Here is a 128,905-nt window from a genome sequence, read left to right as displayed (position 1 = left end):
TTTCAACTAATTTTCACAGAGAGAATATATAACCAGATAATAGAAAAATATATATGGAATCAAATGAGAATATCACAGAGGATTATTCACAGCGAAATCTATTAAAAGGATGAGATTCAGATTTCTATTCGAAAAACCAGAGAGATGAATTAGAGGGAGGAAATAAAGATTGATCTAATCTAGTTCTCAGCAAGGAATTGAAACAAGATCCTCTTTTTTTTTCTTTTACTAATCTAACACTCAGCAAGGAATTGAAACAAATTGATCTAATTCTCATCAAGGAATTGAAATAAGATTGATCTAATCTAATTCGTAGCAAGAATAAGATGCATGATTCAAAATAAAATAAAACTAAATTAAAAGAACATGGATACTTGCAGTTAGTGTAGAATCCCCTATGAATCCTTCAATTAGCCTCCCTTGATCCTTCAAGCTTGAAAAAAAATCCTCCAAAGCAACCTTAGCTATTCTCCAAAATGAAATATGACTACCAAAACAATTACTTGAGAGAAGAATTTCTTCATGGAATAACCAACTCCCCTTTTTGAAAACTTGCATATCATTTATAAGAAAAATCCCTCTATTCCACTATCTAGAAATTTTAATTAAAAAAGAGATTCTTTTTCAATATTGGACTCATGTAAATTGATTAAACTTAGTGGGGGAGTTACATGCAAGGAGGTGGAGATTCATCTAGAAGCTTCTTATTCTTCCTACAACATGTGCCAAAATTGGGAGTGCAAAATAAATAAATAAATAAAAATAATTATATTCTCCAAGTGTGTGTGTGTGTGTTTATTATTATTCTTTTATAACAATTATTCAATCATTTTAAATAGCTTAACCAAAAATACAATAGAATTGCATTTAAATCAAAAAGTGATAAAGGAGGGTTGTGACATAGATACCCCATTATCACTATGGATGAAGCGGCCTTTACCAAGGAAAGGAGTGATGCAATTAACAGGAATGTTAATTTTCTGCTACATTTATTTCATGTGAGAAACCCACCGAAGCCCACTTGGTTCGAGGACTTCCTTAAGGAAGAAGGCTTGGAATTGGATGAGGGTGAAGCTGTGACCCCTTCTTCAAGCTTAGAATAAGGAGCCTTCGGTTCCTAGTCAGATAATGTGACAATTTTGCCCCTTCCTTGTCACCTATATTCGACATAAACTAGTTATTTAGCTTATTACTATATCAAGTAAAACAATGTTAACTTTGGATCAAACACAGACTTCGGAGGAGATAATAATCTCGCCAAATCTTAAAGATAAACATAGTCGGTTTAAATGATATTAAAATAGCATGCATTAACTGTTAATTTTATGGCTTACTTAGATAAACATCATAAGATTAGCCTAAAAATTGTCGGTTTCAGTTACTATTGATTGTTTTTGTTCATATAGGTCCACAGATGTGGAAAATTGGCCAATATATTCGTACTTTGTTTTGATATTCATTAATATGAATATATACTCATATATATGATTATAAGCAACAAGATTTACTCATATAACAGTATATATTCACATTGGTGGATACTTAATCAAGGCGGGATATGTTAAGGAAATAAAGGCCCTCAATTTTTGCATGCGTTGGCATATTTGAACTAAGAAAATCAGTTGTAACGCTTAAGCGCCCTGCCATATACTCATTTGATACTTGCTGCTAAACTTTCTATAAATGAAAGGCTATTTGACATTCCACAGACTGCAGGTTATATGTGCCATGCATGCAAAATACTCTGGCCAAGGATGTAGATTAAACTCTACCATGAAACTCATATACCCCTACTACCCTCTCTGAGTATAATCTACAGGGATGAGTGTGTATGCTAGACTCAGGCATGACAGAATCCCATTTGCCCCCTCTTGTTATTGTATCCTAGATATCATCCATTATCAGGGATAGCATCCGGGTACATAAGCAAGAGGTGGTAAACAGGTGATTCATAACTCTGGATGATCATTTTTTTTTAAAAGGGACATTATCTACAAACTTTGTTTATGAATATATTATATCGACTACCTTACAATTTTAGAAAAATGAGGTTAAGAATTTAGAAACAACATAGAAGGATGTCAAATCACGTTGCTTATAATGTTGTGTTTACATTTCTCTGTTTAAGTTTTGGGATGACAAGCCAATAGGATAATCGGCTGAGGAAGTAGCCTAGCATGGAAGATAAAATTTTATCTAAAATAGAATACTAAATGTTACTAACAATCTGGGCAAGCAATTTGAATACTAACCATGCAAGAGGAGCAGGGCCATCTTCAAACAAATAACAGGATGAAAGATGACTATATGCAATCAATGCTCAAACTCAAAGACAAAGTTCAAGGTGAACTGTGATAATTGAAAAATTGTAATAAGGGCTTGTAAGGGAAAGAAAATATCTTCCCACCTGCTCACCCTAGCCCGGGGTGCTATTGTATTATTCAGAATATGTGCTTATTTGTAAATAGATGTAGAGATTATTTGGACTACGGTCCCAGGCAAGGTCGAAGGTTTTCTCGCCTCCACTCTTTCCTACCAGCGCCCACACGAGTGGAGTGTTGTAAAATTTAATAATGATTAATAAAATTTTATGGCTTCAGCCTCTTACTGATCAAAAAATAAATAAATAAAAATGGATAATCCAACATTAAGAGATCCATTACCTTTAATAAATTTATCTTAGGATGTTAATGTCATAGTTAAATTCCATTATAGAATAAATTAGCTCGAAAAAAAATAAAAAAATGTTAATTTGCATCTATGATACACCTTTTTTTTAAAAATGGATAACACTTTTGCACAAGTCAACTAGAAAACTTACCCATAGTAGTGGTTCATTTTCAACAAGTATTATTTGAAGATCTTCAATACACCTCAAACATTGTGCTTCGTATACCTTTTAGTATACTTCACTTAGTTCAAATTTTAAGGAATAAAAGGGGATTTATCTACCAAGTAAATATGTTTAGATTCTTAATTTCCTTCTCAAAACATTATATGTTTTTTTTCAAGTAATGTGACATTAATGTATTGTTAAACATTCCCTTAATCATGTAGTTGAATATTTGTTGATTTTCAAAATGTTAGACTTAATAGTCTTTTTCTTTCAATAAATAATAATCTCCTAGTAATAGGTTTGCTACTTTCATCCTTGAGCAAGAGATCCTTTCATTTTCATAGAATTAGAATCTTAGTTTAATTTTCAAATATTTACTTCTTTGCTAGTAATAATTTCATTTTCATAGTTGCATTAGAACAATGTTTATTTAAGATTTCATTAGTTTTATAGTTGAAATTCTTAGTTAGACAACTAAACAAGATGATTTGAAAACAAAAATTTTAGCAACGTTTGGTATCTATGGTGCCTCTGGATCATGCTTACGGGTAATGCCATCATGTTGAACTACTACATTTACACCTAATAAAGTTGCAACAACAGCATCTATGGAATCATCCCTATAAATCATCGGGGAGAAATAAGGGTCATTTGGCAGTTAAAATCCAAGGGGTGGGTAATCCCCCTTGGATCAATAATCTAAAAAGATAAATTTTAAAATGAATTTACATCTGCTCATTTAAACCTTGGAAAAACCCCATTAGGGTTTTGTTGCGTGTGATCTTTTGGAATTTGTTTATCTTGATGAATTTTGGCAGATGATAATGGGTCAAGGGTGATGCACGTAATATGAAATAGGACTTAGTTGTTTTAGGCCACAAGCAAAGGGCCACCTTGAGCCTTTTTGCTATAGAGCTACCATCATGGGTAGCAACCGCAGAGAAATTGTCTGGGAAACTGACCCTAGAAAGGGTTGTGTACCCACCAAACAATTTACATTAAACCATAGTTAGAAACTAGAACTACATATTTTACGCCTTGATCCCGTGCCAAAATAGGTAATGTAGGCAGTCTAGGGATGAAGTTGTCCCTAGTACTCAAGCATTTAGGGATGGGGATTAGGATTTGTATAAGGGTGATTAGTTGGTTTTGAAGCTCCTTAGTCTTTAAATCAAAGGGTATAGATAACACTAATGGAGAGATTACAAGTATTTTAATGCATACTTGGAAGGAATCTCGTATGGATTCGCTTGACTTCCAAAGGCTTTAGGCCAAATTTTGAGGTTGAACTCAAGCTTATTTATTGCTTTCATATACTCATAAGGATGATGGCCTCAATGCACTCTTAGTAGGGGAGTGTAGTCTTTAGAGAGTGACTTAGGACTGGGATGGTCTCGATGAGTCTAAGTCTTTGGCCAGAGCACTTCCTATTCTTTATGAATAGATGCCTACCCCGTTTGGATAGATGCCTATCTCGAATTGGATAGATGAAACCTCTTCTCTTGTATGCACAAATGCCTAACCTATATGGTTAGATGCCTATTCCATTTGGATAGATGTACCTGGGTATGTGATTGAATCAAACACAATTAAAAAAAAATAGTCGGATTTTTGGGTTAAGCTAAGTGGGTCATTACATAATAGGTAAAAAAATAAAATCAAAGAGAATACCATACTCTCGTCGAAGGTGTCAATATTAATAATGGCCAAGTCAAATCCACAGACTCATAGTTTTTTTTAGAATCCATCACTACATAAGCATGAATATGTGGACAAGCAATATAAGTCTAAATCATGATATTTGATGGAAATATGATTATGGAATTTTTCGTCAAAGAGGACATGAATTTCCTTAAAGCTATCATCTAAATCTACAAAAAGGACTTAAGAAATATATACTCAATATCAATAACATATAGAATAACCTACATAAAATATGGAAAGTATCAAACATGGTGGATCACTAGCAAATAATAATGCAATAAGGGGTCTAAAGGGTTGTCAAGGCATCTAAGTTTATTTGTTAAAAAATATATGAGGGGTTATGGGACATGGAGGCTCAAACCACAAACGGATTTGTGGACCTCAAGCGTCACAATTTTATATAGGTTATGGGTCTTAATTTTTTATTTAAAACAAAAAAATTTCTAAAAAATTAGATGTTACAAGTCTATCATTTTTATATGAGTATACAGCACCAAGTTTTTTAATATAATTTTTTTTGTTTTGGTATTTCTTGTCATTTGTGTTTTATGCCCAATCTAAAATTAATATTGCTTGTCATTGTGGTGTTTTGTCAATTGATAATGTTGAACAAATTTAGGAATTAATGGAGGAATGTTGGTACTATTTTGGATGTGATAATATTTTTAGAAGATTGAAATGCCTCAAAAAGGTCTATTTACTTTGAAATGAGATGAATGGAAAGAATCTACCTAGTTATCGTGTACATTATTCAAATGGTAAGAGTATAGGGATTTCACAACTATTAAGTGATTGAACCATTATGAGGCAAAAATTGCATTCATGAGATTTAGACAAAAATGGACATCTACAAAATGGATGATGAATGCAACTTAAATGATGACCAACACAAAACTATTATATTGAAGGGTATCTCACACGCATGGATAAATTAATCATGCAACGAAGGATATACAAGAGGCAAACATAATAAAATATTATATATCAAGGATGCCATGGTAGAAAAAATATGATAATCACGTGATTAAGAGAATAATGGTTATAGTCATCGTGGAAATGATGTGACTAGAGCTTGTTGACCAAAACTAACATGAAATTATGTTCATATAGGATATATAGCTTGTTTTGATCAATTCTCTTTTTGTAATTCTGCTTTTGTTGATATATTTGTAGTGATTGGGGATGTTGTAGACAATATCATGTGAGTTTTTGAGAAAATTTAATTATGCCATCCTCAATATCTCTTTTTGGATGAGGTTTGGCCTAGATGTAAACTCTTCTTTGTACATATTAATATATATTGACAACGTTGTCATATTTTACCCAAAAAAAAAGGATTTATATCAATTGCTAGCATGAAACAACAACTATAATAAGGATGTCAAACTATCTAATTTAATTGGGAATTATTTTGGATCAATAAAACCTCTTATTAAAGATAACAATAGCTAGGGTTTTCTCTTCTCTTTCATGCAATTTGAAAATATCCCACTCATATGTTTGGTTGCACATATTTTGTATCGAATCCCCTCTCTTTGATGACAAGTGACCTCGCTCATCAACCTGCTCTTGCTTCTATTAGTGACAAACTTGTTGGTTATAGTTTGGCTGCTATGTGAAGTGTGTCTTCCCTCCAGATTATGTTGTGCTCTAATCCTACATGGGAATCATTGGTCCTATCTCCCTTTGTGTGCCACTTACCCTCTCCCTCCAATGGGGTTTTTGATGATGGGCAAGCTTTTGCATCAACGTCCATTATATCTTTGGGGATGGATTCAACCAATACAATTCACAAGCCTTCTTTTTGCAATGTCGTGACTCAAGGGGTGAGTTCCAAGGTTAGACCCAAGGCCTAGTATGCTTGACCTCTCAAGGGGGGTTCATTTTCTAATTTTCAAGGAGCTCCTATTTTATCAAACACCCCCATAAAACAAGCTTCCACCACTCCTATTCTAGTATTTTTTGAGGATCTCATAAAAGGGGTGTTTGATGCTAAACAATTCTACACTGCCAATGGCTTGATTGGCCAATTCAATGGATTTTGGCCCAAGTTGGTACATCTGTACAATTGGCTTACTAGGGATTGACAACCAGTGCTCAAAGGAAATGTAGATGTTTACCCTTATGCATAGGGTTTTTTCATCATGACTTTCGACTCCAAATAGGACCAGTATTACATTCTCTAGGAATGATGGTGTTGGGGACAATGTTTACTTCTCATCAAACCCTAGTATCCAAATTTTAACCCTCTCAAGGAATCCTTTGTGGTGAAACTTGTCTGAGTTCACATCCCAAACCTACCACTATAGTTTTGGTTTGAGGACTATTTCAAAGCTATTGAAGACTCATTAGGAGATTTTCTGGCTATTGATTCTAACACATATTGCTTCACTCATACTACATTTTTCCACATCCTTTTGGACATGGACACCTTAAAGGACCTTCTAACTAATATCACTTTCAATATTGGTGATTAGACTCAACCTTTGGATTATGAAGGATTTCTGCAAATGCAGAAGATGCTTTGAGACTCGTCACATGGCAAACAAGTGCTCCAAATATAAGACCAAGGTTGGGTATCAATCTTGGTGGGTTGATGTTCTTCCATAACATTACATAGTGGATGCTCTATCTAATAATCATAGGAAGGAATCTGACTCCCCTTAAGCTATGATGGTTTCCTCCTTATTGAAATCTTTAGAGCTAGGTGGTTTCAATTCACATTCCATTGTTGAGGATACTTCTTCAATTCCTTTAGCAACTATGAAATCTTCACATATGGAAGTTCTCCCCAAAATAGGGAACATTTTTGTAACTCTTGATTCTCAACTTGGTAATATTGGCATGGAAGTCATTACGGTCATCACAAATGAGGCAACCATAAATACTCACAAAGTTATGGAAGGAAAGAGTCACCTTTCGGTTGTAGATCAAAATATTATGTTATCTTCTAGCTTTGAGCATGGTTAGATTGAGGTCAAAAGATATAATTCCTCTTCTAGAAAACACTCGATGCTTCTAGAATCAACCTCGAAAAGGGGTCTATAAGGTCTGGGTGGATGTCTTTATTTGAAGGAGCTCAAAGATAATATATAATGATTAGTGGGATATGTTGTTTGTCTATCCTTGCACTACCTTTTTGTTGCACCCCTCGGTGAAGGGCATTGCATTGACGTAACTTGTGTTTCTGATAGTGGTGTTAAAAACTAGTAGGTTATATAGATTATGCAATATTTTATTTTTAAAAATTAATACTGAGGTTGTGCATTACCTAGTAAAAAAAAGGATGTCAACCCATCTTAAAGAAAAAAATCTTAACCAAGTGCCTCCTCTTTAAATGTAGGATCAAACACATCTATAACCCTCACTCTAGTTTTCATTTCCAATGTTTGTCTAATGCTTCTCATGTCTTCATTGAAAAATCAACCATTATTTTTAACCTTGACAAAGCTTCAAAAAATGCTAATTATAGTAATTGGGTCTAAACAAAAACCTAAAGTTTCTCATATTTTCTTGGTGTTAACAATACATTTCATAAAGGATTAATCACTAGAAAATAAATTATTAATGGTTTACAACAAGTTTCAATGCTCACATGAGGATTCACCATGTTTGGGGTTGAAAAATATTTCATGAGCACGTAAAAAATTCATGCATTGAATTGGTATTTTTGGCAATAACTATTTTGGGGGATTGTTGTTATAGTGACTATATTTTTGGATAACTTGAGTGTTGGAATCAGGGATCACTGAGAGGGGGGGTGAATCAGTGATCTATCGGTTGACAGATTTTCAAACTTAACTTTTAACCATCAGAAGCATACACTTAAAACTGAAATGAAGAAACAAATAACAAATAACCACATGAAGATCATAACACTGGTATTTTTACATGGAAACCCAAATGGGAAAAACCACGATGAGATTTGAACCCACAATATTGTTCCACTATGTCCAGTAGCAAAAAAATATTACAAATGGGGAATGCACGGGCATTCAGGCACACTTCCTAGAGCTCACTTGCTCAATTACAATAACCCGAAAGGCTACAACCCTCAGGGAAGTTTCACTAACTTACATAGCTATTACGATGATGAATTATAATGTATGAAATCTGAAATAGCTTCTACTATGCTTGGATGAGTTCCAATTAAGCACAAATTGACTAATTGGATCACCTTCTTTGTTCTGCTCTGTTCTGCCATGTACACTGTCTCAATTAGCTACTAGATTAAGAATGCGCACATGAAATTGTGCCAAAATTGTACACAATCACATCATACACTAAAAAGATCACCCAGGTCAAACTTATATACCGACACCCAAAAATAGGTCATACATCATGACGACTTGAAGGTGTAACGTGTAGATACATGTTGTCTTGACCGGATCCAAAAAGATAAATGTGGATCACCAAAATGATGATAAAATGATGTATCTAAGTCAACCCAAACAACAAGAACACAATTCAATGCACCACAATCACCGAAAAGCATCCAGACCCAAAAATGCCCTATTCTTCTTGGAATATCGGTTAACATGCTATTGGTTAACACCTACTTCCAGATAGGAAGAATCACGACCACCAAAATGAATCTCCATGAAGAGTTTCCATCAATGACAACCCTAAACCAAAAATCAGTCACCAGAAACTACTAGAAATCGCCAGATGAGTGTTAATTGCCAACAATATCCCCCTTTGGCATTGATGTCAACACTCATGAAAAATGACTAAGTGTTGAGCACTGAACACCGGTTCAAAATAATCTCTAAGGCTCCCTCTTAGACAAAGAATTCCACTCTCCAATATTGTACATTTTTCACTATTCCTCTCCCCCTTTGACAATAATACCAAAGATGGGGTGTTGTCCAAAAACTTATATACAAAGATATTCATAAATACTTGAAGATATCAACATAAGTAGTCTTTAAAACTCCTAGGTGAGTATCCCACCCACTCTTCAAGTTGTCCAAAACTGTGATAAATGCATTAAATACAGTAGCATGAATTTCTAGCTTTCTTAATTCTGATGATACAGGTCGGGCCATCTCCTTCATACAACCCACCTTATTACTTAGTATAGTGTCCAATCGGGTGGCGATCAGGTTCCGGAGTTCACCTACTTTCCTCAAAATTTTCTCCTTATCTGCTTGAAGGCTTCAGATATGATTATTTAAGGCTACAATCTGTCCTTGAATACTTCTGGTTAATGTTACATTAGGATCAAAGGACTGAGAGATGCCAACAAGATTTCCCTAGAAAACAACTATCTGCTTATCAATATCAACAATGAACTTAGGCAAAATGAGGCAAGATCTATACAATTTACTGGCTTATGAAAATGTGTTAAAAATAATCTGCAATCTCTTATGTAGTCTCACCCTATCATCTTCAATCATCTTCCAGAATGTTTGTTTTCTAACCTCCTTAAACTTATCCAAAAATTTCTATGTAGTCGTCTTCTCTAAAGAATCAAAACTGGTATTTATACCGTTAATCAATTGCAATAATTTATCGGAGGGGCTTCTATTTGAATCTAGCTGTAAACTAGGAGCGACCTTCTGCAAAACATCAAAATTAGCTTTTTATCTTCAGTTTCTGATTTCACCAGATCTTGACTGGATTGGGCTTGCACAACAGCTGCGAGCATAAGCTTCTCAATAGGAGATATCTTCCCAAGATCAACAAAACCATCAAGATTAATTAGAATCTGAGGCGGGGTCCCCATAACTTGAGGAGTGGCAATTGTCAGATCAACTATGCCTTTGCCTTTATCAACCTCAACAACCTTCTTTTATCCCTTATCCCCTTTATTTGTTGCACCGATGTCACTACTTGGTGCAATATCAACTTGTTGAATCGCACGGGCTACAGAGCTATCTACCATCGGAGGGAAATCACCGGTCTCAACATCAAGTGTGGTATTATCTTGGTCTTCCGATTGATCTTCAGACTGATTCTCAACCTTCTAACTTTTGAAAACACCTTGCTTATCTTCCGACTGAGATGGTTTAAATGCATCTTTGTATAGAGGGTCATTATGTATTATCTTTCTCCATATCTTATGTCTCTTTCCTCACCTCCTCTACATTCCCAATCATCAATCTGTTGATCCTATTTTTACTTCTAAATTCCCTTTTATTTGCCTCTTCAATCAATCTTTTAGCTTTACTTTGTGAAATACAGATGCAAACATTTATCAATTCTCTCTCATTCATCTCCCTATCAATCTTGCTTGCAATCATCCTTCTAACATCTATCAAACTGTACAAATCCTTTGGAATGGTCTTTTCTAATTCAATCAATGTTTTACTAAAATTATGTAGATATAATACAAATGATTCCTCAACTTTCCTCTTATCTCCTTCATCTAAATTTTCATAACAAACTCCATTACTCTTCAAATTTCCATCAACTATTATTTTGTCTATCAACTGATTTGTTGTCAATGAGGGAATAGATTTAGATTTACCTTTTTGTGCACTAGACTTCGATTGAGTCTTGACTTTCCTTTCTCTCTTGGGCCTTGTGGTAGGAGCAGGATCTGATTTTGCATTTTTGCTTTGCTGGGCTCTATTGGATTGCGACTTCCTTTTTTCGGATGGGCTAGGTTTTGCAAGTTGTGCCACTAGAGCAGGAGAAGACTTTGTGTCCTTCTACACATATTTCTCCCTTTCTTTCTTCACCTCATCCTTGGTGAAACTCATCTAAGCGGCTACTTCTTCTGCCATCTTAGTGAATTTTCTCTTTTGAGCAGGGGCAATAAATTGTTGGAATCAAGGATCACTAAGAGGGGGCAGTGAATCAGTGATCTACCAGTTGACGGATTTTTAAACTTAACTTTTAATCACCAGAAACATACACTTAAAATTGAAATGCAGAAACAAATAACAAATAACCACAAGATCATAACACTGGTATTTTTACATGGAAACTCAAATGGGAAAAACCATGGTGGGATTTGAAGCCAGAATATTATTCCACTATGGCCAGTAGAAAAATAATATTACAAATGGGGAATGCATAGGCATTCAGGGACACTGCCTAGAGCTCACTTGCTCAATTACAATAACTCGGAAGGCTACAACCCTCAAGGAAGTCTCACTAACTTACACAACTATTACAGTGATGAATTGAAATGTATGAACTCTGAAATAACATCTACTATGGTTGGATGAGTTCCAGTTAAGCACAAATTGACTAATTGGATCACCTTCTCTGTTCTGCTCTGTTTTGCCATTTACATTGTCTTAGTCAGCTACCAAACCAAGAATGTGCATGTGAAACTGCACCAAAACTGATTCTCGATCACCTCTCACTTGCATACAATCGCATCATACACAAAAAAGATCACCCACACCAAACTTATATATTGGCACCCAAAAATAGGTCATACATCATTTCGGCCTGAAGGTGTAACATGTAGATACATGTCGTCTTGATTGGATCCAAAAAAAAAATGTGGATCACCAACATGTTGACAAAATGATGTATCTAAGTTGGCCCAATCAACAAGAAAACAATTAAGTGCACCACAATCATCGGAAAGCATCCGGACCCAAAAATGCCATGTTCTTCCTGGAATACTAGTTAGTAGGCTACCAGTTAACACCTACTTTCAGATAGGAAGAATCACGACCACCTGGACAAATCTCCATGAAGAGTTGCCATCAATGAAAACCCTAAACCAAAAATCAGTCACCAGAACCCACTAGAAATTACCAAATGAGTGTCAATTGCCAACAATGAGTCCCTATTTTAGGCTATTTTTATTCATTGTTAGAATAGTTTTTTTAAGGCATATTTTAAAGTATTCTTATTCCCTATTTTTCTTAGCTTTTATGGGTTGCTTTAAAATTATGATTTTTGTGATAAATAATAATAATTTTAAATCCCAAGAATTCAATATTCTTTATAACTTTCTTTTTTTATCGATAAATAGAAAACTAAGGGTGTGCAACCATTATATTAATTTTTTTTTTTAAATTTACATTGAGTTTTTGTTCTTCATATAGAATTTTTTTTCTAGATACATATTTTTCAAAATAAATTCTTAACCATCCTCACCTTTTTTTTATATTTCAGATCGTTTACAAATATTTTGCTCATACGACCATCAACTTGAGACCATTACATGACACTAATATTTGCTCATATCGAGCAACCACAACCATGACACTAATAGTAGCTCATTTCGAGCAACCACACTAGAATCAACCTTTAGAAGACCAAGAGTCACAAATTAGAATCCACTTATTAGGAACCACCATTAGCTCATTTTGAGCAACCACACTAGAATCAACCTATGGAAGACCAAGAGTCACAAATTAGAATCCACTTTATTAGAAATCACCTAGAAGCCAATTGTGGAAGAACTAAGCATCGCAACTTTGAATTCCATATTAGATGTCCCTTTGGGATTCGAACTTTGATCTCCATAATGATAACTCAATGATTTAACCAATAGAACACAACCCCTTGGACAACCATCCTCACCTTCAAAAAAATGTATAGTACATATATTAGGTAGACTTTTTCATGCCACAACCAAAAAGGTATCTTCAATCCATTTTATTATTCTCATTATTATTCTTATGGGTCATGCCATCAACAACACTACATTGCTCAATTCTTCTCTTGCATTCATCATATTTATAGCTTTCAAATTTTCCAACATAGATTTGGTGAATTCCAAACTTACTAAGGCTTGTTCAAGGTGGTGCTCTTCATTCAAATTAATGGCCCATATGATAAAAAATTGCAGTAGAGGGATGAATCTATAATATACTTGATTGCAACATTTGCCCCTTGCATGGAAACCAACACCCAATTCAACCATTACAATAAAAGCCTCCATCCCAACCCTCTCACACACATTCTATCATTATCCATATTTCTTCCTCATCTTTTCCCAACTCTAGTAGCCACACAAAAAACATAGTCACAATATCCACATTTGTTCTATATGTACAATCTAGACTCAGAAATTCATCACCCAACATTATTTTTATAGCCTATAGCATTATAGGATAATTGTGCTTCAAGATATTCTTTAACCTTTCATTTATCACCTTTCCTATATATGCTATATGGCAATCTCTCACAATTAAATTAAAATTGACCTCCATCTTTGATCTCTCTTGCAATGGTTTGAGTCTTTTTAATACGCTTGTCATTTTCTAACTACTCTTTGTCAGTGTAATTTTCCTCCATATGATTACTCTCCTATCATTTCAATTCACTCACCTCACTATTCTCATTAATGCCACCTAATTCCCCTATCATCTATTCATCATTTAATCACCAAAACTCATGCCCAATATCCTCTAGAATCATTCCTCCTACATTAGTTGCTCTTTTCATCACCCATTAGGCCATTCAATTAGATAAGGACCAGTTCCCTTAGATCTATAGATACGAGATTCAAAATTCTTTAAACTCCTCCAACAATTTCCAAATTGGCATAGAAAAGTTATTAATCTTCCAACTTGGCCTCTTTTTATGCTTGATAGCATTAATAACTAATTGCACTCTTACTCCCATTTTTCTCACCATTTTAAAGGTGAGCCATGCTTCCTATAACTTTGCTTCATTATTCATTCCCTCCACTGTTTTTTGAGATTCAAAAGCTGACAGATTTCCTTCCCAATCTCTAATTGTGCATCTATCCTTAGATGGCCTAGGGTTGCCATGAGAAGCTCCATCAAAGTTAGCTTTTATCTTTCTTCTATTAGGGGGTCTCCATCTAACCTTGTTCTTTCAATTTGACACAAATTAACCCACTCAAACCCATTCATGGGTGGGTATTTTTTATAACTTGTAAATATGATCTTTGGACACAAAAAATTCTTAATGATAGTTAAAGTTATTTCATTATGCCAAAATCCTTAAAGAATCATTTTATACTATTTATAACTATATATTTTGTTTGTAGCTTGGAGTCTAGGATTAGTTTAGTTTTTTCATGGAGCTTCTCCTTAGAATTTGAAGAGAGTTACATATTCTCGTACTACTCTGTTTTGAGCTGTATTGTAAAAGATAAATGAATTTAATATATATTGCTTCATCTTTCACCCTTTCCTATCCATATTAGTTATTATGTCATGATTTAGTTGAGATCCTAATCTTCCTTTCTGAAGGAGTTCTTATTTAAACTCTACCATGGCTATTGAATATACATATAATAATGAGGTTTGTTCCAATGTTAATGCCAAGAATAATTTAAATGAAAAAACATAATAACATAATCATTACCCTGCTTTTGAATGGCATTGATGTGAAACCAAATAATGGCATGTTTACGTGGAATAACAGGAGAAGTGGAGTGGAAGCTATCTCTGAGAGATTGGATAGATTCCTTGTTTCCTACTACTGCATGGGAGACAAATGACATACTAGCTCTGAGATTTTGGATTGGAGGGGCTTGAATCACTGGCCTAAAAAAATATCTATGGTTTCTTATCATGCTTCGAAAAAGTCCTCTTTCAAGTTTCAACTTATGTGGTTGTAGGATCCTTCCCTTTGGGACTTGGTCACAGATTGGTGGTTGGAGGGGCAGTTGTCTCATGGTACATCTATGTATTCTTTTGTAAAGAGATTGCAACATGTGAAATATAAATTAAAAAGATGGAATATGCAATGTTTCGGGAATTGCCACCTTAGTAAACAAGTTGCCCAGGATCGGTTGGATGCTATCACCCATTTGATCTGGGGCCAAGGACTTACATTAGAGATGAACCAAATGGAGGCTATGGCTATCAAGGAACTGGAGGAGTGGGAGCTTCAAGAGGAGATATTTTGGAAACAAAAGTCTCGAATTGACTGGCTCCAAGAAGGAGATAGGAATACTGCTTTTTTCATAACTTTGTCAAGGCTAGAAGATCAGGTAATTTGATTTCATCCTTAGTGTCTTCAAAGGGGGTTCCGCTCTCCTCTCGATGGAACATCTCTCAAGAAGCCCAACGACGTTTGTCTACTTTGTTTAGGGAGGAATCTCTTCTTGCTAGGGAAGATGAAGCGTCTATTTTGGATTGTATTTATCCCCTTGTTTCTAGAGAAATGAATGAGACTCTCATTCGCCCTGTTTTGTGACAAGAATTAGAAAATACTGTCTTTAACATGAAGAAAGGAAAATATCTAGGTCTAGATGGCTTCTCAATAGTTTTTTACCAGATATTTGGGAGATTTTCAAATGGGACCTTCTAGAGGTGGTTCAGGAATCACACACAATAAGCATATGTTAAAAGCCACAAATTCTATTTTTTTGGCCCTTGTTCCTAAAAAGGAGAATGTGAATAGTCTAGACCAGTTCCGACCAATTTCTCTATGCAATGTGGTCTATAATATTATTACCAAACTTATTGCAGAGACTCAAGTTATGCCTCAAAATTATTATTTATAATGAGTAGGGTGGTTTTGTGGCTAGTAGACAAATCACGGATGGAATTGTGATTGCGATTGAGGCCATTCATTCTATGGCCACCTCTAAAGAGAAAGCCATGTTTATCAAATTGGACGTGGCAAAGGCTTATGATAAAGTCAAATGGGTGTTTTTGCAAAATATTCTTCAGGCTTTTGGATTTTGTAGTGACTGGGTTAGTTGGGTCATGAGCCATGTTTCCTCTGCTTCATTCTCAGTCTTAATTAATGGGTAAGCCTCTAAGCTTTTCGATGCTTCTAGGGGTCTTCGACACAGAGATCTCTTATCTCCTTATCTGCTTATCATTATGACTGAGGGTCTTGGTAGGATTATCAAATCCAAGGTTAGATAGGGCCTGATTCAAGGATGGTGTTGGGGTGACCACTTGCCTCCTACTCTCACTTATAGTTTGTGGATGATACAACTTTGATGGGAAGGGCCAGAATCAGTGAAGTTGTGGAATTCATGAGAAATTTGGATACATATTTGGCTGCCTTAGGGCATAAAATTAATAAGAACAAGTGTTTTATTTATTTCTTCAATACTCCCCAGCTTATTCAAAATAGGATTGCCCGGATTCTTAGATTTCCTATTAGTTCCCTTCCTTCGGTCTACCTTGGGATTCCAATTGGTGTGGGTTCTCAATTCAGGGAGTTTTGGCAAGAAAATTTGGACAAGTTTCGTAAGAGGGTTAGCCACTGGACCTGTCGATGACTTTCATCAACCAACAAAGTAAGTTTGTTGAAGTTAGTTGTTCATGCCTTGCCTATTTATAGATGTTTTGTGCGGGTTGCTCCTTCTAGTTTTGTGAAAGAATTTTATGCTCTCTCTAGGAAATTTCTTTGGTTCAGCAATCTCCTTTCTTCCAAGTGGAGCCTAGTTAGGTGGGAATTAGTTTGTAGGCCAAAGCAGGAGGGGGGTCTTGGTCTTAGGCCTGTTGTCTTAATGGATCAGGTGCTTGCAGCTAAGTTATATTCGAGATGGTTCACCTGCCAGGATTTGGATTGGGTCAGAATTATCACTCATAAGTACCTCAGAGGTGTTGATAGAATCGATGTGCCCTGATGCAACTTGATGGGGAGGGGTTCCATGATCTAGGACACTCTCAAAAAAGGGGCAAAACTTGTCAAAGGGGGTCTTTTTTGGATTTGTAATAGAGGATCAAAAGCTTAGTTTTGGCATGACTCTTGGGATGGCCATCCCTTGATTGTATCTTAGTACCCTCACCTTCAACCTCTTTTTGATATTTTTGTTGCAGTTGGTTGGTGCAAGGTTGTTGATTTCAAAACTAGTATTTTGCAAGGGCATAGTCAAGTGACTTGTTGGAGGGATCCTCAAGAATAGTCACGTGGTGGCTCTGAGGAGAGTCGTAAGGTGTTGGCTAAGATTTTAGCCAATAGGTTGTGTAACTCTCTTTAGGATATGGATGTTTTGGCTTGGGGTCCTAGCTCGAAAGGCAAATTTACTGTTGCATCTGGTTACCAGGAGTTGGACAGGCAAATGCATGGGGGGGAAGGTGTGCCTTGGTGGAAACAGGTTTGGAATTGTTTCTCTTGGCCCAAGTGTAACTTTTTTCTTTGGCTAGTCGCCCAAAGCAAATGTCTTACTTGGGAGAATTTAAGGAAGAGAGGCTTTCAAGGCCCGTCTAGATGTTCCCTTTGTAAAGAGAATGAAGAAAGTGTTTCCCATCTTTTTTTTTTAGTGTTCTTATGCCAAAGAGATTTGGCACTTGTGGTGGGGAGTGTGGAATCACGCTTGTGTTCATGCTACTTCTTTAGTGGAGTTTTGGCAAAGCCTGGGCCATTCTCCAGCCAAATCTTCCTTTTTGTAGATTGCTTGGTTCATTGGCCCGACTTTGATTATTTGGACTTTATGGTTGGAAAGGAATAGAAGAATCTTTCAGGACTCTGAGTTGATGAGTGCTCTTCTGTGGAGAAAAATTGTTTGCAGACTTCAAGAAACTATTCTTTTCAAATGTGACATTTTTGGACCCGTGGATTCTAGTGATGTAGCTATGATAAGGAATCTAAATCTTGCTGGTAATGGAGGTAGCCCCTTAGATAGAAGGAGAGGGAGAAAGGTCAAACATAAATTTCACAGAGAAGGAAGGTGGCTCCCTCCTCCTAAGGGAGTGTTAAAAGTTAGCACAGATGGGTCTTCTAGAGGGAATCCGAGACATGCAGGAATTGGTGGTGTTGGTAGGGACAATAATGGAAAATTTGTGTTTTTCTTCTCTTCTTATAGGGGGTGTCACTCTAATAACATTATAGAGGCTACAACTATTCTTTGTTTTGTTCAAAAAGGGTACTATCTTGGTTGGAAGAGGATTATCTGTGAGTTTGATTCTCAGATAGTGATAAATATGTTAAATACTCAATATTTAGCGAATGTTTATTAGCAATTAGTTATGGTGGCTAAATATATCCTTGATCTATGCCCCTCGTTTGACCATATCTCTTTCTGCCATATTCTGCGAGAATGGAATAGAGTGACTGATTGCTTGGCTAAATGGGTTTCTGAGAACCTAGGTGGGCGGGACATGGATGATTGCCCCCCCTTGAGGCATGAGAATAAGGATATGTTAGGTAGGTTAACTATGGAGGATAAAGGTGTTTAAGGGCTTTCTTGTTCTGGCCTTAGGCCCTATCTTTATATTCCTTTCTTTGTTCTAAATTAAGTTTTTACCCCTCTTTTTCAAAAAAGAAAAAACATAATCATTACCCTCACATTTATGTAGCTAAACAAAATCATTCTTATTAGCATAATTACCTTCTAATGTTCAATCCCCTCAACAATTGGTAATTATTTTACATCGAACATTAGTGGGAACTCTATTTGGTATGAATATTTTTTTATGATGTTGGTACTTTATTTCTATCTTCTAGAGGTGTATCTTCCTTTCCTCCATCTTTTGTTGAACCTTCTCCTTTCATTTTTACATGTCCATGGATACTACTACTAGTGTTGTCACTCTTAGTATCATCGAGCTACCCATTATGTACCTCTTAATCATTTATCTTCTTTGCCTCCGTTAGTGTTCCACTTATGTATCATCCATCCACATAACTATCTAGTCATCTTATACATAATATGTGCATCTTACTCACCCTTCCTCCCTATCATCCCATGAACTTTCTAGGATTCTGGTGTCATTAAAGTTGCAAATCCTATGCATATTTTATGTTTCTCTTACACTCTTGGATGGTGTAACTAGTGAATTATTTTATAATTTCTATATTATCTTTAGTTATTAGTATTAGCTATCATATGCTTTAGTATTAGCTGTCATATGCTTTCATGAAGAAGGTGGATCAATATGATAGCAATTATCTTTGACTCTGGACTCATTTGATTTATACCTAATTCTAGGCACTAGAGGAAGGAGAGAAGAATATTGTCATAAAAAATGGGACCCGCATGTTCTAATAGACTCTAAAACATAGTGTTATATTTGAGGATGTTAGTTGTTAGGTAGTTAAGTGTAAAGGGTGACTTTGAAGTTACATTTTTATTTGAAGATTCATTGATTGATCCCATGCGATGTTTATGTGAAGTCATTGCTCATGATTGCTATTCTCAGAAGACGCTCTTCAAGGTTGGTGTGGGGGTTTTTGCATGATACAATAGTTTTAGTATTCATTATTTTAGTCAAAATATTTATGGTTTTGCCTTTATATTTGCCTATATATATCAGGGGTGTGAGATATAAGTTATATATAATATTTAATTTGTACACAAGTGTTGCTAGAATCTTGTCAAATTGAAGAGAGTTAAAAGTGTTGCATCTATACTTTTTTTCAAAGATTAATACATACTTGTGCTCTTTCTTTGGTGGAGTATTTTTGTGAAAGGGTTTCTCCATGCAAATCTTGTCTTAATATGGTTTATTGATTTTATTCTTATTATTGATTTATGCTTCCACATTTGATCTTTATTTGGTAATCTACTATCAAAAGATTATTTTGGATTTGCAAACGCTTCAAAAAATATTTTATCATAGTATAAATCACATTGTTTTTTCACATTTGTTATCAAAACTAATGGTTATGTATAGAGAGGGACACTTTTGTATAAAGTGTTAAAAAGTGTCTTTTGGATATGGAAGGATATTTTTCTGTGTGGTATTGAAGATTTGTGAAGGATATAAAACCATGGTCTCTACCTAATATTTGAATATTCGAAAATTCAATGGCATCGAGTATGAGATGGGGAAGCTAAAGAATGAATATCTTATTGAAGATAGAGATCACGAAGAGCTATTAAAAATGATGCAAAGCCATTTGAAATGTCCAAAAAATATTGGTTAAAGTTGGAGAAGAAGGAACCAAAGATTATTTAGTTACAAATCATTATATCTCAAAGGACAATTATAATATTTGAAAATGAAAGATGGTGATTGAGTTGTAGATCATTTAAATACATTTAATCTAAGTTCAATTAAGCTAGTTTCTATATATGTTGAGCTAGAAGAAGAATATAAATGTATCATGTTATTTTGCCCTGTACCCAAATCTTGGGAAATTTTAAGTGTTGCTATTAGTGATGGTGGTGTGGAGATCAAGATGGATAGTCTCATTGTTACTTTTCATTTAGTAGGATGAGAAGAAAATCCTTAAATGTTGGTTTGAAGGATCCTCTACATGTTTGGGAGTGGCCAAAGGATAAAGATTGTTGAAAGGGGATACAAAGAAAGATATATCCAAATAAAAAAGATAATAAAAAACCTTATTCGAAACTCTAGTTAAAGAATTGGAACTATGAGACGAGAGGAGATGTGAAGAAGGAATGCAAAAATAAAAAGAAACCTTCTAATGATGATGATAGTGAAGATGTGTTTATTTATGATAATACTATTAGTTATGATTATCTTTTTATTGATTTAGTTTAATACTACCATATGACTTCTCATAAGGAGTGATTTTTTACTTATGTAGATTATGATGAATGAGAGGTTTTCCTTGGTGATATTAGTATTGAGTGGATTTTTGGTAAGGGAAAGGTACTATTGTGTTGCAATGACGGGAGGGTTAAAACCCTCAGTATTATTTTAGATATTCCACACTTGTAAGAAATTTGTATTTTGCATCCAATTTGTTTGATTTTGGTGTGCACATGAAATTTGACAAGTTTAGTTGTAAGTTGGTGAGAAAGAAAATGGTGGTGGCTAGATGTGGTGAGATTATGACATTGTTTAGTTTGAATTCTTCCACATTTTGTAACTTTTCCAATGTAATTGGTAAGAGTAAAAATAAATGTGTTATGACACCAACCTTTGTGTTGAATATAAGTGAAATGGTGTTAGGACTATTATTAATAAAAATGCTCTTTTGATTACTCCATTGGTAAAAATATTTATGTGGGTACTATGTGCTTGTCAAATATAATAAATCTTCATTTCATGTTGGAAGCTATAGAGAAAATAGATTATTAAAAATGATTCATGTTGATGCATTTAGTCTATTTGATGTGAGATATATGGGAAAATATCAATATTATGTTTCATTAATTATCACTGCTTCTAGATATAACTATATTTATTGTATGCATGCTATGAAGTTTTCACTAAGTTTAAGAAATTTAAGGTCTTAGTTGGAAAGTATACATATTATAAAATATAGGTATTATGATATAATAATGGTTGTGAATATTACTTAAGATAATTGATTGATTTTTATAAGCATGCAAATTCAACAAAAGATTACACTATACACACCTCAACAAAATGAAGTAAAAAAGACAATAAACTTAACTTTAATAGAAATATCTATAAGTATGTTGGGTGATACATAGTTAGATCAGTTCTATTGGAAAATACTTTAGGTAATAAATGTTATTTGGTTAATAGATTTTCTTATTCAACTCTTTTTGAAAAAATACCTTATGAAATATGGATAAGTAAGAATCCTTCTACTTCACATGTTAAGGTCTTCTATTGTGAGGCTTATGTTCACATGTGTTGGGAAACATGATCTAAAAGATATCCAAAATCTCAAACTATATATTCATAGCATTCTTGAATGAGAATATAATATTTATAATATTTGGAATCTACTAGCCAAAAAACGATTAATTCTAGACATGTGATTTTTAGGGAGTTTGGAGCTCTTTTGGGTCTAAAATGACTAAAGAAAAAAGATCAGAATAAAAAATTGGATTTTGAGACTAAGGTTAAGAAGTGAGAAGATACACATGTGGAATAATAAATCAGTGGATCAAAGGATGGAGAGGAGGATTTAGGTTCAAATGAGATTTTTACTGAGGATGTGCATGCTGAGTATTTAGAAGAATAGGATGATCCCCTTACACCTAACTTGAGGAGGTCTATGAGATAATAAAATCTAGTTGACTTGGAGTATAGCCCACTAGATATCTATTGTGTATTTTCTCTATCAAGTATTAAAAATTGGCCTAGGTCTTTTAGGGAGGCTCTATCTTCAAAAGATACCATGTCCTAGATGCAAGTCATGCAAGAGAATATAATGGCCCTTGATAGTTGTGATACTTGTGACCTTGTGAGTTTTATTGAGGGGAGAAAACCCATCAAATTAAAATGTGGTACAAGTCTAAGAAAATTGATATAGATGTGCGGTTAGAGTATTACAAGGCTATTTTGGTAGCCAAAGACTACTCCTAGAGAGAGTGAGTCAAATTTGATGAGATATTCCCTCCCCTTTCTAAGTTAACTTGTAGTAATTTTTTTATTTTTTTTGTGTTGTTACAAATTGTTATTTTGAGATTGATAAAATAGATGTTAAGAATACTTCCTTGTATAGGGATCTTGAGGAGGAGATTTATATATGACAACTTGACAATTTTATTGTGAAGGGGAAGGAACATTTGGTTTGTAGGCTAAAATGGTCATCACATAATCTTAGATCATCACTTAAGATGTAGTACCAAATATTTGATGCTTTCACATTGGTTCTAGGTTTTGTTTTGAGTGAGGAGGATCATTGTGTTTATACTAAAATTATTGATAGTCAAAATCTAATCATTGTCTTCTATATGGATGATATGCTATTTATTGGTAATAGTAAAGTGATAATCATGGAGACCAAAACTTAGTTATTTGGCACATTTGACATGAAGGATTTGGGGGCTACAAAATACATTCTTGGTATGGATATCAACATGGACTAGGTACAAAGAAATTTTGCCTAATTCAAAGTAAGTATGTTGGTACCAGTTTACAATGGTTTAGTATGCATATTGTAAATATTGTGTATTCCATTTCTTGTTGGCATTGTGATTTCTTTAGATGCGTCCTAAATTAGATTCAATGATTTTGAGTATTTGCTTAAAATGCCTTATGCTAGCGCTTTTGGTAGCCTAATGTAATTCAATGGTTTGCACTAGACCAAATATTTACTAAGTAGTAGGAGTTTTGAGCAAGTTTATGTCTAACTTCGGTATGGAGAATATGAATTTTATTAAAAGAGGATTTTAAGTTATTTGCATGATAATTTTTATTATTGTTGATTTTATCATGGTATTGATGATGTGGATAATTCAATGGACATATAACACTTTGTGGATATAGATTAGGTCGATGAGTTGGATAGTGAAGCAATTTGCAATTTGTGCTTATTTTGATTATGAGGTTGGAGCTACTAATGAACTATTTCTACCAAGGAGAATGCAAGAGGAATTATCACATCCTTTTTAAAGATAATTTTGCTTGATGTATATTCAAGTATATTTACTTTTCATATTGTTTAATAATTTCTACATGCTTAGCAATACATGCTCATGTTGGATTTGCAGAAACATAAAAGTATGAGCAAATTATAATGGTGAAATTAGTAATACCCATTTATTTTCCATTTAGCTCTGTGTCCATCATGGTGGAATGTCTTAATGCAATAACATATTGACAAGTGACATACTCTTGTGCTTGATATGACTCATGGCTTGATTCTTATCCATGTTCATTTCATTCCTATTTACACTAATTTCCATATATTTGCACACCCATTCACATAATCCATATATTTAATCCTTATTCAAATTATCATCTTATCCCTAATATCCATTTTTTAATTTAACTTCCAAATTTCCCACTACCTTCTACTAAGCTACATGTGCTGACTTGACATACATTTGTGTGACTTGTTACCATGTCATTGGATTTAAAGACATTCAATGATGCTTAATTTCACATGGGAGAACAATTCAAACACAATTCAATTTCTAAAAGGCACCAAATAATAAAATCCACATCACCATCATATAAGCCATCTCTCCATGCGTGCGATGTTGTCTTCAACATTATTCACTATTGTTAATTTGGCTCGCTAAAGGAGTTCGACCTAGGCAAACCCATTCACCTATTTAGTTGATAAACTCCTAAATAAAATCCATAGACATCAGCTTGACATGTTCAACTATTTAGAAGAGGAAGGTGAACAAGTCTTCAAGCACATACTTTTTAAGATTGATCTTGTGCAGTAGACTAGGTTTGTAGTACTTAGGATTGAACTCATGGTGCTTTTAAATGGACTACAAAGTTTTTTTAGATGACATGAGAAACTAAGACAATTATCATAGAATGTTAATAAATAATTTGACAATTGTGAATTAATTTTGTACAACTCCAATATTGTTCTTCTATAATCAATTTTTACAACTCAAAACTCATATACATCACATATAATTTTCATATATTTATTGCAAATATTTTACTTAATTAATTATATTCTTTTTTTTAATAGATAAATAGCTGCAGAGGGGCAACACCCGTTTTTATTACCTATTAAAAAATTTACAACCTGATTCAAAAAAGGAGCAGTAGGGAGAAAGAACCAGGGGAAGAAACCCCCCCACCATTGCTCCATAAACAGTCATAATTCGACAAATAAGGAGAGTATTGATGATACAGAGCAAGGCCCATGGCCATCAACCATTTGCTATCCAAACCCAGTCACTATCTAAAAACCTATGCTAACAGTATTATATAACAGTCTATACCAAGTTTTAATAGGCCCATGGCCGTATTCAAAAAACTAACTACCCGATAAAAATCATTAATGGGGGCGCCAGGGTGGTTATGGTTCCCAATTCTGTCGAAGCCCTTCAAAAATTTCAAAAATTTCTGTAATCTTTAACCTGGGCAAAAGTAGAACTATGGAGCCTCACCCGCAGCTGCTCCCAAGCCTTTGGTGAAGGGGTCATCTTCCTCCTCTGAGCTCGAGTCAAGAGAACTGTGCTCCGCAACAAGAGTGGTATCCAGAATGACAGGGCAATCCTTACCACAGGTGGCGTGTGCAACTGACTGAGCTTTATCTCTGGGGTGCCTACCATCTCGGGAAACCATGCGTCACCACCGCCGAAGCCCCACTAGTTTCCATCCTTAATATTTCCATTTTCCAAAATTCCAATGTCCCTTTGGTCGACCAGGGCTTCATCTTGCAAATATTTACGCCTCCAAGTTGCAGTGAACCCAGGTTGCAAACCAGCCGCCTTAAGAAGGAAGGAAATGTTCCTTTCTTTCTCAAGCCATGACCTTGTCAGAGCTTCGAAGTCCAGGGAGTTCACAATGACATATTTTTTAACCTCCGCGCCATTCCCTAATCTCATGTAGAAATTTTGAGGCAAGGGGGTTCTAAGATTCCCATCCAAATTGTCTAATGTAGAGTCAATAGCTCCTAATTGTCTGTGTTTGAAGGTCATTTCAGTGATCTTTTTGGCCAATTGCTTGGAAATGGCCATATACATAAGCATTGCAAGGAAGAAAGCTGCAATGTTAGTGTTGGTTCTATATCTATGGAAGGCTTTCAGGAATTCCGCGCCCAAAACTTTCTTAATGCAATGCAGAATTAGAGGGTGTTTGGAGTTGAGCACTTCCAACATCCTCTTATCTATAACTTCCCCTAGAAAGGCCATCTGTTGACAAGTTGCTTCTAGCAGGATGGGAGTTTCCATGTCTTCGTTGAGAGCTGAGCAAGAGATGCGGTGAATAAATGAGGGGCTATCTTTCTTAATTTATGTCATCCCTTCCATAATCTCGGAACTCGAGAGCGAGTTTTAATTCAAGCCGCCATAGCGTCCCCATAGATCTTGAAGATTGTGTCATTATTAATGCCTTATGCCACCTGGGTCCTTTTTTCACGTGACATTACATAGCAAGGATAGTTGTATCATGTGGCAGAGATGCCATCATCATCACATGATGTGGTTTTAAACAGTCTGTCCGCTTCAGTATTTCCTTCCCTATAAACATGACTAATGCGGAAATCTTCCACTTTATCTAATACAACGAATATCGATCGTAACCATTGATTGAGATGCCAACTTGACGTCAATTTCTGATGAATAACATTGATGACATTCAAGGAATCACCTTCCAGGTGAATTTTTTTAATGCCTAACTCCACCCCAAGTAGAAGTTTGCGCAATGCTGCTCTGAATTCCGCTTCATTGTTCATAGCCAGGCCAATATCCTCTGCTATTTCTTTAATACAAATTCCTTGGGTATCTCTCACAATACATCCAATATCGCTTCGGCCAGGATTTCCAACGGACGCACTGTCAAAGTTTATTTTGCTCCACCCCTCCTCCGGAGGCTCCCACTTAACATTCAGCCTTGGGTTGCTAACTACTTGATGGTTCCTATTTCCGAAGAGGGCCAAGATTATCAGGTTTGGAAGGGAAGTCGTTAGTTTTACATCCCATTTTGTCAAAATATTTTGTTTCAAAGTTTTCTGCTTAGAAGCTTCGTTCATGAGTTCAATCAGGCTTTTCTCAATTTTCTCACATAATGCAATTTGAGGCATTTCTTTCTCTTGGAAGATTCTGCGATTGCGTTCTTTCCATATTTTCCATATTATTAATGAGGGAAGGATGTTATATATTTCCAAATAGTGCCTTTTTTCTGGCTTTGGGCCATATCTGGAACCACTCATCAATTCCTCTTGGAAAAGGGCATTGTAATTTTAGTTTTCCCATAAAATGCCACCAACTTTTGTTAGAAAATTCGCAATGTAGGAGGAGGTGATTCGTGGTTTCCTCATATTGCCGGCATAAAACACATCTGCTTGGACCTTGGATCCCAATTCTCCTTAATCTATCCCCTATTAGGATCTTTTTTTGATAAGCCATCCAGGCAAAGGACCCAGCTTTAGGGAGTAGGTGTTTGTTCCAAAAAAGGTTTAATGGCCACTCTTTCCTGTCGATTGCAACTTCTATTAACTTGTAGCCAAAACATACTTTATATTTGCCGTCCATAGACCCACACCATCGAATAATGTCCTCATCTGAAGAAGGACATATTAATCGATTCCTGATGACTTCGTTGTATATGTCTTTGTGGACTTGATCAAGGTTTAAGGGATCCACAGACTTCCAATTCCATTTGTCGCAACCATTCTCATTTGTAACAAAACCATAATCGTAGACCTTTTGTCCCCAGAGGCTGCAAGTTTCTCTCATTACCGTCTGTAGAGCAAGATTTTGACTTAGAACTTCCTTACCCCCCCAGGAATCATGCCAGAAGGAGGCACTTTTTCCATTCCTGATTTCCCAAGAGGCATGATCGCTGATGATTTCTTTGCAATCTAATATGAAATTCCAAATTGCCGATCCTCTTGGAGGATTGGCAATGGTAAGTATCCTTTTGGGCTCCATTGAATCTAGGTATTTCTTTTTGAGGACCCTAGCCCATTTTTGGCTACCACCACTACATATTTCCCAGACCAATTTGGCTCCCATAGCAAGGTTCATTAATGATATTTGTCTGATACCAGCACCCCCTGCAGACTTAATTAATTATATTCTTACTAATTAAGTTATATAATTAATTATTACAAATATTTTACTTAATTAATTATATACTTATTGATTAAGTTACATAATTTATTTAATATAATAACAAAAAGCCACAATTTTATTTTATTTTATTTCATGTATTGATTGTACACTATTTAAATTATCAATAATTTCAAAATTGGTTAATAAAGATCATGTATAATATTTTTTAATAAAACAAAAAACAACAACACATAACCTACTTCAATCATGCATCAATCTTTTTATATATATTTTTAATATATTAATAATTACAATTTTATTTATAATATTTTTTCAAAATTTCTTAAAAACTAACCTTTGATGATATCATATGTCATACTCTATAAATATTTAAAGGAGACCTAATACAAATTTTTAATGGCACCTGTGATGCATCCTCATCAATTCTCTCTTTTAGTAAATATTTTATTAAAATCATAATATATTTTATTGGTTCAATTCCTTTCTTTGCGAGGAAATCTCCATTTCACATCAGAATTTTTGTAGTCAAATGTAATTTACTTATTTATCAATTAAAAAAAACACTGTGATAGAAACGTACTCGCTCTTCCTATGTTTGCAAATCTATATTGCAGGGCATGTTGAAAATAAATTTCTCTGCCTAAATTTAAAATTTCAGGATTTACTGTGCATTGTCTTGACACCACCACTACACCGTTTTAACAACATTCTATTTCATATAAGTACATCTAATAAGGGTGCCCAGTTTGGAGTTCTTATTCTTTGAATCAGCTTTGTGAGAGCGGCCCATTCATCATCAGGAGCATCTCTTTACAGGTTTCATAGATGCCCACTTTTTTCTTTTCTCTTTAAAAAAGACATTTTGATAAGAGATAAGAATTTTCACTGTTTTACCTTTGTGTCCAATATGAAATTGGTGTGTGTAATTGTTGACTTTGTAAAGCTGGATCTGTGTAGTTAATGGGCCATGGTGGGATTTGGGTGTAGCTATATTATTGGGTGCTCAATTATACAGTCAAATTCAGATCCTTGGGAAGCATATTGATTCACTGACACAGATTTTTGTTCAGCTAAAATGAGTCAAATAGTTCAGCCTTGTATTCTTGGTAGGCATTTCATTTCAATTTTCTTTGATGTTTTTGGTTGTTACATTTCATGCGTTTTATCCATTGCAAGTCTGTTTGGTCAAATTTTAAGTCTGGTTTTTGATGTTTTACTAATTTAATTCGGCTATTTTAGCTAATGGAGGAATCCATGTGAAGTTCTGAATCGATGGTTATTGCATAATCCTAGAAAACTGGCGTTAGATCTTTGTTAATGATTGTTTTCAGCTTAAAGTAATATTTGAGATAAGAGCACTGTTTGTGTTCTTAATAAGAAATATTTAGTTTGGAGTTGGCTTCAGGTGCGCTGTTAGATAACTTGTGAGGGACTAAAGCATCTTCGAGAACGCCTTCTGGGTTTTTGGGGGTAATGTTCAGGTCAGGTGGATTGCCTGGCCTTTGATTACAGGTGTTGGCCACGCTGCCGGAAACATTCTCCCCAGCGGAGCTTGGTCTTTGGGCATTCTAATAAGTGTGGGATAGCATTTAAACCCCAAGCACCGAGAGCACCAATTCAATTACAAAATAAGACTAGATGGGGCAAGAAACATTAAATTGATGTTTGGCTCATATAACAGGAGTGACTCTGTTACCCTCATGATTGATTGCAAAAATATCTCCTAAATTGGAAATATTTCACTTTGTTTTTTCCTGCAAGGATCCCATGTATAAGACAAGCAAGATTCTGCAAATAAGCATGACTGTAAGTCTATATCTCTGGCCTTTGATCTTGTTCAGGCTGGATTTGTTTATCATTCCATGTGCGTAGAGATTGCTTTAATCAAATCCCTGTAATTGATTGAGTTTCTGGTTTTACCGTGGGAAACAAGGAAAAAGTTTGATCCTGACATTTTTTTGGCTATACTAGAAGGGTTGTATCATTTTCCGTTCCGTCATATTTAATATTGCCTCGCTTTCTCAAAATTCTGAATATGCGAGAAAGTTTCTGAATATCTTTATTACTTTCAGAATGATGATTTTTTAACTTCTGCTGGTTTTGCTTTCCGTATATTGAAATGAAGAAACTTAATTGTGACATGGCTAGGAGCTAACGAAAAGGATTTTATTACTTCCTGTCCATGGCTTTAGGTAGCCTTTCTTTTTCAAAATTTGACCATGCCAGCAAGATTGCTCTGTTTCTTTAATGCCTTTAAAAGCCAATGTATAATTTTGCCTGTTTTGTTTTTCTACTAGAGGAAATGCCAATGCATTCTCATATGCATTAGAGCCTTGTCACCATCTTAAATGATACATTAGAAGAGCCATTTTAATTGCCATTTCTACATGGCACAAATATTTACAGTGTTTTGTTTTTTTCCCTTCCTGTCTCCTTTCAGTTCCCTTTCAAATTGGTTGAAATACATTGATACATTAAAAATAGTTGACAGTTAAAGCTGAATTGCCTTGTTAAAACTTAAAACTCTATAGCATGGTAATTATCAACTGGGATGCTTATTCTGCAACTGTTTTCATTTTTTTTATCCATAGCATACTACTTAATAACCCACGATGTCATTTCTTTATGGTTTGCTTTAGGGATACAACATATTTTCCCAAGTAATTTCATACCTGGATTGAGCTAGATTTGATAATTCATTGATAATTGACCAACTTTGAACAGCAACTATTCCAGTCATATTTTTCGGTTCTAGATTATTTTCAGCTTTAGATGGCCCTTTCCTTCCTTTTTTTACCCTTTGTACTCTGCTTATGTCTTTTATTTGAAAAATGAAATTACAAGAAAGATCAATGCAAGCTAAATATGGGGTCTGGTATACATATCATAATCTGCATGCTAAGCTTACCTTTCTTGGCCTAGAGATCTTAAGAGTGAACAAAATATGCCCAAGGTTGTTTTTGAGGAAACTAATGACTCTGATCTGCCTGAACCTCCCTATCTCTCATCAGGGTTTACCTATCTTCACTATTTTCTAGATTTTAACAAGTTTTTAAATGTTTATGCGAATAGTTTGAGAGTATTAGTTGTAACTTTATCTAGTATCTACTGCATGCTGTTGATAGACTAACCATATTTGCATATATTTTCACATAAACAGATTGGCATGCTAATGAAATTTTCCTTGCCTTAGAAGGTCCAAAAGCATCTTCTAGATAACATTTTGTTCGTTTCTACTATGGACAATAAATAACTTTGTGATATAGTGTCTTTTTTCTTTCATCACACTAAAATACACTCGAAATAATGTTCTCTGCAACATACTTTTGTTATGGGTCACTTATATTTTATAGTAATGCATTACTTTTGTTTCATTACAAATTTAAATCATCATTTATAGATAGTCCGTGAAATAATGGAAAGCTGAATATAGATACCAAATTTGTTCTGTCTGCACATGTGGCTATGTTGAAAGGAACAATTAGTCAACATGGTTACAATAGCTAGCATATACTACAGCATTCAGCTTACACTTCAATCCAAACCCTTTATAGCCATTTATTTTCTAGTTATATATGTTTTATGACTAAAAAAAGGCTTTAGTAATTTTATTTTGCTACTCTTCATTAGCCTTATGCAGTCAACTTAATCTTCATTTTGAACACTTTATAGCTATTCATTTTCTAGTTACATATGTTTTCTGAATAAAAGTGAGATTTTAGTAATTTCTTTTGCTTCTCTTCATTAGCCTTATCCAGTCATTAACTCATATTTTCACCAATGCATGCAGATCATGTGGTGCCTGGTTATGTGCAAAAGAAGTCTCGAATCATGAAGTGGCTTAACAAGATATTTAAAGGCTCTAATCACAGGATTTCTGAGGGCCAATATCATGGAGGATTTGGAGAGGAAAATAGGGTTTGGGATGTCCATTCTGGCTCTTTGGTAATTTCAAACTTCAGTTATTTACTTTTCAAATTTTTGCTTGTCATTGGGTGATCTTACTTCCATCACTGAATTATCAGATTTTGGGTTCTAGATTACCGTTGGTTTCTAAAATGTAATATGTAGCATGTAGTAAGTACTATTTCACTTTTAGGTAGATTAAAGGAAGTAGCTTATTCCAAAGCAAGTTTCTTAACCAAGAAAAGGTCAATCAGCTTACTATTTCAGTAGAGTATAATGTAATCTATTCTATTTTACTATAGGTAGTTTAGGGAAGTAACTTATTCCAAAGTGAATTTCTCAACCAAGAAAAGAGCAAGCAGTCTATTGTTTTAGTAGATTGGAAAGTGTGAGACAAAATTACGTCGAAGACTTTTGGGTTGTTTTATAGAACAATTTTGTGAGAAGGTATTTTCTTAAGCTGTTTGCTATATTTAAATTTTTTTTTCCGAGTTATGACGCACTATTGTCTGAACAATGCTGTCGGAGTAGGAAGTCAATTACTTATTATTTGAAATTTTTGTGGCTTTTTGTGAGTTAATTGCAGGCCAATTTGGAGACTTCTCCTTAGTACTTGGTCAATTGCATTTAGCTTTTAGGTAAAGCTAGTGCCAAAAGCCTTCTTTTTTTTTTTTTTGTTGTACATGGATGCATTTTCATCGAAACTTCTTTATAACATTGACCTAAAATTTGATGCAGAGCAATCTCCATAGTTTGTGTTCCTAACCCTAGATAGAGAAGGAAGGAATGAGAACATATTTGTTGAATAAGTTTTGTATACTTTGCATCTTCTGCACCCTGCCATACCTAGTGGGACTGAGAGCTGTATCTCTGCTAGATGATATGACAGGTCACGCGTGTTTGGGAGTATTATTTGGGCTCTTTAGGCAGTTTTTTGGCCTGTGGTTTATACCTATTGTTTCATAATGCTATTTAGCTGTTTCTTATAGTGATTTGCCTATAAATACTAGCACATGGGTTAGGGTTAAGCACAAATGAGAAATGTCTTATTGTCTTGTGACAGTGAGTGAGTGCTGTTTTTTCTGGTTTTTTTTCCCAAAGGATTTCCTAGGGTAAATAATTATGTTGTATCGTGAGTGGGCCATTATTTTCTTTCAATTGCATTTAAGATTCTGCTAACAATGCTTCTCCTGCATAGGTTTATTGGTATTACTTATCTTTAATATTATTGCCCATAAATGATCAGAAACAATTTATGGGGTTAATGTGCATATCAAAAGCATCTGTCTTTGGTTTGATTTCAAATTAATGTTTATAAGGCAAGGTACTAATCACTATAGAAGGGAGAGAGTGGAGCAGTTTATGGTGTAAGACATTGTTGCCAACTGTCTTTTTGTTTCTGATATGTGAATTCTGGCTTTAATTGGCACCAGTCAGTGATTCCACAAACAGGGGGGTGTCATCCCAGTATTTTGAAACACATTGTACTCGCAAGGACCCTCTTGAAACACACTTAGGCAACAGAGTAGTCCACTATGGGTCTTGAACTTGGTACCTATTGCTGACAGTCAATAGGCATGTCATTGCACTATCTGCCCATGCACATTGCCAGTTGTCTTCTTTGAGTAATTGTATGATAGATATATAATTCCACATCATTTATTCGGCCTCTCATCTTGACTGTAAAGAACTCAGTACATGTCCTGTCTTCTTTAAATAATTTTATGATATATTCGATCCGTGATCTCTGACTTTAAGGACCCCAGTATATGTATGAGGATGTATTGTAGGCCCATCAGAGGATGGACCTATGAATTGTATTATATAATGTTGCCCTGTAGTTGCTTCTGTAACAGTGTTTATCATAATTTTTGATGCAGAGTTTGTCATCACCATAGAAGATCAACAATTATTGGATCATGCCTGAAAATTTGTGTCCTTTGATATTCATTATCTGGAAGAGTTTCTATTTGAAAATTCAAAATTTCTAACAACTTTCTTTTCTTGGTCAGAAACATCTATCTAGCATGCTGGATGCATTTTTTAGCAAATATTGGATTTAATAAATTAATAATTATGTTGGTAAAAAGTGCATCCACCATGCTGCATAGGTACAGTTTTCTTGTTCAACCTCATTCTAAATATTCCAATGGTCTAATCCTAGTTAAACTTAATAAACACTTCAATTCCTCAGTGTTTTCCTTAACTAAGGATTCTCAATCACTTTCCCATTAGTTAGCTGAATTGTGGATTCTCAATCGCTTTCTCATTAGTGAGCTCAATCGTGAATTCTCAATCACTTTCTTATTAGTTATCAAATGCAAATTTTGAGAATCAATAAAGACAGCATGCTTCATCGAGAATAATTAATTTGAGGCAGCACATGCCTCTTTGACTAATGAAAGGATCATTTGAGAAAGCAACTCATTATGTTCAAAATTCATCTTTTGCATGGTTAAGTGATTTCCTGTACCAGAAACATTCATGTTGATTCCATGATACACTCACTCACAACAAATAGAAACCTGAATTGAGCACTATCAACAATGAGGTGCTTTTGTTGGTGAGATAAGCAATTGCTGGTGGAAAGGAATTTTATTTTTTAGCAGACTTCTTTCTGTAGCCATTACTGTTATGTTTGGACCTTTACTTTTGTTCAAAAGATGGATACTTGCCAATTCGAGGCAAACTTATAGCCGATGGGCATTTTGGTGTATGTAGTATTACTATTTTCAATTTTACATCATATACACATTGACCTTTACTTTTGTTCAAAGTCACAAATGTCAAAAACCGTAAAACATGGTGATGGAAAGTATGATGGCTGCCTCTAATCGGCATCTGCCAACACTACATCAAAATCAGTCTGACTTTGAGTCACTGCCACACTATGAGTATGAGAGGCTAGCTCATCTAATGGAACTTTAACCAATCCCTTCTATATCTCCTCCTTATCAATTTGGGTGGTATCCTTTGGATCAACATCCCACTTTAAAGATGGAGTATGTCGATACTCTAAAGTTTGATGGTCTTGCAGTCACAAAGCACTATGCACAGCCACCAATTTCTTTGCATGTCTGGAGATTAACCTAGTCCTCTTGCTAGAGTGAATAAAGCTGTATGTGGACCAATTCCTCTCTGCAGTAGAGGAACTTGCAACCTGTGAAAGGAGGCGAATAGCAAGCGTCCTTAAATCTAGTACATCTTTCCCATGTCATGTCCACCATCCAATAGGATCCTTTTGATATAATGTAGCTCCATCTACCTTCACCTCTGGTTTACCGAATGTTGGACCATGAAGATTAGTAAAGGCAAACCATTGTGTGTGAAGTAAACTTGACTCAATTGAATACTGTAATGTCCCCAATTGGGGTATACTTGATTTTCGCCCTAAAGTAACAATTCCAACAATACAATTTGTTTACAAATGACATTTTTTAACTAAATCATATAATAGCTATTGAACTTAAAATAAATAAACAATTAACACTAATGAAATGATGATTAACATCACCTCTTTGGATCTATTCTATAGTTTTACTTCCAACAATCAACCATATTAGGGATTGGAGGGGAAAGCATGATAGGGTGCCTAGAAACTGTTTGCCACAACTAAGCCCAAGGGCGTGAAACATCCAACCAAGACAATTTGACCCATTTGCCCACAAGTGGCAGGACTTCCAAGTCCAGTCCATCCAACTTGGGGTGGTCTACTTCCACTGTGGGAACCAGTCTGCTGCCTCTCCCTAACATGTTTCCTTACTAATCCATATATGATTGTTTGTAGGGAAAGATTGGTAAGTCCAATTAATAACTAGATCAAAGATACATAAGATATTACATATTAAACAATATACTTAATCAGTTAATCATATTGCATACCAATTACTTTCTAAATCAAATGGCCCCTGTTTTCTGAATGTAGATTATATATTAATTTCTGATCTGATTTGATTGTTGTGGAATGATTGATCAATTGAGTGAATTCCTTTGATTGTATCATTTGAGGTATTGGTGAGTGATGATTAAGAGATTGTTGATTAGATGATTGATGAGTGATGATGTAATGAATGTTGGTTTGATATATTTGTGAATGATGATTGAATGAATGTTGATTTGATAGAGTGGTTTGCTGATTGATTGTTTGCTTGATTTGTTAATTGATGATTGCTTTTGTGGATTCATGAGTGATGATTGATAAGCGATCCTTGAATGATTGGAATGATCTCTTTTATACTTCATTGGTAAAAGGGTCACCACCTTTCATAAGACTTGAGTCACCACCTTCCATTGCTGCCTTTTGAGAATATAAATTATTTTCCAAATGGATCTTTACAAGCGTCCTGTGTTTTATAGTTATTTCTACATTTGGCTACAGATAATTAAACAAGAATCATACCTGCGACATGTCTACTTTGTAAATTCCATATATAATCATTATACCATAGGCCTAGGCACATTGTGAAGCTCATCATGTCCATAAGTTTCGTCTTTGTTTTATTAGACTAAAGTTATTTACCAAATCGTTCTTCATGTTTGATAAATGTACAAATAGCAAGCCTTTGCATACTTGGAATGAAAGGGTTGGCTTTAGCTTTCATTCAACATGAGTGCAAGCCTACAACATAGCTTAACACAACTTTACAAGACAAAATAGCTTTAAGTTTGCTTGGGTTTTCAGATTCTGTTTTAATGGATTTAGGCTGATCAGTGTTGCCAAAAGTGAGCTTGTTTCAAAGCAAAATGTGGTAGACAATATCATGAAGTTCATGGAGGAAATTTTGAATATATAGGAAGCAAGTAAAAGAGATGTTGGAACAAATGGCTGCCAAACATAAGTGCTTCAAGATCAACATGTCCCTTACTAGTTCCATCTAATTTATAAAGTTTAGTTTCAAATCCAAAATCAGGGATTCAAACGTCCTCACCATAAACTTAGATCTATGCACTTTGCCCCGACAACATCACCAAGTAGGTTGGAGAAAATGCTTTTATTAGTTTTGTCTGATGCCTTACCTGGAACTTATCCAATCTTAAATATTGTGTTAGTTAGATCATGGTTTGCACCGCTATTGAAGCAATCCATCCACAATTTGAACATAATGTTGGAATTCGATCCACGAACACTTATTAGATACTCTTCTTGAGCTCACCACACATGGATATCCATATACCAAGTCAACAAGAAACCTTCAAAGTGATGTTTTAACACCTGCTAACAATGCAAACAACATTAATAGATGTTCTCCATGATAAAACATATGAGAAACATGTAAAACAAAGCATCAACAAACAAGGAAACATAAACACACGATTGAACACAATAATTGCTTGGAGAAACTCTATAAAGGTGAAACTCTAGAAAAAGTGAGCACTGTGTTCCTTATATCACTATCTTAGTCATCGTATCATCAATAAGGCTTATTGGATTCATCTAAGTTACTGATCCTATTACTGGTTTGGGTATGTGTTTGTTGGTTTGGTTTGTAGATGTGGCCCAAAAATATGAGTTTCACCCATTTTGGATTTGCTGGTACAAAAGCATATAAAAATCATATATATATTTATAGCCTTAAACAATATACATATTTGACATTTCCTAATATGTTTAATATATAGTAATATTTATAAGCCTTATATAATATTAATAAAGTTAATATGTGACATTATAATATAATTAAAAATTATAATAAAGGTAGTATTGATAATTAATAAATATTAATAAAATAATTTAAAAAATTAATTAACATACAAAACTATTAATTTATTATAAACAAAAACATAGTTCAATAAAAGGAATGAATAAATAATGTTTAATGTTTTTAAGGCATACGTAAATTACTCCCTCAACGATGATAGAAAATGCCAATGATATAAAGAATGTGTACAGATCGCATATAAGAACAATATAAGGATTTCAATTTCCTACTTTCATGCAAAAGAATTGTGTGACATGTGTTTAATGTTTATGCTTGCAAGTAAGTAGGATTTGTCTTCCTATGTCTATGTTCTTGTGCCACCTTTGTATTTTTGCCCATGGTTGCAACCTCTACAATTGTCGTGTCTAGAGCCTTTATCCTTTCCTATTTTCTTTGTCTAATTTTTTACTCTTTTATACCAAAATTGTCAGGTTCGCTGTGGAATTAGAGAGCCTATCAAAATTTGTCGTGATAGGAGCAAATGACATCAAAATTTGGGATAGGCTTGCCAACTTTCAACTTGGACAAATCCATTGTGGTTTAGTAGTGCCTTGGATGGATCCCTCCTCAAAGTAAACTTGAATCTATATCCTAGCTAGATTGGACCCAAACCTGTAGGTCGAAGAGGCTGAACTAGTAACTTAAGGAACCATACAACACATACAAAACTCCTTTGCAAATGCTATGCAACCCTTGCAACTTAGAAACCTTGTCTTCAACACTTGCAATTTCACAAAGAACAAGCAAAAATTAAAGTTCTAACATGAGTCAACGCTTTCAACTTTATATTTACATGAGATATACTATTCATCTATCCTTGCTTGACACCAAAGTTGAAGAACACACATGAAAAGTGAATGGATTCAAGTACTTGAACCCTTAAAATTTTGTTCTCTATCCTAATAGTTAACACTTTTGTTGCTTCCACTAGATTGGTGATTAGGTTTTTACCATGACATCAGTGTCTTCACCACTTCCTCCAAACTTGCAATTTCATTTTTGCCATAATGTTTGTATTTTTGCTAGGGCATTGGGGACTTTGTAATGTCACCTTTCCAATTATTTTGGACGTAATTTTGGCCCATTCCTTATTTCCAATGGGTTAAGATATGAAAGTAGGAAATGGTCATTTTGATGTCGGAGTTTCTTCTTTTGGCTTGCCTTTCAACCTAGTTCCGCCTTGTTCCTTTATTCCTGTTAGGGTATCAGTCTTTTCCATCTTGACATATGTCATCCATTCCCCACCTTAATTTCTTTTAAGTTTTTCTTTGTAGGGATTTCAAAGTTCTCCTTGTTGGCATCCCTTCCTTTTTGAGCTCCATTTCTTACCTTATCTTTGTCTATGTTTCAGACTTTTCCTTACCTTGACTCCTTGACTCCTTTTGAGCTCCATTTCTTACCTTATCTTTGTCTATGCTTTCCCTTTGAACCTTGACTCCTCGACATGTGGTAAGAGTCATGAGGTATCTCTAATGCCTAGACTTCAAAAATTTTGCCCTTGGCACTATTCACTCCCACCTACCTGACCTAGATTGCCATTAATGATTTGATGTGGGCTTGCAAAGCCCCCATTAGGTTCTCCCACCTAAAACAGGCAACCTTTGTTACCTTTAATTCAATTATTGGGGTTTCAAGCTCCAATGATCCTCACACTATTCTTGGCTGTTGTTTTCGTGGATTTTGCACACTCTTCCTTGGCCTGCACACCTTAATCTATTGGTGGTATTAATGCAAAGAAAATTGTTAGATCATATAAAAAAACATCTCCCAATTCTTCCTTGGCACATCAAGGCTCATGTGGGCATAGTTTCAAGTGTATTTCAAGGGAAATTGACGCTTGATAGATATGGGCGTTCTCTATAGTGTACCAATTAAGGGATCATGGAATTTAATGCAGATTTCAACATCCTTCTTTGGGGTATGGGCCGAAAAGACTTGATTTGGAGTGAACTATGCATTCTACACAAACAACTCCTACCAAAAATTGTTTTGGGCATTGGTGTTAAAGCAATCAATGTGAGGACAAAAACCTTTTGGTTTCAAGGATTAGAGTGTTAAAATATTCGATGTTCAATGTTATTAAACAATAGAGTGAGAGCTCTATATAAAGAATTTACAAGAGACTATGTTTCTAAAAGAAACAATTGTAAACAGAAGCTGAAAATATAAACTAACTTAAACGACTAAGATGACTAAGATGCCCATTAAAGAAACATTACAATATTCTAATACCCTCCCTTAATGGTCATCATTCTAACTACCCAGAGAATAACAAAGAAGGCTGCCCCCTTCTTCTCAGAATATTCTGTGACATGAGCCTACCACTGACCTTGTCATTGAGATGAGCCTGCCACTGACCCTCCCAGAATCTGGAGAACTTTTGGATAACACAAATCATTTACAAACTTTTGCAGATGAGCATGATGGCCAAAACAGACTGCAAGAAGCCACGTCTTTCGAGGAAAAAATTGCCAAACCCAAAAATTGAAGTTTACAAAGCATCGTTTTTTCAGAAAAAATTGTAAAAACCCTAAGACAAGAACACGTGTACTCATGATTTTTGAGGACAAAATCATGCAAAACCCAGAATTCCACACGAACATTGCGAATCACAGATGACTAGACACGATTTTTGAGGTGAAAAATTGATCAAAATTGAACACAATTTTTGAGGTGAAAAATCGATCAAAATCGGACATGATTTTTGAGGTGAAAAATCGAAAAACCCTTACAATAATATTTGAGGAGAAAATTGTAAACCAAACAAAATAAATTTTTTAGGATAAAAATTATTAAAAGCCTCCCAGAATTTTTTAAGGGAAAAAATTATTAAAAGCCATTAGAAATTTTTTAAGGGAAAAAAAATTAATAAAATCCATCAGAAATTTTTTAAGGGAAATTTTTTATTAAAACCCACTAGAACATCTCCAAGCGACCAAACAAAGAGGCAGATTGTGTGCCCTAGTTGCATTGTTGCAGGGAGATGAAGACAGCGAACAAGGCCTGACTCCACGAATCCCTAGATCGTAGGTACAGAGGATTTGAAACCCTAGGTTGCAGGATGCAGAATACAAATGCGGGTTGTAGATCTGAAACACCATAGTCGCGAACAGAAAGCACTAAAAATTAGAAGAAGACCTCCACAATCTTCAAACGTAGCACCCAAACTGCCCACAAACATAGGTCCATGAACCCACAAAAATTTCGAATTATAGCTTCAAAAGAGCCCACAAAATTCTACAAATATTTCAACAAAACCTCCAATGATCTATAAAAAATTGAAAAAACAAATTTCTAGAAAAAAAAAATTCCAGATAAGAAGAGGTTATGAATTTTTTTGCCAAATTTTATGAAATCCCATTGGCCCGCTCTGATACCATGTTAAAATATTCGATGTTATTAAACAATAGAGCGAGAGCTCTATATAAAGAATTTACAAGAGACGATGTTTCTAAAAGAAACAATTGTAAACAGAAGCTGAAAATAGAAACTAACTAAAACGACTAAGATGACTAAGATGACTAAGATGACCATTAAAGAAACAGTACAATATTCTAATATAGAGGATGAAACCCCGTTGGTTCTGTATGACAATCTCACTTAGAGGTTGTGAATGAGCCCACATGGTTGTAGATTTAACTTTAATAAGTTTGCATGATTTGTAGTTGTTGTGGATTCAGGCAATGCAATTACAGTGTCGCTGTTGCCATGTTACAACATATTTTGATGTATTTCCTGACTTCATTAATAATAAGAAAAGTTCTGAAATTTATCTTTCTTCTCTGGCTCATTTGTTAATTGGGGCTATTAATGTTGGTGTATAAATTCTAAAGAAATCTGCATTTATGCAAGATCTTTTTAAAATATTTATATCTGAATTTATTTGCACAAAGTTTTTGTGGGGTCACTACAGATTTTGCTATTTTTTATTTTGTACTTTTTCATAATCAATAAATTTGTGAAAGCTCTCCAAGATGTTCCAGATCACCTGAACTATCTTACAAACATCATCATAGACTGTCATGTATCAAATAACACCAGTTTGATGGCATTTCCATGTTTCAAAGCTTAGTTCCCTTCCTGATTGAGAAGTTCTCCACGACACCATTGATCCAGCTTGATTTGATCTGATTTTTGGATCAGAATTGATCCATGCTATATAGTTGTATTTAAGCATGATTAGATCATTGGAAATAGGTTTAGTCACATTCACTACAAGACCTTCCCCATGTTGTGTATTGTTAAAGTAGGTGTATCACCAGTGTAAGTTAAGCGGTTTTCTAGGGATCAAATATAGTATAACTGTATAAGTTTCCATGTTTGCACAGCTAATACAATGGGGACTATTTATTTTGAAGGGGGAAATGAATGACAAAGGCACCAAGTCCTCAATGAGATCAAGTTCCTTGAAAGCCAAAATTTTCAAATTCATTTGATGCTAGTGTGTCAACCTTCACAGCAACACTCACATCTATCTTACTGTCAACTCCATTTCGACTGCCAACATGGGCAGTGCCAAAGTCCTTTTATTTAGATTTGACCAATCTGAGTCCGATGTTGGCATACCACTGATTATGGCCAAACTCACCTAATGCTAGCTTGTGCTTGAGTCTTGCACTTTTGCAACCCATATGTCAGTTCCACATTGAGTCTTATGGTAGATGGAAGTTGAACGATCCCACCAATCCATTTGTCTCAGTCCTGTACTTATGTTATAGGTATCATAAATACACTTCTCAGTTTAGGTTCCTGTATCGAGCATTTTTCCACTCTTCTTGTAGAGGATATTTGTTCTTCTTCTCAAAGTATTATGCATAAAGGCATTGGGTTGAATAATATACCTTCTCACTTATAACAGAAGAGGATTCCGTTATTTCACAGGGACATGTCAATGAGGGTCTAGGTGACTTTCCCAAATGTCTCAGAGAATTGGAGGGGATGTCTCCTTTTTAGTGCTGGACAGCCTGCTCCATTTGCCAAAAAACTAAGTGAAAGGATTGTCCTTGCAAATTCAGCACATTGTATTTACTTTTTTTAATTTAAGCTGCTTTTGTTTGTTTTAGTTATTTTAATAGCTGTCTCCCCAGCATCTCCAATATTCAAGAAAATCCTTGCCACCCCCAAAACTGTCTTCTCATGTTCCCATGTCAACCCATCTTCAAAACTCAGCAAAACAACGGAGAATCCTAATTCATTATGATGTCTGTCACATATCTTATGGGATTTATATCGAAGCATTCTGCAAGTGACTAAGTATTGTTATGCATACAAATTACAGTTAACAAAAGTAGTCATTATTAGCCAGGCTAAACCATAAACATACTTGTTACAGTTTTATCTTTGCAAAGTCAAATTTCAACATACTGTTAACTTCAATTCTTGTGGTAATTTAAAAATGACTTGTGTTAGTTAATTTTTAACCTATTAAAAATTATTTTTCTTTTTTGATATATCTCTCCGTCTTGGTCATATCCAAAACATATTCTCTCTTTTATCAGCATATCTCTGTGCTTATTGTATCCTTATTATCTTCATCTTATTTTTTGTATTTAGGATGGCCACTCACATAGTGAAAATGAGGATTTGGATCATGCGATTGCACTTTCTCTTTGTGATGAAGAACTAAAAAGGGCAAATGACACAGGTACAAGAATATGTACATTCTTGGTGCTGATGTAATATGTACCATGTTTGAGCTAAATAGCAAAATGTTTTTATTTTGTACTGCCGTTAATTTTTTGTGTGCTTTATTGTAGCTTTCCTTTTGAATGATTATCTTTTTGTTTTGTTATTTTCAGAGGTCATATGAATAATTTGCTTTTAGATTTTAGATGTTATCATTGAGAATACTAGCAAAATAGGAAAAGTAAATACACCTTAATGAACAAATTAAATTTTATAGATGGTATTTTAGGTTTGGAAGTTTTATTATTCAATACATTCATATTTGACTTGTGAAGCAATCCTTGAACTTTGATCATTGCATGCTTTGACGAATAAATCATTACATGTATTATATAAAATGAACTTGAATGCAATTATTTTTACGTAACTCCTAAATTTTTTAGAAGTAACTTATGACACAACATTGAATGCTAATGGCTAATGAGCAGTGTTGACGTGCGTTTTGTGACCACGCGCAACACAGAATAAAGTTTTCAAACGGTCACTTTACTCTCTCTTGATCAAAGTCTAATTGTATGCTAAGATTGCAATAAGTTCAAACAATTGACTCCAAGGTTTCGATTATGCAATGGACGTGACTCAGTTGGCTTGATGTGATATGCTGGTAATCCAAGGGGACTTATGTTTGAATCATTCTTTCACTTCTTTGCTGTGGTTGGAACTTCATCATCAGATATGGCAATTCTGCGATGCTTTTGCTTCAAATGAATTGAACTAGAATGGACTGAAATTAAAGGGGAAAGGGTTTAGAAGGATCTAAATCTACTCCTAAGTGTAGTGATATCGACAGATAGTGCTCTAATGGACGAATTCCAAATAAACCAAATTCTGCTTGGCCAAGATTAATTACAACTCGACAAGAACTGGTGCAATCTTCCAAGGATGTTGAAGGATTTTCACATTAGGAAAGTGCATTTGAATACACAAAACGACAAAATCCAAACAACTATCCACAATCGAACTTAGCACAAATTTAGTGGCGTAGGCTAACTTTACACTGCAACTTATAGTCAACAAGATGCAAAAAGTATGAACCATGGAAATTCATCAAACACCATTACATTCTCCATTGAAATCAAAGCACTACTCTACTTATATTCTAAGTGAGGCAGGTGAAACCATGAAAATTTTGAAAAATAACTTAAGTGGACACCATCAGAGAACAATGTTTCACTGTTATTATCTCATTAACTTATCACAACAATTTCATACAAAACTCCTTGCTTTACAAATGAGGGGATCACCCCTTTATATAGGTCTCCAGCCTTGATTACATGCAAACCCTAATTAAGGTTTGACCCAAAAGATTTCGCACACAAGATGCAACAAGGTGGGAATAAACATTAAATGACCCATTATGCCCATTATCAATTAATTACATTCCTACCAAAAATGGCATTCACTGTGCATTAAATGCACCATTTCTTTCAAACTCGCCCAATGTGCATTGCATGTGCCATCACTTCCAAAATTGGCTACATGCAAAAGATCCTCCACCATTGCATTAAATACAACAACTGCCATGGAATGAATTAGCCGCCACCTTGGTCAAATATTCCAGCAATGAATGCACCACTATGCCTTCATGTACTCGATAGATTCTTGCCATGCAAATGGACCCCGCCATCATTTATAATTTTTTTGGTTGTGCTTCATTAATACGGAATATTCTCTTTGCATGTCAGCAACTCATCCTTTACAAGAATCTTTCCATTCTGGGCTCACAAAAGACATTTTGGAAGATTTTCCTGCCTTGGAAGAATTTTAATAGATTTATCCGCTCCTGCAGGAATCCTGCACATCTGGAATTCTTGGAGAGAAAATTTTATCTTGAAAGAATTTTCTTGTGTTTTTGTGTTCATCTTGTCTTGAAGGAGGTTTTTGATCAATTTGTCACTTTTCCTATTTTTTAGGAATTTTTTCATTTTTGAGCTTCGGAATCCAGGAGAGAGAGAATTCTCTCCCTTGACCAATTTTTTACCTTGCCTCAAAATTTCTTCATTTTGGGCGAAGTTTCTTCTCTAAAAAAGAATTTTGAATTTTCTTCCTTGACTGGGATTTCCACTCTTTTCTTCCAATGTCAATTTCATGTTGTGGAGGAATTCTTCATCCGGAAAGAAATTTCTTCCTTACCCCTGTCCAACACTTCATCTCCAACTTGGGTGCTAAAAACACATGGTGAAGGAATTTTGCTCAAGGAGGAAAAGTCCTCCATACCCTTCATTTGTCGCCCATTCTTGACCTTGATTCTACTTTACCCCTAGGGAAGGAATTTCTTCAATCCTTAGCCAAATTTCACATTTTCTAGGAATTCTGTCTTGAAGGAAGGAATTTCCAACACTTAGTCAATTTTTCACTTTCCTGGAATTCTGTCCTAAAGGAAGGAATTTTCAACACTTAGTCAATTTTTCACTTTCCTGGAATTTTGTCCTGAAGGAAGGAACTTCCAAAACACAGTCAATTTTTCACTTTCGTGGAATTCTGTCTTGAAGGAAGGATTTTCCAACACTTCGTCAATTTTTCACTTTCTTGGAATTCTGTCTTGAAGGAAGGAATTTCTAACACTTAGTCAATTTTTCACTTTTTTCCAAGAATTCTATTCGAAAAGAATTTTTTCGATCAATTCATCACCTTTCCTATATTTTAGGATTTTTTTCAAATTTGAGGTCTAGGGTCCAGGAGAGAAAATTCTCTCGCTTAGCCGATTTTGCCATCATCTTGAAATTCAGATGAATTTTCATGCCTGAAAGAGGATTTTTTGAAATTTTTCCCAGTGGGAATTTCCTTTCTCATTCTTATCCTTGTCTTCAAATTTCCATGCCTTGGAATACAACCTTCAATCTTGGGCGCTAGAATGACCTTGTGGAGGAATTCTATGCCTTGGGCAAAATTCCATCACCCCCTCTGTCTAGCGCTCTGTCCTGATGCTTGGGTGCAAATTCCATGCAGTGGAGGAATGGTGACTTTGTTGACTTTTCCTTGTCTGTTCGGAATTTCTATGCAAGGGAGGAATTTTGGGTCCTCCACACCCTCATTTTGGTGCTCTTCCTTAACCTTGGGCACCAATTTGGTGTGATGCAGGATTTTTTTGGGGGTGGAGGAAAATTCCTCCACACCCCCATTTTGGCACCCAACTTTCTACATGGGCGTGAATTTGGCAAGGTGAAGGAAAAAGTGGCGTGGAGGAAAATCCTCTACACCCTCAATTTGGCGCTCACCTCCTTGAAAGCCATTCTGCCTTGGCAAGGACAAACTTAGTCAATTTTTTGCTCATTTCCAGATCAAGATGTCATATTTGGAATTGAAGTGATTTCTTGCCTTGGAGGATTTTCAATGCCTTTCCACTTTTGGAATGATTTCCACACTACCATTTTTCGATCAACTGCCTGCTTTTTGATTTTTCGGATTTAGACAATCTTCAGTGTTAGGACCTCTGCTTGTGAAGAACCTGCCAAAAATAGACTTACTATAAATAGTAAGTACTTCAAAATGTTAAGATTAGAGCAAAACAGGACGAGACGACACTTACTAAAAATAGTGTTTGATTTTTGGCAAAATAAAGACAATCCGGGAGGTAGTGAAATCCCTAAAAAAATAGGAACTTTCTAAAATAGAAAGTTGCTCAGAATTCACTCAAATATCACTGGTAGTTTCCTTGAAGGGTCCTGATTCCAATGCAATGTTTAGTTTTTCCAAAACCCTTAGGGAAAGGCCTCAAATCCAAATCTGAAGGGCAAATCTCTAAAATAAACCAAACGAGCTCCAGATTTAGCCAAATTTACTCAAATGACTTGCAGACTCTATCAAAATTCACCAAAACACTTGTAGACCATGGAGATTGAATGGATTGCTGTGAAAAAACCCAGAGAAACACAACAAAAAGATCAAGAGGACCTAAAAAGTAGGGGGTCACCATTTGCAATGGGGCGATGTGTGAAAACCATAGTAGCAAAAATCGTTTAGGGAAAAAATTGACAAACCAAAAGTATAAGATTTTTTGAAAAAATTGGGCAAAAATCGGCAAAAAATTGGATTTAAAAAAAAAACATAAAAATTGTAGAAAAGAGAGAAACTATTTTTTTAAATAACTTCAGGGCATTTCCATAGCATAGAGATATAAAGAGCAAATAAAATAGGGTTTAACCCGTGAATTGTAGAAAATAATTTTTTGATGTTTATATTCATATTACTGATTACATAGGAAAATAATTTTTTAATGTTTATATTCATATTACTGATTTTTTTAAATAACTTCTTAAGAGGGTAGTCACCAAATACACCGAATAGTTGTCTAAGTTAGATCAAATATTAACTAAGTCTATGAAGTAATAGAGATCAAAAGTTAACAGACAAATAGTAATGAAAGCCATTTTGAAGTGATCCAAGAATTTCATTGTGATTGAGGCAAGGAGTTTTGTAGGGTTAATTCAATATATTAGAAAGCTTGTCAAATCATATTCCATAGTTGGAATGCTCATATTTCCTGATGGCAATTGGTAAGTCTTTTATATGGGGTCGAATTCAACAGAAGGCATTTGTTTAGCTGAAGTAAAAGATTAGCAAGCCACTGGTTTTGGCAATATCTAGCTTGCAACTACTATTTTGGCAATACCTAGCTTGCAACTACTATTTTAGGTAGAGACAAATTTTAAGGATTGTGTGTTGGAGGCTCTTTTATTACAACTATGTAAGCTTGTTTGTTGTCATTCAGGTTTTCATGGAGCACTTTAGATATGTTGCTTACATAATGAATTGTATGTCTTTGTTTGAGCTAAAATTAACTATATCAATTATAAATTAAAAAACATATATCTATATCTACATATATTAAATATGTCTTTGAATGTTTAGTGTTGTGGTAGGAAAACTCCATTGGTGAGGTAGTCACCAAGGTTCAAACCCCTACTGGGCCATTGAGCTCGTGGGCTTTCTACCTTTGTTGGGTCGTTGACCTCGTGGGTTTAAACAAGTGTGGGGAATGATGAACCCCCTGAAAATGGACAAAATAACAAACTTTTTCGACGTTGATTCCACATTGACTCTGATTTTGTCTCAGACCAACCCTATTTCTAAGAAATTCAGTAATTTCATGCGTTTTTCTAGGGTTTTGCAAGTTTTTACAATGATTGTTCACTTTTTTGTCATTTTTGGGGTTTTAACATTTTTTTAATATGATTTAAATGCAAAAAATCTTTGAAAATTGGGTCAACGGTTTTTTCATGAATCAGGATTTTTTCAGGGAATAAATCGGCTAGCTCCAGGATTTAGGATTAATCGGGTATAATCGTGATTTTTTGTAGACTATCACTTCATTGGACTGAAAACATCACAACATCTAGCACCCACCCGATAAATGTTCCTGAACATTTCAAAGATAAAAAACCCGATCCACGGGTTCAACACTTCAGGGCGAGAACCCAGATTAAAGCACATTCATTTGAGATTGCTTAAGTGTGTGCATATGCGTTAATTCCATCTCACAAGACCATTAAGACTCTTAGAATTAGTTATGGCAAGCTAAAGGTATCTATACTTCAAAAGCACCTTGGACATTGCCTTGCTGGCAGTCAAGTGTCCATAGCTCCGATGAGGTTGTCTCTGAAATTCCACGAATATTGCTCCACTGCCAGTTTGGCATCCATAGCCCCGATGGAGTTATCTGCATATTCCCAAAGCCAATACTTTGATTTTTCATTTTTATTTTATTTTCTTCCTTTTGATATTTTCTGCTTTTGTCAATTTCTTCGGCTCGTAAGCAATGAAGCTTACTATGGGTTTGGGGATTTCAGTGGCACTGAAGCAAGATTTCACCGACCATAACTTCTCCCAAGAAATCTAAATGACTTAGAGCAATTGATTAGGCGTGTGAAGTGTGACATCTCAAGATTCCTGTGTCAAGATATAGCATTAGTGGAATATAACCAGGCGTGTGTAAGGGAAAACATTATCACCCTACTCGCAAGTAGGGACTCCAAACGTTTAAGGTCACTCAAAACCCTAGAACTAAGCAAAACCACTTGAGGGGACAAGCTCAAGGGAAACCAACACCATAGGTTGAAAACCAAAAACCAAAACCCAAAGCAAAACAAAACGAAACAAACCAAAACCAAAAAAGGAAAGGGAAAACCCAAAACAAAACAAACCGAAACCCACAAAAGGGAAACCTAGTCTAATAGGAACAAAAAAATTTGAACGGACAATACTCACAAGACCTAAATATATACAACTCCTAACATGATTTCTCAGGATGTGCAGGAGTAACATGGCATTAGTTATGGTTTGAAGCCTTGCAAATTCATCTTTAAACTCAGAAAAGTAATCTTTCATAATACAAATCTCAAACTCAAGCAAAACTTCAGGAAAGATTAGCAACTGTGGCAACTCATCGGGACCATGATCAATCCATAAACAAGTTCTTCCTAAATTTCCGTAATCAAATTCATAGCTTTCAAACTCAGGAGCAAGGAAAGAGACAACCCGGTGGTTTTTGTGCATGGGTAGGAACTCTTGTGTGTCACCCATTGCTTCGTTAGGAGGTCGGAGTCGGTGATGTATCATCCCACTCACATTCGCAACATGCAACTCAGAATTCCAATCCTCAATAGGTACAAGGTGGCGAAATTTGGATTCAAATGGAAACTTGGAAACATGAAGCATTTCAATAGCTAGCTCCTTTTGAATCTTCAGTAACGAGTCTAGCCCCAACCTGAATTGCTCTTCATTCTTTGCTTCCATCTTGGTGACCCATTGATCATCAAATATTCCTTCTTGCGTTAAGTTGCTTATCGTTTCTTCCATCTTGTGCATGCATGAATGAACTTCTTCATTAAGGATTATTCCTTCTTGAAGTGTACTAGAAACACTTCCCTCTTCATGTTATCCTCCTTGGATGAATGAACTTTGGAAATCTCTCACACCATCTCTACTTTGAGCTAAGTCCATTTTTGGTTCTTGATGATCTTCAATAACTTACAATTCTGTATATTCATTCGCTTCCATATGCTGATAGTCGCCTTGGGTGGTTCTCCTTGCTTAGATGTATTCCATTGCTTCTTTGATCTCTACTCCAACGACCTCTCGTTCTGGTGTGATATAGGAACAATCTTCATCCACTTGAATGCTTGATTCAATTGTACTATCTTCTTCCAATTTTCTTCTTTCACAACCTGATGATGTTGCAATGCTTCGTTCTTTTGATGTAGGAATAAGATGCTCGTTCTAGATGCATTTCCTTTGTAATTCTGATAATCCCAACTGACATCTAGCTTGGTTGATGGCCTCTTCACATATGGAACAAGTGAATTCTGAGTGAGGTGCATTGTGAATCCAACACCAACGAGGAAGCAACATGCTTTCAAGCTATTCTTTACCCAATTCTATCTAATTTTGAATTCTCAACTTGAATCTTGAGAAAGGATCATTTCCATTGACCTCATCGTCAGGCTTTATGAACAATTCTGGTTTTGGAATATCCCAAAAGAAGATTTTCCCTTGTATAACCAATTCTATTCTTGATAAGAATGTCAAGCAATTCATCTCATTGTGCTTGGTGGTTTCATGAATCCGACACCTCCTTGGTAAGGCAAAATTTGACAAATTCCTGGGGTGCAGTTGTGCATTCAAGTCTTCCTAAATCTAAGTGATGTCCAAAAGGAGACTATCCCGACAACAAGAAATATGAAACGGTCGCCCATCCATTGAGAAATCTTTTTTGATTTTCTAATTTCTAGTTTTTTTGGATTTTTGGATTTTCTGACATATAAGAGATCTAGCATATCTTTGATTTTGCACTTGAAAGCTCACATTGGTTCTGCCCAACTTGAATTTTTTGCACTTTGTGAAAATGAACGATTTGATGTTCATGCCCTCCTTCTAGTGCCATATCCATTGGTTGCGGAGGAGGGTTAAAAAAAAATGGCTTCAGATAACCTCCATAAATTTGAAATGATAGAATTTGGATTTTGTGTATTCGGCCCCCCTTCTAGCGCCAATTTTGTTGACGTGTTTTTTATGATAGCATCTAACACAGAATAAAGTTGCCCAACGGTCACTTTACTCTCTCTTGATCAAAGTTCAATCTTATGCTAAGATTACAGTAAGTCAAACGATTGAATCCAAGGTTCCGATTATGCGATGGATGTGACTCAGTCGGCTTAATGTGATATGCTGGTAATCCAAGGGGACTTACGTTTGGATCATTCTTTCACTTCTTTGTAGTGGTTGGAATTTCATCATTGGATATAGCAATTTTGTGATGCTTCTACTTCGAATGAATTGAACTGGAATGGACTGAAATTAAAGGGGAGAGGGTTAGAAGGATCTAAATCTACTCCTAAGGGCAGTGATATCAATAGATAGTGTTCTAATGGACGAATTCCAAATAAACCAAATTTTGTTTCTCCAAGATTAACTACAACTCCACAAGAACTGGTGCAATCTTCCAAGGGTGTTGAAGGATTTTCACATCGAGAAAGTGCATTTGAATACCCAAAACGATGCAATCCATATGACTATCCTTAATTGAACTTAGCACAAATTTAGTGGCTTGGGCTAACTTTACATTGCAACTTATAATCAACAAGATGCAAAAAGTATGAAACATGGAAATTAATCAAACACCATTACATTCTCCATTGAAATCAAAGCACTACTGTACTTCTACCCTAAGTGAGGAAGGTGAAACCATGCAAGTTTTGAAAAATAACTTAAGTGGACACCATCAGAGAACAATGTTTCACTGTTATTATCTCAAAAACTTATCACAACAATTTCATACAAATCTCCCTCCCTTACAAATGAGGGGGGTCACCCCTTTATATAGGCCCCAGTCCATGATTACATGCAAAACCCTAATTATGGTTTGCCCTAAAAGATTCCCCACACATGATGCAACAAGGTGGGAATAAATATTAAATGCCCCTCATGCTCATTTACAATAAATTCTTTCCTGCCCAAAATGGTGCCCACTGTGCATTAAATGCACCACTTCTTTCAAATTCACCATTACCTCCAAAATTGTTTACATGCAAAAGATGCTCCACCACTGCATTAAGTACGACGGTTGCCATGCAATGAATTAGCCGCCACCTTGGTCAAATATTCCAGCAATGAATGTGCCACTATGCCTTCATGTACTCAATAGATTCTTGCCATGCAAATGGACCATGCCATCATTTATAATTTTCCTACTTGTGCTTCATTAATACGGGATATTCTCTTTGCTTGTCGCTAACTCATACTTTACAAGAATTTTTCCATTCTCGGCTTACAAAAGACATTTTGAAGATTTTCTTGCCTTGGAAGAATTTCAACAAATTTATCCGCTCCTGCAGGAATCCTGCACATTTGGAATTCTTGGAGAGAGAAAATTCTTGAAGAGAGAATTTTGTCCTTAAGGAAAATTTTTGTGCACACTTCGTTCTAAAGGAAGATTTTCTTGACCACTGACCATTTTCCATGCTTAAGGAATTTTGTCTTGTTTTGAGCTCTGGAGAGAGAAAATCTTCTTACTTAGCCAATTTTCCTTGTGCCTTGAAATTCTTCACCTTGGGCACATTTCTTCCCTAAGGAAGTAATTTCTTCAATCCTTAGCCAAATTTCACATTTTCCAAGAATTCTGTCTTGAAGGAAGGAAATTCCAACACTTAGTCAATTTTTCTCTTGAAGGAAGAAATTTCCAATACTAAGTCAATTTTTTGCTTTCCTAGATGGAAATTTTGTCTTGTTCTGAGCTCTGGAGAGAGAAAATCTTAGCCAATTTTCCTTGTGCCTTGAAATTCTTCACCTTGGGCACATTTCTTCCATGAGGAAGTAATATCTTCAATCCTTAGCCAAATTTCACATTTTCCAAGAATTCTGTCCTAAAGGAAGGAAATTCCAACACATAGTCAATTTTTCTCTTGAAGGAAGGAATTTTCAACACTTAGTCAATTTTTCGCTTTCCTGAAATTCTGTCCTAAAGGAAGAAATTTCCAACACTTAGTCAATTTTTCACTTTCTTGGAATTCTGTCCTGAAGGAAGGAATTTCCAACACTTAGTCAATTTTTCACTTTCTTGGAAAGTCAATTTTTTCACTTTCCTGGAATTTCTTCATCTTGGGAAGAAATTTTTGATCAATGAATCACCTTCCCTATTTTTTAGGAATTTTTTCTAATTTGAGCTTCAGAGCTTAGGATAGAGAGAATTCTCTCCCTTGACCAATTTTGTTGTTGCCTTGAAATTTGTTCAACTTTTGGGCGATTTTCCATGCCTGAGGAGAATTTTTGATTTTCTTTACTGAGGGGATTTTTCTTTCCTCCTTATCCTTGACTTAATTTCCACGCCCCTCTTTCCAACTTCTTCTTTGGGCGTGGAATTGACCTTATGGAGGAAAGTATATCTGGAAGGAAAATTCCTTCCATACCCTTATTCGACGCCCCCCCTCTGATTTGGCTGCTAATTGCATGTAGTGGAGGAATTTTGTGTATGGAGGAAAATTCCTCCACAACCCCATTCTAGCGCTCCTTCCTTGATGCTGGGCGCTAATTCTATGCCTTGGAGGAATTTCGCTTTCAGTTGCTTCCCATTCTAGTGTTCTTCCTCTAATTTGGGCGTTGAAACCATATGATGAAGGAAAATTGATCAAGGAGGAAAATTCCCCCACCACCTAGTTCTAGGGCTCCCCTTGATGCTTGGGCGCTAAAAGGACATGGAGAAGGAAATTTGGTCATGGAGGAAAATTCCTCCATGACCCCAATCTAGCGCCCAATCCTTGACATGAGTGCCAAAACTACCTAGTCATGGAATTTTGGGGGTGGAGGAAAAATCCTCCACGATCCCAATCTAGGATTCTCTTGGATTTTGCCAGACAACCAATTTTGCCCTTTTCCAGACTTGGGATGCCGTCTTGGATTGAAGTGGATTTCTCTACCAGACTTAGAAGATTTTTCAATGCCTTTCCACTTCTGGAATGAATTCAGACTTAGTCATTTTTTGATCAATTGCATGCTTTTTCACACTTTCCGGATATAGACAAATGTTCAAGAATACTCAATCTTTAGTGTTTGGACCTCTGCCTATGAAGACCCTGCCAAAAATAGACTTACTATAAATAGTAATCACTAAGCACTTCAGAATGTTAAGATTAGGGCAAAACAAGATGAGACAATACTAAAAATAGAAACTACTAAAAATAGTAAGTTTGATTTTTGGTGAAATGAAGACAATCCAGGAGGCAGTGAAATCCCTAAATAATAGGAACTTTCCAAAAATAGAAAGCTGCTCAGAATTGGCTCAAATTTCACTGGTGGGTTTCTTTGAAGGGTCTTGACTTTAATGCAATGTTCAATTTTTCAAAAACCCTAAAGGAAAGGCCTCAAATCCAAGTCTGAAGGGCAAGACCCTAAAATAGACAAAACAAGATCCAAACTTGGTCAAATTTACCCAAACTACTTCCAGATTTGATCAAATTCACCCCCAAAACACTTGCAAATTGAGGAGATCGAAAGGATTGTTGTGAAAAGACCCAAAGAACCAAAACCAAATGACCAAGAGGACCTAAAAAGTAGGGGGCCCCCATTTGCAATGGGGCGATGTGTGAAAATGTCACAAGAGGTGCCCCAGAGATCCTCTACCCTAGGACCAGGGGCGAACCTTATCTCCCTTGGCTTCATGTGGCCTGTGCCATCCAAATGAGGTGGAATACCTAGTGAGGTATCCTGTCACCGTTTTCCTCAACTTTGCCACCATTATCCTATTCCTTATGATTAATGCATCTATTTACCAAGATAGAGAGTATGAGGGCTCTTTATGACAGGGTGCCTAGGAAGTCCATCCTTATAGGCCCAAAGGCAACACCCTTTGTACCCCTTTGGCCTCATAGGACTCCTCGGTCTTATACCATGAGGAAGCGTGCCAAGAAGATGACGTCAACACCATTCTCCCACTATCTTGGTGGTAAACATTTAGAACATATGCAGGTACATATATTATAGATTTATTGCAGATATCATTAAAGTTCTATTTATTGTGGCAATATATACATACTAACAATTATAAGGAAAATATACCATAAGATGAGAATATGCAAGATATTTACAAACTACACTCCTTGTATTATGTGTAAGGAATTTCATACCAACTTTAGTAAGAAACCGATCTGCAAAATGAAGTGTTCTTGTAAGATAAGATTCAACGGTTTTATGATATTGTCAAATGCTAAGTTGCAGGGTTGGCCCTCTAGGCCCTTGGTTCTGGTTTGGTCCACTTGTGGGTCCAGCCAAGCTTCACTTTCGAGCGGACTGGTTCGGCCTAGGTGAACCTGGGAAGAACTCAGGAAAACTCGGACGTTCGACAACCCAAAAAGTGAACTTTTTTTGCAGAATTTAATGGCTTTTTGAAATCCACCACTTGGAAATGAAAATAAAAACCCTAAAAGTGACATTTAAAACATAAATTTAGCTCATTTCTCCTCATTTGTTTTGCAAACATCAAATCTTTCATTGCAAGTTAAGCAAATAGGAGTTGAAGGTTGATTTTTGAAGCTTGAACAAGTGTTGCAGCATCATTTCTATACATTTCCAAGCTTCCATTGGCTGAAAGAGGTAGGTTTTTGTACATTTTAAAATTTTTTTAACCATTTTTGTTTCATAATTTATTTGTTTAGTTTACTTCTTTTTTGTTTCATTATTTTGTTTTTGTTTTTGATTGTGTTCACATATTATTCTTGCCATAGGAACTAGAATGGCATCTACCTCTTCCTCCATAGGCACAAATGAACAATCAAAACAAAGAAGAGATCCATATTCTTCCCTATGGAAGTATGTTGACATTATACGACCGCTTCCAGGAGGTGGGGGATTCTGTTGGAAATGCCAAGGATGTGATGTAGAATGTAATAGTTCATATTATCGGGTGGTAGGCCGTTTGTGTGGAATACCAGGAAGAGGCATGAAAATATGCCTTGGAAAAAATGTTGTGCCTATACCATAAGAGATAGTGTTGAACTATATTAGGGAGCATGAAGAAGAAGACAAGAGAGAAGCTCATAGATTAAATCAAACCGCTCCGAAAAAACAAAGGGAATGCAACCCCCATCTAATCCCAATGTTGTAGTAGAAAACCACCCCTTCTTTTCCACAATTGAGCTTGAAGTGAAGCACCCATTGCACGCAAAAGATCAAAGGGGCCTTTAGAAATTGCATTTCAAAATGAGAGTCGAGACATTGCCGACCAAGATGTAGCAAGATGCATATATGCAAATGGGTTGGCTTTCAATGTTGTTCGCTCCCCATATTGGAAAAAAATGTTGAAAAGTGTTAATGAAGCTCCAAGTGGGTATAAGGGCCTAGGTTGTGAGAAGGTTCGTGGAACCTTATTGGAAAGAGAGGTGAAGGGGGTTGAAGATGCGTTGAAGCCAATAAGGGATATATGAGCTGAGACAGGTGTATCAATTGTTTTAGATGGGTGGAAAGATTCTAAAAATCATCCCTTGATCAATGTCATAGTGCTTTCCCCTAAAGGGGCAATGTTTTTGAAAGCTGTGGATTGTGAGGGCTAGGTAAAAGAGTGGACAATTTATTGTAGATATTCCCACCTCTGCTATTGAAACAGTGGGACCCCGCAATGTTGTTCAAGTCATAACGGACAACGCAAAAAATTGTAGAATTGCTGGTTTGTTGGTTGAGGAACGCTATCATCACATTTTTTGGACACCTTGTGTGGTCCATTCTCTCAATCTTATGCTACTAAAGATTGGGAATAAAATTGATTGGATCAAACAAGTGTATGCAGAGGATGAGGATATCTAGATGTTCATTGCAAACCATCACATGTCTCAAGGGATTTTTAGATCTTTTTCGAGTTTGGAGCTATTGAAGGTAAGTGAAATGGTAATTTAATTTTACATTTTCTGATTTTTTTATTTTCATTGTTCAGTGTTTATAATTTGATTGTGTAAGCTATAATGTGTATTTTTCTTTAAAGTTTGGCCTTATTTTTTAATCATTTTGGCATTAATTTGTGTTATAGGTTGCTGAGACCCGTTTTGCATCAAACACAATTGTCTTGAGACGACTTGTGAAAGTTAAAGTGGCACTTTGCAATATGGTGATCAACCAAAGTTGGGCTATATGGAGGCAGAGCAGCACTTTGACAGGGCAGCAAAAATTTAGGTTATTGGATGAGTCATGGTGGGATCTTGTGTCTTATCTCCTTAATTTCATTGAGTCCACATTATGAGCATGATTTTCTATATTGACATGGATAGGCCTTGCATTGGAGAGATTTATGATGACATTAATTCAATGCTTGAAAAAATGAAGTGCATTATAAATGCAAAAGAGCGAAACCCTGAGGAGAAATTCTTCAAACAAGTGGAAGCAATTGTTGTAGAAAGGTGGAATAAGATGACCACTCCTTTGCATCTTCTTGCATATGCCTTGACACCAAAGTACTATAGCAATCAATTTATTGATCAACTAGGAAGGCTTGCACCATGGAGAGATTTAGAAGTGCCTGATGGGTACAAGGCAACATTCCTTAGACTCTACCTTGAAGATGATGTGCAAGATGTGATTACTAATGAGTTCATAGAATTTGCAAACGAAAATGGTCTAAGTGTTGACGCTCTTTGTCATAGATTCAAGAAGGATGCTCATAGTTGGTGGTACTTCCATGGCACATGCTTCCAAAACCTACAATCCCTCACAGTCAAAGTTTTATCACAAGTAAGTTTTATTTTTAGTTTACTTTGTCTTCATAGGTTGCTAGTAATTTATAATTTTATAATTTTATAACTTCAATTGTTTATTTTGTCTTCATAGGTTGCTAGTTCATCTGCATCCGGAAGAAATTGGAGCACATACTCTTTCATCCACTCAGTAAAGTGCAATAGATTGCAATCAAAAAGAGTGGAGAATTTAGTATATGTACATTCCAACCTACGTCTTCTTTCACACAAGCAACATGACTACAAGCAAGGGGACATGAAGATGTGGGATATAGAGCCAGAGCATATTGATTTGGGTGCTTCCGCTTCTCAGCTTGTTGCATTTGATGACTTGGAAAGTGAGCAAACTTATAGTGCAAGTTCAAATGCAATCATCTAATGCCAATGTCAATGATGAGGAGGATGAAAATGATGATGTTGATGAACTAGAGAATCCATTTGATCATTAAACTTTAAAAATTAAAACTATAGTTCCAATTGTTGAAACTATGATACTTGAACTCCATATTATTATTTTGTCATTTTGATATTGAACTTGATGTATATGATGCTATGTGACATTCTAATCTTAATTCATGCTTCTAGGCTACACACACACACATATATATTACATTGTTTTTGTACTAAGAAACTCAAAATGAACCCAAACCCCTTTTCAAAATTTTGCCATACTAGCACACTGGATTCTCGAACGTGAACTAGTGCCCGAACTTGAACCAACAACTTAGGTCAAATGTATAGATTCATTTGCATATGACCATCATAAGCATAGAGATTTTTCTTTTCATCTCTTCTTCTATGTGCATTTCATCTTTAATAAAAAATAAATAAAAGTAATCTTTACCTTTTTCTCCTCTACTGCTGTAACATCCTCATCTTCATTCCCAGCTGCACTTTCATTTTCCAATACTTTAGCATCCTCCAGAGTACGCTCAACTGCCTTTGTTGGTACTAGTATTTCTTCATTTCCTTCTCTCTTCATCACCAGTGTGTATTAGAAACCTGTTATCTTCATTTTTTTGATAGGTTCTCTTGTGAACAATTTTTTTTCAACTTTCCCTTCATACTTAAGAGGCAATAGAATCACCTTAGAACCATCCTTCCAAAAAGCATATGTTTCCTTTCCTCCATCATGCATACCTTTCTATCATATTACTGTGGCCTTCCCAACAATACATGTCATGCATCCATTGGAATTACATCATGCTATACTTCATCCTTTGAAGTCTTTCCTATGGAAAAATTGATTAAGCATCTCTTATTATCAATGACTTCATTTCCTTTTTTCAAACCATTCAATATGGTAAGGATGGAGATGTTTTTCATAGTGTAAGTTAAATTTATCTACCATTTCTTTGGAAATCATGTTTTCACAACTGCTACCATCAATAATAACTTGACATATCTTTCCTTTTGAGTTGCATCTGGTTCAAAAAATATTTGTTTGAAGCTAGAAATCATCATGACCTTTGTTTTATACTTGCCTTTCCTTTTGAATCACCATTTTCCTTCTCATCACAAGGCTCTGTTCTGCATCTAGTAGAACAACTAGATCTGCCATGTCTTCCTCATCTTTAGCTGGAACCAAATTCAATTTGGATTCTTGCATGAGATAGTTTGGACACTCAAATGCCCTATGACCCTCTTCACCACAACAAAAGCAAATGAAAGGTTTTCGCTGGTTTTCCCATCCTCTACCACCATTGTAATCTTTGCCCCTTTGAAACCCTCTTTCTCTTTGTTGATTTTGAAAGTCTTGTAGGGTATCATCTAATTTTTCTGCTCCTTGAGATGATTCTCACTTGCCATAACTTGAATCACCCTACAATGGATATTTTATACCTCTTCTCAGTCTCCTCTATTCCTTTGGAAATGTTGTCTATCATGTTTTTCTTCTGCCTTTAAAGCTAATTGGTATCCCTCTTCCATATTGCTGATTTTGTGCATACTTAGTTCATGTTGAATAGAGAATTTTAAACCATTTACATGCCTTGCAACCATTTGTTCATCAGTCTCTTGATGCTCCACAAGAATGGACAATTTGTAAAATTCATTTGTATAATCTTGCACAGTAGACAAGTTTTGTTAAAAAGTTTACACAATTAAATCTTGTACACCAGAAATTGCATTCTCTTGTTCAGACAAGTTTTGTTTCAAATTTTAAAATTGACGAAAGTGTTTGTGCATAATATATAGGAATTTCTCTCTAAGCTTCTTCTCCATTTTGCTTCACTTTTTGATTTTATGCTTCCCCTTTCTAACTCTTTCCTTTTCCAAATGAGCCAACTAGATCATTGCACGACCCTTCAATTTTGTGCATGCAAAATTTAACTTCTTTTCTTCACTTATAGTCTTCCATTAAAAAAAAAACTCCATATTATTCAACCAATCTATCAGCTCCTTTGGTTTGATCAATAATAACTTGACATATTATTCAACCAATCAAGAATTGGCAAAAAAGGGGAAAAAATCGGCAATAAATCGACAAAATTATCGAACATTTGAAAATATATAATTTCTTAAAATATTCTTAAAAAACACACATATACACTAAATTTATAGAACACAATAACATATTACTGGTTTCCATTATATATAAATCATAGTTTGAGTCAAATACATGCCATACAGTAAGATACCAAAAAACAAGTTCAAGTTTTAAATACGTTTGAAAATTATTTGTTTTGAGCACAGGCAAAAAAGATGGATTCTTTTATATACTTTGCTGATATAAATATCATGTATTATCATGCATTATAAATTTTGCTGACCCTCTATGAAAAGGAAAAATGGAAAGTATTAAAAATCTGTTCTGTAGCTGCTCCCACGTTGAGGAAAAATGGAACAAATGCCCCCGTCGCCGTTGGAATCACAGGTCGTGTTTAGGAAAAAAAATAAAAACGGCGCTAAAAAAATGCTCCTGCTAGTCCCGCGTGTATGGAAAAAAAAGGTTGTGTTGTTTTTTTATTCCTCGTCATGTGTTTTTTTAGGGTTGCGTCGAAAACGACATGTGAATTTTTAAACGCGATTTTTAACCGTTTAAATCGTGATTTATTTGCGATTTTTTACATCCGAAAGTTGCGATTTTATAGCCGATTAAATCGGCAAGGCAAAAACCTCCTGATTAATCGTGATTTAAGCAATTTTTTGCTGATTTTTACATCCTTGGGTTAGATACTCTAGTTTTTCTACTTCATATTTTGCATGCTAATCTTTGCCTCTTGTTTATTTCCCCGCTTTCTTTGATTTGTTATTATACCTGCAATCTTTGCTACTTGTCTTTGTAGATTTTGTACATATCTATACATCTGGGAAAGATCTCCTCTTCCTTTTCCTCTCTTAGCCATCTTTTTGCTTTGATACCAAATGATGTAGCCAAAATTCACAATATAAAATCTATTGAAAACAAAACACAGAAAACTCAAAAAATTTCATTAATCTTTCTTGTTTTCTCTTTCCATCCCCCCAAAACTGAAATTTTTTTTCCTTTTAAGTACAAATCCAAAAATTACCTTTTTTGGCAATTTATTGCAAAATTCAAATTTTTTTTTTTTTTGGCAATTTTTACCAAAATCTGAAAATTTCCTTTTTTTGACAATTTTTCTTAGTTTGCCTTTTTTTGTTAATTTTGTATTCTAATCTGCATGGCCTATGAAAGTTGCCAATTATTTGAAACTAACTAAAGCAACACTATTTTTCAACTTACTAATCTAATTACATGCAAAGGTTTGAAATTTATTGAAAAACTGAAATTGGAAAAATCCCAAGCTTTCTCCAACCAAACTCTTGGGTCAAAATCATGGCCTCTAGATGTCCCTAAATCAATAAAAGAACTCTCTTGAAGGGGATCATAACCTCATGTAATGCCACTCCCATCTACTTTTCTACATTGCATACTTCTTGTGTGGACTTGGCTTTGTGTTGTGGAGTGTATCTTTTGCAGTTTGGATGTGGATCATTATGTGGTGTTTGATCTTGCTTTGGACTCTTCATTGTTGCAGTGTATGTAATCGTGAATGTTATCTTATGTCCTGCTTTGATATGTCTCGTGATTGTTCTAGACCAATGATGTGATTGAATTGCTCCATGGTGATCTTGATTATGTTGTTGCATTGAGATGCATGCTTGCTTTCTTGTACCTAGATGTGAGAACCCTTGCATGACTAATTTGGATACTTGATTCATTGGGTGGTTGCTATGGCATGAGCTAGACCTATTGTGCTGGATGATTGGATATACCTGCTTCATGATTTGGTATTATCATATGTGAAATGTTGATTTGAGTAATGATTAGAATGAGATATTGATGTTATTTTGATTAGTTGATTAAAAGTAATGAATCATATGTTATGTTATTTTGATTTGATGAGACATCATGTTACTAATGATGTTATGATGTTGACCCTGTTCGGGGAATATAAATATATGCTTGTAGATGTAGAGGAATAATATTGATGATGTTATATAATGCATTTAATTATATGAAAATATTATTATGAGGTTTAACTAATAATTATATGTGAAAGGTTTTGATGTGTTTTTTAGCACAATCAAACAGAATAAAATACCAAAAGTATTCTATCCTCTCTTGATCAAGATCTTCAATTATATGATCAACCAAGACGACTCCAAGGTTTCTATAGTTAGGTCATGACATGTGGATAGCTTAATTGGTTGATGTGATTGTTGGTAATCCAAGGGGACTTACGTTGAATACTTGAATGTTGAACGTTTGGATGTTGCTAGAACTTAGATTATAACTACTTGCTTTGAAAAATAAAATGGCAAAAGACAAAGTTTAGAGATTCTAATCTAATCCTAAGAATGTAGGAACGATGGACAATCTTTGGTGAAACTTGACTAAGCCTTGCTTTGACATGCAAAGCACCAACTCCACAAAGCTTAGTGCGATCTTCTAAGGAGAACAAAATGATGTTCAAATCACTATTACCAACAAGGATACCATTAATGCATATCAAAGTGCAAATAGCAATTGAAGTTAAGCTCATTTAAGGATTCCAGTTGACCACACAAGGCAAATTCACAATCAGCAAATCGCTAGTGGTATGGATGTATGAATTTTACCATTGATCATGCACAAAGCTCTTTCATTCATTTAAACAACATGAAAATGAATTGAGAAGTAGAGACCATGCAACTTGTTGAAATAACACATTAAATTCACCATAGCTTCAATGAAATCATATGCTCCTTACAACAAAGTCTTGGCAACAATCTTTGCCTTCTCCTAATCCAACTTCTATTCTAATTGCTAATTATTGATTGCTATCTAGGAACTATTATCTATTACTCTACCCTTGTTGTCTTCTATTAACCCCCTACAAATGAGAGATTTGAGCCTTTTATAGATAGCTCTTAATACAATTCATTGGCTTAGATTGATTCAAAATCAATGGCAAGGATTACAAGATGGAAACCCTAATTAGGGTTTGTTACAACAAACTTCCTTCTGGCCAATAAGATCATTACAATGAATTAGACACATGTCCATCTTGATTTCTAACCAATGAGAGAATAGGTTAGGTACATAAAATAGTATTTGATGAGGCGTCATGTGTCACTTGCTCTATAATGAGATGAATCAGGTTCAACACACCTAGACTTATTGATGTGGCACAATCTAATGGGTTGGATGATGACTAGGATGCAACCTAGGACATGAGACTTCACAATTTATCTATATTTGAACGCAAATTTTGATGACTCCCTTATTTCAACCTATGCCCATCCAAAGTCCTAATTCATTGCATCTAAAACCCGAAGACTTTCTAACTTGCAAATTGACAACTTTTAGCAACATTAACCACCTTAGCAAGGTTGGCAACACAACCTCAATCCTGACTTGACAAGACATTCACTTCTCATAAGCAAGGGCTAACAACTACTAAACTTACCAAGCTAAGATGACCTAGCTAAACACCTAAGCCTAAGCAAAAAGTGGGGGTTTGTTGTGACGTTTTCACACATCGCCCCATTGCAAATGGGGACCCATGTTTTTTGCTTTTTAGGGTTTGTTTTCTTGGTTTTTTAGGGTTTTGTTAGTTAGCCTTTGCATTTTTGAGTGCTGTCGGGGAGATCAATAGGGTAGCAAGTCCGGCTTGAGTGAGGTCCTGTCCTAAAATTTGGCTAAGTCTGGAATGTCCTGATCCTGAAATTTGACTAAGTCTGGAAACTGAAAAACCTCAAAAAACTAGATTTTGCAATATAACTCCTGGAGGTCTGAAACCACTCTCAAACATCCTGAAAGTATATATGGAATATAACTTAAAGTATAAGTTCTTATACTTAAATGTTATATTCCATAAAAATTATCCTGATAGAGAGTGCGAAAAGTCAAATTTCGCTCCTGTCCTTCACTAAGGATCCAGAGCGAACTTCGCTCCTGTCCCTCCCAGGAGGACCAAGGCGAATCGCTCCTGTCCCTCGCCAAGGGTCCAGAGCGAAAATGCTTAGTTGAGCCATTCCTGACCTTGTTTGGACGAATCGAGACATCAAAGGCATGGTGAAGGACAAAATGAGCATGATAGAGCATCCAGACTTGATCAAAAACAATGAAATGATGAAGTTTTTGCCTAGAGGGTCAAATTTGCTCCTGTCCCTCACTGAAGGACCAGAGCGAAATTCTTCATAAGGTACGATCTAGGCAAAGATCAAGCAAGTTTTATGTTTGAAGGCAAGAAAGGAGGCGAGATGAATGCGTTTAAGACAAATTGAAGATTATGAAACGCCAACAAGGGACCAAAATGCTTAAGTTCGCTCCTGTCCCTCAGGAAGGGACCAGAGCGATTTTTGTTTTAGATGATTTTCTTGCCCAATTTGAATGGATCCCAAGGCATGAATAAATGGAATGGAACATTGCGCATCCGTTGAATATAATTTTTGAAGGATATGAAGTAAAGTGAAGCCTACAAGAGCAAGATCGCTCCTGTCCCTCTCCAAGGGACCAGGGCGATGTAATGAGTATATTGCTTCTTATTCAAGTTCAAGACATTCCAAGACGGAGAACAAGGTGGCAAGGACATTTCAAGACATTTCAATCAAGCACGAAGTTACAAAGGTCGCCAAGTTGAAGGATTTGCATTAAAATATCCTAGTTCGCTCCTGTCCCTCAGGGAGGGACCAGAGCGATATTTCCATAAAGGCATAGATTTCAAAAGTTAAGCAAGTGTCAAGCGACCAAGGAAGATCAAGGGATCACGTTTTACCCGATGAAGACAATTGCAAGTTGAAGAAAGTAAAGGCAAGTCCAAAACCTTGAAATTCGCTCCTGTCCCTCAGGAAGGGACCAGAGCGATATTGATTATATTGGCCAAATCTCTCAAAAGTTACGTAAGGTCAAGGTTTTGCAAGGTCGTAAAGGGTCCAAGACATGATTAGAAGGTGATATACAAAGACTTCAAACGTTAAACAATCATCAAATTGAACAAAGAAGCAAAATCGCTCCTGTCCCTCTCCAAGGGACCAGGGCGATTTGTATGGGATTCTTCATTTTCCTTCAAATTCATGCCAAGTCAGGGTTTTTTTGGGATCACACAAGGTATAAGGTGTCTTTTGAGGATGATATGCAAGAGTTTTGAACGTCAAAATGTTATCAATCAAGTTAAGGAACTCATATCGCTCCTGTCCTTTGGACAAGGACCAAAGCGATTTTTACAAAATCACTCATGCTCCTTCAAGATCAAGACAATGCAAGGATAGCCAAGGTCAAGGACGTCCTTTGGAAGGCAATGAACGAAGAACGAAGATCAAAAATTTGCAAATTTGAGCCAGGACACTAGGATCGCTCTTGTCCCTCTCTAAAGGACCAGGGCGATATTTGCCAAAACGCTCGTTATCCTTTAAAGATCACGTTAAAACAAGGTTGCACAAGGTTTTAAACATCGTTTGGAAGGCGATACAAAGGGAGATAGACGTTAAATATTACCAATTTGAGCTTAAAATGGAGAAAAGACAAGGATCGCTCCTGTCCCTCTCCAAGGGACAAGGGCGATGATCCTTCTAACGTCCAAATGCCTCATAAAAGTCAAGTGATACAAGCATGGAATGAACAAGCAAGGTTATTATTCACCATACAAGGAAAAGTTGATATCAAAATGGAGAATTTCAAGTGAAAACATCAAGATCGCTCCTGTCCCTCTCCAAGGGACCAGGGCGATGATACATCCAAAGGCACTTGTTCACACAAGCAAGACACTCAAACTCGAAGGACTCGACAAAATGGTCGATTTTGAACGTGGAGATGAAGACCTGGGACGTAAAATTGCAAGAATCAAGACAAAAGTGATGAATCGCTCCTGTCCCTCAGTCAGGGACCAGGGCGATGAGGTTTGAATCTTCCCATTTTTTCAATTTTGGCGCTAAACAAACATTTTGAATTTATTTAAATGCTAAGAAAATCGATAATTTTTGAAAATTCAATTAAATGGCATTTAAATATTGCACTTAATATTAATTAATTGTTTTTGCCTTCTAAAAAATCGAAATTGTTAAATTAAAAAAACGTTGGCAAATAATAATTAATTATTTTAATTAAAATTGAATGGAGCGCTTGGTATTTTAAAGGTCGGCTTTGTTATTTGTTTTAAAATCGTTCAAATTGCCTTATTAATTACCAAGTCGGCCTTAATGAATTGATGGTGTAAGCGCTTATATAAGGAGGTGAAGATTTTCATTTTTACATTATCATTTTACCATCTTCATTCAAGTGCGATTTGAGGAAGACAAAGGAGAAGTGCGAGTTGTGTTTTGAGGTGCGAACTTCATCAAAGGGAGGCATTAACATCAATCTAAGGAGGTGCGAACCTTAATTTCCATTTGAGCAAACTTGTCAAAGGCTTGAAGATCACGTCAAAAACTTGAAAGGTGGCGAAATTGCTATTTTGAAGGGAGATCACGTTGAAGACCATCTTATTTCAAATTTTGCCTAGGCAAATTCCTCATTTTGCATTTTAGAGTTAAGCTCTTAAGTGAGGTATGGCAAGATCTCTTGTTTTAATTTCGAATTTTGATCATCATTGCCTTAATTTTGAATTTTGAAAATTTGTTTTCCCTTAGCTCAATCGTTTTTTAGGAAATAATAACTCAAGGATTTATTATGAAGTTTCCTAAAAATTAATTTAATCTATGCTATTCATTGCAAAATCATGTTTCTAATTTTGAAATGTTGTGTAGGCATCAAATGGAGATCTCATCAAGGAAAATCAAGCCGGATCAAGGACGGTCTTCGCCAGGACGGTCTCCGCCAGGACGATCAAGCCAGGACAGGAGTGACTTCTTTCAATCCAGCGTTCCAAGGCGAGGTACATCATCCTGCACATCAAGGACACAGGGAGTTAGAACAAGGGCTCGTTGAAGAAGTAAATAGTTCCAGATGAATTAATTGAAGCAAGCTTCTCAACAACATCAAGTTGAATATCTACCAAGTTACAAGTGTCAAATGAGGTGGCGTCCTAGTCATCATTTCTCCAATCAGTGAGGTCCACCTCAGCATGTCCAGATTCAACGTACTTAACTCATGGAAGGTGGCACAAACTCCGATGTACCTACCCTGGCTATCCATTGGTCGATTTTTCTAGAAGGGACATGTGTCCAAGCAATACAATTTTGTCATTGGTCAAGCATTAAATGTTATGTAATGGTTGTAACAAACCCTAATTAGGGTTTTCATTGTAAAATCTTGGCCATTGATCTTGAATTGATCTAAGCCATCGAATTGTATTGTGGGCACTATTTAAGCCCTGGCATTTCATTTGTAAAGGCTAATTTTAGCAATTGTTAGAGATAGTATGTAAATAGTTAGAATAGTTAGAGAATAGTTGGAAGCAATTAGAGTAGAATAGGAAGACAAGGCAAGAAATTGTTGCCATTGATTGTAAACAAACTCCATTTTCATTGAAGTAATGGTGAAGTGTGTCGTTTCTTGCAATTTGCATGGTTTCTTGTTGAGTCTTCAATCTTAGATGGTAGATGATTAGATGAATGGAGGAAATGCGATTGATTAATGGTGGAATTCGTACATCCATACTACTAGCAGTTTGTTGATTGCAGACTTGCCTTGCGTAGTCAACTGGAATCATTCAGCCTAAGCTCAATTTCAATTTGTCGCTTCTTCATTGATATGCATCAACTTGATGGTGTCTATGCCTGTGGTGATGATTTGAACATCATAAAGCTTCCCTTAGAAGATCGCACTAGCCTTGTGTAGATGTTCCATTGATGTCAAAACAAGACCTAGTTGGAGTTTCATCAAAAATCAAATCATTGCTCCTACATTCTTAGTATTAGGATTAGATCCTCTCTTCACCCCCTTCCTTTTTCCCTTTTTTTAATCTAAGTTAGTGAGAGCTTGTGTTCTAGCAAAGTAGATCGGAAATTCAATCACCAAATGTAAGTCCCCTTGTGATTCCAGCAAATCACATCATACCACGGCGAGCTTGTCCACACGTAGAGACCCTACTAAAAGGAACCTTGGAGTCATCCTAACTGATCCTTTATGCGAATCTTCAGCAGTTAGAGACTTTTTCTCAAGAGAGGATAAGATACCCTTAGGTATTTTATTCTGTGTTAGGCTGTGTACAAAATACACGTCAACAGGGTCCCCATTTGCAATGGGGTGATGTGTGAAAACGTCACAACAAAAGGGATGATATCGAATCATTCGAGTTTATGAGAATGTATATGATGTTAAAATCCCTTAAATGATTTTATATGTATATACATATATATAGATAGATAGATGAGTAGGTTCACTTGACGTGTGAATGTTTCAGTAACTACAGGTACAAGGCATCGACTCCACCTAGCTCCACAGGTCTAAGCGTGCCCGCATCCTTGACGACGGTTAATAGGAGATAGCACATTGGCCAAATTCCCCAAGTCAAAATCCATGCCCCTTGATTAGGGCAATTCCCTTGATTTTACTATATTAATTATTTTATTAATTTGAGCTCCGACTACAACAGTTGGTGTAATGTCCCTTATTTTAATCACCTTATATTTTGCCCAGAAGAGATTAGAGTATCATGGTTCAAGTCTGATCTGATTGCTTAAGGGGAACTCCTACTATGCTTTGCCCTCCTCATCAAATGAAATCTTCTCCCCTTATATCTTCCAATGTGAGGGAGGGTCACACATCTTCATCATGTTTGCCCTTTGTAATGGTCACAACCTTTCACAATCACCACCCTTCGAAAGAGTCACAACCCTTCATCATTTATGCCCCTTGAAAGAGTCACAACCTTTCATAATTACCACCCTTTCGAAAGAGTCACAACCCTTCATCATGTTATACCCTTTGAAAGAGTCACAATCCTTTTATAATTTCTGCCCTCCTTTGGAAGAGTCACTTCCTTATTCACTTCCCATTCCTTCCTTCTTCCATTGATTCTTCCTTGATTCACATGCTCCATTCTTTCTTCTTCTCCTCCCTCACAAATGAGGTTCTCTTATCCCTTTTATACCTCATGTTTGAGGGAGTCACAACTTTTCATTTCATGCCTTTTGACCATTCATTAACTTAATTAAATTTTAATTATATTTAATTTTATTCTTTTATATTTTAGTTTTAATTTTATTTTTTATTCTTTTGTATTTTAATTTTATTATTAAATCCTATTACAAAGTGGGGACATTACAGTTGGTAGCTTTCGAATACCCATTCGTCATGTTGAGTCGACCCATAATGACTCTGCATATTCTGTCAATTGAGATGTGTGTCAGTTATCGCATGCATGTATGGTAATTCAATATATTAATGTGGAATATGTCTTATATGCATTGGGTGGAATGAGATTTGAATGATTATCTATGGGGGTCTTTAGGGAGTTTATTTGATAATTGGATTTTAATTTGAGTTTTATTATTATTATATCCCTCACAAAAAGTGAGTTTATTTTTTGTAATTGAGCTCATTTGCTCAACACTTCGTGTATTAACATATTCTTCTCTCAAAAGCCCTCTTCATGACCACATGGTGATTGTTGAGATTGAATGATTTTGGAAGGTAGATTTTGTGGGTGTGGAGTTATTTGAATTGGATTATAGAAGCTTTGCTGCTGTTTGAATCTTTTGAGCATTGCTGGCATGTGGGATTTGCAGTTTGAGTTTGAGTGTTTCTTCCATTTTGAGGTAGGCTCTCTCTCAATTTCTCATTGTGTTTCAATTTGAACCTTCTATGGATGTGTAACATGCATTAGGAGATGAGTTTTGATCATGTTGTGATCATGTTTTGATTCTCTCTGTGTTTGATTGTTGAATTTGTATGTGTTGGGATATTTTGATGCAAATTGGGGTGTTCTTGGGTAAATGCTGCTCAATTCTCCTTGGGATCCTTGTTTGGATGATGTGTTTGTGTTTTTGAGATGTCTTGAGGGTGTTCTCAAATGGGTTTGTCCGTGATTTACCCTTCCATGCCTCGTAATTATCAATTTTGATGCCCCAGTTGACTTCTTGGACCAAATTCACACACCCAATGCAGAGCTGAGCAATTGCAGGAGAAATCACACAACTGCAATAGGAATCATGCAATTGCTGATTGATTCAGGCAATTGCAAGCATTCTCACACATTTGCTTCCAGTTTTACACATTTGGTTGCTCTAAACTATTTTTGGGCTATTTGATCTTTGTCCTGGGTCTGATGAGTTGTTCCACCTAATTGCTTGGGTTTTTGGGTCCAATTTATAAGAAAATATGGACACAGAAGCTGCAATTGGTTTACACAAGATAATCCATGCTTCACTCTTTCGTTCAATAACACATTACATATTTATAGGAGTTTGGGTTCCTACATTATAGGAACAACTCACTAATTATTTGAGTTGTTTAACAACTCAAACAAACATACTCCCGTACAACAATATGATTAACAAACCTAACAGATAATCTAATATTACTAACAAACATAATTACTACGTGAATTATTACTTTACCTCACACACTCTATCCCATGTGAACACTAACATGAATTCCTAACATTCTCCCCCTTAGTGTGAACATGGTAAGAACTCACACCCTACGTCTGTAGTATGCACACTCCTGTGGCATGTCCAACTGACTCATGACCTTGATCCAAAGAAAGGCTCTCTCCTCCCATGGTTTTAAACAGGCTTACCACAAACCTTGATGTGAATAGAAACCTCCACCGTCTGTCCACCTCGTGTGGTTTTCTGGATCCTCCCACAAACCCTTTCAAGATCCATGAACTGATTTACACTGGTGCTTATATTTCTCCAACATCAGGGGAAAATTTAGGAAATGCAACTCACACAAAACAAAACAGGGAATAATTTCACATTACATCTATGAGAACCAAATGTTCTCAATTGCAGTCACTGTTGTCGATCACTGCATAGGAAACTGCCACTTGAAGTTGTCCTTGACTTTAGCTGATTTAGCTCGAAATAGAAATGGAACATTGATGTTATGCCCCCACCCCTCAATGTGAAATTTCCATTTATTTACACCTCACATGAGCACTGAAAAGAAAACAAATCACCTAAAACTGCATACCAATGTCTGGATCTTGCTGCACATGATCATGATTGCCAGTGAACGTATTCACTAGTTGATCATCTTCTGACGAAGTATGGCAGTCAGAGGATCTCCGTAGTCAGAGGATCACTGACGTTAGCCACTTTCCTATACAACTGTCTTTCCAGCATCCAACACACTATGTAAAGTAGAAAACCAAAAATCTAAAGCTCACACCACACCATTCGCAACTAGAAGCAAATACACAACTGAAAAAAAATGTCACCACACCTAATGTGCGACCCCGTTGTTGGTGACTGACGAGAGGACACTGATTGTCCTCCTTCCTCCGTTGCCTCCAACCTCCAGTAGACTTTCTAATTAGAAAATTTGACTTTGGAGCTTAATTTTAGAATTCCCCCTGATTGGAACTTCTCTTTTACAAGCCATGGGAGTGTCGGGTACCACCGATCATGCACTCCAATTGACACATTTTTTTTAATGAACAATATATAATAATAAACTATAGAAATAATTTACTATAGTAAAACTAATAAACAATATTACTTGATATCCTATCACAACATAGTCAAAGCACCGATGACAATATATCTCAATCAATATATATGGCAATGAACCTCTGCCCAATGAAAAGAGCAATCGAGCAAACAAGAAAAATCATCCTCTGCATTGAGCCGACAGTGAACACGATCCAATGAAGAAACACACCCTCCAATTGATCAAGAAACCAGATTCAATGTGTAAAGACAAATAAGGAGTCTGCGTAGTTGCCCTGCCAAACCAAAGGCCACACAAATCAGGCTTATCTTCAATCCAATCTGGAGCACATCAACAATAACAATGAAACCTGGTCAACCAAATTCGAGGGCCTTGCGGACAACAAGGAACTGCTTGGTATCGACAAAACATAGACCAATAGTTATAAATAGATACACCAAAGAAATAAACAAAGTGATCCAATGATCACATGGGAACAACCACCGTATAGATGTCGGTCAATGATGATAGAATCTGATCAGTTGATGTGTACAGGTTGACCAAGCCAATATAAAAATTCAATGCTTTTAAAAAATGAGCTTGTTGCAGACTCCTACAGCCAAGGAAAGATACATGGAGATGGAGATCTTCTTTCCTTAAATTAATGATTCCAAAACAAAATGTTGGTAGTTTGTGGGTGAAATGGCGATCATTTCTGCGATCAAATGCAAACACAAGTATCCACGATCTTTAGGGTACACACTAAGAATATGGATTGCAGGAATGAGGTGACTGGGATAATAAATGAAATATGGAATATGAATAGGCCCAGTGCCTATTTATCTCTGATACCATATAAGAAAATATGGACACAGAAGCTGCAGTTGTTTTACACAAGATAATCCATGCTTCACTCTTTCGTTCAATAACACATTACATATTTATAGGAGTTTGGGTTCCTACATTATAGGAACAACTCACTAATAATTTGAGTTGTTTTAACAACTCAAACAAACATACTCCTGTACAACAGTATGATTAACAAACCTAACAGATAATTTAATATTACTAACAAAAATAATTACTACATGATTTATTTCTTTACCTCACACACTCTACCCATGTGAACGCTAACATGAATTCCTAACACAATTGGCTTGTGATATGATGAATTGTGATGTCTAGGTATGCTTTCATGTGATGCCAAAGGGAATTTGCATTTATACTTTTGAATTGAGATCATTTCGGGATTGATATTCTTGACTCAAGGACCTAGAGGTTGCTCCTTGAGTTGTGGCTTTGTTATCCATTGAGTATATGACCTCTTGTGATGGTATTATGATAATTAGCATGTGTATCTATGCATTGTTCTTGTTCATGTGTGTGGGCATTATAGTATGTGTGATTTGCATTGAAGTTGGCATTGATACTTGACCCATACCCTTCCCGGGTGTAATGAATTGATAGCTCTTGATATTAGCAAGTGTTATGAATGCTTGAGTACTTGTAATTAACTTGAAATAGATGCCTTGTATCATTTTATATGATTGTATTTCATTATGGGATCAAGTAGACCAATGCTCTTGGTAGCATGACTAATTGAGTATGCCTTGTATATGGTTGAGAAGGCATTGTGTAAAAGAGATATTTGATGTTATTGAACATATGGGAAGTGAATCATTGCATTATGTTTTAATTTGATACTTCATTCAATTGAATGGGATGAGCCTAGGACTAAGTACTAAAGTGGGTTTAGGGAGTGGCTCCCAATGCACACTCGTTCCAAAGTGGTATGTAAGCAATCATGTTGGGGAGTTTCTTAATCAAGTGATAACTTAATAATAAACTTGGGATGGGTTAAAACATTAATTAAGATAAGTGGTTCCCCAAGCATGCCTTGAGTGCTAGTACAAGGCTAAGGATGACTTGGGAAGGCATGCCTGCACATGAAGCGTTGGGACTTGTCTAGAGAGACATGCTCACTCATGTAGTGTTGGGACTTGCATGATCGTCATTCTTGTTTGTATGAGAAAATGCTCAGTTCCATGTGGTGCGTCCTCATGAGCACACATCATGACACTCCATATACTAGCACTCTAGTATCTAGGCCTTGATAGTTGAGTAGCAGTAGCACCCTATAGATTTACAGTTGCTTGATCTTTTGGTAATCTTGTTGTGATATGTGTCGTATGGCAAATTTGGTGTTGCTCTTATGGGTGTCTCTTTGTCCTCATTGTTGCCAATTGAGGATGCTTCCTTATTCTTTTGATATTTTACTTATTGTTGCTTGGGCACCATCTCTTACTTGATGTGAGTGAGGCATTGATGGAATTATTATCTTGATATGGCGTTATGACTCTTGTTGGGTGTTATGCTCATGTTGAGTATTTACTTCATGTTTAGCTCGTGTAAGCCCATTGCTCTCCCTTGTATTCTTGCATGATTGTTTGGGCCGTTTGACTATCTCCATGAGCATGGTTGGGTGGACCTCAGTGTACCACATGGTCGAGTGGTGTTGCCAACCACTGCTGGGGGTTGGAGGATTTGGTTCGTGACTGACTCGATGCGTTTGACCTCCTTAGCATTGGATTCTTCTCATTCCCTTCTCTTTTTGTATGATGTAATCACTTGTATATTGTGACATGTGATGTATCATTGATTTTGTATGTATTGAACAGTCCAATTGGAGATGGATGTAATAATTGATAGTGGATATGTATTAGTGTTGCTTTACGTGCTCCAATGTTGGGATCAGGCATGAAGTATGGTCTCTTATGCTTTTTTGTCCTTGATGTATCTTGATATTATCATAGGAATATATCAATTGGGTTTTAAAATGAACATAGATGTGTTTGGTTTAGTATTGGAGGTTGATTTAGTCATCTCCTAGTGGATCATGAGATATTGATCCAGTCTTGAATGCGTTGAACTCTGGAAAAAAAAATCTTCTCCTTTTGCATGTTTTCAGTTTGAGAGGCATGCATGACTCTTTACTCCAAATATTCTTGGTTGTCCCTTTATTGACACATTTAATAAATAGCATACTTATAGAGTTTAAGAATTAGTTGATACATGCAACTAGCTCTGTTTTTCTATTTGAAATCTAAATAATCTTTTTGGAGAGTCAAAAAGTCTCTCATAACTTCTCTTAGCATCATTAATGACTTATAATAAGTTTAAATATATTTCCTGCAGGTAGCAGTTCTCAGGTGGATGATGATGAAGAGCTTGCTAGAGCTCTACAAGCAAGTTTGGACATAGCCTCCCCTCCACGTCCACAACCAAGTCCGAGTTACGCTACACCGTATACTTATCCTAGTGGATACAGGTAAGTTTCTAGCTTTATATTCTGTATGTCAATATGACACATTTCCCTCTTCTTATCATTTGGTCCTTTCTTTTAGGTGAAATGATTTTCTTGTAGGTTTATTTCAAAATGGCAAGTATGAATCATTGATTTTATTGAATGGATTGGAATCATTTTAGTTCTGGTTGATTGTCTTAGTTAATATTGAATTGTCAAACGGATATAAGTACCATATGCATAGTCAAAGATAACAGCAATCCAACAATTGCCGAACAAGCAATCACATTATGTATATATCTTCCAAAGTTTTTGACTGAGATTATATCAGATGTGCCCCTTATCCTGTACTCAGATATCCTGACTCTGAAAATCATGTCTCTGTTTCTGTTCCAGTACCCATATCCATGACTGTTGGTAACTATGACATTACCTTTAATTCCTGTACCCATGTTTTCTAATTGTTAATATTAGCCAAAGGTTCAACATGTACTGACATGTTATGCTAGTTTCATAACATAATTAAAACATGATTGAGCCTTATTTATTGTTATGACCCATACTTAAGGACGATTGGGAGCTACTTAAGGTCGTTAGACATCTTTTAGCCCCTCACTATTGTTGCCTTATCAATATGTTTATATGGCCAATTTGGGGTCTATGTTTACATTGTATTTGATGCCTATGTAACCCCGACGTGATGTTTTCAATACATACAGGACTTTGTAGAGATCTAATAAAGTATATCAAGACATGATTTGGCCACAGAAGCATGTCATTTACATTGCTTCAAGGTCCTTACTTATGATACTTAAGCACTTGTATAAATCACAACAATGATACTGTTGGTTGTTAGTGATGTTAAGAGAGAGCATTCTGCAATTTTCTCAGATAATAACTATACGGTGTATGTATTCTTATTCAAAAGAAATTCTTAATTTTCTTCTGACTAAGAGGACTTGTAGAATAGGTAAGACACAACTTGTCACATACTTCACCTAATAATTTTCTTAATGCTAATGGGTACAAATATTTGTCAATTTAGAAGAAAACCTTATAGCAGAAATTTGAGGATGTGGTAGATCCTCTACAAAATGCATCAGAAGATGCCATAGTGAGTATACAGGGTTTAGCTTACATTTCAGAGCAGGGGGATAGCCTTTTCTGTAGCTTATTCAAGACATTAACAGGAATTTAGCTGTGGATGAGAAAAGCAATATTAATAGAGTCAGTGTGGGCCTAACTGTCCACATTTTAGAATAGCTCTGTTATAAACCACCATAACAACATGTAGATGAATATACAATTCATAAGATTTTGGTTGATTATAATAATGGCAAATAATACATAAGATAACTGATTTCTTGGTAGTACTTTATCATTTGTGGTTTCAAAAATGATATTTTCTATATGTTTCAGAGTCACGAAATGGCAATTGAATAGCTCCTCAAAGGAATAGATATCTCTAAGTACATTCTAATCACTTCAACTCTGACAACTATAAATAACGTAAGGTGTATATGTGATAATACTATTTAATGAATGTTCTAGTTTATACATTATATAATGTATATATAGTTTAGTCAACTACACACCTGCCTATGATATTTTGTTGGTTTTGGGAAAGTGTCAAACATCAATCTGCTAATGTGTACAGATACAAAGGGTGAATATATTGGGTTACAACAATTGTATGATATAAAAAAGTTACTTATCAAAAATCAAACTTTATTGCTTATACTAGTGTTTAGGTAGTTCGTTGTTTTAGTGATACACATTAACATGTATCTTTGTTGGTGTAAATAATTATTCATCATGGATATTATTACACCTTACTTAAGTTTACTTAGGATAATGCATTTCATAGTAGTTTGGGTATGAGACACTTGGGTGTTTGTGTCACATTGGGATAGTGTGTGTAGGAGAATTTCGACCTTTTATGGTGTTGATCTTATTACTACTTTATCATATCCACTTATTGTGGAGTGATAATTCCACTTTCGGTGGGTGATCCACCTCATGTGGAATATTTTATTGTTTCTTCTACTTACCCACACCTATTTCCTACCTACCCTTGTTTCTTATTGAACCACATGTCATGATTGTGTGCTCACATATCCATATAGCCTTGCCTATATAAACAGGCTCATATTCATTGTATGAACAACATTTGAACTATTGATCATCTATCTATTGATGAGAATACAGTTTATTCTTGTCCTATATTTTGTCTCTATTTTGTACTTTTCATTGAGCTCTTGATCTTGGCAAAATCTCACAATCTCGTATCATAAAACAAGAAGTCACATCAAGGGTTTATTTATTCCATTTAGATCCATAGAACTGGAATTTAGATGCATTAACATCCACTCCCATCAACTTCTTTCTTCAATTCAATTGCCTTAGCTCCCGAGTTATTTCACTAACTTGCATGCTCATTGATACAAAGTGCTGATTGATTGTAATGTGGTCATAGTATTTCTTGCTATAATGAAATTTATTTCCTGAAGATATTCTTTCATAGGTGAAGCTAGAAAATTGAATCTATGCTGTTTTTGGAAATTACGAGGGCAATATTTTACGCAGGATCTGTGCTGGTTGTAACACTGAGATAGGCTATGGGCGCTTTCTGAGTTGTATGGGAGCTGTTTGGCATCCTCAGTGTTTTCGTTGTCGTTCTTGTGGGGAACCTATTTCTGATTATGAGGTATAAACATCCTTTCACTATTCATTTATTTTTCATGTATTACATCATCTGGCTAAGTGGATTAAAATTGATACTTGTTTTTAGTGCTTATTGGAACAATTTTTTAATTTTATACTATATAATAAGTATGACTATTTTGCTTGTGTAGTTTTCCATGTCAGGGAATGACCCATACCACAAGTCCTGTTACAAGGAGCTTTATCATCCAAAATGTGATGTCTGTGAAGAATTTGTAAGTTTAAATCCATTTGATCAACTTCACTCTTATAAATGTTATAAATGCACTAGTATCTGAAGACTATGATTGATGCTCCCTTGAAGAGCCTGGATCTAGTGAAGACTTCAAACATATTTTTATCCATATTTCTAGCCTTGTTTACGTTTGAATTTTAAAGTTTGTTTGACAAATTTAATGTCTGCTTCCAGTTCTTGTTATGAAGAGTGTACATTTCTTTCTCTTTATGGATGGTTTATGATACTTCATCGTCAACCATATTTAAAATTATAGGATGTCAGTTTGTTTTGGCACCTATTTAATACTTCAAATTCTGTTGTTTTGATTTTAGAATATGAGGTGGAAAAGAGTGGTTTTTTATTGAAATATTTCTTGTATGATCTTGATTTGTAATTTTTCTGTCTTCCAGATGGGTTTCATATTTGAAACACATCATGAAAGCTCTTTTTTCTTAGTTGTGTTTACTTAGATATTCATTTTAATTCAAATATTTTAGTAATGTTGTCTTCCAGATCCCAACAAATAGAGCTGGCCTAATTGAGTACAGAGCTCACCCTTTTTGGGGGCAGAGATACTGTCCTACACATGAACATGACAACACACCTCGCTGTTGTAGTTGTGAGCGCATGGAGGTGAGTAAGCATTATATACTCTGTGACATGGTTGCATATTTTGGTTGCATTATTCAATTTGTGATTTGTGTGTGTGCTTTCAGCGAAGGAATGAACAGTACATTTCATTAGATGATGGTCGGAGACTATGTCTTGAGTGCTTGGATTCTGCAATTATGGAAACAAGTGAATGTCAACCGCTTTACCTTGAAATCAGGGATTTCTATGAAGGCATGAATATGAGAATAAAACAGCAGATCCCAATGTTGCTTGTTGAACGGCAAGCATTGAATGAAGCAATGGAAGGGGAGAAAGATGTAAGTTTCTAAATAGATTTAAGCCTATTTTGGCTGCATCCGTTAAATTTAAATGCTGTAGAAGTAATTTATTGTGCTTAAATTGTGCCATATATTTTCCCTATGGTTATAGGGACATCATCACATGCCAGAGACTAGAGGACTCTGCCTGTCAGAGGAGCAAACTGTCAGCAGTGTAAGAATTCCATGCAGAAATTCCAAAATTAAATTAACTGGTAGCATATTGATTCAGTTTCTTCTAAATTTTTAACAAAACTATATTATGAATTGTTTTCTGTTGTTTATGGATAGATTGCTAGGAGGCCGAAGATTGGAGGAAATCGTATTCTCGACATGTTTACCGAGTCCCAGAAGCTGACTCGAAGATGTGATGTCACAGCCATTCTCATACTGTATGGCCTTCCAAGGTAATGATGGTAAAGCGAGCCTCTGGTTTTTAATTTTCATTATCTGATTCATCATTCAACATATTATAGAAGTTATTGAACCCAGATTTACTTCTATCAAGCTATGCTTAACCCTTATCCCTCACTGCCTCTAATCTCTTTAACTCCATTTATGTATGAGAAAATCACCATGTTCAGTTAATATCAGTGAGATTGGAAAAGATTATAATGTTTTGACTTCTATCATGATTACTGCCACTAATAGTGGCCCTCTTGCCGACATGCAGATTATTAACAGGTTCAATTCTGGCCCACGAGTTGATGCATGCATGGTTGCGTCTGAATGGTATTCTATCTTTGCCTCTATAATATATGTATCAATAATGTTTAACTGAGTACTAACATCGTCTTTCTCCCCCGTGAAGGAAAATATTCATAATGTATGCAAGTTGCCTGATTATTTGCTTAACCTATCCTCAAGCCCAATGGCTGTTGCTTTGGTTTATTATCCATGAAATCATTACCATTCTTGAAGGTTCTCTTTAGTGACCAGTTGATTAGGAAATCTAGGGTCTTTTATAAGGGTCAGCGTTCAGTAATTCTACCCCAGCTCTGGGATCTTAGAGTCAAATACTGACAATGTGATGGTAGATTAGATTTCTTAGTAGATAGAAATAGAGGTATCTTTTAATTTATTGTCTCACAAATGATGCTCTCACTAACCTATGAATCTTGCAGGTTGCTGCAAGTATAAGGGGAAGATAGCATGTCCACAAAGTATGTTGATTTACCAAGTATTGATAATACTTCAAGTGCTGCTGATTATATCACAAATATTGCTGAGTGTTGAGAATGAGATCGATCTTCAAAGGCTTGCACTAATAGATTGATGTTTAACCTTTCACCGATCTATCGTGGATTATATATATATGGGTGAGGAGACATATCGATGGAGAGACATGTCTCCACACGTGTGGAGACATGTCTCTCCATCGATATGTCCATTCATTAATCATTGCAAACATCACACCAATTCATAATCGGTAGTTTATAATCCATTAACAAAACCAATTCCCAATCGGTAGTTTATAATTCATTAACAAAACCGATTCCCAATCTGTATGTTAGAATGATGAATCATTAAATCGATACACATTATCGATTATAATAAAGATGAATGAAAGTAGTTGATACACAATATCGACTGGGTTTAGATCATGCACGATATTCAATGCAGATCGATAAACACAGATTTATACCTGGAAGAACAATAGTAATGATGATCGATGTATGATCAGCCATTTTGATCATTCAATCGAATCGATGTTTATTCATAACATGATTATTTATCTGACCGAATCTATCATCATTAACATAGATGTCCTCCTGTCTGCAAATACCTTCTTCATCTTTCTCTCTTACATGTACAACTTTTCCAATGTGAAATCAGCAAAATAACAGATTTATCATTTATGGGTTTATATTAGGGTGAGAGGCTTGAACCCATTACCATTCTTGAAGGATCCCTTTGGTGACCAGTTGACTATTAAGGAATTTTGGGTGTTTTATAAGCTCAGAGTTCGGTAAATCAACCCTAGCTCTTTGTTCACTGAGTCAAATAAAGACAATATAATGATAGATGCCCTCTCTGCAAGTCCCTTAGTTTTTTCTTCCTTTTCCTATGCTGGAGATGTGCAGACATCCTCAGGATGGTCAAGGGATGTCCCAGCATGCAGGGACATTACAAATGCCTTGAGGATGTGTCCGCTTCTCCAATTGTAGATAATAAAGCAGGCGAAGTCATCAAGGATCATTTCAATGGTGAAGAATGTCCCAGAGATGTCCTTTGTTTTTATTTTTTGCACCTATAGAAGGGAAATGTTTTTCCCCCTCCTCCTGGACAGGAGGCATCTTAGACACCGTGCATTTGGCCTGGCTCTTGGGGACCTTTTACCATGGAATGCTGGTTATTTCTGGTATTGTTGTATGTGGACAAGGAGATTGAAATTGAAAGAGTCCTCATTTTTAAGTTGCTTGTTTTTTGGAAAATCTAAGAAGATAAATAGGAAAGTCTGTAGGCATTTGCATGTTAAAGTATGTTGCAAATAAGTGTGCTCTTTATTAGAAAGAAGTCAGATCAATATATTGAATCAACTACAAACCAGGAAAATGGCTTTTCCTAAATGGTCTTCAAAGATTGATCAAAGCAACAAGGCTTCAACAAACAAAATCATTGTGATAATTTTGGCAACCTATCCATGGCCTTTAAATACAATTAGAATGTCTAATTATTCATCAATCTCAGATGTGTTAATAGTGTTTGAAAACTTTATGATATTTTCAAGGTCATGGAGGGTCCATTCCTATAAAGATTTTGGATTTCCCAGGTTATCATGAAATTCACAGCGAGCTTTACAACATCAAGGCTGATGAATATTTAGACAGCATGCGGTCAATCCTTAAGAATTTAGTCAGTACTTGCATCATAGTTGTTGAGACATGGACCAGCTAGGACTCGAACCTAGGACCTTCCAACGCTGCTGGAGTGCTCTACCACTGAGCTACTGGCCCCTTTTGGACCAGTCCATCATCGGTCCGGGTGTGGCTTATTTCCAACTCCAACACCCCCCCTTAAGCCACACTTCTCATGTGCTTGGGGCTCCTAGCCTGGACCTGGCTCTGATACCATGTTGAGACATGGACCAGCTAGGACTCTAACCTAGGACCTTCCAATGCTGCTGGAGTGCTCTACCACTGAGCTACTGGCCCCTCTTGGACCAGTCCATCGTCGGTCCGGGTGTGGCTTATTTCCAACACCAACAATAGTAACGATCATAATTATTTTATTTAATCTTCATATTGCTTCTGTATTTTGCATTATCACAAGTGTTAACAGAGGTTACAGAAAGCAAGTTGCATCGTTCATTTCAGACTCCTATGAGCTTGATGCATTTTCCTTTTGAAGCTTTGATAAGAGGATATGGAGATTCTTTTGTCATTGTAAGTTTGCAGCATCTTTTCCATGAAATGGATTTGTCTTTTGAGACCATTACTAAAGTAAATAGGATTTATGCAAGCAAGAGAAGTCAAATAGATAATGCATGTATATAAAATTATGATTCAAGGTGCCATTGATCCATTTCAATATAACTGCATTTTGATTTTTCCTTCAGAATGATGAAACAGTTGAGTGAATGACATAAGGGTCAGAGCAGATGACATCAGGGTCTATTTCAGACATCATCTGCTGGTCTGCTGATGTCAGCCTGTTTTCTGATGTACTTTTTCTGAATTGCTGAAATCACTATTCTAAAACAGTGGCGTTTTGCCCTGTTGACATCACCTACTATTGTGACCATTTCAGACATCACCCCATCACCCCATCACAAATGGGGACCCCATCTTTTGCTTTCAGTTTTAGGAGTTTGTTAGGTTAGATTGCTAGGAGCTATCCTTTTAGAATGAATAAATTTGAGTTGATCTCACATTCGGCATTTTGAAGAGTCAATGCTTCAAATCTTTTGCTTGCTTTAATGGAGATGAGGTGCAAATTTGGCTAAGGCAAGATGATTTTGGAGGTCAAACATTCAAAGAAAGAGATCTGAAGATTGGAATTATCGTGAGGCTTGAAGCAAATCAGATCAAGACAGTGAAAGTTTGCATTTTAAAGGACTGCCATTGACCCCTCGAAAGTGTGGCTTAAGCTTTCTATTATTTCTTTTGATTGCCTACATCAGCAACTTAAGACTTCTGGCCACTTCCTTTGATTGCCTAGGTCAGCGACTTAAGGTTTTGAGTGATTTCCTTTGCTTCCTCCAATCAGCGACCTAAGATGTTTCATTTCCTTTGATGATTTGGATCAGCAAATTAAGGGGATTCTACTTCCAATCAGGTTTCCAATGGGCGACTTAGAGATTTAGGACTTCATTTCCCTTGCTATGATTAAAGGTGACTTGTGCATTTAAAGTGATTTCCTTTGCTACGTGAAATGTGCAACTTAAGGATTATGTTATTTCTATGGACCCCCTGAAAGTGCGACTTAAGGAATTGATCACTTCCTTTGCCATGCTGAAAGTGTGACTTAAGATTTTGATGACTTCCTTTGCTCCCCTGAAAGTGTGACTTAAGAGATGAGCGATTGTCATTGACCCCCAAAATGTGTGACTTAAGGAAAAATCATTTTGTAAAGAAGATGCATTTTGACGTGTTTACCACCTTGAATGGACCCCACGATATTGAAGGAAACGTTTTTATTTAAATTTGAAATTGATTCACAAGTCGGTCTTAGAAGTTTTAATTGCAAATCATTAAATGATAATCACAAGTCAGCCTTGTGATGAGGTATCGCACCCATTCAAACAACTATAAAGTTGTGTTGATCATTTCATTTGATCAACATAAAATCGATTTTGCAAATGCTCTTGTGAAGACAGCGATTCCAATCAGACATATAAGACTTTTCATATTGTCAAGTTTACCATTGCTAGAGGGTGGATTCATTCCTTGTTGACAGCGATTTTCATTAAAACTCAGACGAAGTCATTGAGGGCATTGATTTTGATCATCAACCACGGCCGATTTGTCATTAAGATCAGTGAATTCGTCATTAAGGACAGCGACATTGTGATTAATGAACATCAGTGAATTGAACTTCAGCGAACTTATCCCTGGTCAACAGCAAATTTGGAGAAAGATTATCGCCTTTACATCAGCAATTGGACGATTTCCAAGCATTTGACATCAGCAAAACCTTGAGAGAGGGCAATTTTGCCAAAAGATAGATTACCAGTCTATTTTAAATCGGTTTACGGGTCTGAGACAAGTTCATTTAATCATTTTTTCTAGGAAATCAGACCTTATTCAGCGCTGGTATACCTTATTGCTTATCAATTTTGATTGTAGGAGGCTTTAATTCATCACATTCTAATCATCTAAATGCATTTCATGGCATACTTCATTAGTGTAGGTAGCCGTGGTCAAATAAAATCAAGTTTTGCATGCTAGGATTTTAACATAAGCACCTAGGGTTTTAGCAATATTCAAGATTTTGATGAAATACCAGCTCTAGAGCAGAAATTGCTAACGTAGGTGATTAATTTTCACTTGCAAGCATTAATATCATATCATAAAAGTAACTTGGACAACTCTCACAGGTAGAACATGGCAGGAGCACGACAGACTCTCATCAAGGACTCAAAGGGAGAGGCGATGGAGTCCAAGATTGCATCATTTTGGGGCAATGTAGGAGATATCAACCTTGGCCAAATCAACATGAAGAAATTCCAAGGACCGCTGTATACTACCTGTAAAGCGGAAAATCTAACCCTAGGTGTTCCCCCACTCCAAGGAGAGAGAAAGGAGGTCACTAGGATTGACGGTTTTCACTTAGGAGAGACTTTACATTCAAAAGAGGGGTTGAAACTCACAAGATCCAATCCCACACAATGCAAGATTGAATTCTAAATGAGTTTCAAGGGTTGAGACAGCAAGGATACCCTCTTTTGTAAAGAATGTAGATAGAAGGATTGAACTAGGAGTGTATGTAAAAGTAAGAAAGATTCGCTTGTAGATGGAGATAGGGACACGGGATGAAGCTACGGACCTGAAATTAGCAGTAAAATGTCGAGACGATGCTGTCCTGCAAGTTTGAGCGAAAGTTGACGGGACGATGGCGCCCGGAGTGCACACGGTCCTCCGAAAAATCCGCGAAACGAAGGGGGATCTGTTCGTCTCTGCACAAGGATTCCAGATCTTCAATTACAACCGCGTACCTGCAACCTACACAGAAAAGAGAGGACGATTGGGGGGTTAGGGATTAGGGGTTTGCCTTCAGGTCAAACCCCGGTTTTTGGAATTAACCAAGAAATGAGAATGCTGTAAATGTAAGTGTTTGTAATGTAATCAAGTATTGATACCTTGTTGTAAGAATGTTTGTATTCTTACATGCGAAGGTGTAATGATGCTGTATGTTGTATGTTGTAGGTGATCTCCTCTTCAATGGTTGAATCCTTGTCTTGAATGCAACACCTAGCCTTGAATGGAGACCTAGAATGCTCAATTGCTTGAAGGAATGCTTGAATGCTTGAATGTTTGAATGTTTGCCTATCGCTTCCGCCTCTTGCATACATATGTTTTTCCGCCTTTTTTCTGGGAGGGGAAATGTCGTTTATATACTTGTCAATTAGGGTTAGGAGACTGATTTTTTCCGACCTTAGGCCGACCTAGGAGCATTATTTTCCAAATTGCAAACTTGAAGACCCGATGCCCAACAAGAGATCGGGCCCAAAATAGGGCCAGGGACCAGGGCGCTGGGCGCCATGGTCCCACCTCCCAGGACAGCAGGGTGCAAGGAGGATCAGGCCAAGGTGCAGAAAGATGCAATTTTTGATGTCGTAAACAGGTTTTGGGGTCTCCATTCAGGTTCAACGTTGCGCCGCCATCGTGAAGACCCAAATGCAGTCGAAATTGCAAGTGTCGCAATTTTACGACGCTACACTACCAAGCCTTTCGGATACTCAAAGATGATGATCGAGAGCAGAATAGTGAAAGCAATAGGCTTCCCTCCACCTGTGCAGTGCAATGAGTTGATCATTGATTGTGCCAAGCATTATGATGTGAGCAAAAGGATGATAGTGGCACCTGATGGTAGAGAACTCGCTTACCTTTCCGAGAGAGCTATCAGCGAAGCCTTCCATATACTTGAATTCAACAACATGATCTACAAGAGCAAGGAAGCAGCGTAGGCATTCTATGATGATGATCCTAACAAATTCCTTGGCATAATTAACAAGTATTGGCTATTGAAGTGCAGGTTGGGCTTATCCAAGATACACGCTAAACTCCACAGGATTGACTTCAAGGAAGAATTTGGTGATTTGATGACATTGCTCAACCGAATTGTAGGAGCCCCTCAAGCATCTTAGTTTGAAAATTGGATGTTCTACTTCATGGAGATCATATCAACCGGAAAGGAGAGGATCAATTGGGTAAGGATTAGTAGCAATAACATTGATACACAACTCAAGAGGCTTGTGTGAACCAGGGCATTGTACATGAGCTATACTCACTTGCCAGAGCTCATGAATCTGCAAGATTAGTCTATAAAGGTCCAGTCGGTACAAGAGCCGGAGAATTGAGAGCATGTGAGTCATATACACAGCTGCGTTACCCTAGCAAGACACATTATAGGAGGGTAAATGATGCCTTCACTATGCACATAACAAGAACTTTGCAAGGTGGCATTCATCAAAGATTATCCCCACAGGCGAAAGAGATAATAGAGAAGTTTGATGCTTGGTTTATCCAATTTCCCAAGTTCATGTATATAAGAATACAAGGATGCTCTTGCCTTCCCTACATGCAACCGAGATATCCTACCGACAAGTTGGTATTGCTTGAATTGGTGAGGCAGTTGATGGCATACAAAAAAGTACAAAAGAATAAACATAAGTCAAGGATTCCATTTCCCATTTCAGTTGGACAGTCATTGGAGTTGTGCCCATCCTTGCAAGTGGCAGAGAAGGTGGATGAGGAATTTTAGTCTCTCCTTCTAATCCTGTACTTCTCCAAAGATAGCTTTGATCCCTACGGCAGCATCAAGAGATCAAGCGGAAGAAGACACAAGCATAAGTTACAATTGGAAGATCATTTCATGAATGGTAAAGATGATCTAGACGTAAGAAGAAGAATGTGTTCAAGGCTACCTATTGTTAGAGTATGCAAGGTCTTTTACATTTTCGATCAAGCACAAGATAGTGGAAGGTACCTCCTACCAATTTATGAGCAAGAGAAAGGTAAAGAAGTCAAAGTCAATTGGATTGAGGTGGAGATCACCAACTTGAAGGATCTAAAGAAGCCAGTTTTATGACACACAAGACGATGGGTAGATGCTCAAATCCATGTATTGAAGAGTCAAGGCACTCAGCTAACATTCGAATTGATGGGAAAGGTAGAATCTTCCGATTATGAGACAAAAAATGAAAGCCAAAGTGAAAGTACCACATAGTTGACTCATTCCAAGGGATCCAAGAGGAAAGAAATCAACAAAGAATAGCCTCCAAAGAAGAAGCATAATTCAAGTTTGAGACACCGCCCTTCTAACAGTATCTCTTCCGTGCATGAGATGGAAATGAATCAGGTAATTGCCTAGGAAGATCACCCACCTAGAGAGAGCATTGATCATTGGGTGAATGAGTCTGTGGAATCTACAATTCAAAACAATAGGCGTGAAAGGACGGACAAGGGTAAGCAACCATTGGGTCAAAACAATGTAGTCTTACCTAAGCCAATCAATGATAAGGCAAGCATTGATGCATATGAGAACATTGAGGATGAAGATCAAGAAGTTACATCTCCACCCTGAGAAGATTAGCAATTGAATAAAGTGCAAGTAGGAGAAGAGAAATCAGCTATCCTTGCATGGCTTAGGGAGAGACTTGCAAAGGAAGTGACTGTAGAAGAGGAAGATTCCATTGATTTAGACAACTTCCTAGATAGAACTCAAGAGACTGAAAAGAAGAAAGCAGTAAAGATGTCAAAGATAACTAGAGATGGTGAAGGATCTCAAATAATACAAATCACCACACCAAGAGTAGATAAGCCCAAGGGTGAGATCACAACAGAGGAATATGACTTGGAGACTATTGATTTAGGTCTTCCCACCACTGATCAAGCATTGGAAGATATGAATGACACAATAAAGACAGTACATGACATGCTAACGTTGGAAGTAGAGAAAAGTAAGAAGTTGGAGAAAGAAAATAGTGTATTAGGAAGTCACCTCTAGCAATTCAAGCAACCACTAAGGCAACATGATCCTTTGGCTATGCCACCACCATTGCTTCCTCCCGACTCGGTTGACGACTTTGAAAGGATGCAAGCTTCGGCGCAACTGATGGATACTTGGATCAATAAGACTTTCAAAAGGGCGAATACATTCATAAAGGAACTAGTGAAGATATTTGATAGAGCTATGGGGATTCTTGAAAGAACTCAGGTGCTCATGGAAGCATATGATTCTTTTGTTTACACCAGAGACTTCACCATGCCCATATTACAAGTAATGAAGAAGATGCCGAAATATACTTTGGTGAATGGAGTATTGAAAGATGGATAATCACCTGATTTCCAACAGTGGTGTAATTTGCTTTGCATGAGTAGGGTCATATTTGAAGATATCAGTGGTTGATGCACCCAAGTTGATCAAGCAATTAACTTGATACATGACAAGATCTTAGAAGTACTTGAGATCATTCTTAAGAAGGAGAAGAATGAAGGAATTAATATTGATGTCGATCAACTAGGTGAGCAAGTGAAGATCATCTTCTTTGGAATAGATGGATCACCTTCGGAGAGGCAGTTGGATGATATACATTTATTCATCATACTTGCTATCAAGACAAGAGATTTTGGGCCAGGATGGAGACAATTTTTGCCTCAAGCTTGGATGAAGTCAGTTACTTGGAAGAACGGTTGAAGAACCTACTTGTAGTTCCAATAACTGAGATTGAATTCTTGTTGTCTAGATTCGTTGAATTTGCAAAAAGTGAAAAGGATAAGAGCAACGAGATTCTAGAAGATAGTTTGTTATGATCTTATGTGGGGTCAATTTTTTCTATTGAAGGATTTTTCCCTGAATTTTTTGCCAATTGGATTTCGTATTCCCATTGGTTGATATCTAATAATTTGCAATAATTAGGTATTTTGGTTGTAACAAACCCTAATTAGGGTTTAGGTGGCAAAATTTGGGCCCTTGTTTTTGATTTAATCTTGGCCATTCATTGTATTTGAGAGCTCTATAGAAGCTCAACTAATTTCATTTCTAAAGGATCGATTATAAGCTATGTTACTCCAAGTTTCTGGGATGGGGACGACAGGGGATGGGGGTACGCGTTTCTGAGACGGTGATTTTTTTTGTTAATTTTGGGGATAGATAGGGGATGGCAAAGGGGACGACTATATAAAATAGGGAAAATTAAAATAATAGGGAAATTTAAAAATATTCATATGAAAACATGGATAAAGCATGCATATATACATTATAGAACCTTAACATATAAGAACTAGCAGAGTTCTTATGCCAAATTTGTGTTAAATTGAGAGTCAAAGTCAAATTGCTTATAGAATTCATTGTCAAAATTCACTGTCAATAAGCAGAATTTATGGGGACGTCCCCTAGGATTCCCTTGACCCCAGGATGTCCCCTAGGAGTCCCTTGTCCCTAGGATGTCCCCAGAATGAGGATTCCTGAAAAAAAAATTGAGGATGCATCCCTAGGTAACGTAGATTAGACGAGTTCTGAGGAATTGTTGCTCGATGCTATAGAAATTAATAAAATCATTGAAGTGTTGGTGAATTATTGAGTTTTGGAGCATTTGCTTGTTTCTTCATCCTTTTATGAGAGAAGTTAATATTTGAAAAGACAAAAAAAAATTAGAATAGAATTTGCTTTAAGTGTTTTAGATGAGTGAAAGATGCATGTGCATGATTGATAGTGAAGTTCATTGTTCATACTACTAGTACTCCATCAATGGTGAAAGTATCTCGTGTAGTCGACTAAATTTATCTTAGCCTAAGCTTAACTTCAGTTGCTATTCCATCATCGATATGCTTCATCTTGAAGGTGTCTATGTTTGTAGTAGTGATTTGAAAATCGCCAAGCTATCCCTAGAAGATTGCACTAGTGTTGTGGAGATGTTTATAGCATGCCAAAGTAAAGCTTAGTTGAGCTCACTTGAAGTTGTCCATTGTCTTGCATTCTTAGTATTAGCATAGCATTCCTAAACCTTACTCTTTTCATTTTTTTTTTAATCAAAGATCAGTAGTAGTAGGAGAGAGCGATATTGCAACATCATTTGAAGAATGTCATTCCATTGAGCTTGAATTGAGCAAAGAACAACTACGTAAGTCCCCTCATAGGTACAGCAAACACATCATGCCATTGAAGCTATCCAACACGTCAAGACCTGGCATGCAAAACCTTGGAGTAATCTCAAGTGATCCTTTGTGCTAATCTTCAGCATTTGAGAAGTCTTTGTTCAAGAGAGGATAGAGTATTAAATACTTTATTCTGTGTTCGAGTGTGTATAGAAAACACCATTAACACCTACCATTCCCGATATCCCTCGTCTAAATAACAATTTGCTGACATAAGCAGTTTCTCCTGATGTCCTGGTGATGTCAACAACCCTGTGCTAATGTCCTTCCTCTTAGTGATGCCCTGTCAATGTTGGCAATCCCTGACCCTCTGCTGACTTTAGTTTGGCTGATGTCAGCTTCTTGGATTTCTCAGGATGTATGCAAACTGACATTGATTTACCTTGTCAAAATTTGCACTGAGGGGTTGTCCTATAGATGTCAAAGCTAGAAAGGTCTCCCAAGACAACATTTACTTTATGATGCCCTAACTCGAATTATCGTCATCTTGGAACTTTCAATATATTCTTGCAAGCTTGTATGGATGCTGGAATTCAAATGGCCACTTGAATTTGATGTAGCGTCATCATAAATTCGGAGTTTGTTAGCATTAAACTTTTTCAAAGGGCATGCAAAATCCTTGCTTCGTTTTTACAAGGTTAAATGCTTAGTGAGGCATGATAGAAGAAACCAAAGGTTTGGGAAGGGTCTTTTAGAAGTGCAAATGCTTGTTTTCTTCACCTCTTGGCAACCTAGTTGAAATTTGAATTTAGCATCTGGGTTTGTCTCAAACTTTAAAAATTTAAAGTCCATGCTTAGATAAGCCACCTGACTAATCTTTTGTTCACGTATGTAAGGAGCACATTTCTTCTAACATGAAATGTAACCTAATATTCTTATCATAAATCAAAAGCTGCTGCTAAAAATCTACATATGATTTTTTTTTGAATTGAATTAACTTTCCTTATTATAAGGAAAATGTAGAAGCATCATAAAAGAATAATTGGAAATGCTAAGCAATGTTAAGTAAGAATCTAATATGTACATTTCCTAAGTAACTTCATCTATTCAATTTTAACATTGAAATACATAACATGAAGAAAGAGAGGAAAGAGTTTAGAGTCTACTGAGTTCTTGATGATTAAATTGTATCACAAGTCTCGGCGTGTATTTGTGGAGGGAGAGCATCACTCAAGTGCTTTTCTTGCAATCACAGATTTAGTAGTCTCCCACACACCTTGCTTTTGGAAGTGCCCTACCTTTCACGAGGGTATAGACACAGGAATCAGTCAAGGTTTCCATTTGAGCTTGGTGTTGTATCCTACATAGTTCTAGTCGGTCACACAACTATAGACTCCTGCTAACTTTGTATGAACCCATGACTATACTATGTATTTGGACACAATGAGCTAACTGGGCTCGTGCAGACCTCTACACCACCTTGGCCAAAGGTTTTTAAGTTAGCACTCAATCATGGAGTGTAGTCATCTACTCACCCACCCCTACTTGACTTGGTACTTCACACTTCCTAAAGTTCGAGACTTATTGACCTTAACAAAACTAGGTTGTCAGGAACCCTTTTGGTCAAGCTTCCCGCATACTAACCCTAGCAATTGCCACTAGGTGCTATTGCAAGTTTACACTGAAGAAGATGAAAACTCATCTTTCCGTTTTCTTAGGATTGTTGATGAAGAAAATGCACAACATTATTATCCCTTCACAATTGCATATATATATATGTGTGTGTGTGTGTGTGTACTCTTCATATATATACATATTTTTATATACGTTATTAATAATGATTATTAAAATTGGTTGAGTACTAAGATACTCCATGCTTGAGTTCGTATACTTATATCAATTAAAATTATAAATCCAAGTCAAAAAATATATATAAATTTATATTGCAGATTATTAACATAGGGAAAACGATCTTGACCTGACCATCTGGGTTAAACAAGGTCTCGATATTAACGACCTAACATTGACTCTACCCTAACGACTTTAGGACAACCTTACAAACCCTAATAGGTTACTTATCTCAAGAATCTTGGCAATGATGACAGCTTTGACCTTTCTTAGAGGGTGATAGAATTTCCTGCATCCACTTAGACACATGGACGTCGTTAGACATAATCTTTTACCATTCAAAATATCCATATAACAAAGCATTAATTGCTCAAATTAATATTCATTCATCCATGAAGTTCATCAAACTGATGTTCTCAATAAGCTTCACAGGATCATCATCATATCTCTAATATGCAAATTAACAAAATGAAATTGTCCATGAAAGAGGGATGTAACATCTAGGGAATCATGATGCCAATAAGCAAGAGAACTAAGGATGTCTCTTGATGCCCTCTAAATGCTTGTCTGACCACCTCTACCCTTATCTGGTTTTTAAGTTGAGATTTACAGAGGTTATTAATGAATTCTTGTCCTAGAACATTTCTAGAGTCCCAACATAACTGTTAACTAAGATAGAGATCGTAGAGATGTACAGCTACCATGCCATCTTAATGTTCTAAATTTAAGTTTTCAAGGTGTACAAACTTCTTACATTTAATTCTCTCCGACTTTCACAAACCATAGATAAGCACAAGTTCGACCTTGAACTTGGATGCCTACATGTGATTTGAGAAAATCTATGTATATTTTAACTTGAGCAAGAAGTCTCGATAAAATGCATATATCAGATGACTGGATGAATAGGCGTCAACAAAGCAATCTGTACATTATTATTCTACATGAGTCTGGATGTTAATAAAATATTAATCTTTCTATCTTTCTCAAAGCTAACAAGTCTGAGAGATGATTCAAATGTTAAGCCTCTGCTCATTATGAATTATCAATCTGAGATTTGAATTTGAAATATAATCTTTCTGAAAGTCATGAAATGTCTTAGTTTATGTCAATACTGTCTTTCTCATAGTACGGCCTCACTATTCCCATTGACTGCTCTCTGTTTTAAGAATATAATAACAATGAGATAAGTTGCACTCAGAATGTCTTCTAAGTATTGTCCAAATAAACAGAAGTTCATTCAGTATAAAAGCAGCTTGTAACTCTTTAATTAAATTTGAATTGGAAAGATAGCCTGAACAAATTTTATTCCAATATCCGAGCCTAAGGATTTTCATTTAGAATATTTCTTTAAATGAAAGGGAAAATACAGTATAAGAATAATGATTTCATGGCTGTAATTATATAGCCGGTTCGAAGAGAATTGTGACACTGCTGTCTCTTAATTTCTTTTGAGCTCCTTAGCTCTCAGTTTTATCTGGATTCGAGTCTAATAACAGTTAAGCTCTTACTACAACCTTCTTGAGCTGGCTCTAATCCTTTCAAGCTTCTACTATTTCACCAACGACAATCACCACAGCAGAAAGAATAACCTCCTGTCTCCTATGAGAGCGAGTAGCAATAATGTTAACTAACTTGCAGATTTCAAATTCTAATACTTAATTCATTAGAGTCCAAGAAACGTTTATAACTACAGATTCGTTGGATCTGTCCCGTATCTTATCGGCTCTTCTTATTTCATTCAAATGAAATACAAGAAATAGATTTAATATCCCTTTATCGTATAAGTGAATGAATTTTGTCCTTACCAATTCCAGATTCGAAGGTTATACTTAACATTAGCATTTATCTTATTCTTATATGATGCGATGGTGTTTCCTCATTGCTTGGCTTTGAGCCATTAAAAGTCTATCAAGGATATGTTTCAAAATGACTCATTTATTAAGAGAGTTTCACACATTATTTCATTGAGCCTTCAAAGAAAGATAAGAAAATAAGAAGCCGTTTCATGGGCTAGCTTAATTTATTTAGTTGATTATTATATTGACAAGCTTGCATTAATGCCTTATGACATTATTCTATCAAAATTTAATATAAAAACGTCTCTTCACCACTTCCTTATATATGTATGTATGTATATGTACATATATATGTATATACATCCATTTATATTTGTTTTGAAGGAGTAAGATAGGCATTAGCAATAATAGACATTTTAACTTTATTAATATAATTGTCCTAGAGGGTGACACTCTAGACAGAGATCAAATCGACCTACAATAGGTCTAAGTCTAAACACTAGGGCGACATAGTTTGCCGGGTAATGACACATGGAAATCAACCAAGGACAACTTATCTCAACTTGAGTATGTGAGATGGCTCCAATGACAAACTCGCTTGTTCTTGCGTATGTAATCCTCTCCATGCTCTCTCTTTCTTCCTGGAGGGTGGGTAGTATGCCCTGCAGCCAACTTATAACCACATCTGTAGTTAGGCCACCATTTCCAATATGATGAACATCAAAGCATTAATTGTATTCATTGGTCACTAGAGTTAAACATTCATTCCATGAAAACTCATTTAAAACAACTAACTGATTGATGGAATCCAACAACTATTCATATATTCCCCACAAAATTATTATGTGTTAAGGTTTCAGTGATCAGATTATGCTTTCAAATTTATTTGATAGTTCAAATTATAGATTCGATCTGTGATATTAATGATGCTCTGCAGGAGACAGATATGTCATGACACAAGGAGAAACTCGACCTGATTGTTGTTTGAATAATACGGACTTGAAGATGACAGTGAATTCTCAGAGGAAGGAATCCGATCTGCTTAACAATGCGTGATCTGCCTGTGTATTAAATATGTTGTAATTGTTAACACGAGCTTCTGCAAGAGATGGATAAATCCTATATGCTAGATGTGAAGATGTATTTTATATTCTTGTAACTTCGTAACCTTGCTTCTTAACCTCACTTTGAGAGAGAGGTTAATCAAACTGGTATAGGAGCATCACGTCTAAACAAATCAACACGACCCTATTAAGCAACACGTCTCCCAACCATCATGTCTCTCTAACAATCGGTTAGACATAACACATCATCAACAAGAAGATAAAACGGTATGAATCGAGAATCAACACGTCATTAGTTAACATGAATTAATAAGTAATTAATTCACACTATGACATAACATACAATCGATTCATATGCAATGCATTACATAGAATCGATTAATATATTAATCGATATGTGTTGATTATCTCAAATAATCGAATCATATGATAGTTGATTCAATACAATGTACATCCATAATTATTTTATTATAACAATATAATTAATTAGTAATCTAAGTTGATTTAGATGACTCAGTCAGATCAGATTACTGACTGACGCTAATCTTCAACACTCCCTCTTAGCTAGGGAGGTAATCTGCTCAAGATCAGAGTCACAAAGCTATCACCTCACTGTGATAACAAACAGTATGGCATATCCATAGACATCACCTTATGTGATGTCCACCAATATGGCTTATCCACGGATATCACCTCACATGATATCCACCATAGAGATTTCCTCAAGTAATATCCACCATTATGGCTTATCCATAGATATCACTTCACATGATATCCACCATTATGGTATATCTAAAGATATTACTACATGGCATGTCCACGGATTTCACGTCACATGAAATCCACCATGAATATCTCTTTATGTAATATCCACCATTATGGTTTGTCCATGGATATCACGTCTCATGATATCCACCATTATGGCATATCCATAGATATTACTACTAGAGATATAAACCATTATGACATATCCATAGATATCACGTCCCATTATATCCATCATAATGGTATGATCAATCAATATCATAAGATCGTCACCTTACGATAATGATCAGATGTACAAGTGTTCTCTATTGAGAGATCATCACCTCACAATAATGTTCACAGGTGCTCATCAAGCACTGAACCAAAATTGTCATGGAGTCACACACATGACATCCACCATGAACCATATCAGAGGGTGTACTTAAGGGCTTTCTCCTTAAGTCTCTCAAAGAGAAATGCAATCACAAGAGTTTACACTTTAAAACATCTTGTGAAAAGAAGAATACATTAGTGAATAGCATACATTTTCCACCATGTCTCTAACATAGTGATACTTGATCTCCACATGCTTTGACCTTTCATGAAATACAAGGTTGGAGTCTGCATCACTTTTGGTGTATTCCAAGCTCACCAAGTATTCATCTATCCAGGAATATCATGACCTTGAAGTTAGCATAAAGGCCTTCCAGCCTACATAAATGGGACTCCATCTCATGAATCATAGTCCTTTGACAGATCACTACAGAAACCATCTTGACATGGTCCACTCCCTCTGAACCAATATAACCAAGATCCTCAGATATCAATAGAAGCACATCCTCTTAGCTGCTCCCTTTGTCACGGAAGCATCCCCTGCTCACATGGTCCCAATCATGGAAGATATCTTTCTTTAGGAGACTCTCATCTTCTAGTATGATCCTCATACAGTTGGAAGTGCTAGATCCAAAACCACCATGGATCTACCATCATAAGATCAAGCCCTAGGTAGGAATATGCTTATTTTGAGATTTAGAACAAAATCCCCTTTCAGTATGCTCCCTCTCATTGAGAGAGCCCTCTTGTCTCAATCTTGGCTTTGTAACCCTAGATGCTATCATTACCAGCACAAGTGCCTCTATGGCTTTCACAAGTGAACTGTTGCACCTCTGTAGGTAGATATTTGTTTTATGAAAAATGGAAATGCAAAATCTTAGAATCTCCACTAAAGTCCTCTGCATGTTCCTCCTGAATTTTAATCTCTTCATCACAAATAGAACTTCAAAACTCTATAGCCTCTTTCAAATCAGAATATGAATCCATCTGAATCCTTTTGTGGAATAGTCTCACCAACATCCGCAATGGAGGCTTGAGGCATAGTCCTGGTTGGACATTTCATTGCGTAGTGACCATATTTGTCACATCTAAAGCGTTGGATTTCTGAAATGTCCTTCCTTCTTTTGTGTGTAGGAGTACCATTTGATTACTCATCTTTCTTTCTTTATTCACACCATACACACACTTCCACAAATTTTTTTTTGATTTATAATATTAGCATTCTATTCTCACACTCACGCACCCACTTGTCTTTTCCTGAAAAATGCAAAGAAAATCCATTCCAAGGATGCACTAAGGTCTGAATTGTCTGCTGCTCCAAAGAGTGATGTTTCATTTAAGAGTCACGTCCCTTTGAAAGAAGCTTTCGTTATTCTTTGGTGATTATTAACTATTCTTTACCTGATCGCACTCTTCTAATGATAAAATATGAATCCACTTGTAATGTCCCCATTTGGGATATACCATTATTTTATCTTATCTTTCTCTCTTTTGTTAATGGGAATGAATGTACGCCATGCATTCCACTAAGGACAAGATGCTACTGCCTGTAACTTAATAACAGTTCTGATCTGATTTGATCTGATCTAATCGATGGTTATCTTCCTTGATGCTTTGAATCCTCTTTATTTCACTGATTGGTATTATATATTCTGATCGTTCCTTAAAGTATGCAAATGGTGTTGAACCTGCATCTTATACCCCTTCAATCTGAAAGGTGGCATCCTTTGGATTTGATGAGTTAGTCCGATTCATAACCGACTTCTTCATAATTATCGATTTGCTTGATCAAGGAGTCGTAATCGTTGTTATTACTAGTTCTTGTGATCACCCCCCTATAATACGTATCGTTTCATAACATACTCTGTAATGCTCAATGTGCTATGCCTTAATCGATTCTTTGCTTTCTCAATTATCGCTGACTAATCATGCGATTGGCATTGTCTTTTCATTTATTTCCCCCATCTGAATACTTATATCACATAATTGAATATATGTATCACATTTCTTTCTGTTGACGGTACGGCCTACCTCATAGATGCATTGGTGGCTCATTGTTTGACCATCAACCTTCTCCAAATTGGTTGCTCCTCTGTACGTGCAATACTAAGACCATTCGAAAAGTATTAAGAGATCGCTGTTCTGAATCATGGTTTGTTATACTATTTGTCATGGCCACGTCTCCTAACCTGTTGAATAGCTACAATAGACTCCCATCCACAATCATCACAATTCCATTATGAATGGTGGGCACTGGAAGTGTTTGCATGGGGTATAAGACAATTCGTAGTCTTCCCGTGTATTGAAGACTACATTCTCTGGTTCCTTTGATTATCGGGATAGGACATGTATCAGATGGGCTTCTAATTCCTTGCTGTCAAGTATGTTGCTTGCCATGTATGGCATCTTTCTTCATAAAGGATCGCTGCATTTTCTCATCTAATCTGCCGCATACAAACTCCCTTCAACCGCTGTATAATTAATATCGTTAGTTTTGCACGCTAACCTCTAATCTCTGTCATTCATTATGTCACACAAAAGCGCTGCTTTCAGTTGTGATTGCTGCAAATATGGATCTTCCCTTATGATAGTTATATTATATGCCTTTAATCATGTTCATAAACATGTTGACATGTAATTTTACCTTAGTACCCAAATCACGGATATCTAATTCGTATTCTTATCTTAACTTCAATCAGTGGCCTTTGGCCTTATCAGAATTATCTTCTTTAGACATCAATGATTGTTGTGCGAAGTGTTGAAAGGAAATCTACAGGACCTTTCCTGGTTTTCGTACCTGCTCTGATACCATGTTAAGGTTTCAGTGATCAGATTATGCTTTCAAATTTATTTGACAGTTCAAATTATAGATTCGATCTGTGATAGTAATGATGCTCTGCAGGAGACAGATATGTCACAACACAAGGAGAAACTCGACCTGATTGTTGTTTGAATAATACGGACTTGAAGATGACAGTGAATTTGCAGACGAAGGAATCTGATCTGCTTAATAATGCGTGATCTGCCTGTGTATAAAAGATGATGTAATTGCTAACACGAGCTGCTGCAAGAGATGGATAAATCCTATATGCTAGATGTGAAAATGTATTTTGTATTCTTGTAACTTTGTAACCTTGCTTCTTAACCTCACTTCGCGAGAGAGGGAGATCAAACTGATATAGGAGCATCACGTCTAAACAAATCAACACAACCCTATTAAGCAACACGTCTCCCAACCATCATGTCTCTCTAACAATCGGCTAGACATAACACGTCATCAACAAGAAGATAAAACGGTATGAATCAAGAATCAACATGTCATTAGTTAACATGAATTAATAAGCAATTAATTCACACTATGACATAATATACAATCAATTAACATATGTAATATGCATTACATAGAATTGATTAATATATTAATCGACATATGTTGATGATCTCAAATAATCGAATCATATGATAGTTGATTCAATACAATGTATATCCATAATTATTTTATTATAACAATATAATTAATTATCAGTCAGATCAGATTACTTACTGACGCTAATCTTCAACACTATGCAAGTAAGAAAACATTAACAGTATCATAAGGAGGGGTGTAACATAATGCCCAACTTCCCCATGTAGCAATTCAATGGGTTATTTCTCATTCATATAACACCCTGCTTCCTCATCTAGCGATTCAGTGGGTTTCAAATCTGCCTGCTCATCAGTTAGGATTTCATAATACTTAAGAATGACATCGACCCTTTTGGTAGATAGAATTTAGGTTACGCTTTTGTGTTTGTGGATAATCACACAGATGTACTGAACTCAACCAACAAAAATAAAACTCGAGACTCAAAATTACAAATCGACTAATCGTGTGCAATGTAAAATTCTGTTTCTCCAGAACACAAACAACAGTATCATCAGGGAGAATAACCTCTAGACATCCCTGATATGTCCTTTGATTCAACAAAATAAATATAATGTGATATACCATTGGGCATGCCTGCTGGAAAACCGTAAATACCCAACCATCTGGATATACCAACCTTAACTAACCAAAAACAATATTGATGCCTGAATGTTACATATCTTTGAATAATAACATAGCATGCCAGTAAACACATTTATTTCATTTAGTATATGCCAGGTTATTGCAATATAAAGCTTCTTCGTCCTTATATCAAAATTGATACCTACAATCATTATTACATGTTTTTGTGATTGTTTTTCTTTTTTGTTGAGTCATGTCTGTTCATATTTTTATATTTTGCAACAAGGCTTGTAATACACTGCAAAAAACTGCTTCATTTCTGGCGTGCAACATCTCTTGCAGACTTCCGTACTCTCAGACCTGAAGTTGAAGAGGGTATTTGTCAGGTCCTCTCCCATATGTGGCTTGAATCAGAGGTTATGGCAGGATCAAGTAGACATGGAGCATCAACATCTTCAGGATCCTCCTCCTCTTCCTCTTCAAAAAAAGGAGTTAAATCAACATTCGAGAATAAACTTGGGGAGTTTTTCATGCATCAAATTGCAATGGATTCTTCACCAGCTTATGGGGATGGGTTCAGGGCTGGTAATGCAGCCATGCTTCAATATGGTTTACGGCGAACTTTGGATCACATTCAATTAACAGGCAGCTTTCCCTAAGATCTCATTATTCAAGTGTAGCTTATTGTGGATACTATATGTGGCTTCTCATCATGTTCAGTGAGTAGCGGTGACCTTATTGATGTATTCTATCCAAGTCATTCCATTTAATAATATGAAATATAATGTAGTTCTATAAGTAAGCTTTTCCAAACTGCCATTCAGAAAGAAGTTTAGCTGAATAACCTGGATGCCAACAACAACAGTTGCCCACTGTTTATCTGTCCATTTTACTTTTTCTTTGTACCTTCGAATTTCTATGAACATTTATGGAGATAGTCTTTTGCAACAAACAAGGCATAATGCAGAAATCCAAGGCATTTTAAAGAAGCGTTTCTTGTGATTATGGCAGTAAATTAATTGAACGTGTCAATGTTTTTTTTCTGATGTGAGCTGTCTATTTTTTGGATATGCAGGGAACCCTCTTTCAGGATTCTACAATGAAGTTTCAATAACTTTTTCTCAATGGATTCATTACATATATTAAAACACACATGTTGTCGTTAACAGTTGTTTTTAATTGTTGGTCTTCCTTTATCTTTCTTGTCGTTTATATTGCATATCAAAACACCATGTATGTAATGTCCACTAAGACCTGTTTGGCAAACTAAGAACTGTATATGCAATATGCTGGTGCCACCTAACTGGGAACTAAATCCATTGTATTTGTATGTAGCAAAATCTTGGCTTGTATCTTTCTTATTGTAAGAAAAGGATAAAAACTATATTAGACTATATATGCATGATACATATGTATTGATAGATATTATGCACAACATATCTACATATACGTGCACAAGTGCACATATTCCATTATTCATTTTGTGCATTTCTACAAAAAAATGAATGCACAAGCCAAGATATTGTTACACAAATGTAATTTATTTGGCTCCCCTTTAGGTGGTATGATTGTATCATATGATGGACACTTGAGTTTGTCAAGCAAGTCTTAGTGCACTCATCAAATACATGGTGTTATGTCAAACTGACCACAAACACCAAGGGGGACCCAAATCTATTATATCTGCATGTAGCAAAATCTGGGCTTTTATGGATAATGGATTTGGTTCCCCCTCAAGTGGTACCATTGTATCAAATGATGAGTATAGAAAATAAGAAAGATGCACAAGCCAATATTTTGCTACATATAGATATAATGGATTTGGGTCCTTTTATTGCTTGACAAATTAAAAACCACATATGCTATATGCTCATCATATGATACAATGGTGCCATTTAAAGGAGATAAAAAGTTTATTATATCTATGTGTATTGAAATCTTAGGTTATATATCGTTCTTTGTAAGAAATGTAAAAAGTAGTATACATATTTTTAGAGAAATAAAAGTAAAGTATGCCCAAATATCATAATTGTTCATTATTTCACTTAAAAAAATATTATATTGTAATTAATATTAAGAAATGATTATATTGTTATGTTTTTATATATTTTTGTTACTATTTTTTTATATTTCCATTGAACTCTTTATAAAAGAAAAACTACTTTAAGTACCAAAATATTATTTTTTATATTATTATATATTTATATTTATATCAAACTCTTGACCAAAGTGAAAAATCCATTAAAACTGCATTATTCTTATTATATTATCACCTCATTATATTTTTATTTTATATTCATTCTTATTGTTATGCTCGAGAAAAAGTGAATTTTATGTAAGAACATTTCAATTAATAATATTATTTATAATTTACTATTACACTACTATTTTATTATATTATATATTTAAAACAATGCAGAAACATATTTTTGTTTTTATATATACATTTATTAAGAATATTAATATACTAATCTTGTAATAAAATAATACAAAATTAAAAAATAATAATAAAATGATTTTATGTTTTTCATGCATTTAAGTGTCAAACACGTCATATTAAGTACTTCTAGTTTTTATTGACAGATGTTTGTACATCCATATGTGAGTGTATACACCTTCAACGTAATATGTGTGTACATGTATACGCGCACACACACACACATACACATACACATACACATACACATACACATATATATGTATGTAGTGTTCTAGGTGTTGTGAATACTGCCACTATTGCTATGTATGATTATATTATTATGTTTTAATATATTCTTGTTATTATATTTTTATATTTCTATTGAACTCTTTACAAAAGCAAAAAAAGCTTTATATGAAAGTCTTGACCAAAGCAAAAAATCCATTAAGATTGCATTATTATTATTATATTATAACCTCATTATATTTTTATTTTATATTCATTCTTATCCTCATGCTCAAGAATTTTTTTTTAATTTTTTTTATGTAAGGGCATTTCAATTAATAATATTATTTATAATTTACTATTACACTACTATTTTATTATATTATATATTTAAAAAATGTAGAAACATATTTTTGTTTTAATATATATTTATTAAGAATATTAACATGCTAATCTTGTAATAAAATAATATAAAATTAAAAAATATAATAAAATGATTTTTTGTTTTTCATGCATTTAAGTGACAAACACATCATATTAAGTACTTGCAGTTTTTATTGATAGATGTTTGTACATCCATAGGTGAGTGTATACACCTTCGACGTAACACACACACACACACACACACACACACACAAATATATATATATATATATATATATATATATATATATATATATATATATATATATATATATATATATATATATATATATATACACAGAGAGAGATATTTACACACACACGCACACGCACACGCACACACACATATAGCACATACACATACACATACACAGACACATACACATACACATGTGTATGTATGTATGTATGTATGTATGTATGTAGTGTTCTAGGTGTTGTGAATACTGCCGCTACTACTGTGGATGGGTCGTGCCCTCCACCCCCACCCCCCGCGAGTGCCCTTTTGATGGGTGTTAGCGTTGTGGACGCTCAGTCTGGTGGTGTTGCCTTTGTCTTTGCTACTGCTAATGGTGTCCCTATTGTGAGTGCTAAGGTTCCATCCAGAGATTCTTCTTTTGCTAGTAAACGTAGCTTTGCTCGTGTAGCCAAATCTACCGCTCTTCCCCCAAGGGGACTCATCCTTTTCCCTGCAAAAAGTCCTTTGTGGTGGTTTGTGGACAAGATGTGGATAATATTGGTTTCTACCAACGTTATGCATTGGTGTGCAAATTTGTTGGGTTTTAGCCTTCGCTCTCGGACCTCTGTCGTTGGGCGAGTGATTCCTGGAAGCCTTTGGTTGCTCATAGCATTGAGATTTTCCCTTGTGGTAAAGGTTTTTTGTTGCTTCTTTTGCTTTTTCTAATCGCGACTTGGTTTTGGGTAAGTTGTGGGCTTGGGGTGATCACTCTCTCTGTTAAGCCATGAACGACTTCTTTTAACCCTCTTACTGTACCACTCAATGTGTGTCCAATTCGAGTTTGCCTTCCTGATCTCCCCCTTCATTTTTCGGAGCATTCTTGCTATGACGCCATTGGTAACTCTATTGGTCATTTCTTGAAGGTTGATGATGCCACATCTTCCATGGGTCACTCTACCTTTGCTCGTGTCTTAATCAATATTGACATCTCTTCGCCTCTCCCTAGGGATGTGGTTCTTATGGTCAGGGATAGGCCTTGGACTCAACCGTTGGATTATGAGGGCCTCCCCTTTCGCTGCCGGAGATTCTCTCAACGAGTCATCTAGCTTCAGATTGTTCTTTGCCACATCACAAAGGTGTTGCAATTTGGTGGAAGGATGCTATTATGAATCATTTGACTGCCAATGCTTCTGACTCAGATTATGTTGGCCTCTCCTGGGAGGATGATGTCTCCTCTCGGGATGAAGTTGTGCCTCTCACTATTGTCGAAGCTACTGTTGATCCTCTTGCTACCACTATTGTGGCCTCTTTCATCCTTGATGATCCCTCTCTTGTTGCTCCTACTTTGCAACTCCGTTTTGCTTTTGCCAAATGTGCTCCTGATGTTGTTTTGCTACAACATCCTACTACTGTTCTGAAGCATCAGTCTGCTGTTGTTGCTAATGGATTCCCTGCGGGGTCCTCCTTGCTCGATCCTTCTTTTGATGGTCCTAATTACAGTATTTCTTGGATTGTGGTTTGTCGTAGGTGGAAGAGGAAGTCTTCCTCCTTCCCCCAATCTCCTCCTTGTCAAGGCTCAGGTGTTTCTCCCCTTCCTTGATTTGGGTTTGGGTTGTTGCTGGTTTGATAGGTTTTTTCTTTGCCTGTCCAACCTTGTTTTGTTTGGGGCTCTCACCCCTGTTTTGTTCTGTTTTGTCACCTAAGGGTTGTTGTATTAAGAGCCAACACCCATGTCTTGCTTCTTTTTTAATTTCAAAAACATAATACACAATAGTCATTCTTTCTTGTTTCCATACTTGAGGGGCAAGAATTTCATCTCTCTCTCTCTCTCTCTCTCTCTCTCTCTCTCTCTCTCTAAGATTTACTTTTCCTTTGAGTTGCATTTTTCATAACTTGAGGTTCTTTCTTACATAGAGTAGTCCTCCATGCGAATACATATATGTCCCTTGGTTGGACTTGTTCTTTGTTTGCATTGGTGTGTTTTCTTATGAACGATCTCCCCTTAGTGAATGTGTGCAATTTTTCACTAAGAATCCACTTTTTCCTAGCAATGGGAGAAGGTGTGTATTCTTAGTTTCATTCTTCTTTTCAAAGACATTATCTTTCAAAGACATTATCTTTATCAAATATCCCTTTGTTTTTTAGAGTTGAATATCTTTGGATAAATATCTCTTCCTTTGTGCATCCCTCAAAGTATCCCTTTACACTTGTTGCAAGATATCTCTTTTACAACTATATTTTCCTTGCTTATAAGAGTTATGTCTCTTTAGCTTGGAGTTATGCACATTGTTGCTGGAAGGATATCTCCTTGGTGATGAAGGTTTGTATCCTTGTTTCTATCTTCATTAAGATATCAACATAGGGCTATGTTGACATCTTAAGGGGGAGGGGGCACGACATACATTATAGTCTCCTTGTAACATATGTTCAATTCAAGTTTTAGATTTCCTTGCATAATGCCTTGCTTGGTTATCCTTGTTCAATTCAAGTTGCAAAATTTCTTGAATAATGCCTTGCTTGGTTATCCTTTTCCAATTCAAGTTGTAGATTTTCTTACATGATGCTTTTGCTTGGTTATCCTTCTTCATGCATCATGGTGCAAATCACATTAATCCTTATGCAAACATATGTTTGTGTTTGACTTTTCTATGTAAAATTATGTTATTGCATCAATACTTGTGATCACATCTAAAGAGAATTGCATCATGAACCTACATCAATCATTCCAGATACGAGGTATATCATCCAGCATTTACTTCATAATTTACATTTCTTATTTTAATTCCGTGATGTGGAAATTTAACTAACTGTAAGACTAATAATTTAAGCTACCACAAGACTTACAAATCCTACAAAGTAACCAAATCACCAATGAAACAAAGTAAACTAAAAGTAGTAAACCTTCATGTATGTCCCATTGTGTCCTATCAACCTTGATTTTGTTGCTAAGAGCGCTCTTAGAATGCATTGATATGGCTTCAAGATGACAAAGACATGAATGGACTATGTGGTATTGAAATGCAATGGAGATAATGATGATAATGCAACTATGGTGAAGATAATGATGATAATGCAAATGAAAGCGATAAAGCTATGATATGAAGCTAAATGCTACTATGCTAAGCCAAAGGCACACTTTTTTAATTGCTTTGTTCAGTGGAATGCTAGAATGCTTGAATACTCTAAATGGTGGCTAGCTTCAAATGTTGGATAAAGGCTTCCTTTCATAGATTTTGTAGGGCTAAAATCCAAGGTGGCAAAGATCAATGGTTGGGAGGGAATCTTGAGACAATGGATGGCTAAGAAGAATTGGTTGAGATGTGAGAGATAAAGGGGGTGTATGTTCCTCCTACGATGATAAGGTGGAGGACAAGGTGGAAAGAGAGTACACATGGCATCATGCTCACTTTGACCAAGGATGAAGACTTCAAAGATATAGGATAGTTGGAGAGAATATAGGTATCCCAAGACATGAAGGAGTCAACAATCTAGGGAGGTTGGAGAAGATTTAGGCTTCCTAGGACAAGTGGACAATGAGTCACTTTGACTAGGTTGATGTGGACAAAACCACCCTCTATGATATAGGGACGTGAGAGGGAATATAGGAAATAGGACACATAAGTCTCCTCATCCTATTGACTAGGGATGACGTTGAAGATAATTGAGGAATTAAATATTAAAAATATTTAATTTGTTTAGCCACATGGTGATGATATGGCATGATGATGTGGAAGATGAGATGGAGAGAATGACGTGGAATTTAGAATTGAAGACTTAGGTTAGGTGATTAATTAAATAATTTAGAATTATTCAATTAAGACAGACTTTAGAAGAAATGATAGATTTTAATTAAATAATTAATATTTATTTAACAAATTGGTTTAGAGGAATAAGGCAAGTGAATCAAATAAATAAATTATTCATTTTATTTATTAATAGAAGAATTAAGTCATTAAGTAAATAAATAATTAATATTTATTTAATTATCTCTAGTCATTTTTAGGTGTATACAAATTCAATTCAAGGTCAATTCCTAAATCGAGGTTTGGCCTAAGGAAAGCCCCCATCGACAACCCTATTTCCTTCTTTTTGTATGCAGGAAATTGATTGAAAAGTTGCAAGTGAGGAATCTGACAGAGTAGATGACGACAATTAGACTCAACTTTTGAAGGCACAAAAAGTAGAGGAGCAAGACAATTGGCCCCATTAATGATCTCAAGAATTTTTGATGATCTTTTGACAATAGATTCTGTGTCATTCCGATCCAAAAAATATCAAGTTTGTTTGCCCCCAATATTCAGGGGACCAGGATGCTCTAATCCCCTTGGTCCCAACAATTTTACCCGAACTTGCCGTCACAAGTTCTGATCTATTGTACATCCTTAGATCTAAGTTTACAACTTTGAATAATATCTGGAACATTCTGTTACTATTATTTTATATCGTTTCTCATTGTTTGTCCTAGATCTAGCATTGCAATTTAACTCTAATTCAAATTCAATTTCAACTCAAACAAGGAGGACTAATTTGATTTGTATTTAGTCCTTTTTGGATTGGATCAATCAAATCCAATTCTCTCCTTAATGTAAGGTTGGTCCCAAGTAAAATTAGTGGTCTTATCAATGCAAGTGATGAAGCTCTAATTCCAACACCTTACACATTCATTTGTTGTTTTTTTCCCAAAATATTCTTTGAGTAATTGTTAAAACTATCCTTGTACCTTGTCAACATCAAAATCAATACCTTATCATCAATAAATTTACATGAAATAAAGGAAACAAATTTAGAGACGTGTTCCTCCATTGACAATAATGTATTCTTTGTTTAGTGAAAAGTAATAGAGCTCTGATTAGTGTCCTTGTGAGAAATACATATTATCCTTCCTGTGCGATTTTTTCCTTGTTATATTTTACTCATTGTTTCAACCTTTGTTTAAGTTTTCTAGCAGTACTCTTATAAGAAGGAAGGACATTCATCATGCATTTTTCAATATCATTAATTCCCAGAAGAACTTTCTTTGCTCTTACCATCAATTTATACAAATTCTATAGTGGCATCGACCCTTGTTGACTTATACCTTCCAACTATTTTTTGATTTCTTACCATATTCAATAGATTGATCTAATTGCCTTTGATCTTTAGTGAACTCCAAAACTGTAATACAATCAAGGTTGTTGAAGAAAACTATAAAAGATGAGCTATGCATTCTCGAAGTTGTCTAATTTCAACCTTCAAAACTATTGTTCTCACCATCTTTTATTATTCTTCTTTTGATATTTATTGTGACAATTTTTAGCGTGTTGACATCTCTTTGATGAGTATTTGAGCCAAAAGTCATACTTATGATATGAAAATTAGTAAATTGTAGATCTTGACCACTTATATTTGAAAAAAGAATAGTTGCTTCAACAATGATATGTCCATTTTTTATTAGTCTTCTTCACCCTTTTGTTTTTTGGCTTTCTTTGTTTTAAGCAATCTAGACACAATGCTCAAATTAAGAGGTTGTGCTATTAATATTTTTCTTTCCTTGATTCAAAATGTATGAATTTGATTAAAAATACTTGCATCAAGCCTTGTCATTTTGATCTATATAGCTATTACTTCATCAAGTTGTATCAAATGAAATTGTTGCAAGTAAGAACAAGAGGTATACTAAATATAGAGATAAATTTTGGTTTAATTAGTTATGAATATGAATGAAATAAAACTTCTTCTAGAGGAGCAATTTTTGGCTAAATTAAGATCGAAGATGAATGAACTTGAATTTTTATATAAGAATTTGAACGAAAACTTGTTTGGACTAATGAAGGAATCTTCTCTTTCCAAATTATTACCTACTTCAATCATGGGTTTGAAACCTTTATGACCTGTTTAAAAAAATGATCTTCTTTTCAAATCTATATTGTTGGATTTTATCTTCTCTTTTTTCTTTCTTAAAATATTTATTTTCTTCTCGATAAGTATTGATCTCTTTCCTCTTAGAATTGTGATTGTCTTTGCTTCTAGTCTCTTTTTAGGAATTTTTTAAAATCTATTTACAACAATTTTGTTCATCTGCTTTTTAAAATACTATTTATGACAATCCAACTGACAAGTGCCAAACTATGTACATTATCCTTTGATTAAATAAATAGACAAGATTAAACTTTTACCTAATCAAGGGTCATGTGAGTATTTTTTCTTACAAGCTTTATACTCATTTATATGGCTAGCTAAGAAATTCTTGATATTAGGTATTTGTGTATACTCAATTTTGAGCTTTTCAATCATTATAATTTTAGAATCAAAACTTATGATTTTGTGATGAACTTTAAGATCAAAATTAGAACCAAATGGCATCCATACTCTTGGCATTAGTAGCACTAGAAACACCTATAAGACCTTAGTTGTATAGCAAAACTAATACCCAACTTACATTTTTTTTCCAATAATTATAAGTGACTCATAATTGCTCGCAACATTTCATCAAAATAACTTGATCACTTGATACTAAGGTAGCTTAAATAGATAGGAATCAAAACCACATCCTAATACAAGTGGAGGTGGAAAATTGGTTAAACTAATCAACCAACTCATAAATAAATATTCTAGTATTACTAGAAATATAAATGATTCCTATTCTCCAAATCTTTGATATAAATATTAAAAGATATTATTCATTTTTTGTAATGTCTCATACTCCTTTTGAATTCCAACTACAAATATTTTTTTAAGAAGCAACCATTTACTTGAATTTTATCTAATCTATTAAATGCTTCGCCTTGTACTAATGAATATACCAAATATGACATCATATTTGATGTTGAGAATTTCACTGAGTATGGATGCAATCACTAATAAGGTAACCCCAATCATATTTGTTCTTGAGAATTTCACTGAGTATGGATGCAATCACTAATAAGGTAACCCCAATCAATGTGCCTTTTCTCTTCATAGATGGAGCTAATTAGATAGAACACAAAAAAATTTAAAAGTGTATGCTTGAATTTGTAATATCACCCTATTCAAGATCATGCCTATTCAATTAAACTCTTCTTTAAAAGCATTTTGATACAATAACTTAGATGATCGTAAAGATCCTTAAATTAATTATTTATTTTTCAACAATTTTCATTTGATAGTTTCAAAAGTTATCATTATATTGTTCTTTGCATTCCTCTAGATTAATTAATTAATTCTTTTAGAAGAGTTACAATTCTATCATCAAATCAATAGTACCTAGATCCAAATTACATATTGCAAGATTACCTAAAGACATGGTTTGTCTAATACATGATATAGAATGTAGATAACGCATTATTACCAAAAATTTAAAAGTTTATGCTTCAATTTGTAATATCACCCTATTCAACATCATGCTTATAAAATTAATGTCTTCTTTAAAAGCATTGCGATACAATAACTTAGATAACCATAAAGATCCTTAAATTTAATTATTTATTTTTCAATAATTTCCATTTAATAGTTTCAAAAATTATCATTATATTGTTCTTTGCATTCCTCTAAATTTATTAATTAATTCTTTTAGAAGAGTTACAATTCTAACATCAAATCAATAGTAGTTAGATCCAAATTACATATTACAAGATTACCTAAAAACATGATTTATCTAATACATGATATAAAATGTAGATATATGAAACTAAAGTTATTTCACTCAATCTACAATCAACTACTTTATTAGCCAAGTCACTTCATGTTTCTATTTTTTCTCCTATCTTTAAATGATATTAATGTCTTCAAAAAGAGTATAAACTACTTTATGCAATGAATTAACACTCTTTAATCGAAATTACAATAAAAAATGTTGATACTTTGTGTTTATTAATTGTTAATCACTATGAACCTTTGCTACAAAGCCAAAACTAACCTTCTAAAATATTTAAAAATTAGGGGAAAAAAAATTCTTTTCTCATTAGATGATGTTTCTTCATTCCTATTAACAGTCAACTCTCACTCCCACTTTTAAGTTCATCGACTAAACTCCAAGATAACATTGCTTTGAATGATTTTTTTCCTCTTCTTATTATCAAAATATTTTATTAAATATTGGATGCTTTGATTGGGAATCATAATAAATTTGCATCGATCTTTCCTTGTACTAATCAAAACTTTCACTTTAATTGGGTGTGATTTCTCTTAGCTGATCATAGATTTTTTTAAATTTATTTAAAATAATATTTTAAAAGATATTAATTAATATATTTTTTTAAATGATAGATAATTTGAAAGGATTAAAAAAATTAGATTTTTATAGGATAAGTTGTTATTTGATCAAACATGTTATCATGGATTTAGTTTTGGTATACAATTGATTGACAAAGTGATAATGGAATCAAGTATCCTAACTAGAAATGGGTTTTGAATTGAGTGTAACATAACATATATACATATGTACACTTGTATATGTTTTATATATGACACAAACCAAAATATGTGCATACACAACACAAAATTTGAGAATAATTAATTATATGTAAATTAAAACTTATAGCATTATTATGAAACTTCAATTTATAAGAGCATAAAACTAACCATAAATTTATAATATAATTAATTTGTAATAATATTCATAAATAAAAAATAAAAATAAATAATATAAAATTGATGTCATAATGACATCACTTTCATCTTGTTACAATTGCCCCTCAATTGCTACTTTTTTTTAATGAATACCAACTCAATCAACCAAGCTTCTCATTCAAGATTAGAAGTGTTGACTTCTTAATTTCTTCAATTACCATAATGGTGACAATTCTACACCACCACTTATGCTTGCACTCAAAGGTGGTAAGCTCTTGAGGTTAGGATCCCTATTAGATCTAGACCAATGCCTCAAGGGTTCATTCTTGTTGACGCTACCTACGCATCCCTTTAAGAGAAGTCAGAGGCTTTGTAGTTCACCCTTGAAGTTTAGAGGGAGTTCATTCTCTCCTCTTTTTATGAGATCTTTGATCTCTTTTTGAATTTGTAGCATTGTAAATTGTCAATGGGCCAATTTACATGTCATGTTTGTGCCCCTACTTTAGTGTGTCCCCTCGTCATCACCTATTTAGGTCCGATATGTGCTCAATCTCTAGTGTGATGCCATGTACACCCACTAATTGATTTCCTAGAGGGTTGTCTTTCTCCCTAGGGCTAAATTGAGGTCCCTTACTGAGAAGGACGGGGGTGCTAGTTGTTAGACTTGTGTGAATAATATTGTCATTGATGTCAAACCAACTATCCAGTTTGGACCGGATAGTGTATAAGGTATGGTTATTGGTCCGAATGATATAGACGTCATGGATGTTGTATGCAAAGATGTGTAGTTTAGTGTTATGTTTTTGGTCAAAAGTTATTATGCAACATGATAGAGGTAACATGTTATGGACAATTCTAGATGATGATGTTTGAGGTTTCCTTGAACTCTCATTGATCCCGGTTTCAGTTATGTGTCCCGGTGTTAGCTACTTTGGTAATTGTCAGAAGTGTCTCTTCGAGTTTTGTGTTGCAGTTTTTTTGGTACGCGTGGAGTCTACATTTTGGAGATATTAAACTTGATCCTGTGATAATGGGTCAGTATTCTTGGGTCTGGATAATCCTGCTCCATTCCAGTAATCTTAGTATATTCATTGGCAATCAGAGTGTGTAAAGCTTGTGGAGGTTGACATAAGCATATTGATAATGTGTTGGGATTGGCCGACACACTATTTTGTATTTGTGTCTTCTAGTATATATATATATATATGTAATAGCGTAACAATGAACAAAAGAGATTGAGTATGTGAAGGTGTGTGTGATATGTGAAAGAAAGTTGGCAGTGAAGATAGCAGTGTGTGAAGTGTGAGTTGTAGACAACAAAAGAAGACAATGTTGCAGTGGTGCTTTACTGGACCTACTGCAGAATAGTTGTACAAAGATCTCTAAACGAATCTGTTGTAGGGTTTGAAATTTGTAATTTGAGCTTAACCTTAGAAATGATCCCATGCATTTAGAGATGCTATTCTTTTCAGTTCAACCTTTTTACTTGTAGTGAGCATTCTGGCAATTAGCCATCTCTTTGTATATCTGTAGTGAGTAGTCCGACAATGAGCCATTTTTGTAATCTGGAAGTGAGTCACCTGACAATGAGCCACCCCTCTTTGTAAACACAAATATAACTAGTCATATTCTCTTAAAAGTTAACAGTCTCCGTGGTTTTTCCCATTTGGGTTTTCCACGTACAAAATCCAGTGTTCATCTTGTGGTTGTGTTCTTCATGTTCATTCTGCATTAATTGCTTATTTCATATTTTAGTAGATAATTATAATTGTGGAGAAAGTTTTTTTAAATCTGTGGGAATACTAATTCACCCCCCCTCTCAGTATTCTGATGCTTTCAACCTTATCAATAGTTGGTATCAGAGCCTTGGTCCCTTGCTAGGAAAGCTTAACTGCTTGAGGGAGATCCATGTTGGTCGAGTCATGGCACCTATATGCTTGACAACAAATGTTTAGATGGATGAAGATTTGAAGACAAAGAATGAAGAATTGAAGGAGAATGTGAAGATAACAAATGAATGTGTGTAGAAGCTGAGAGAGAAAATCCGGAAGTTCAAGTTGAGACATAAGGAGGTTAACAATCAGTTGAAATAGGAGAATGAGACTATCAAAGATTTGATGCAAAAGATTGAAGAAAAAGACAAGACAGAGCAGTTCCTGAAAGTGACAAGTCTGGAGAATGTGAAAAGCTTGAACAAGAGGTGAAGAATATGAACGCAGAGAATAAGATCCTTGATAGTAGTAAGCTCCTGGAAGATTTGATCAGCATGTAACAAGGTAATCCAGACAAAACCGGACTTGGTATCCAACCTGGTATGTGTTCAGATCGGAATGATAAAGAAGAAAACAAAGAAGTCAAAGTTGAAGAAGAGAAGTCAGAAGATGAGAGGAAACCCTAGAATTAGAAATCAAATGTAAGAAGACCACCGATCTGACAACCTAACACACAAAGGCACCCATCTTTTAATGGCTATTGTTTTAATGCAATAAAATTGGACACCAGGTAGTAAACTATAGAAGCATTAGTGTTATAATTGCATGATGTTTGGACATAAAGCAATTCTTTGTAGGAATCATGTTGTGAATCAAAATTATAATCTGGTTAATTCAAAAAAGAAGAGTTACAAATTTCATAGATATTGTTACATTTGCAATAACTATGGACATAAGGCCAATCAATGCAGATACATATCACATCCAGTAAGATCTAAAAGGAAGACTGTTAGTTGTTTCAAATGCAAGCAACCCAGACATTACGCTAATAAATGAATAAGTGGAAATGTGGTGAAATATGATGAAAAGAATGAGATGAAGAATGGTGAATCAAAAAAAAAATAGTTTGGAGAAAGAAGAGTGAGAACAAAGGAAGTGAGCCTGATGTATTGAAATCCGATGTAGGCACCCCTTCTCTAGTAATTAAGTTTAGAATTTTAGGTCAAGGGGAGTCTTGATCTAAAAGAATAATCTTCTATCCTCCCCGTCTGAGTGGATCATGTCGCTAATCTAACATGACAATGCTTTGAGTGGTATCCAATAATCAGAGGAATCTTGCTAACATCATCGATAAGACAGTTCTTGGTGGCAAAACCCTAATGAAGTATCTTTAGCAAGATATGTATCAATTTTTGAGTTCATTTTTTACATATCGGTTATTTGTGTTTGAGAATATTGTGAATAGTAGAGAAGTAGCAAAGTGAGAAGTGCAAGCAATCATGGAAGGAAAATAGATTGTAGGAGAATCTAGTAGTGAGGAATTTTAGACTGTGGACAAAGTGCTCCTAGATTAATTTAACTCGGAAAATATCAGAGTTGTTGAAGTTGGTCTAAATGATGATGAATTGCAGAGGGTCAAAGAATTGGAAAACAAAGGTTTGAATCTATGGACCAAATTCCCTTGGTTTTATAATGCAGAGGTTATCAAGATTATTCTTATTCGTGTGCGGGATAACTGCATCGTGTTGGATAAACCTTGTTTGATCACGAAGGAAGTCATTTCTATGGTCATCGACTTGTGTGACTGTGGAGAAGTTTTGATAAAAAAGTCAATCTTGAACAGAGAAGTGGAAACCCTAACCAACGTGAAGGGTGATCAATGAGCTTTAATCATTAGCACGATCGTCAACCCTATGGTGAGGTATATTGCCTATGACATCTCTTATAAAATCTATTTCAGAAATAGGAAAGGTGCCACCTCGACAATTGCAGTATATATGGCACATATGTTTGTGATGGAGAACAAATCATTCAACTTGTGTGAATTGCTGAAACAATTTTGTTGGAAAACATTAAGATGACAAAAGAGAAGAATTATGGTTTCCAGTTTGGGTTATTGCTTGCAAGTTTGGTTATGTACTATTTGGAATCCCTTCCAGCAAAAGATAATGTTATATAGGAGTCTGGTGTTCTAATTGCAAGATAGATATTTAGATATATGAACGGCCTGGCTAACAAATAGGAAGCTTGCAATGTCTATTTCAAATCATTTGTGGACATGTGGAGTGTTGGTCCAGTTTCTATACCTTTCTCTTCCGGTTCTAGAGATTCATCCTCCGGAAAGAAGAAAAGGAGATAGCCTATTCTCGTCAGTATTTCAAATCCAAAGAGAGGAAAGGTAGAAAATGTTGTGGTGATTGATGATCTAGAATCCCTTTTAGCTGAGGAGATTCAAAAGGTGCAGAGCAGGAAGCTGGAGATTTAGATGATGAATCTAATTTGCTGAAATCGATTGACATTGATGGAATCAAGAAGATTGGTGTGAAATGACCGACTTTAGTCGAGTTAGACAGAATTGAGAGCATTTTGATGAAGCATTTGATTCGGAAAAACATGAGCCCTGAAGATATCAATAATTTGCTTCCAAAATCTTTGAATGAGGTTCTAAAAGAAAGAATGTCTGAGCAGTCAGTTGAGGAAAAAGGTCTGGATATGCAAAATCTGTTAAATGAATCTATTGATGCACAAAAGAATTTATCAACATGTATTAAGGAATTGAGAGAGTGTATCCGCAATGCTAGTAGAGTCTACAGGTATTGTATCTCTTGGCTGCCAGCTGCAATGAAGCACAAAAGTAAGATTGATGCTATTGAGGATGAGTTGTCAAGTCTAGGCAAGTCTTTTGATTTTATGAGTGATAAAGATGGTGAGCAGAGGAAAAGAGTTAACTCTCTTTAAGTCCAGCTCTTATTGCTACAAACCCAGAAAGAAGACTTTGTGAGCATGTTTTGGAAAGTTAAGTAGATTGTTGAAGCCAAGTTCGAACATTTTTCAGCGTTGCTTCAGAATGCAGTTGAGTATGAGCAGAATCCATCTACTCCAGATAGTTTTTCCAATTCAATTGATCTGTTGGTAGAGTGCAGAAGTCTTTTAGTAAGTATCAAACTGGCTATACATTCTTGGGAAGTTCTTCTTCCGGATCTGAAAGAAAAATACAAGCTTATATTTTTGAAGAAGAGCAACTGAAAGTTCTTGTGTGATATTAAGGTTTTGACATTTTTAGGTGTATATATCTATCCTTTCTTTTTTTCATCAAAGGCATCCTTTGTCCTTGATGTCAAAAGGGGGAGAAAGGAATATGGATTTGAGGAGTTGCATGAGTAAGGGGGAGTTGTGTGTAGTTATGTTTTGATTATGTTTTGCCATCAATGACAAAAGGAGATATTGTTAGACTTGTGTGAATAATGTTGCCATTGATGTCAAACTAGCTATCCGGTTTGGTCTGGACAGTGTATAAGGTATGGATGATATAGATGTAAAGGATGTTGTATGCGAAGATGTGCAGTTTAGTGTTGTGTTTTTGGTCAGAAGTTATTATGCAACATGATAGAGGTAATATGTTATGGACAACTCTAGATGATGATGTTTGAGGTTTCCTTGAACTCTCATTGATTCTAGTTTCAGTTATGTGTCCCCATGTTAGCTGCTTTGGTAATTGTCCGAAGTATCTCTTCGAGTTTTGTGTTGCGGTTTTCTTGGTACGCGTGGAGTCTACATTTTGGAGATATCGAGCTTGATCTTGTGATAATGGGTCGATATTCTTGGGTTTGGATGAACCTTCCTCATTATGGTAATCTCGGTATATGCATTGGCAATCAAAGTGTGTAAAGGAAGTATGTAGAATCCTTGTGGAGGCCGACATAAGCATATTGATAACGTGTTGGGCTTGGCTGACACACTGTTTTGTATTTGTGCCATCTGATATATATACATATACATATGTAATAGCATAACAATGAACAAGAGAGATTGAGTATGTGAAGGTGTGTGATATGCGAAAGAAAGTTGGTAGCGAAGATACCAGTTTGTGCAATGTGAGTTGTAGATAGTAAAAGCATAATGTTGTAGTGGTCTAGTAGTCCTTTACCGAACCTCTTGTAGAACAATTGTATAAAGATATCTAATCGGATTTGTTGTAGGGTTTGAAATTTATAATCTGAGCTTAACCTTAGAACTGATCCCATGCATTTAGAGATGCTATTCTTTTCAGTTCAACCTTTTTACTTGTAGTGAGCATTTCGAGAGTTAGCCATCTCTTTGTATATCTGAAGTGAGTAGTCCAGTAGTGAGCCATTTTTGTAATCTGATAGTGAGCCACTTTTCTTTGTAAACACAAATATAACTAGTTATATTCTATTGAGAGTTAACACTCTTCGTGGTTTTTCCCTTTTGGGTTTTCCACGTAAAAAATCTGGTGTTCATCTTGTGGTTGTGTTCTTCATGTTCATTCTGCATTAATTGCTTATTTGATATTTCAATGTATAATTATAATTGTGGAGAAATGTTTTTTAAATCTGTGGGAATACAGATTCACCCCCCCTCCTCAATATTCTGGTGATTTCAACCTAATAAACACTAGCGCCCTAGTCCTAGGACCAAAGTGCCCTCACCCTGGTCCCTCTTAGTTGGGTCCTATTTTGAAATAGGACAAGGGCCCTATCTCTCCAACAAGAATTCAATTTTGTGGTTCTGCATGACTACTGGAGGTTGGCCTAATCGATAAATGTCCTAGATACCCCTATATAAAGACATTTGAACAACCTAATGCCATTTATCCAAGCATCCTAAGACACGAAGCAATCAAGCATCCTTACATCCGTGAAGCATTCATCATCAAGCATTTTCAAAGATCTTCAAGGCTGAATATTCTTCATTCAACCATTGGGGAGAAAAATTACATCATTCATATGCACACGTGTGTGATTAGGATTTTGTCATGTTCATGCCATTTCATACAACATATGTGATTACATTCAAGAAGCAAAGAACCATCGTCAACCATTACAGATATGAGGTATATCTTTCCAGTATTTATTTTAGTATTTGCATTATTTCATTGAAGGTTAATTCCTAAACCAAGGTTTGACTTAGTGAAACTCTTATTCCCAACTATTTTCCCTTCTCTACTGTATGTGGGAAATAGGTACAGAGCTGTAATTTTTCAGGATCAACATTATTCAAAGAGATGAATAGGATCCCCCTTTGGACAACGAAAAGTGTGAAGGACCAAAGAGATGTCAACCTTTTGGGAACAAATCTGAACATTCACATATTGATCAAATCCAAATTTGTGGCTCTGTTTGATGACTATAGCTCACTTTTTATGTATAATCTCTTCAATTTTAGCACATTTACCCTAATTTCAACACTTTCACAATTCAACTTAAAAAGAAGGAATCAAACTCCAACCAGTGAATTTGACCAAAACTCTCAGCCCTACCTTAGTTATATTGAGGCTAAATCTATTGGATTCACCGTTTTTTAATTTAATTGGTCCCTAAGCAAAAATTAGGCGTTTTACTACATCTAGTGGTGGAAACCCTAATTTTTCACCACATTATAGAACTAGGACTATTTATTAAAATTAATGCAATAATAATAAATCAATATCTATTTGCCTTCAAGTAGTGTACATACATACACAATTACATATAGGGTCATATGCTTCCAAAATTTCCAATTCCATAGAGAGTGACATGAGCACACTATCCATTAACCCATGGATACTAGCTTGTACATATCACACACATGATGACTAGCGCTAGCTTATGTCACATTTACACTATGGCTAGCTCTAGCATACACCACATATTCATAAGGACTAACATCAACATACACCACTCATATATATATTGACTAGCTTCAATAGGCATCACATACATAGTGACTAACATATACATAATGCGAGACTAACATATCCATAATGACAAACTATCACTTGCCCATATGTATCCCAAATAAAAGGAACATCGGTGCACTACACACTACTCCATGGGTCACATTCTCCTACCTAGTCTTTTACACAAACAAACAAGTGAGAATAGGATTCAATGTATCCCACACTACCTGAGTGTCCATCTCCATCCCAATAAGGTCAAGAATATGATTTCCACACCAAGATATACCCAGAATTATACTACAAAACAAGTCGATTATTACCTACCTATTCTTCATTAAAAGTTTTCTTCCCTGCAATCCATTGGATGACTTAGCAACAAGGACATTCATTGATGGCATGCAACTGAGCCCCAAGCCTACATGCTCCTCGTAGAATCTTTCTAGTATCCTAGATCAATTTGGAGTATCCCTCATCTGGATACAACTAATTGTATCCATCTACTAATTAGGTGGTATGATTTACAATCTAACGACATTGTATTCTTCTTGACTATTGTCAATCTTGAGCAGATAAGTTTATCTTAAGTGGGTCATAGGATTTAACCTTAGGTGATCACCTTAAATAGCGAGGAATAGTCTAGGTGCTAGAGGAATACAATCCTCTACCTATGTCCTCATAGGGTCCTGACTCCGTCTATTGCCATAAAAGTCAACACATGTACTTAGCTTAGCACTATAAATTGAAGAGAGATTCCTAATTCAGAACAAGTAGATCACAATGAACTGATCTAGGAGTATATACACAAAGTCGTATAGGTCTAGGACTAAGTTTTGCAATCGCATAAGATCACTTGGATCCCACATAAGATGATCTCTACTCAATGAATTCGAAAACTATTTAAAAGGTAGTCAACCCCTTTCACTTCTGTCAACTCACTATCCAAAACATGTTATGTACTAAATACCAGTTATCAGGTCTTTGTATCTCATTCACAACCATCTAATACCCACTTCAGCCTCATTGAAGCCTAGTGAAAAGAGAAAGTCAAACCAGTTAGGAAAAACCCCATAAGTTGAGATTTATCCCCCCTAGACCCACCCCCCCATGGACTTGAGGTCATAGGGGCATCCTTCTCCCAAGGACCACCTATGTTATCGCTTCCAATGGGTCAAAGTCACATGTAGTTCTCCTTACAAGGTCTCTTAAGGACACCTACACTTAGGTTCTCATAACCAAGATTTGTTTAATGGTTCCTTGAAATAGTTATAGCTATTAGTAGCTCATTGTAAACAAGTTCACCATTTAGCAACTTATACTATAACACTTCACTTAAGGACATTGATGTCTTGAATCAAACTCTACTTAGTATTATTCATAAAATAAATTGAATATCTTATCAATGTAGGAGCTAAGCTTAATATTCAACATGGTATCACCTAGGTCTAACCAAGCACTTAGGAATCATTAACATTCAAAAATTAGTATAATAGATCCAATATAGGGGTTCTCATTCTCAAGGGGTCAATCTACATCTTGTAGTCATATACTCATATTTCATGTTAAAGTATATTGCATGTCTTGTCATTGTCTTAAGCAATGAAGATAAATTGTCACTAAAGGAATTCATTAAACCTTTCAAAACTATAATAGAATATCCATATCATAAGTTAGTCTCCAAAAAAGTCCATCTTGTATAGGAGGTACTCATTTGTAACCTCTGAGTAGAAAACATGTTCCATTGGTTACCATAAACATGTGTGTTCTCATATTCATATAGGATAACAAGCCTTATATATAATAGTATCTAGATAGTAAACCTTAGATGTGATATTACCTTGATACTAGGTGTAGCTTGTACCATTAAGATCCAATACAAAATTCACTCCAATATACTTATAGTAACTCAATAGTATGCATTTTGAACATATATCATAAGGTAATAAGCTTCACAAGATTTATGCAAGATTTCCCTACTTACTAAAATGTTTACATCATTTCCACATTGTAAGATATAAAAACACATGATAAGATACATACGGAGTCAAACTAATTCCTTATAATGAATTTACTCCCTTTAGCTAGGTATGAAATGTTATAATAGGATTGAAGGATATAAAGTATTATAATCATAATATAAAATTGTCATATAATTATTGATGGGACACTATGACACCAAGATTACATAACAATCATCTAATCTTCAAAGGAAATACAATGATAATTATAAACTTGCTTCAAGTGTAGAAAATACCAAAATCATACTCAAGATAAAACACTATATTCATTAGGTGAACCAAGGAAGATATATGCTCCATACATTTAGAAATGTTAATAAATTCTCAAACATGGATTTCATTTATTGTATGTTGTGATTGCATATTCTTACACTGATCTATTTAATGCTCTAGATATTGTTTGTACTTGTAATTATACTAGTTATAGCCTCAATGATTCGTAGAGTGACTTCGTTTTACACATCATTTACATTAACATAGGAAAAAGTATAAGAGTTAGAAGTTATTACTAGGGATGATGCAACTACAACTACAACTTTGGTGTAACTATCACCATATAGTTCTTGACTAGTTGTTTAACTTCCATTGGTTTGAATAAAGTAATTAAACTCATTCCTTCTTCCTCTATTACACAAAGTTTATTTACCCATTTTACCAAAAAGAAACCCTTTGTACCTGACTTCTTGAGCCAAATCATGAGAAGATAAATTGATTTTTCAATCATTCAAGGTAAACATGTTTGGGAACATGGCTCAATAGAAAGTTGAGTAATGAGAACTTATAATGGAATAAGTCAATTTTGGCAGCAATACACTAAAATAAAACTTTTGTAGTGAGACTCCCAGTTCCCTTGGCTATAGGGAAACTTGAAATTAGCTATTATAGAAATGATAAGTTCATATTATAAGCATATCCACCCAAAAGTTGTGCACTTACTCATTGAATAACATAACTATTAGGAATTCAAATCGGCTAGTTATTGTGTGTATAGTAATAAAAAAAAAAATTCACTAGTAGTTGACAGATGAATCCATAAGGTCTTTTAAACTAGGGAAAGAAGATATATTTATCCAGAATAGTTTTGTATCAATTAACAAGAAAAAATCCATAAATCATTAGAGTCCTTAACCATTCATAGTCCATTACTAATTAAATACAAGTAGTGATAATAACAATTTATTATCAAGAAAACTGGGGAAGGGGTTGACCAACTTAAGAAAAAAATGGAGGAATGCATCACCCAGGTTGAGGATGGCTGCAAAAAAATCCAGGACACCCTCAAGACCATTATGGTTAGCAGCCATACAATTGTTAAACAATCTGCAATGGTTATGAATACCATGGTGAAAAGTTTGAACCAACGGGATAAGGCTGTTGCTGTTACTGGTGAGGAAGTTGAGGCAACTCAAAGTGGTGAAGGACCCTATAAAAGGACTCAAGGGAACATGAAGAAGAAGGTGGCCTTTCAGAACTTGGATCATAACGCTAAGTAGGTTGTTGCTGATACCATGAATGCCTTAGAGGATGAGGTAGCTGAAACCCTCAGAAGCCTAATGTAATTGGGTTGTTTTCTATTGCTGGTTCTTTCTATGTCTAGGTTTGGTCTTTCTGTTGTCTTTTTGTGCTCGACTAGGCTTTTGCTGTCTCTTTGGCTGCTGCTTTCTATGCCTATCCTTGCATCCCATTTTGTTTTGGAAGTTGCTTTCTGATTCTAATCCTCTTAGAATCATTTTATAAAGGGTTTTGGGCCCCCTTCAAAACCTTTTTTTGCTCTAATCCAAAACAATTTATCACCAAGTCAATATCATAGATACCATGGATGTGCATTACTTATCTTGTTTTGGAACAAATGTCTCCTTTGTAGGCAGGGTGAATTCAAGTAGGACTGTAATAGATTGTTTCCTCTTCTTGCCTCCTCATATATTCACTCCCATCCATTTTCTATTCTTGACATAGGTAATATTTTCCCCACACAAGAAGCCTCCTCCCATGCCCTTCCTCAGCTGCTCATTGTTGGCATTATAACAGACAATAAGATATTGTTGGCATTTCAATTAGGATATTGAGAAGGTTGTTGATGATTATGGATATAAATGATTAAGGATGTTTACTATCTTAATATTATTATTTTATTATTGATGTCAAGAAATTGATTTTCTAATTCAGTATGATGTTGCCATATCTTAAGAAGTATGATTTGGTGAGTATAAAGATGTCGGTAAAAGACACGGAAAGAATGTGATGAATAAGGGGAGAAATAAGTTATTCAATGGGCAACTATTACCGAGTTAGACAATGATGAGATCATGATGTTTAGATTGTTTTGATATCCTACATATGTTTTTGATTGTAAGGTTAATACTATACTATGTTACCGAGCAAAGAACCTAGTCGGTAAACCCTAAGGAACCTAGTCAGTAAACCCTAAGGTTATCGCTATCGGTTAATGAAGGCTGAATGTCTACCGAGTGAAGTTTAGTATTTACCAAGTTGCAACCGAGCTGTAACATAATGTTATTTAATGAAGGAAGCTGATGAGCTGGAACTGATTAAATGATTGGTATGCCGTGCATGAAGTTTGTTAAAGAATCTATGGCAAAGGAAAATCGACAGAAAGATCTACAACACATATTGAACCGCAATACCTTAGCACAAGTTCCAAGAAATGTATGCAAGTTCCAAGGTGAGGTAAAACATTTTCAGATCGAAGGATACATTGAACCTGGTCAAGTTTGAAGATCTGATGGCTATGATTGATCATTGGATATGTGATCAAGGAGATTAAGCGGTTAGCAAATTGTTTATAAATAAGGAACCGTTGATAAACAATGCATGTAGGCAAGTGTAAGCACAGGGATGCTACATAGTGATTACTGAGCACAAAAGCTTGAAGACATGTTTGAACAATAGAGTAGAAAGCCCAGCTGAGGGAAAAGATAAGTCCTATGACTAGATTGTATTGAGCAAATAAGAATCTGCTTTAGCATTTTAGATGTGAAGTTGCAGATAGATTTTTATTACTATTATTTTGTAAAGTGACAGAAAATCTCTTAACCGAGTGGACTTAACAGTCTTATTTGTAAAACCCTCTAGCAAGGTGACATTCTGATTGAGTGTTTGAAATCCTTTAACAAGCTCACTTCTAACTAGGTGAAGATCCTAATAGATCTGAGGGAAATCCCTTAACCGGGTCACATCTAGCAATGTGTTTGTAATCTTTAACAGGATTTGCTTTTAACCGAGCATACTCTAGAAGAGTATATTTCTTAGTGGGTCCAAAATCCCACAGTGGTTTTTCCCTATTTGGGTTTCCATGTTAAATCTGGTGTTATGAGTGTTATGATGTTTATGTGCTTATGAGTTTGCATGTTTAGTAGTTTTTGTTATATTGCTGAAGTATATGTTATTGAGGTTGAATCTGTTGTTTTTATGGAAGATTAAGTTTGTATGATTCACCCCCCCCTCTCATCTTGTTAGCTTGGCATCTGTACTTACATTAAGTATCATAACTATCACTCATATTTTTGTTTCTTCCCCATCTCCCATGCCTCCTTCCTTTTCATCTCATGTCTTTCCTTGAAAGTTTCGAAAGACTTTACAACAAATACAATTTTGTGCATAATCTATGATCATTACATTTCATGATACCACATTTATTGTAGAAATTTTGTCAAACAATTCATGTGCTTTGATTATGATCCCACACTCCCTTTCCCTCACACTCCCTTTCTCTCTCTCTGTCTCTCTCTCTCTCTATCTCTCTCTTTCTCCCTTATTTTTCCTTCATACTTCTGAAGAGTCTATCACCTTACTCCAAGCTCTATCTTCCTTTCTCTCTATTTCTGCTTGATGTGGAGTCCTATCATCTATTCGAAGTCTCCCATTAAGGCATAGGCAGTGATGATGTGGGAAACAATTTTGGAAGTTGGCTTTTCACTGCCAATTGCATTTGTCTATGAGTTTCTATTGCTTTCCAGACAAGACTTGAATGAGAAAATTAAGGGAATCGTCTGCCCTACACCTTTTCTATATTTTTTTTTCACACCTCCCACCATCTAGAAATCTCCTAGAATTGGGGCGCCATTCCTCCATGATGGAAAGTCATCCTTACTCTTTAACTCACTACTTTCCCCTATCCTCTCCAATTTAGTGCCCACACATCCAACCCATGTCATAGCCCATGCCTCATTAATTTGGCACTCATATGCTATGTTTTTTTCTTTATTTTTACTATTTCTTTATTAAATTTTTATTTCTCTAGCATCCAAGTGGAGGCAATTAAAGGGGATGTGACACATCTCTCTTTATATTGTCTATAATCATAGCACTTGGTTTGAAATTTATCCCATTGTTGCATCAAGGAGCCATTGCTACACAAAATGATATTAGCATATGTTTGGGAACTATGTCTCCCTTCGTTGCACACCCCACACATAAGAAGTTTATATTATTAATGCCTCCCCCAATTTATCTCATATCACTCTTTGCTCATGCTAATCTTGGTGCTAGCCTAGATGGTGTTCCTATTATAATGGTTGAAGATCCTTTTGGGCACTATGATAATGATTGAGAGAAGCTTGGTGTTTTGAGATCAAGTCACCAACAATATTATGTGACCATAGTTGTCATAAGGGTTCATGCTTGCTCTTTATTGAAAGACACGTTACTGGTTTGTAGATTTAACAACATGTGGCTTTCTTTTCCTAACTTACACAAGTAGGTTTTATATTGTAGGAGTATAACTCCAGTGCTAGGATCAACAACTTCAAGTATAACCTTCATAGAGAGAGAAATATAAAGCTTAATTCACCAAATAGATGAAATATATTGAGATGAGATGTAAAATATGAACAAATGATTTACTTATAAAGAAAATGTGTGATGAGATAGGTGCAACGACCATTCAAATACTATCAACAATTATTAAATGCATCATGAATATTATTAAATAATGCTCAACTAAATGCAACTAATCAAATACTATGTCGGCCTAAGTAAACTTAAGCCTATGTAAACATGATAAATCCTCATTTACTCCAACATCCTCCCTTAAGTGAAACTTAGGGAGTAGATTATTATGCAATATGGGTCAAACTCTTGGTTTTCACTATTCCTGAAAAATTGAATAATATTATTACCCAATATGGAGCAAGATACAATATTATGTATAATGCAAATGCAATGCAATGAAATTTGTCACAAACAGAGAAAAGGAGAAAACCTTGTGCGACAAAAATCCTCTCCAAAAAGAGACAAAGAAACAAACAAGATGATGCATGATGCATAGAGGACTCAATCATACCCCCCAAGGACTACATACATCATGTATATACAATTAAGAATCCCTTGATAGGAAGGAAGAAGAGAGACATAATATCCCTCCATAATGAAGAAACTCTATTGTAGATGAGTCTATTTGGAAACAATATATGATCCAATGTCTACAAGCAACACATCTCCCCTTAGGAAGAAATAAGTCTATTGAATTATAAAGAAGCCATTCCATGTCCAATTGAAAGATGGAGGAAGAAAGTCTCAAAATAGAAGTCTCTAAAAATTGAGGAGTCTCCAAGCTCAAATAAGCCACCACATAATCATTATCAAACTCAACCAAGGAATATGACAAATAAAGTGAAGGAGAAAACTCATCAATGTCAATCTCCAATGAAAATGTATAGATGAATCAATAGTCATGCTCGACCTGTCATCAAAGAGGAAAGAAAACCCCTTAAATATGTCTCCCAAATTTGCAAGATGAGACTCCACAAACAAATATGAAAGTCCTGCCAAATACTCATCCAATAGTTTCGAAAGATCTACAACACTTGGATCAACTTGCCAAATAGAAGAAATCTCCACATCTAAAGAAGGAGGTGGTGGAGGAGAAGGAATCTCAACACCAGTCTCAAAAACACCAAGGTTCATGTGACCAAACTTCTCGTCAGAGACATGATTCACCCTTGATGAAAGGGCATGAACATTCGCTAATGGAACATCATCATGAGAAAAATGAGAAAAATAATATAATCAAGATGCATGATCCACCACCCTTGTGGCAATAATATCTATAGCCTCCATATCTCTAATGAATACAATATCAAGAGTGGACTCAACTATTTTACCTTGTGCACCATGAGTAATTTGATAAACTAAAATGAGCTTAGTGGTCAAGGAGTGTACACAAAGAACATCATTAAATGATAATGTAGGAGACTTTCCTAACACATCCAAAACACACACTCTTTTACACTAAATGATGGGTACTCCACCTAAGATTCATGCATAGTATAACAAATAAAATTTCGTAAAAATTGCAAGAATAGAAGGGTAAAAGCACAAAGTCATGCCACACTTTTATGAAGGAAATGGCCAATGTTGATTCAACTTTTTTAATTGAGTCAATAAAAAGTGAAATATATGTTTTGAATTTTGAAACGAGGTAAACTAATAAAAGTTATATTTTTTTTATGTATTTTATGTTTGTAATTTTTTAAAAAATAATTGAATATACTTTCTTATAAAGTAAACGCCATAATTTAGTTGCTGATAAAATTTTGAAATTGAAGTTACACAAGGCATCACACTTTATATAGTATATTTTATCTTTTTTTCTTCAATTTTTTTTTGTGCATATTGATAACTTGAAACTTTAGTGCAAAAATATATTTTTAACTATATATATATATATATATATATATATATTTGAAAAGTTGTGTGTACTGCAATATAACTCTTTCCATTTGGTGTCACCTTTTTTCTTAATTATTTATCCAAATTAGAAAAAAATTATATCATCTTGACATAAACTCTTTTCTCTAGTGCATTTATTTTTTTCAAAAAATTTCGATAAATTTTAATATTTTTCCTTTACAAGATAATCGACCTTAAATTTTAGTGCTAATGACCTACTATCAATAAAAATAAAATATTAAATATTAAAACTAATTAAAATATTAAAATATATATATTTTGCAAAATTCACTCATAGATCTATAAAAGGGTATTTTTACATTTCAATTTTTTTTTTAATAAGAGTAGGAGTTGTTGAAACATCAATTTTTTCAAACAAAAAATAAATAAATTGGTAATTAGACCCAAAGTGGTATAAAATATACATTTCATAGACAATTCCAATCGGATATGTTGTGGCCCATATATGAGATAGCTATAATGAATCTCTATAGACCATATATTTGACTAAAATAATTTTTTAGTTAGAATTAGCTGAATTCACTTGTGTTGATAAGTTGGCCTGAAACATGACACAATTTTGTGCTTTAACCCAAAAATAATTGATTTTCTATTACTTCAATATAAAAAAACACAAATATTCAAAAAATGCAATGCTAAGCCTCATGGGCTTTACCAATCTTGCAAGAAAACTAAAACTCACCTCTCAAATGAAGGAGAATTATTCTCAACTTAAAATTATCACTCCACTTTGAATAATCCACACCACTCTAGATGATCTACTCAACTTTGGATCAACTCTCAATGATCCACTCAACTCTGGCTCAACTCTCAATGATCCACTCGGCTTTGAATGCTTAAACCTCTATCCCAAGCCCCCATTTATAGTTCTCTTATGTC

The 128,905-nt window shown here is 35.4% G+C and overlaps 1 protein-coding gene and 1 non-coding gene across 5 annotated transcripts; one reads left to right on the top strand and one right to left on the bottom strand.

Moving 5' to 3' along the window:
• Nucleotides 1-28,298: 28,298 nt before the first annotated feature.
• LOC131061839 (protein DA1-related 1) lies at nt 28,299-100,907 on the top strand. Of its 4 annotated transcripts, none has more exons than XM_057995683.2 (13): nt 28,299-28,541; nt 28,683-28,831; nt 31,516-31,670; nt 42,884-42,974; nt 74,906-75,038; nt 77,601-77,721; nt 77,870-77,953; nt 78,469-78,588; nt 78,672-78,884; nt 78,997-79,059; nt 79,176-79,291; nt 79,558-79,616; nt 80,009-80,175. In XM_057995683.2, the coding sequence occupies exons 2-13, from the start codon at nt 28,801-28,803 to the stop codon at nt 80,158-80,160; spliced, it is 1,338 nt and encodes a 445-aa protein (XP_057851666.1). In that variant the 5' UTR covers nt 28,299-28,541; nt 28,683-28,800; the 3' UTR covers nt 80,161-80,175. The 4 variants fall into 4 exon arrangements, with proteins under 4 accessions (XP_057851666.1, XP_057851663.1, XP_057851664.1 ...); XM_057995680.2 differs by lacking the exon at nt 80,009-80,175 and adding an exon at nt 100,261-100,907 and having other exon boundaries at nt 28,303-28,541; XM_057995681.2 differs by lacking the exons at nt 28,683-28,831; nt 80,009-80,175 and adding an exon at nt 100,261-100,907 and having other exon boundaries at nt 28,304-28,541.
• TRNAA-AGC (transfer RNA alanine (anticodon AGC)) lies at nt 81,771-81,841 on the bottom strand. The gene has a single exon. It is a non-coding gene; the product is annotated as a tRNA-Ala (tRNA).
• Nucleotides 100,908-128,905: the final 27,998 nt, after the last annotated feature.

Source organism: Cryptomeria japonica, chromosome 4, assembly GCF_030272615.1.
Source record: "Cryptomeria japonica chromosome 4, Sugi_1.0, whole genome shotgun sequence".
Lineage (NCBI taxonomy): Eukaryota > Viridiplantae > Streptophyta > Pinopsida > Cupressales > Cupressaceae > Cryptomeria > Cryptomeria japonica.
This window is presented reverse-complemented; position numbering and strand designations above follow the sequence as displayed.

Bases quoted from the DNA above. Each gene is read 5' to 3' on its own strand.
- LOC131061839 (XM_057995680.2), top strand. From the start codon at position 28,801: ATGAGTCAAATAGTTCAGCCTTGTATTCTTG. The intron at 42,975-74,905 runs GTACAAGAATAT...TATTTCCTGCAG, and splicing joins AAAAAGGGCAAATGACACAG to GTAGCAGTTCTCAGGTGGAT. The intron at 79,292-79,557 runs GTAATGATGGTA...GCCGACATGCAG, and splicing joins ATACTGTATGGCCTTCCAAG to ATTATTAACAGGTTCAATTC.